General features: G+C 48.0%; 1 protein-coding gene and 1 pseudogene across 4 annotated transcripts; one reads left to right on the top strand and one right to left on the bottom strand.

Moving 5' to 3' along the window:
• Window positions 1-6739: 6739 nt before the first annotated feature.
• Window positions 6740-70924, bottom strand: HIF3A (hypoxia inducible factor 3 subunit alpha). 3 transcript variants are annotated; one of them, XM_082231058.1, is made up of 15 exons: window positions 70760-70924; window positions 42612-42802; window positions 38977-39122; window positions 36440-36524; window positions 34191-34300; window positions 32182-32396; window positions 30484-30590; window positions 27651-27798; window positions 24469-24629; window positions 24108-24349; window positions 22337-22432; window positions 17956-18338; window positions 15987-16098; window positions 14836-14941; window positions 6740-13626 (listed from the first exon to the last, which is right to left on the bottom strand). In XM_082231058.1, exons 1-15 carry the CDS (start codon window positions 70783-70785, stop codon window positions 13475-13477), a joined length of 2280 nt encoding a protein of 759 aa, XP_082087184.1. In that variant the 5' UTR covers window positions 70786-70924; the 3' UTR covers window positions 6740-13474. The 3 variants fall into 3 exon arrangements, with proteins under 3 accessions (XP_082087184.1, XP_082087185.1, XP_082087183.1); XM_082231059.1 differs by lacking the exon at window positions 70760-70924 and adding an exon at window positions 67586-67729; XM_082231057.1 differs by lacking the exon at window positions 70760-70924 and adding an exon at window positions 47414-47707.
• Window positions 70925-90940: 20016 nt separating this feature from the next.
• LOC309537636 (forkhead box protein G1 pseudogene) lies at window positions 90941-93159 on the top strand (annotated as a pseudogene). Its single transcript has one exon. The product of its transcript is annotated as a forkhead box protein G1 pseudogene (transcript).
• Window positions 93160-103833: the final 10674 nt, after the last annotated feature.

Genomic DNA, 103833 nt, shown 5'->3' with positions numbered 1-103833 from the left:
CATCCAAATTGGTGGCCGTCACGAGTTCATTCCGTTGCTGAACTATGTTCTGTGTGACACATACATTTATTTCCTGCTCAGGTTTCCGTGTCTCCCTCCTTCCCGCCCCTTCTTAAGGTTGTAAAGCAGACAAAGGCGCAAAACAGAGAGGAACCTTTCTGAGTTCTCCACAGCTGTTAAATCATGCGAGGGGGGAAACCAAACTGTAAAAATACATAAAAGTAGGGCAGATCTTGTAGCCTCGAGGACTCAACGTGAAAATTGCAAACTAATTAAGTTCTGCCAAGTATTAATGTCCACCTAAGGCTGCGTACACCCCAAATATATGAAACACATGTCCTCCCCCAAAGAATCCTAGAAACTACAATTCCCAGCTCCATTAACAAACGATAGTGTAGGCAGCTTTATCTAGGATAGAGAATGACCAGTTCTGCTGTAAGGAGGAGGGGAAAATGTGGTCAGCTGGAAGAATGGACTAAAGACAAGTGAAGAATCAACTGGACATTCAATTAGAGATCATGCGGCTATATTAGGAAATGATCGACATATGTTTGCAACAGGAGTAGGAAACCTGATTTTAAGAAATTGTATTAAAGTAATTTGGTTTGAGAGACATAACCTTACCAACAAAGGTCCGTATAGCTAAAGCTATAGTTTTCCCAGTAAGTGATGTATGGAAGTGAGAGCTGGACCATAAAGAAGGCTAATCGCCGAAGAATTGATGCTTTTGAATTCTGGTGCTGGAGGAGACTCTTGAGAGTCCCATGGACTGCAAGATCAAACCGATCCATTCTTAAGGAAATCAGCCCTGAGTGCTCACTGGAAGGACAGATCCTGAAGCTGAGGCTCCAATACTCTGGCCACCTCATGAGAAGAGAAGACTCCCTGGAAAAGACCCTGATGTTGGGGAAGATGGAGGGCACAAGGAGAAGGGGATGACAGAGGACGAGATGGTGGGACAGTGTTCTCGAAGCTACCAACATGAGTCTGACCAGGCTGCGGGAGGCAGTGGAAGGCATGTTCAGGTCCATGGTGTCATGAAGAGTTGGACATGACTAAACAACAACAACAACAACAATTTGGTTAAATTTGTAATAATTTGGAAAATAAGTAAAAATTATTTTTTTGGGGGGGAGAGAATGACTGGTTCCCATTTTGTACAACGTAAAGCTTGGCTGTATTCCTGTTAGTCCATACCATATAAAATCCATTTTCCTTCCCTTGCAAATTGCACATATGGTCAACTTGCAACTTTGCGTAATCACAGCTTTACATGCTTGCCGGCTGCAATCACACAAATTAAACACACACAAGGCAGAGAGCTTAAAAGGTATTTCTGCATGGGATCCTCCCAGACCTTAAAAAAGATCTCTGCCCTGCGTGGAGGGGGGGAAGGCTAGCTCAGCGCGCCAGCTTCAGAAATAAATGGATGGCTGTGCAGGGGTGGTTCTGGGGTTGTTTTGACTATACACAATTTTGGCTTTACACACAATCCCCGGAACATAACCACTACATACGGTAAGTTATGAACCATCTGTGCCAATACAGTTAACTGCAGTGAATGTTATATGTGAGTCTGCCTTTGAAAATGATTTGGAAGCTTCAGTTGGTCCAAAATGCAGCAAGATAATCCACTGGGAATGAGTGATAGAACCATGTTATGTGGGTGCTCTGTCATCGGCACTGGCTGCCAGCCCAGTTCAAAGCACTGTACTGGGCAAAGCGTAAAAAAGGGACACAGGTGGCACTGTGGGTTAAACCACAGAGCCTAGGGCTTGCTGATCAGAAGGTCGGCAGTTCGAATCCCCGCGACGGGGTGAGCTCCCATTGCTGGGTCCCTGCTCCTGCCAACCTAGCAGTTCGAAAGCACCTCAAAGTGCAAGTAGGTAAATAGGTACCGCTCTGGCGGGAAGGTAAATGGTGTTTCCGTGCGCTGCTCCAGTTCACCAGAAGCGGCTTAGTCATGTTGGCCACATGACCTGGAAGCTGTACGCCGGCTCCCTCGGCCAATAAAGCGAGATGAGCACCACAACCCCAGAGTTGTCCGTGACTGGATCTAATGGTCAGGGGTCCCTTGTTAAAGCGTAAAAAAAAATGGGCATGGCCAAAAAGGTCATTTTTTGAGATGCAGGGCAAAGGAAAGCCTTTTGGCTCAGCATAACAGCAGTTTGACCAAACTGCGGGAGGCAGTGGAAGACAGGAGTGCCTGGCGTGCTCTGGTCCAGGGGGTCACGAAAAGTTGGATATGACTAAACAACAACAACAACAGGGAACCTGTGGAAGCAGTCTGTTTTTTATATGTATTGTTACATGCCATCCCACTCTCCAAGCGGTGCGAGATTTCATGGGTCTAGGTGCTTACCTGGGGTTCATGTTTCCTTTGGAAATGAGGCAAAGCGGAGATTGTGGTGTCTTTATTATATATGGTTTAGGTTGGCATCCATCTGCTGGGATGGGAGTCAATGAAACAGTGTGCATTGGAGGAGGGGTGAAGTCAAACCACTGGAGAGTTACAGCACCTGCTCTAGCTACAAAAAGCAATGCAGGAGAGACATGTTTTGTTGCAGTTGGGGCAGATAAAGGGATCTGGTTGGGCTGATGTAGGTGTATCATGGTCTAACTGCTTTCTGTGTTCCTCCCAGTGGTCATATGGTTTATTTACACATATCATAGAATCATAGAGTTGGAAGAGACCACAAGGGCCATCGAGTCCAACCCCCTGCCAAGCAGGAAACACCATCAGAGCACTCCTGACATATGGTTGTCAAGCCTCTGCTTAAAGACCTCCAAAGGAGGAGACTCCACCACACTCCTTGGCAGCAAATTCCACTGTCGAACAGCTCTTACTGTCAGGAAGTTCTTCCTAATGTTTAGGTGGAATCTTCTTTCTTGTAGTTTGGATCCATTGCTCCGTGTCCGCTTCTCCGGAGCAGCAGAAAACAACCTTTCTCCCTCCTCTATGTGACATCCTTTTATATATACTTGTTTCAAAAGAGTACTGGCTGGGTTGTATGCTGCAGCCAGACACTCTCAAGGGCAGGATCAACCCCCCCAACCCCCACTGCATTCAATGGCAGTTGCTCTGGCTCTGTCTCCAATGACCCAGTGACTCATTTCCCTTGCGCTGCCTTCCCAGAGCAGGATTTAGATCTGAGCCAGACACGAGCCGTGCAGCCACAGAATGTCAAAGCAGACTTCCACAGAGTCCCGCACGCCAGCCCCGCCTCAAAGGGCTGGCGACGGCTTCTGCATGTGTTTATGGTAACGTCATACTTGGAAAATTATGCATCCTCCTCCTAGCATGTGCTATGTTTTGAAAACTGGTGGAATATGGGATAGACTGTGAGAATGCCATATGTTTAACCACAAATCCTCCCCCCGCCCTGTTTTTAACTATATCTATTTTGTGAATTACCGTATTTTTTGCTCTATAAGACTCACTTTTTCCCTCCTAAAAAGTAAGGGGAAATGTGTGTGTGTCTTATGGAGCGAATGCAGGCTGCGCAGCTATCCCAGAAGCCAAAACAGCAAGAGGGATTGCTGCTTTCACTGCGCAGCGATCCCTCTTGCTGTTCTGGCTTCTGAGATTCAGAATATTTTTTTTCTTGTTTTCCTCCTCCAAAAACTAGGTGCGTCTTGTGGTCTGGTTCGTCTTGTAGAGCGAAAAATACGGTAAAATCAGAGGTTGGCAAACTTGCTCCTGTAAAAGGCTTTCACTGGTGCCCAAGTAAAAGCTATCTGCCTGTCTGTCTATCTATCCACACACACCCCTATATGTACAGTGGACGCTTGGGTTGTGAACGTGATCCGTGGGGGAAGCACGTTCACAACCCGCAGCGCAGTGTCTGCGCAGGTGCGGGTTGCGATTCGGTGCTTCTGCACATGCGCAAAGCGCGATTTAGCGCTTCTGCACATGCACGAAACCCGGAAATAACCCGTTCTGGTACTTCCGGGTTCGGCGTGGTGCGCAACCCAAAATCGCACAACCCAAAGTGTTTGTAACCTGAGGTATGACTGTACAGTACAGTCAAACCTCGGGTTGAAGTCGCTTCAACTTAAGCCTTTTTGGGTTGCGCTCCGTGGTGACCAGGAAGTAACAGAGCACGCTACTTCCGGGTTTTGCCACTCGCGCATGTGCAGACGCTCAAAATGACGTCACGCGCATGTACGGAGGCGGCGAATCGCGACCCGCGCAGACGTGGGTTGCGTTCACTTCAGGATGCGAACGGGGCTCCGGAACGGATCCTGTTCGCATCCAGAGGTACCACTGTATGTATGCAAGTATCCAGTCCTCCTAGAAAGTTATGGAGCAAAATGTGCCGGCAGCTTTTAAGTTTAATTGGCAAGCATATTTTTGGTACTCTTTCTTTTTTTATTATTAAAGATTTTCTTGATTTACAAAAATGTTTGCAATGTCTCTCTCGTATTTCTTTTTCCCATGTAACATTTTTACAAATCAGTTTCATTTGTTAAGACATTGGGAAGAAAAGGGGGAAAGAGGTGGAGGGGGGAAAAGATGGCTGGAGGTATTGTCGGTTGACAATGTTTCTATTTTACTTACTATATGGAGGGTTTGGTGTCAGCGTTGCTTCTGCAGGTTCATTGTTGTTCGCTTGTGTTCCTTTTTGGTACTCTATCTGTGCACAGGAATGTTTCCTGTTGCTACTAGACAGCAACACCTTTAATGTGTGCAAATAAAACCAATACAGTGGTACCTCAGATTACATACGCTTCAGGTTACATACGCTTCAGGTTACAGACTCTGCTAACCCAGAAATAGTGCTTCAGGTTAAGAACTTTGCTTTAGGATAAGAACAGAAATTGGGCTCCGGCGGCGCGACAGCAGCAGGAGGCCCCATTAACTAAAGTGGTACCTCAGGTTAAGAACAGTTTCAGGTTAAGAACGGACCTCCGTAATGAATTAAGTACTTAACCCGAGGTACCACTGTATTGTGTGATCCCAGGTTCCACACAGTGGGGATCAGGAGGGCACAGTTGACTTCTCGCAGTAAGCGTAAGGTCGCCAGGGATGGTTCTCTCTTAATTTTGTGTTATGCCCACATACGCAACCAGCAGCCACAGTGTGTTATGCCTCATCCCCATTGCAGCAATTTTGTGACTGGCACCCCAAACTCTCAAAATGTGCCCAAAGGTTGGTGGACTTCCATCTCTACGAACCGGCCTTTCGATCAAACGATCTCTAAGGTACTTGCAACAGATTTTATGCAGTACTAAACAATCAACTTGTATCTTGCTTGCTATTAGTGCAGAATTTGAGAAAAAGCAAGCAAATGAATTATTTAGTTTTACGCTGTTAAAATGTTGAAAAAGTTAAAACGATTTTATTCTTCTTTCACTTTTTATGATTCAATGCACACAGTGACTTGCGATCTTGATCACACACAGTCTGTAGTCCGCTGGCGGTAGGAGTACAATATGGGCATGTCTTTCAGTTAACATCTTACATTAAAAACCTGGCAGTACCAAACTATCGAAGGCTTTTCACCAAAGCCAGACTAAACGTTTTTCCTTCTGCAGTGTTGGATGGCAGGTTGAGAGGAGTTCCCTACCAGGACAGACTTTGCTCGTGTGCTCAAGACATTGATTCCATAAAACATATTTTGCAGCACTGTGCGAATATGAGCAAGCCAGGGCTGAACTGATACTACCCTTGCTGGTACCTTTCTCGGGAAAATCAGAGGCTCACTATGTCAGGTTCCTATTGGAAGACCGGACAAATGCTAGAACATTAGCAGTGGCAAAGTTTTTATCAGTGGTTGCAAGAACCAATGATCCCTATATTCTGAACAAAATGCTTGTTTAACCTGGAGGTAGGCTGTGTGAATTGTGTATTGCTTTGTAACGATTTGTTGGGTCTCTGAACCGTAATAAAGATTGTTGTTGTTGTTTTATGATTCATATCATATACTACTTACGATGGGTCTTCTTCCAAGCTATTAAAAACTGCAAGACTGACACTCTGATGGTTGGTTTTCACAGCACATGTACCTGTTCAGAAATGCTGAATTTAGCCACGAGACAGAGCGTCCTTAGCCGGCAACAACTTGAAATCACGAATGTGAACTGCTCAATTGTAATTCATGGAAACTAAGGGCAAACGCTATCAATTGCAGATTGAACCAGGATAACGGATTCTTATCACACTCCCATGGCTTAATTGGCTTGCCAATGCTAAGATGGCTGTGTTATCAAAGATTCTGCGAGTGATCACTATCTAAATGTACTTTCTGCATTTCATTTCACTCCCTCGCCATTCCCAATCCACACCTGCCAAAAAAAAATGTGTATGCCAGCAGGCCAGGATAACACTGATGTACTGTAGTCTACAAAAGCTGGTACCATAACAAAGAAGTCTTTTAAAGTACAGCCACATTCTTGGCTGTTGTGTCCCCCCCCCCGAAATAGAGACCCCCTCTGGAAATAATTTAAAGGGGTCACCATAGTTATGAAAGAAGTGTCTGAAGTGTAAATATGAGGTGTTTAGCGCACGTCCAAAATGACATCCCAAAAAATGCTAATCCAAATTTTCCCGTGTGGCTGGTTGCGAAGTTTTGGGGTTTTATGGGCCGATTCTTTAATGGGTCATGACCCAGACCCCTCACTCTCAACCTGCCCCCCTCCCCCTTGAAGCTGCTTGCTCAACCGGCACTCGTCCCTTATCATTCGGTAAACTTTTTTTTGTGTGTGGGAGGAAAAAAGACACAGAGAGACTGTCCTGTATGTTACCAGACGTATTTTATGTTTCACAACAGCGATAGATACAGACGAGGCAGGGGGCAAATCTGATCCCGCCACAGAGAGGGGAAAAATTAACCACATACAAGGGTAGAGGCAACAATATATAGATTTCTTCTTTTCTTAAAAAAAAAATTATATATAAACAAATCCCCCAAGCCTTTTCAGACGCTGAAGCCTGCTACGATGTGCTCCCCTCTGAAGGAGCTCTTCCTACACCCCTTTGTCATAGCCGGCCAGCACTTCCGGGAATAGGCTTGAGTACCGATTTCATGGCCCACGCAGACTGACCCGCCAGTCAGCGGCGGGTTCCTTCTGGGTTATCACCGTGCGTCGAAAAATGCCAGACTGACCGCTTCCCGCCCAAGAGCAGCAGAGACTCATTGGGAGTGGCACCACTCAGTTCTCCGGCCCCAGGAAAAGCCTCCTCGGTTTTGGCGTAAAGTCAAAGCTTGCTGGCATTCTCAACCCTGGAGGATGTGTTTTGTAGCCGGCTTAAGTTCTACTAAATGGACAGGCCCGAGTATGGTTAACAACGGATTCAATCCCAGGTAAAGGAGTTTTAAGCACCGTAGGCCTCAGTTTTCAAGTCTGCAAGGCCCTGACCTTATCAAAGATTTCAGTTCTGCGATTCCCCTCACCACCACCCGAAAGCTCTCTTCCTTCAGGGAATCCTCTCCACGTTGCCCATGATTCTGGTTCTACGTCCCAAGGCACGCGATCAACGCCACGCACGGCCCCGATCAGAACTCGTGGGCCTCGTTATCGCCGAAGCTGAACCAAGTGTGCCTTAGAAGAGGCGCGCTATGCGCTCCTGGGTGCAAGGGTGCGGTCAGTACTGGAAGGCTGATTTCCTTTCAGGACGGCTTGTCCTCTTATTAGGTCTCTCTTGAGGGGCCTTTCAGAAGGCGGTTCCTCAGGAGACAGTTTGAACGCCACTGAATTTTCCATTCTGTGCTGGCCGGCCATGACAAACGCTGGGGCAGGGAGCAATGTGCGTGTGTAGGCGTGGGGAGGAGAGGCGGTTGTGTCTCTTGCAGAAGTGTGCATTTTGCGGTAAAACGCGGCGGGTTCTCCTTCGAGGGTTTCCCGGCAAGATGGCTGGGCCCACGCACGCCACGACTGGCCACGGGGAGGGCGCCGCTGTGCGACCCGGAAACCAGCGCAACAGTTACAGGGAGGGAGGGAAGGGGGCCACAGCTTCTGAGCGGCCCAGCCGCCCCTTCCGCGAAGCGGAGGGGTGGAGCACCGGGGCCTCTCCAGCGGTTCTGCAGCTGCCGCTGGAGACAGGGCGTGGCGGTCTTTGGGTACGGGGTCGCCTTCATCGGGCTGCACGGCGGCAGCGATGGACGGTTCGGCGAGAGCACACACTTCCTGGCCGAGGGATGGCCAGGGCTGGACCCTGAAAAGGCGCTCGTGGCGTTGAGTTACACAGAAGGCAGAATTCGAGCACGAGACGCCTCGTCCTGTCCCGGCCCTGCAATCGCAGCTGAGTTACAGGGCATCATACGAAGCTGCCCTAGCGTTACCAACACTGGCTGGCAGCTTCCTCCTGCATGCAGTTCCCCCATGCTGCAACCTGCAGGCACGTCCCTGGCGACCTGCCGAAATTCTGCCTTCTGCACGGGTTTTAAAGCCTCGCCGGCTCTTTGGCTGGCAGCTGCCTGGCGAAACCCCCTTGAGTGTGCGTGCGTGAGTCACAGACGGAGGGACAAGGAAGTGAGCCTAGCACCACGGCAATTGGGTATGGCTACCCGTTGCCAATACGAGGTCAGAGAGCTGAGTGAGGGCGGAGGAGCCGGGCTTGCAGCCATCGCAGGTGGAAGGGAGGCGTGAAGAGAGAGCACCATGGCCACAGTGTGGCCTTCGAAGAACCGCCGCCGGGGACGGGACGTCACAGCTTTTGCGTGTATAGTTTAGCACCTCATGCGTGGTCCGCATGGCACGTCCCCGGGGGAAGAAGGGGGTGGCCCGGGTCTGCCGCGCCAGGAATGCCACTGAGCGGGCGAGAGAAGCCGCCCTGTAGGAAAACGACAGCGGATTGGGGATTGAGGTTTTGTGGAACGAGTGCTGGTCACAGGAACGAAAGAGACACAACCCCTCTTGCCCTCCTTTCTTTCCCCCCCCTTCCCTCTACAAAAGTAGCAGGACTTGTTAAAATTCAAAGGAGGGGGCAGAGGGCGCAGCGCCAGGCTTTGGGGGCGGACGAGGAAATTAAAAAAAAAAACAGCTACAACCCTACCAGAACGACGACATTAATCATAATAAAAAGGGTGGTGCCATAGTCGTTTCACCAAAGTCTCTTGGAAAAAAGGAACACAATGAAAACAGGTTAAGGGAGGGAGGGGGAAATGACGACGGGTCAGGAATCAGAAGAACAACAATTAGAACCATCGCAATAATTAAAAGGAGAAAAGATAGACGCAACATCCTGTGTTCTTCACCCGGCTTGGGAATTCTATTGTTCTGTGCGTGTGGTCAACTGCGGCTTTCGGAGAAAAGAGCTGCCTGGGCCGAACGCGGCCCGTCGTTGTGAGATTGCGCATGCTTGTGTGCAGGTATCGGTGCGTTTTGTGTCTCTCTACACGTGTGTGTGTATGCGATATCTATGTATATACGTGTGCGTGTGTGTCTCTGTGTGCGCGTTTTGCTCGCAATGAAATTGAACAGTCTGCGTTGTTAGATCTCGGTGCCTTACGTTTGCATCTCCTACCCAGATCCCCACTCCTGCCACTGCCACGCCAATGTCCCTGCTTGGAAGTTGGCGTGAGGTTTGTACGCAGGGAGAGGAAGGGGCATTTGGGAACAGGGAGGCAGTTGTGTAGGGGGCGGTTTTCTCCCCAACCGCCTCTTTCCCCTTGCTCGGGGGGCAGGGGTGGGGGGCAGACCCGGGGGAAACGGCAGCCCGTTTCCCCCACCCCCCATTCTCCCCGTGCCACTCACGGTTGCCCTCACCAACGCGGAAGATATCGGAGAGGGTTGCGTGTTTCGTTTCTTCCCTCTCCCCACCCCCTATGATGTGTGTGTTTATCTACGTTATCGAACGCTCGCTCTTTTTTTTTGGTGCTGGTGTAACGAGAAGGCACAGGTGAATGGCGGACGAGGCAAAAGTGGTTTCAAGGGCAGCTATTCGTCCCTCTCAGACTGCAATTCTCAATGCGGCTCGTCAAGAAAAGAAAGAGAGAGAGAAAGAGAGAGAGAGCACTCTTTTGACTCCCCACCCGCCTCGGCGACAAGGGTCCCGATCCTGGCATCGCAGGCGTTCTTGCAACCCAGTGGGGTGGAAGCAGGGGCCCCTGCCAAATACTTGCCAGTTTCTCTGTCTAAATCAAACTTTCTGAATTAACCCCTACCCCTCCGCCTCTTCCTGGGGTGGGTCAGTGAAAGATCTGCATGCAGAGGCTGACCCCAGGGGAACCGCTATGTCCCAAATCTCCTTTCCCTCTCTGTAGGGCAGGGGTCGGCAAGGTTTACCTTGCCTGGGCCGGTTTACTCCAGCGGAGATCCCTCCATGGGCTGGATCGCGCCCGCAATTTTCAGCATCTGCACAGACGCGATTTCCGGCGTCTGTGCATGTGCAGACGTGATTTGCGGCACTGTGAAAGCAAGTCTCTGCGGTGCGCCAGTTTAGCGCAGCGCGCGGGGACTCGCCGAGCAGGCGGCTTGGTTCGTGGGCCAGTTGAATGATGCTTGTGGCCTGCTTGTGCCCCACGGACCTTAGGTTGCTGACCCCTTCTGTAGGACCTCCAGCCCACTCCTACCTCTGAGTGGGCTCCCAGGATTTGCTCTGGGATCTTGAAGGAATGAGGCATGCAGCAGAAAGAGAAGGGAAAGCTTTTTTGGGGGGTGGGGGTGTCGAGAGAGCGGCTCTCTCCCTGGAAAACTGCTACGCCCTCAGCTGAGTCAGGCTGTGAGCCAGGCTGGCATACACAAACACACACGTACAGACACAGACGGCCGTGCAAAACACTGACTTGCACGGTCTCCTACGCTCCTGTTTTCACATCCGAGGGCTCTGGACTGCAGGGACGGGGAAGTGAGCTGCAGTGATTAAGCTTGGCTTGGGACCGGGTCTAAAACCCAATTAAAATAAAAAAAAACAGACACAAAACTCCTAAAAGTTGTGGTTAAAGTAACGGCGTCAAGGGCTAAGCAACTGAATTGCCAGGGGTTTTTTTAAAAGAAAAAAGAAAGAAAGAAGGAAGAGAGGTTTTTGTTTTTAAATTGGAGACTACTGGGAAAATTTTCCCACCACACGGGCTTTCAACTAGGCGGCCGCCAGCATTCCTGTGGGAAAAGGGTTCCTGTGATTTTAAGAATGGTGTCGATGGGGGGAATCACAGCTAGTGAGGCTTCCCCGACCGGTCAAGGGTTAAGGAAGCTGCACCTGCCAATATTCTCTTTTCTGGGTAATAATTAAAGAGGCAGAGGAAGCCCCATCCCTCCTAAAATGTTTAGCAACCCTACTATGAGCGCCAGCTAACACTACGTTGGCCTTTTATACCAAAAGGGTATAAAAGAGGTAAGGCAATTCAATCTTAGGCGACGTTTGCTAGTGCAGGAATTATGCAAGGTTTCGAGTTACGGAGAACTCTTCCTCTTTGGGCAGAATGGAAAAGTAGCTCATTTTTAAGCGCGAAAACAGGGAAAATTGGTGGCGAATGCGAGCGTTTGCGTCGCTTCAAGTCACGGGGTTTTGCGAGTCTTACCGCAAAACTTCTGCCTTATTTTATTTTTCGCAGCAGCCAAGAATGACCGACCTTTCCATGCTGACAGCGCATGATGCAACTAAGCTGCAATCCTAGGCATGCTAACCCAGAAGCAAAGTAAACCCAGTGAGCACCATGGGGGCTTACTTCTGAGTAAACGTGCAAGATCAGGCTGTTTTTTTAAAAAAAGCAAGAGTGAAGGGTGGAATCTCAATCCTGTACACAGCTACTCAGAAGTTAAGTCTCAACGTGTAAACGCGTTCAGGATCAGGGGGCAAAAAAAAAACAAGAGAAAGAGGGAGGTTTCCTCTTTCAAATGTCCTTTTCCCGCCCTGTTTTAAGTAGAACTTATTGGCAAAAATGCCATTTCCTGGCAACCTATATTTAGGCTGATTGCAGTTCAAATTTACTTTGTTTAAGAACCAATGTGATCTTTGTGGCGAGTTCCCAATCCTAATTTTTTTAAAAATAGGTCAGCCTCCCCACCCCATTTCAAATTGAGGAACTTGTCTAAAGATTGTCTTTAAAAGTTTCAAGATTGTGAAAGCAACATCTAGGCTCCTTAAACTTTCCTTTTAGAATTTCGAAATCACCATCCACTGCCCAGCTACCTGTGGCTATTGTGAGGTTAAAAACCTACCTTTTTCGGTGCCAAGGTTTGTGAGAGTGGGGTGGAGGATGGGGAGGGGAGTGGCCTGCACATATCTCACCCATTTTTAGGATTCAAGAAACTCCCCCCCCCCCACCCAAAAAAGCAACCCAACAACCCCTAAGAAGTGACAAAGTGCGGAGGGGGGGTGGAGGAAGGACTTCTTAAAAATTAGAAATATATCTGGTGAGGCAGGAGCAAGATATAGAATCCCATCTCTTTTTTGAAGGAAAAAAAAAGGTTTTTTGTTTGTTTTTAAGAAGAAAATATTTCTCTGCTCCCTGTACAATACGTTCAAGTTTTTAGACCTTTTAAAACTTGTGGTCGCTTGACCACCAGAAACATTTCGGCCTCTTTTTATAAGCGTAAACAGACCGTTAAGAGCGGGTCTAAAAATTCGGCCAGAGCACCATGGTTACCTTCCTCTCCTCTGGGAGAAATCCATTTCCATCTCTTTTAAGTTTTGGGCCACTTCCGGGGGGAAAAATCAGTCCGGACGACTGGGAACAAAGGGGCCGGGGGCGCTTGAATAACACCCAAAACTTTCTTCCCCAGAAGTGCTCGTCGGAGAGGCAAGAGCAGCGATTCAGCTGCTCCCTCCCTAAGTCTTGGCGGTGCAAGAGCCAAGCCCAGTGCCGCCCAACCCTAAAGTTTGCCTCGTGTTTGGGTGGTCCCAGTTCCTTCTGGAATGGGTGAACTGGTGTTGGAAGCCAGCAGGAGGGTCACAGCGGAGGGGCGGCTTCCTTCACATTCAGGCGTCGCCCTGCCTCCCGCATTTCTCAGGGGAGAGCGACACCCCCCGTCTCCAACCCCTGACCATCCCTTCGCCCCGACTCTCCTCTCAATTTTGGGGATTTGACAGAACGGAAGTCTTCCCGCGTGAAGGCTTAATATGGGCCCCCCAACTCCTTTCCTTCCACCCCACTTCCGCTTCCCATCTCAGGAAAAGAGGATACATAAGCACCAATATTTGGGGAGGGGGAGCTGGTTTGTAGCGGGGGGGGGGGGGAGAGACAGTCCCTATGAACGCAGGCTCCTAAATTCGGCTAAGCCTTCCTCCCTCGCCGTCTCCGGAGGGGAGAGGCTGCCCGATGAGGACAGGACTGAGGTAGGAAGAATTCAAAGGACGCCGGCGGAGATTTGGGGGTGGGGGAGGCAAAGAGAGAGAGAGAGAGAAGGGCGTTTGGGTGGGGTGGGGGGGCGGTTGGAAGAGGAGGAGGGGAGGGAAAGAGGGGCCCCCTCCCCTCCTTTGCCTCTCATGGGTGATTTCGGGTGGGGTTTGGTTCTGTTTTCGTCCCATCTGCGGAGAAGGAGTGTGGCGTGAAGGTTTTGCGGCGGCGGCGGCAGGGGGGCCACCACCTCAGGTGGCCTGGTCCAGTTCCACCAGCAGCTCCTCCCCCAGCTGGAAATGCTGCCCACTCTGCACAGAGGCTTCGTCCTCGCCGTCAAACAGGGCCAGCTGAGAGAGGGCCGGTCCGTCCACCACAAATGGCAACATGTCCCCCAGGAGGCCTGGAGAGAAAAGAGGGAGACCCAGGCAGGGAGAGAGAAAAGGCCAGGAGTCAGGAGAGAGGAGGGCGATTTTTGTCCACTTGGGAGGCACCCGGCCCACGCGCGCCCCCCTCAGCGCAAGGGTATCCGCTCACCAAACTCCCCCCCCCTTTCCAAATCTGCTCTGGAGGGTTGGAGGAACCCCAAGAACAGATTTAGGGGGGCATGAGGGGGGAGGAGAAGAGAGAAAGTCGCGATGTGCAAGCGGAAACCCTAGTGATGATACAACCCGTTGTTTTTAAAAAGATGTGGTCTTCGGAAGATACAGTGGTGCCCCGCAAGACGAATGCCTCGCAAGATGAAAAACCCGCTAGACGAAAGGGTTTTCCGTTTTTCGATGTGCTTCGCAAGACGAATTTCCCTATGGCCTTGCTTCGCAAAATGAAAAAGTCTTGCGAGTCTTGCGATTTTTTTCACTCCCCCCCTTTTTCTAAGCCGCTAAGCGCCTTTTAGCCCCTAAGCCACTAAGCCTTTAATAGCCGCTAAACCACTAATCCGCTAATCGGGTTGCTTCGCAAGACGAAAAAACCGCTAGACGAAGAGACTCGCGGAACGGATTAATTTCGTCTTGTGAGGCACCCCTGTATTGGGGTGCAGACTTGAATGAAATAATAATAATAATTTTTATTTATATCCCGCCCTCCCCAGCCAAAGCCGGGCTCAGGGTGGCTAACAACAATAAAATAGTACAACATTCTAAAATCATTTCATTATAAAATTAATTCAACTCAAATTGATGGCAACCATTAGGCTAAAGTTCTGTGAAGTTTGCCAAAGGAGGGAGTCAGGCTGCGCCCTGACCAAAGGCCTGGTGGAAAAGCTCTGTCTTGCAGGCCCTGTGGAAAGATGTCAAGTCCCGCAGGGCCCTAGTCTCTTATGAAAGTGCGTTCCACCAGATCGGGGCCACGGCCGAAAAAGCCCTGACTCTGGTTGAGGCCAGCCTAACCTCTCTGTGGCCTGGGACCTTCAGGATGTTTTTGTTTGAAGACCGTAAGTTCCTCTGTGGGACGTACATATTGGGGCGCCCAAGTAAGCGCCACCCACGTAATCGACTGCAGGACATGGCGTGCGCCCATCATTTGAATGGCAGTGCCTGTCAACTTTGGGAGAGCCCGGCCCCCCCCTCAAATATTTTATTGCTTCACCCCATCAGAACTGCACAATACTCACCCATCGGCTCCTCCAGCGACAGAAGCTTCTTGCCCAGGGACACGGTGCCCCCAAAACCCCGCTCGGACCTGGCATCCAAACATTCTTCCACACTCAGCAGGAAACCCTGGGGGAGGGGGGGCACAGGAAGCTTGGGTCAAGCCAGGCCACTGGTCCATCTGGGTTGGCAGGCAGGTGGCCGGTCCACCTGCTGACCACATGGTGTTACCGTGGCATCGTGTAAAAAGTGCTTTGAAATCCCAGAACTGGGTCTTCAAAGCACCTTGGAAGGGAACGGTTCCTCCCCCAACTTTCGCAGAGGGGTCCATGGATCCCCTTGCTGAAACAGTGGTGTAAAAATCCTCTGCTTCAGCTGATGCACCCCTGATTTTGAGAAGAGTGTGTCTCAGAATTGTATGCACAAAGGAAGAGCATGTTCCCAACCCCTTCTACTTAACAGGGGATCCTATGCAGCTGATAAACGAGGGTCTGATTGCGCGCTGCTGTTCACTGCTGGGACCAGAGAACCACAGCCAACAGAGGATTTAACCCTGGCATAACATCTAATGGAGAGGACACAGGTGGCACTGTGGGTTAAACCACAGAGCCTAGGACTTGCCGATCAGAAGGTCGGCGGTTCGAAACCCCACGACAGGGTCAGCTCCCGTTGCTCGGTCCCTGCTCATGCCAACCTAGCAGTTCGAAAGCACACCAGTCCAAATAGATAAATAGGTACCGCTCCGGCGGGAAGGTAAACGGCGTTTCCATGCGCTGCTCTGGTTCGCCAGAAGCGGCTTAGTCATGCTGGCCACATGACCCGGAAGCTGTACGCCGGCTCCCTCGGCCAGTAAAGCGAGATGAGCGCCGCAACCCCAGAGTCGGTCACGACTGGACCTAATGGTCAGGGGTCCCTTTACCTTTACACACCTAACGGACAACGTCAAAAGTGACTCTTCCAGGGTTTCAGGCAGTGGATCTCTCCCGGCCCCACCTTGAGAGGCCGGGGGTTGAACGGAGGACCTTCTACAGGCCTAGCAGACGTCCTGCCACCCAGCCACAGAAGCGAAAGAGGTTCCTTGCAAGGGGATCTGGGCAGGAGGGAGCTTTGGCGGAAATGGATTGGAAGAGGTTTCCCTCCCTCCCTCCTATGGATGGGTGATTTCAGCACCTACCAGGCTAAGGGAGGGCATCAGGAAGCCATCGGGCTCCAGGCCACGGGTGCGCTTAGGGAGCCCTGACTCCAGGAAGACATCTCTCTCTTCCTCCACGCTCAGCTCCCGGGCCCTGTTGGGTGAGCAGCAGAAGGAGGTGGGAGAAAGAAGACGATATGAGATGATGCCCAGACAAAATTACCTATGTATTTATTCATTCATTCATACCCCACCTTTGTTTACGGGATGCGGGTGGCCCTGTGGGTTAAACCACAGAGCCTAGGACTTGCCGATCAGAAGGTCGGCGGTTCGAATCCCCGCGACGGGGTGAGCTCCCGTTGCTCGGTCCCTGCTCCTGCCAACCTAGCAGTTCGAAAGCACCTCAAAGTGCAAGTAGATAAACAGGTACCACTCCGACGGGAAGGTAAACGGCATTTCCGTGTGCTGCTCTGGTTCACCAGAAGCGGCTTAGTCATGCTGGCCACATGACCCAGAAGCTGTATCCCGGCTCCCTCGGCCAATAAAGCGGCATGAGTGCCGCAACCCCAGAGTCGGCCACGACTGGACTTAAATGGTCAGGGGTCCCTTTACCTTTACCCCACCTTTTTCCCTGGCAGAACTCAAGGTGGCTCACAGATAAAAATAGGATGTAGCGCGGGCACAAAGAACAGGACTTTAAAACTATAATCCAACATCCTCCCCCCCCTTTTTTACTTAATTTTTTAATTATGTAAAAACGAGGTGGTCAGTTAAGTATTAATGCTAAAACACTGCCAGAAACTGAGGCTACATTTAAAGCACGATGACACCACCCCTAAACGGGCATGGCTTTCCCCCAAAGAATTCTGGGAGCTGTATTTTGCTAAGGATGTGGGAAATCCCATTTGGATTGAGTTTATGCAGAATATATTAGGTTACCAACAATTGTCTGTGTATTAGAATGATACGAATATACACATTTGTATATTCACGCATGGTCATGTCTTTTTTCTTTCATTCTCGCCTTTTTTCTGTCTCCCCCCCTCTATCTTTTCATAAATGAAGATAAAATAAAAAAGATGTGTGGTTTTTTTTAAAAAAGTGGGCGAATGCGGAAAGTTGTCAAAGTGGTTTTAGCGCTCAACCTCTCTTCACAGTGAACTCTAGTTCTGAGAGTGGAGTAAGGGTGTTGGCTTTATTATTTCTGCTCCCAATTTACCATTTCACTTTCAAGCCGCCCTGGAAGGGCATATCACTTTTTATTTAAAAATTGCTATATAAAAGCCAACCCTCCCCTTACTTCATGGGTAGGCAAACTAAGGCCCGTGGGTCAGATGTGGCCCAATCGCCTTCTCAATCCGGCCTGCGGATGGTCCGGGAATCAGCGTGTTTTTCATAGAATCATAGAGTTGGAAGAGACCACAAGGGCCATCGAGTCCAACCCCCTGCCAAGCAGGAAACACCATCAGAGCACTCCTGACATATGGTTGTCAAGCCTCTGCTTAAAGACCTCCAAAGGAGGAGACTCCACCACACTCCTTGGCCGCAAATTCCACTGTCAAACAGCTCTTACTGTCAGGAAGTTCTTCCTAATGTTTAGGTGGAATCTTCTTTCTTGTAGTTTGGATCCATTGCTCCGTGTCCACTTCTCTGGAGCAGCAGAAAACAACCTTTCTCCCTCCTCTATGTGACATCCTTTTATATATTTGAACATGGCTATCATATCACCCCTTAACCTCCTCTTCTCCAGGCTAAACATGCCCAGCTCCCTTAGTTTTTACATGAGTAGAATGTGTCCTTTTATTTAAAATGAATATCTGGCTTATTTGTGGGGCCTGCCTGGTGTTTTTACATGAGTACAATGTGCGCTTTTATTTCAAATGCATCTCTGGGTTATTTGTGGGGCATAGGAATTCGTTCACCCCCCCAAAAAAAATATAGTCCGGCCCCCAAGGTCTAAGGGACAGTGGACCGGCCCCCCGCTGAAAACGTTTGCTGACCCCTGCCTTACCTCTTCCTCCCACCCACGGAGGCCGCCTGGCCATTTTGACCGCTCCCGTCCTGCACGGCCTGGATCTTGACGGACGCCACCATCTCCACCACTTGCTCTGCCCCGCATGGGGGGCTCCCTGGGGGCTGGGCAGGGCGGGGGTGGCTCAGGCTGGTGTCGCTGCCCCAGCGGGGGAGAGTGGTCTGCTCGGGTGGGCGGGGGGAGACTCCGTGGAAGCTTCTGGAGCGAGGCCGCGGGGGCGGCGAGGTTGGCCGGGTCCCCGGCCCCGGGACGCCGCCCCGTTTCTCGGCCAGCCAGGGCGGGTGGTCGGTGCTGCTGAGCTGGAAATCGTCGTCCATCGAGATGTATGGGGCGAGCATCTCCAGGTCCAGGCCTTCGTAGTCCTGCAGGGGGCGGCAGAGAGCTGTCAGCGACAATGGGAACGTTTGCGGGGGGGGGGGGGGAGCTCGGGAGAGGCTTGCGGAAATTCACATTCTCAAGAGGCAAAATGTCCATTGATGAGCTCCCAGCTTCGCCGGCAGACAAGTGTCAGGCTTACTAGGCGATAGGCAGACACAGCTATGCCAAGGGAAGTTTAATGGCGGCTAGACCAAGGCTGTGCATTGCTGCTCATGACGCCAGATAATAATAAAATAATACCAATAGGAAACTCAGGGAAAGCATCAGTGGGGACCAGAGACTTCATCAGCTTGTCAAGGATGCCAAATGATGGTGCCGGCCTCATAGATTCCATTTTTTAAAAGAAAACACAACATTCCTAAATTGATAGGTACTATAGAATTTAGGGGAGCAGGGAGAACAAATATTCTAAAAAATAAAATAAAACATGTTAGTGTTTTTTAAAATAAGTGTTTAGGGATACAGTCATACCTCAGGTTGAATATGCTTCATGTTGAGCACGTTCGAGTTGCGCTCCGCGGCAACCTGGAAGTAACGGAGCACGTTACTTCTGGGCTTCGCCGCTCGTGCATGCGCAGACGCTCAAAGTGACGTCACGCGCATGAACAGAAGCGGCGAAAAGCAACGCATGCGTGCGCAGACGTGCTGTCACTAGTTACGCTTGGTTCTGGATGCGAACGGGGCTCCGGAACAGATCCCATTCGCATCACGAGGTACCACTGTAATTTTGCAAGGAAAAAAATTATTTTGTACAGTACAGTCATACCTCGTGTTAAGTTGGGTTCATGTTGCGTCTTTTCAGCTTGCAAACGCGGCATACCCAGAAGTGTACACTTCCAGGTTTCGCCGCGCATGCGTGCGCAGAAGCGTTCTGCATGCTTTGCACATGCACAGAAGCTCTATCGCGCCGCATGTGTGCGCAGAAGCGGCACTTTAGTTACAGACTTTTTGGGGTGCAAACGGCACCCCGGAACTGATCAAGTTCGTAACTAGAGGTACCAACCGTGTTGGCAGACCAACACGGCTACCTATCTGTAACTAGAGGTAACTAGAGGTACCACTGTACATAAAAATTGTACAGATTTTATATTTGCTATATCGCATTTGTTTTTTGTAAGCAGCTTAGAGACTTTGTAATTGTTAAGAGGAATATAAATATATGAGCTATTTATTTTATTTTTTTAAGTAAATCCTGTGACACCATTAAAGGCCAACTGGTTGAGGCGGCAAAGCTCTGTGCCAACCTTCGCCATCCTGATGCCCTCTAGTTGTTTTGGACTACAACTCCCATCAGCCCTCAGCTGACCTAAAGCATGGCTTCAATGACAGTGAATGAACCGAACCTCTTCTCCATCTGTCTCCTCGAGAGGAGGAACGTTTCCCTTTCAAGTGCAAACTTGGGGAACTGAAATTCATGCTAATTCGAGTGAAAACAAACCAGGGTAATCAAACCGTAAGATGATATCTTGGGTTTGATTCCTCCCACTAAATCACAGTTCCCCGAGTTCATACATAGCAGAAAACTGTGGTTTTCGTCAGATGTGGAACCGGAAGTTTTCACAACCCTTCTCTCGCTCACGAAGGAAGGAGAGGGAAGGGACACAGAACAAGTACGAGGCGCCAGCTCCCACCAGCATAGCGAGCAGTCAGGAATGATGAGAGCTGCAGCCCAATATCACTGGCACCCATCTAAGTCATAATTTAAGTCACCTGGGCATAAACAAAGCCATTTCTATGTTCAGCACACATGCTGTTGGCACTGAACCAATGCTGAAAGACAGTATTTTCCGCTCTATAGGACGCACCGGACCATAGTAGGGGGAGAACAGAGGAAAAATTTTTCTTCTTGTTCCCCTCCTCTAAAACAAGGTGCATTCACCCAAAGCCTTCGTAGGGCAGCGGGAGTTCCCGCTGCGCTCTGGAGGCTTCAGGCGGCTACCTTGGAAGCCTGGAGAGTGAGAGAGGTCGGTGCGCACTGACCCCTCTCGCTCTCCAGGCTTCAGTGAAGGCAACCCAAAGCCCACTGCCAGCCTCAAAGACCAGGTCGGGGAGCAGTGCAAAGGCGGTACGCCGCCTTCCCGTTGCCCCCCGAGCTTGTGGGGCTGGCGGTGGGGGGAAGCGCTGTTTTCCCCCACCGCCAGCCTCAAAGATCTCAGAAGCCTTTGGAGCGCAGCGCAAGTTCCCGCTGCACTCCAAAGGCTTCAGGGACAGCCTTTGGAGCCTCCACAGGGCAGCGGGGTGCAGGCACCCTATGGAGGCTTTGCGCAGCCATCCCCAAGCTAGAACAGCAAGACGGAGCGCTCCGCAGCGCTCCGTCTCGCTGTTCTGGCTTCGGAGACAGCCTTTGGAGCCTCTACAACTCTAAAGGCTGTCCCTGAAGCCTTTGGAGTGCAGCGGGAACTTGCGCTGCGCTCCAAAGGCTCCGCAGCGCTCCGTCTCCCTGTTCTGGCTTTGGGCTTAGCCGCGCAGCCTGCATTCGCTCATAGGACACACACACATTTCCCCTTAATTTCTGGAGGGGAAAAAGTGCATCCTATAAAGCGAAAAATATGGTACTTGAAGCATGTGCTTGCATACCTTGAATGTGACTTCCGCTAACTGTGTACATGTGGCTTTTTCTTCTTGTTGCTTCGCAGCAACTGCTTTATTGTGTTGGCTACTGGAAGCCTGCTCCCTCCCTGATGACGTAAGGCTCCCACTCTGGCTTGTGACATTTCCATAACCTTAAGGGCTAGAAACTTGGCTTGTAAAAACAAAATGAACGCTGGCATTTGAAGCTCAGTGAGTTCAGTACCAAACTGAATGAAGACGCATGGGAATGGACCTGAGTACTCGGTTGGTCGCCGTTGAGGGGCCTGGTAGGAATTTTTCCACTGGGCAAATTGGCACCAGCCACTTGGTTTTCGCCTACCTCGTAGCAAATCGTCACAACTTTCTTGGTATTGGTGTTAGGCATTGGTATTGTTCTGTAGACGGAAGAGGGGAGGTAGCGCCATTGCCTGCCCTGCATATTGAAGGGTAGTCCAATAAAGGATTCCGGGGGCATGGCCCTGTCCGAAGCCTGGGGAGGTGAGGGCCTAAGGCACGCCCCCTATCGGTGACCCCGGAGGAATTCCTAGTTGATGTGCATCAGCAGGACTCCCCCTACTGGTGGTTAACCCTCCCAGACTTCAAGCGGATGGGCTGAAGTCAGATGTACAGTGGTGCCCCGCAAGACGAATGCCTCGCAAGACGGAAAACTCGCTAGACGAAAGTGTTTTCCGTTTTGGAGGTGCTTCGCAAAACGAATTTCCTATGGGCTTGCTACGCAAGACGTAAATGTCTTGCAAGTTCCTGCGGTTTTTTCCCCTCCCCCCCTTTTCTAAGCCGCTAAGCCGCTTATCAGCTGATCCGATAAGCCGCTAATAGCGCTAATAGCGCTAATCCGCTAATCCGTCAATGGGCTTGCTTCGCAAGACGAAAAAACCACCAGGCGAAGAGAATCACAGAACGGATTCTTTTCGTCTTGCGAGGCACCACTGTAGTCTGTTAGGACCAATGCCTAAGCCAATACCGCTCACCACCTGTAATCAATAAATTTGTGGCCTTATTTAGCCCATTAACCTTAATAATTTTGTCATGTGTCATTATTTCCACGGGGGGTGGGAACTCGCCACGCAATGGACCTGAGCACTCTCTGTCCGAGGCTGGGAGCCCCCAAAGCAGAGGAGGAGTTTGGATTTGATATCCCGCTTTATCACTACCCTAAGGAGTCTCAAAGCGGCTAACATTCTCCTTTCCCTTCCTCCCCCACAACAAACACTCTGTGAGGTGAGTGGGGCTGAGAGACTTCAGAGAAGTGTGACTAGCCCAAGGTCACCCAGCAGCTGCAAGTGGAGGAGCGGAGACGCGAACCCGGTTCCCCAGATTACGAGTCTACCGCTCTTAACCACTACACCACACTGGCTCTCACTAGCAGAGAGCCTTCCCTGCCCAATGATACCTGCAGGGCCGTCTCCATTGACTGAGTCTCCTTGCTGGAAGCGAAGAGCTTCTGCACGTTCTCCATGTCAAAAAGCAGCTCTTCTGGCAGCTCGACCTGGAGGGGGAAACGAAAGCAAAACATTGGCGAAGATGCTCTTGCATTGCCAATGTATCTCGGATCAAGCCCCCGACAGTTCCAAGTGCGGACCTCAAACAGAGTAGAGTCTCATTTCTTATAAGGGAAACCTGATCTGTTGTCATCCCATCTGTCTTGAGACACACAATGCCGTGTGCCTCTGGGGGGTGAAGTCACAGTGCAGGGTTTTCTCCCCGGGAAGCCTGGGCAGGCTGTCTGGAGATCCTGGACTGCCCAGATGACAAGACCCTCCTCTCGGCCTAGCTGGGTTGGTCCAAAGCAGCGGTGCTCAACCTGTGGGTCCCCAGATGTTGTTGGACTACAACTCCCATCATCCCTTGCTTGCTAGGGGTGATGGGAGTTGTAGTTCAACAGCATCTGGGGACCCACAGGTTGAAAAAGGCTTGTCCAAAGGAATGGGGAGCAAGGCATTTTTCACCAGTTTGGCTACAGGAGTTACCGGAAGGAGGCGTACAAGGCACCCTCCAACCATCTTAGGGACTCTGGAAACCTGATCACAAGGTTAGGAATGCACTGTGGGCGCTCTACTTACAGGGACCTGGTTGGCCACTGCAAGAACAGGATGCTGGTCTAAAAGGGCTTTTGGTCTGATCCTGTCAGGGACCGGACTGAGGATGAATGGTGGCGATCGCCTCCCCCTTCTCCTGTACCTTCCCGAGAAGAGAAGGACAGTGTAGATTTACAACGGTGGTTTGCAGAGGGTCACAGCTCGGAGAGGGAAGAGGGGCAAAGCTGGGAAATGGAGGAGCAGAGCATCCCTGACCTCGCTTCTCCCAGAAACCGGCGAGCAGTGAAAGTAGGAGAGCAAAGAGCGAAGAGGCGATTGCCCCTAAGCAGCCACCGTAAGCGGGGTGGTGCTGTTGATGACTGAGAAGGGAAGGGCAGAGGAGATAACTCGGACCGACGCCATTACCCCAAGAGGCAGCATTTCTACGCCTCTCTCTGTGACTATTGAATAAAAGATACTGCTAAGAGCTTCTTGTCTTTCCATTACTGGCAGCATGCTGTGAGGGAGGGTGATCTGATTCCCTGAAGCCTGGCAGATCCAGGGCCATTCCGACGTTCTTAAATGCACAGGCCTGGTCACCCTTGTCATTTGCGCAGTGATACATCCCCATTAGGGTGGCACTATGGGTTAAACCACAGAGCCTAGGACTTGCCGATCAGAAGGTCGCGGTTCAAAACCCCGCAATGGGGTGAGCTCCCGTTGCTCAGTCCCTGCTCCTGCCAACCTAGCAGTCCGAAAGCACGTCAAAGTGCAAGTAGATAAATAGGTACCACTCCGGTGGGAAGCTAAACAGTGTTTCCATGCACTGCTCTGATTCGCCAGAAGCGGCTTAGTCATGCTGGCCACATGACCCGGAAGCTGTATGCCGGCTCCCTCGGCCAGTAAAGCGAGATGAGCGCCACAACCCCAGAGTCACGACTGGACCTAATGGTCAGGGGTCCCTTTACCTTTATATCCCCATTCCTTCACCAAATAACCCTCCTCTTCTGCCCCTCCTTGCAGGTGACTCTGTCTCTGCAACACAGCCTCAGAAGCACCAAATCCCCCAGGCAGGCCATGCGCCTGCACTCTAAATTCAACCCACATGGAGAAGGACTCCCTTCCTAAAGTCCACAACCTCCTTACCGGGTTCACTGGGCTCCTGCCTCCAGAAGTGTTCTTGGCAACCGGAGCAGGCTTCGGTGGTGCGGCCGGAGGCCTTGCTCGCAGGGTCCCTGGCGCTTGGCTCTGGGCCCCGGGAGCGTCAAAGATGGGGCCCAGAAGCTTCTGGAGGTCAGGGCTGCAGAAACGCTTGGGGTCCACCTGCAGCTCCTCTTCGCTGATGTTGGCGGGGCGCAGGAAGGCCAGGACTTTGGGGCCGCGCAGCTCTGGGGAGAGGAAAGAGGGAGCGACGGCATCACAGGTGAGGGTCCGGCTTGTTTCCTGAACTCCCTGCCCCACAGAAAACCTCCCGCCCGTGACTCCCGCCGCCGCCGCCGCTCCATACCAAAGCTGAGGTTGATGATGGTGTCTCCCCCGTTGGCATCCAGGTCGTCAAGGGCCCCGTCGGAGTCCAGCCCCTCGAGGGAGGGAGGGGGCAGCCGGCGGTGCTCCCCCTGCCGCTCGGTCTGCTCCAAGGAGAGTACCAGGCCCATCTCTTCCACCTGGCTGTAAAAAAGGGCGTCGAGGCAAGGAGGTTGTGAACCTAAGGATACTGGATGTCCCCGTTTCCCCGGGACAGCCCCTGGATTTACAAATCAGTCCACATAGAAAATTCATTGAAGTTGAAAAGTGTCCCCGGATTCAGTGAAAAAAATCTGGTAACCTTATGTTAACCAAGCACAGCAGGGCCAATGCAACTGGCAACCACAGACACCTGAGTGGCCAGGGAGGGTGTGGTTGCCAATATTTTACATCTCTTTTTCTTCTTCTCTCTCTCTCTCTGTGTACCCACGTATCTACGGACCCACGCACCTACGGGACCGTCTCTCCTGGTATGCCCTGCAGAGGACCTCAAGGTCCACAAATGACAACACCTTGGAGGTCCCAGGTTGCGAGGTGGTTAGATTGGCCTCAACCAGGGCCAGGGCCTTTTCAGTACTGGCCCCAACTTGGTGGAATGCTCTGTCACAAGAGACCAGGGCCCTGCGGGACTTGACATCTTTCTGCAGGGCCTGCAAGACAGAGCTGTTCCGCCTGGCCTTTGGTTTGGACTCAGTCTGACCCTTATGCTTCCCTCACCTTATGGTCTTGACTTTTAAAATGAGGCTGCATTTTAAATTGCATTTTAACCTGTATTTTAAATTGGTCCATCCCCCCCCCCCCATTATGGTTTTACTGTAATTTTACTGGTGTCAGCCGCCCTGAGCCCGGCTCTGGCCAGGGAGGCATAAATAATATTATTATTATTATTATTATTATTATTATTATTATTATTATTATTACACACACACACAATATTCATATTCATTTCGAATAAAATAAAATAAGACAGAGGCAAAGCCTGCTACCAAGCAAGGTGGGTGCCTAGCTCTTTGTCTCCTTGCCTTGAGAAGGCCTCTGATGCATAAAGTAGCAGCGGGTGCAGATTAATTCTACTGCCGGGCAGAAGAATAAAAAAAGGGAACGCAGTCGCATCAAATCAACGACTGAGAAAGCTCCAAACCTCTGCTTTTGCTGAACATGAGCTCCCAGTGCTATCTAGCGATGAGGACACAACTATGGCGTGTGTTGGGGAGCTTTGATTACCAGTTTTGAGGCTGCTGTGTTAAACTGCAGTGGTACCTCGGGTTAAGTACTTAATTCGTTCCGGAGGTCCGTTCTTAACCTGAAACTGTTCTTAACCTGAAGCACCACTTTAGCTAATGGGGCCTCCCGCTGCCACCGCCGCACGATTTCTGTTCTCATCCTGAAGCAAAGTTCTTAACCCAGGGTACTATTTCTGGGTTAGCGGAGTCTGTAACCTGAAGCATCTGTAACTCCCCACTTATGTGGGGTTCACGTTCCGAAGCACCGCACATTTAAGTGAAATCGCACACACTGGGAAGGACACAGAAAAAGTCAGCAAGCTACACCTCTGGGAACTCTTGGAAAACCCTTTCAAAAATAGCAAAAATCCACTGAACTTCAGCACAATTGCTCCCTCCGAACTTCCTCGCTCAAAATCCAACTCTCCACAGGCCTCAAAGCCAGTGCAAGGGGTCCTGGGATTGCACTTGCAAAGGCTTGTGTGATTGTTTTCTCACATTTTTTTTTCTGTTTTAGGGCTATTCTTGCCCCTTTTCGTGCCACGCATGCACATTCACATGTGCCTTGAATGTGCGTAAATGGGGAGTTGCCTGTATTAACTAACCAGATGCAGTTACATAAATAATAATAATAATAATAATAATAATAATAATAATAATAATAATAATAATATTAAAATACAATAACCTATTAAACATTAAAAGCTTCCCTAAACAGGGCTGCCTTCAGATGTCTTCTGAAAGTATGGTAGTTGTTTTTCTCTTTGACATCTGAACACAAGATGAGCGCTTCTGGATCCACCTAGTCCACTCTCTCTGTTTCCAAAAGTGGCCAGACAAGCCCCAACAGAATGTGCGCAGGCTCCCAAATGCCGCAAACCCAAAAGTGATTGTTCCAGTTTTCCAAACGTTCTTTCGGAACCCGAGCCTCCAATCAGAAGCCGCGATTTGGTTTTCGAACGTTTTGTAAGCCGGACGGACGTCCGGGACGGATTATGTCCGACTTCCGAGGTACGGCTGTACTTAAAAACTCAACTCACGAACTCCGTGTTGCCCAACACTACTGTTCAGACTGAAAATACAAAATTTCCCTGTCTAGAGTTGTTGGCAAGATCTCCAGACTACTTCCCCAAAACCAAATTAGGAACAAGGGGGATTCCTTGTGGCTGGTAGCTAATGATAAGCCCCTGGCTTTCTTTCCTCCGAAGAAACATAACACTTGCCACTGAGTAATTTAAAAACAGCACAATCCCCCAAACCTGAGGTTTCACGTTTCTCGGAAGCTTTGCCACAAGATCAGTTCCAAAAATGGTAAAAATCTGAAAGTCGCACGGGGTTGTGTGCTTTCTTTTGTTCATATGCTTTACATCAGGCATAGGAAAACTCCGACCCTCCAGATGTTTGGGACTACACTTCCCATCACCCCAGCTAACAGGACCAATGGTCAGGGATGATGGGAATTGTAGTCCCAAACATCTGGAGGGCTGGAGTTTGCCTATGCCTGCTCTATATGCTAAATCTCTGAGGAAAGCCCGAGAGTGCTAGATAACAGTCCGTTGTTCCTTCTGAGCTGTATTATGGTTCTGTTCTCCAAGACTTTGACAATTTACATTTTTGGTTCCTTTGTTTTCCTTCTGCATTTCTCTACACTTAAATTTAATTAAAAAACACTCTGGGGGAAAGGAAATGTAAGTGGTAAAGGACTCCACAGTGGGAATGTTGTCAATTTAGAGAACGTAATGACAAGACCATAGTCATTTGACTGCAAGAAAATTTAAGTCGCTCTTTTCACCACCGCGCCAACAAACTAAACAAAAACCCCCCAGGGCATCTCTATATAATATTCACTGTTCCTACAAGCCTCCCAGTCCAGGATTGTTCATTCATCTGGGGGCAGGGGATGGACACTTAAGAGACACACCACCCCTTCCCGGATTCTGACCTCAAGATGAAGTGTACACAGACGATGCTCTCGGGCTGGGAGTTTTTGCTGCTGGAGATGACCGTGGCTTGAGTCTGGGTCCACAGGTAGCCGCCGTTCCTGGCCAGGAAACGGTACTGCCCGGTTACCGCCTGCCCCTTGCTCAGCACTACCAGAAGGAAGTGAAACACAGACAGTCTAGAACAGACAGACAAACGGATAAGCTGGGAGGTGGAGGCAGCGAGACAGGAAGGCGGAACAGGCGGCAGCCGCTCTTGTTTACAAGCTACTCGCTTACGGAACTGGAAATCCCCCACCAAGGCAGATTTTCTCCCTCTTGACGCAGAGCGTCCCACTCATCTTTAAATGCCTGCAAGGCCCTTTTTGCTGCGCTGGTGACCTCCTGATGCGTTGAGCTAGGGCTGCATCCACATTTAAGGCATTACAACTTGACACAGTCCTGGCTTCCCCAAAAGAATACTGGGAGCTGTATTTAGTTGTTAAGGGTGATGAGGGTGTTTAGGTGAAGGGACCCCTGACCGTTAGGTCCAGTCGTGGCCGACTCTGGGGTTGCGGCGCTCATCTTGCTTTATTGGCCAAGGGAGCCGGCGTACAGCTTCCGGGTCATGTGGCCAGCATGACTAAGCCGCTTCTGGAGAACCAGAGCAGCTCACGGAAATGCCGTTCACCTTCCCACAGGAGTGGTACCTATTTATCTACTTGCACTTTGACATGCTTTCGAACTGCTAGGTTGGCAGGAGCAGGGACCGAGCAACGGGAGCTCACCCCGTTGCGGGGATTTGAACTACCGACTTTCTGATCGGCAAGTCCTAGGCTCTGTGGTTTAGACCACTTCGCCACCCCATTTAGGGCATTTAAAGGTAAAGGTAAAGGTACCCCTGCCTGTACGGGCCAGTCTTGACAGACTCTAGGGTTGTGCGCTCATCTCACTCTAGAGGCTGGGAGCCAGTGCTGTCCGCAGACACTTCCGGGTCACGTGGCCAGCGTGACAAGCTACATCTGGCGAACCAGCGCAGCACACGGAAACGCCGTTTACCTTCCCGCTGGTAAGCGGTCCCTATTTATCTACTTGCACCCAGGGGTGCTTTCGAACTGCTAGGTTGGCAGGTGCTGGGACCGAACGACGGGAGCGCACCCCGCCGTGGGGATTCGAACCGCCAACCATGCAATCGGCAAGTCCTAGGCGCTGAGGTTTTACCCACAGCGCCACCCGGGTGTTTGGAGGAGCCCCATTCCCCTCACAGAACTATAGTTCACAGGGTGGTTTAACAATCAACCCCTCTTGAAGCTGAGAATTTCAGCTCTGGGAGGGATACCGGGGTCTCAAAACGATTCTCAGCACACTTAACAAACTGCAGGTCCCAAAATTCCTTGCGGCAAGCCAGGACTGCTTAGTGTGAATGTGGCCTACAATTCTGACCAGCTCCAGCCAGCGGGGACTACAACTCCCATGAGCCTCAGCCAGCTTGGTCGTGTCAGGCGACAACTCAGATGAGGCCCAGCCAGCAGGAACATGTTTTCTGGAGCTCATGGGAGCTGTAATCCAAAAAAACTGGGGAAGCACCAGGTTGGCAAAGACCTGCTCTTATCTGCAGCAGAAACTGAAGAGATTGTGTCCACTGTTCCCTCACTAAGTCCCCCCCTTTTGAAGGGATCCCACAGGAGTTCTCGCCCCACACTGTATGTGGCTTGTTGAAAGCACTGCACATGAATGGTCCACTCTGCCAGAAACATCATTTCATGTTGGCTCAACCACCTCAGAATCCACTCTGCATTCAGTGCCAGCAACAAGGGAAAGAAAGGAAACTGAGGGATTTATGGGGAATTTTGGGGGGGAAATGTACAGCGACAGGGACGTTGAATGACAGCGCACGTGGGGAAGCAAGGAAAACTGGGAGCCGCGAGGAAGGCACCAGCCAACTCTGTTGATTTCGGTTTCCAGTTCTTGCCTTTGAAATAATGAGGACTAGGAACTTGCTTTTTAAAATAGAGACAAGGCAACGTTGCAAAGAAATCAGCTTCTCTGTATTACGATGATTAACAGAAGGAACCAGCCCAGGACACAGCAGTTGTCCTGTTTGGTTCCATATTGTGTGTGCTTAAATGTGTGTAAAAAATACACATTCTGCACCAAAAAAAAAAAAAAAAAGCTGAATCCACCAGCTTGCATGAATCATGAAAATGAAGTTAGTATTTATCTGATCATTTGGCCTTTCGTTTACCCTGCTTCCACCAGCCACAGACAAACAGGCAAAGAATAAGGCAGAACAAGTAGTCCCCAGCCGTCTCTGTATTCTGAGGTTCTACCCAACACCTCTTCAAGTTTAAGGACTAGAAACTTAGTTTAGGAGAAGTGAGAGCCATGGCGAGGAAGGTGGTAAGCTTTGATTCCTGATACTACGTTCTATACCCTGCACCAAGGCCGCAATAAAGCAAACTGGAGGAAGGCCACATCTGCGTACATTTAAAGTGCAGTGATACCACTTTAAACAGCCATGGTTCCCCCCAAAGGATTCTGGGAGCTGCGGTTGCTTAAAAATGCCGACAGTTGTTAGGACACCCCATTGCTCTCCCGGAACTACAGTTCCCATAATTCCCTGGGCAGAAGGATGGATTGTTAAATCACTCAGGGAACTGTAGCTCTGGGATCAGAAGGGCCTCCTAAGAACTCTCATCTCCCAGAATTCTCTGGGAGAAGCCATGACTCTTTAAAGTATGGCACGTGAATGCAGTCAGATTTCTTCTCTTTTCCATTTTTGCTGCAGGGAATGGTTTTCCCCAGATCAGGATCCCGCTCCATGTGTGTGTGACACTCAGGGAAGGTGTAACTTACGGGTGTTGATGCTCTTGCTGACAGAATCAGAGTCCAGGGCGTGGATATACTCGTAAATGGAGCAGCCCAGCAAGTCTTCAGGCGTGTAACCAGCCACCTCTGCAATCCTGCCCGGGGAGACGTCGCGTGAGAGAGGCAGAGTGGAAGATCTCTACCCAAAGGTGGAGGTAACTGCTCCAGTTCACATCTACCTTTACAGAACTGCCACATCAATGGCCAAGGGGCTCAGATACCCAAAACCAACTCCCTTATTTTATTTTATTTATTTCCAGTATTTATATACCACTTTTCAGACAGAATTTGCAAAGCGGTTTTTGCGTAAGATCATGACTACAGGAGCCACTATGGGCTCTGGATGTCCCTCATGCTCCTTGCATCACTGCCCTCAAGGCAAGACGGCAGAAAAATCCCCCCTGATTTCAGAGAAGTCCTGTCCCCGCCAATATCTCCCTCTCATTCATCACTTCCTCCTGTGACTTTGGGGGTGGGGAGTCCTCAAAAACTGCCAGGGCAAAGTAGGGTGGGAGAAACACCCAGCGGAGCCACAAAAGAGCTCCTAATTCTCAAGCAGGAGGTGGGTACTGCATTGCCCGTTCCCGGAAAGTGCCGGAACATGGGATCCCCTGGCTCCCCACCAACTGCCTCCAACGGACCGCCTCAGCTCATGGCCTGATCCTGGTCTTTGTCAGCCTTGTTTTCTTCCAAATGCTATGGACAACAACTCCCATCAGTTCAACGTTGAGGACCCTGAGTTAATTCTGCTACAGTCATACCTCATGTTACGCTTGCTTCGTGTTACGTTTTTTCAGGTTGCGTCCCGTGGCAACCCGGAAGTACCAGAAAGGATTACTTCCAGGTTTCGCCGCTCGCGCATGCGCAGATGCACAAAATGGCACCACGCGCGTGCACAGAAGCTGCAAATCACAACCCACGCGTGCGTAGACGCACCGCTGCAGGTTGCGTTCCTTTCGTGTTGCGAACGGTCCTCCAGAACGGATCCCATTCGCAACCAGAGGTATCACTGTGTTTGACCAGCTGACTGCAGACTGACTGTCTGGAGTCAGCTGGAAATTCGCTCTCTCCATGGTTTTAAGTTTCTCAAGAATCACAAAACAGAGAAACCAGTAGGAGAACACTTCAATCTCCCAGGACATTCTATACAAGATCTCAAAGTAGCTGTTTTACTACAAAGGAATTTCAGAAATAGACTGGAAAGAGAAGCTGCTGAATTGCAACTCATTACCAAACTTAAAACCATGGAGAGACCTGGTCTGAACAGAGACATTGGATTCTTATCTCATTATACATGACTAAGCCATTTCTCACCTTCTCACCCCTTGCCTTTTCCTGTAAGACCTATTGCAGTCGTTAAGAGTCGTCAACAGGCTCATCTCAGCTATCTGCCAATCTCCCATTCCCACCACCCTTCTGAGTAATACCCCTCCCCACCTTCTCACTATATAGAAGGATCTGGCAATTTCTGTTTCAGTGTATCTGAAGAAGTGTGCATGCACACGAAAGCTCATACCAAGAACTAACTTAGTTGGTCTTTAAGGTGCTACTGGAAGGAATTTTTTTATGCTTTACCCCAGTTGCTCTGCTAGCCCCGCGAGCGCCAGCCGGCACGGCCATTTTGGATGGCCATTCCCATCAGCCCCACCCGGCGCAATTTCCCAGCCCTCTGTGCCTCATGCTCACCTGTCGTCGCAATAGGTAAACTTCATGTCCATGGTGTGGCGGCTGAGGAAGGTGCCGCTGTCCAGCGGGGTCTCGATGTTAGCGGGGTGCGGGATGGCCTCGCAGATCAGCACCAAACACCGCAAAGGGGGCTCCACGAAGCCGCCTTCTGCCTCCTTCCCCCCTGCTGGCTTGGCGGGCGCATAGGACCGCATATGTCCAGAGCAATGGAGCACCTGCGAGAGAAGAAGAACTGGGGCAGTTCCAACCCACCAATTCATTCACAGACCCCCCTCCAGAAGGTGTTCTAAGGTGGCGCTGCCTCTCAGAAACATCCTTACATTTTCATTCATGCTGCTTGGGTTTTTAAGACTTTAATTTTCAGATGTAAAGGTAAAGGGACCCCTGACCACTAGGTCCAGTCGTGGCCGACTCTGGGGTTGCGGCGCTCATCTCGCTTTACTGGCCGAGGCAGCCGGCATACAGCTTCCAGGTCATGTGGCCAGCATGACTAAGCCACTTCTGGCAAACCAGAGCAGCGCACGGAAATGGCGTTACCCTTCCGCCGGAGTGGTACCTATTTACCTACTTGCACTTTGACGTGTTTTCGAACTGCTAGGTTGGCAGGAGCAGGGACCCAGCAACGGGAGCTCACCCTGTCGCGGGGATTTGAACTGCCCACCTTCTGACCTGGCAAGTCCTAGGCTCTGTGGTTTAACCCACAGCGCCACCTGCGTCCCTAATTTTCAGGTAACGAGTTGCAAATACAAAACCACCCGTTGCGCGTCTGTACGATGCGTCTATCCCACCTTAACAGTGATGGGGAAAAGAATATACAGTGGTACTTTGGTTCTCGAATTTAATCTGTTCCGGGAGTCCATTCGATTCCCGGAATGGTTCGAAAACCAAGGTGCGGCTTCCGATGGGCTGCAGGAGCTTCCTGCCCTCAATCGGAAGCCGCGGAAGACATTTGGCTTCTGAAAAATGTTCACAAACTGACGCACTCACTTCTGGGTTTGCATCTTTCGGGAGCCAAGCCGTTCGACTACCAAGGTACCACTGTGTGTGTGTGTGTGTGTGTGTTTGTGTGTGTGTACACACACACACAAACTTGAGAAAGATAGCAGTTATATGTGCAATCCCACCCAAAACTATAAATATAGGTATTATCATCACCATCATCATTTTGTGCCGCCTTGGTGCTGGTCAAAGCTATGGTTTTCAGCCCCTTCATTTCTATAACGATGCCCTCGGTGCCGTTGCCACAGTGAGGCCCTCCTTTTTCCAGAGTGGCACTTTGCTCTAGAGCAGATTCCCAAACTTATTTGAACTAAAGGTAAAGGGACCCCTGACCATTAGGTCCAGTCGTGGCCAACTCTGGGGTTGCAGCACTCATCTCGCTTTACTGGCCGAGGGAGCCGGCGTACAGCTTCCGGGTCATGTGGCCAGCATGACTAAGCCGCTTCTGGCGAACCAGAGCAGCGCACGGAAACGCCGTTTACCTTCCCACCAGAGCAGTACCTATTTATCTACTTGCACTTTGACGTGCTTTCAAACTGCTAGGTTGGCAGGAGCAGGGACCGGGCAACGGGAGCTCACCCCGTCGCGGGGATTCGAACCGCCGACCTTCTGATCGGCAAGCCCTAGGCTCTGTGGTTTAACCCACAGCACCACCCGCGTCCCTCTTTATTTGAACCCTTTTCAGGGAAAAAACCACAACCAATTACTCTGTGCCCCCCTGGAAAGCTACCTTCTTTAAGAAAACAAACAGAAAGATGCAGGGACAAATTTGTTTCCTTTTATGCATGTATGTTTCTTTACCGCCCCTATTATTTTTATTCAGCGCTCCTTCCTTCCCTCCCCCCCCCTCCGCCTTGCAACCGAGGCGACTACCGCCCCTCTGGATTGTTCCAGCGCCCCCCAGGGGGGTGGCATCGCCCCACTTTGTGAAAAGAACCCTCTTTCCCACATACTCCCAACACAAAACCCATTTGGTTCCATGCACACCCTCTTAAGACGCATTCGCTCACTTTCCAGGTGGCGGACTTGAGGTTGACGGTGCGCCCCCTGGTCGTGAGGGTGCTCTTCATGCGCAGGGAAAAGCTGCGTTCCGTCTTCACCTCCTTCTTCTTTGAGAAACCTGGGGGGGGGAATTAGAGATGGGAAAGCCTGTCAAGATCTGGGGGGCACTAGTTCAAAGGCTGGTGCAAGGAGGGAGCAGGAGTTGGGAGTCCAGGGAGGGAGGAGAACGCGCTTCTTCTGCGTCAGGAAGCGGAGAAGGGGAAATCAAGTTCTGGACGCACGTTTTAATTATACGAAAATGTAAGGAGCGCAGTGCCGTGTGCCAGACTAGGACCTGGGAGAAGCGGGTTCAAATCCCACCCCTCAGCCACAAAGTTCAATGGGTGGCCTCGGTCTGGTCATCTCAGCCTAGCCTTACCTCACAGGGCTGTGTTTTTTTTTTATTATAAAATATTTATTAAAGATTTTAAACAATCCACACAATCAATAAAGAAAAAAGCCGAAAAAAACAACAACATACAAAACATACAAAAGAGCAAAAAGAAGAAAAACAAAACTTAAAATAGTCATAAAAAAACAAACATTTCAATTTCTCAAATGTTATTTCCATGACCCTCTTTCTTGACTCCCTCACATCTCCCTTTTCTGTGTTCCCATTTAAAAAATCTTATTCAGCAATACTTCACCTTCTTTCAAACCTTATTTTACATTTATATATTTCAACTATTATGTCTCCAATCTTTCCCCTTTTTTCATCAGTTATTTAAGCTTGACATAATATTATTCAAATTTTACCTTTGTTCTTATAAACCCATTTTACAATTTCCTTACAGATATGTCACTAATGCCATGCTGTCTTAATATCCTGCATCAATCTAACATTCATACAGTTTACAAGACTTTTGCAGATAGTCCTTAAATTTCTTCCATTCCTCTTCCACTATCTCTTCTCCCACCTCACAGGGCTGTTTTGAAGATAGCATAGGGAGGGAGGGAGCAGCATACACTGCCCCAAGCTGGTGGGTGACCTCGGGCAAGTTGCAATCTCTCAACCTGAGCCACCTCGCAGCGCCCTTCTGAGGATATTCCGTTCCATTGCATTCCACCCTATTTTTTGCTGTTTCTCCCCACCAAAAGCCACACATTCCATGCCCACAGCGAGCATGCGCACCGAACAATTTTTCAGGCTTCCCCAACTCTATTAAAGTTCACCCTCCCCCCATTTCTAAAAAAAAAAACCACACACACACGTTTTTGTACTTCTGTTACTCCTGCGAGTCTGCAGACACCTCCCTGGTTGTTTTCATGACAGTGGGAGAATAAGGCCACCTCTACAACATACATTTTTAAAGCCCTGTGCTACCACTTTAAACAGACATGGCTTCTCCCCAAGAACCCTGGGAGTTGTAGTTTGTTTTGGGTGCTGAGAATCATTAAAGGTAAAGGTAAAGGGACCCCTGACCATTGGGTCCAGTCGTGGCCGACTCTGGGGTTGCGGCGCTCATCTCGCTTTACTGGCCGAGGGAGCCGGCGTACAGCTTCCAGGTCATGTGGCCAGCATGACTAAGCCACTTCTGGAGAAGCAGAGCACCGCACGGAAATGCCATTCACCTTCCCGCTGGAGCGGTACCTATTTATCTACTTGCACTTTGATGTGCGTTCGAAGTGCTAGGTTGGCAGGAGCAGGGACTGAACAACAGGAGCTCACCCCGTCGCGGGGATTCGAACCGCCAACCTTCTGATCGGCAAGCCCTAGGCTCAGTGGTTTTTTGTTGTTGTTTTCAACTTAAATTTTTATTAGTTTTCATCAAACATACATTCCAATACATTCATTGTATTAATACATCTCTAGGCTCTGTGGTTTAACCCACAGTGCCACCTGCGTCCCACTACTTGAGAATTATTAGGAGACTCTTAATTCTCCTCCAGGAATTACAGTTCCCATAGTTCCCTGGGAAGAGGGGTTGACTGTTAAGCCAATTGTAGCTCTGGAAGGAGCCCCCAAATAGCTCTCAGCCCCCTCCCCTTAACAAACCACACTTCCCAGAATCCTTTGGGGGAAGCCACGATTGCTTAAAGCGGCAATGTTCCTGCTTCAAACGCACAGTGCAGATGGGTGGGGGGTCCACGTCTGCTATTAGCACATCACGAGGAGTCTGTGAGATAAAGACGCTCTGTTTGTGTGTGGGTCACGGGGAGGAACATTTCTCAAGGCCCAGCGGGCATGCATGGGAGAGGATGGGGGAGAGGCACTCACCTTGCCTTGGGCTCAATACATCTTGCAGTTCTTCTTGATCACAGGGATGAATGAAGTCAAAGACGCTGTGACCAATGAGCTCCAGCTAGCGGAAGGAAAGAGAATCGGGGACATCAGAAAGCAACGCACGGGGTGGGGGGAGGTTGGAGACAGCACACTGCCTCCGCTAAGCCTAGCCGGACACCATATGCTAGGAGCGCATGCAAAGGAGCCGAGATATGCTAGAAAGCAGCTAGTTGGTCTGTGCTCTCTGGAGCCAGCCAATCAGAAATCCCACCTCCTTCCTGTGTTCCCTTTCACTCTCCCACGTATGCCAGCAATTCAATAAAGCCGCGTCACATATCGCGAAGGGCACATTTTCCCGAACGCCTCTGTTTTGCTTTTAGGTCACTTTCGAGTCTCGAGCAAAAACTTCTGCAGCCGTTTCAGAGCAGGCGCTTAGCAGGAGAAAACCACCGGCCTCAGTACAACCAGCACCATCAGAGGGGAAAGCGAATTTTGCCCATGTCAAGAATTCTGGTTGCTTGGGGATAAAGAAACGCATTGGTTCAGCTTGGTTTTCAGCAAACTGAATGCATTCCGTTTCCAAAAAGAGGAAAGTTAAAGAGGGGGAAAAAACCCAGCATGATTTGAAAATATATTTTGGAGAAAATGTAATAATTCTCTCTCAGGATTAAGAAGAAAAACAAGATTTTGGAAGTGAAAACTGGAAAATGTTATTTTCTAGCAACCCTTTCCTGAGGGCAAGACTCCACTCCCAAAATCACAGGGCTGAGTGAAACGTCAAAGGCATCATCATGCTGTAACTACTCCAGTAAAATAAAACAATCCATTCAGCAATCAATCTGCCACAGGGGATTTTTTTTCCGCCTTAGAAAATACCCAGAGGAATGCCAACACTGACTGCGATTCAGCAAGCATGAAAGAAAAGTGTTGTCCTTAATTTTCCAGTGCACACAAAATAAAGACAATATAAAGCCTTTGTTTCCGGACTGCCAAGTTGCACAAGTAATTTCAAAGTGCATAGCAACCACTTCCACAATGAACACTCTCTTTCAAAAGGTCACAGGCTCTCGCCCCAAACACTGATCTTCATCGGGCTGCCCTGTTAATATTCTGGGCTGGTGTCTTCTTGGTCAGGCCCACCCATACCCCTTTGCCCTCAGGGTCTTGGTTAGGAAGCAGCTGCCGGGAAGCAAAATCTTGGGATGACCTCCTCCTCACCCTGAAAGTAACAGGGGAGTTTGCCATCTTCCTATTACAGATCATGGTTGCCAGAAGCAGTAAACCTCTGTATGCCAGCTGCCAGGAATCACAAGCAAGGAAGAGCGCTGGTGTGCTCATGTCCTCCTGGTGATTTTCCCACTGGTTGGCCACTGGAAGCAGAGGATGCTGGACTTTGGCTGAATCCAGCAGGGACCATCTTAAGTTCCTATGCCGCCCACGGCAGAAATGTCCAGAGTAAAAACAAATTGCCAAGTCCCCCATTAGAGAGGGTGTGATCTATGGGGAGCTGGCTTCAGGCACCAGGCCGGAACTCTGTGTTATGTCTGCAAACATGATGCAAAGGCTGGCAACATCAACCCTGGCGTGTGGGAATCCCTTGCAGACGACTGCAGGACCTGGAGACAGACAGACAGGTTGTGCATCCATAGCAGTGGCCAGAGGGGGAATGAACGCTGGGAGGAGCGCAGAGAGAAGAAATGCCACGGTGAATCTGCAGCAGCACAACCGGACGCCTTCCTCTGCCCCAGCTGTAACAAAACATGTCTCTTCTGTATTGGTCATAGAATCATAGAATCGTACGAGTTGGAAGAGAACACAAGGGCCATCGAGTCCAACCCCCTGCCAAGCAGGAGTGCTCTGATGGTGTTTCCTGCTTGGCAGGGGGTTGGACTCGATGGCCCTTGTGGTCTCTTCCAACTCTATGATTCTATGGTCTCTACAGCCACAGCAGGCGCTGTAATTCTCCAGTAGCTTGGCTTCTCCCCCAAAACCGCACTCTTTCTCTGTCTCCCAAGACAGACAGATGCGAACCAACCACCAGTCTCTCTTTCTGCAGAGAGTTACTGGGAACCCGCTTGTGGCAAATGAATGTGTTTGTGTGTGGTTTAAGTTCAGCTGCCCCCAGAGCCACGCAAGACGTCCCTTCCCCTCCCCAGTGCCCGAAATAAAATTATCCTCAAGGAAGTTCTTGGCAGCAGGAGAATCAGAGCCGGTTCATCTCCCACCACCAAAAGAGGCCAGGACAGAAAGATGTGCCTGGGAACATAACCAACTGCACAAAGGTAGGAGTCACACCCACTGCCCTGCCCCATTTCCCACCTGGCCCCACACACTTTTGGCATGCGGCCCTTGGAAGGGAATCCAGCCTTCAAGCTGAGAAAGGTTCCCTGCCCTGGTTAACCTGCCCAGGCAAAATACCTCCTGCCAGTTTTGTGGAACTGCAGAACAGCATCCCCCTGACTTTCGTAGGTCCCCCACGTCATCAACCTGCACAGGTGTCCTCTGGTCCTGGCCAGGTGGCAGCGCCTCACCTGACTGAGGCCCAGGTGCTTGTTGACGTTCTCGGAGAGGTAGATCATGTCCCCTTCCTCGGTCAGGACCATGAGGAAGCCATCCAGAGCCTTCAGGTAATATGCGTCCACCTGCTCCTCTGCCTCCACCTCATCTCTCCATTCTCCTGGTTTTAAAGGAAGCAGAAAAAGAGATGCTTCAGGGCAAAGCTCGCTCAGGTACGTGCCATGGCACAGGGACAGGACCCTCAACTCTGGGGCAGCCTAGATGGCACATACACAAGGCATCTTGTTGGAAACAACCAATCTGGAAGTTCATGGCTCCTGCTGAGAATGCCACTTTCAAACCTCCTTGCCACTCGCTCTCTGGAACTTGTGGGGTGATGAAACTGCAGCTTTCTGACCTAAGGAACGTCTTACAATGATCCTGGGCCGCAGTGAGAACTCCTTGGGCCCAGAAATGGAAGACGCTACGAACTTTAAACCTCTGGCTGTGGTACAACATTATGTGGGCATTAGCCACTGCAGAGAAAATAACTCACAAAACCCAGAACATTTCTTACGTGTCGAATTTTGATATGCAGAACTTTCTTCCCTCATCCGAATGTGAAATTTGGTTCCTCTATGTGTTTGGATGCTTTCATTTTTCAACATTATCTGCTCCCTATTTATTTATTCATTCTGTGAACCCCCCTGATATCTTGTGATGAAAGGAGGTACATCAATTTAATAAGCGATATTTTTTTTTTGGAAAATACAGTCTATGTACTGCTTCTTTGTTTTGTACATTTGATTATTGTTTTTTGATTTTACATTAATAGAAATACACATGCGCGCACACACACACACACACACACTGCACTCCCAGAGCAAGAACAGCATAACAATCAATCCCTCTTCTCAGGGAATTGTAGCTCTAAGATGGCAACAGTGAGGTTTTCCAACAACTCTGAGTGCCCTTAATAAACTACAGCTCCCAGGATTCTTTGGGGGAAGCGATGACTGTTTAAAGTGGAATCAAAGCGCTTTAAATGTATGGTTTGAATGGGGCCGATGTTGCTTTACATCCAAAACTTTCAAAGCAAAATCCTTCAGGAAACATGACACAGTAGGCACAGTACATATTTTAACACCCAGAAATTGACGAAAGCCACAGCTGAGATCACCAGTCAGGGAAGAGTGGTCGATTTAAAAGGCTTTCAATGGATGCTGAAAGGCCAGTACAGTTGGCGCCTGTCTAATTTGTACAGGGAGAGGACTCCATGAAAAAAGGGATGCAATGCTAGGATGTCACAGGGCACAGCTCAGGTATCTTCAGCAGCTATCACACCACCTGCCAATGAGTACACAACCTGAACAGGTATCTAGGGAACAAGAAGATCTTTCAAGTAACACAATCCCTGTGTTGTCTAGCACCTTGTATACAAGTACCAAAATTGTTGGGCCGCGGGCACACTGGCAGCCAAGGGAAGCTGTCTCAGCAGTCCACCCAGAACTCACGGTAATAATTCAGCCCTGAAGTTATAAACACCTGGACAGATGTACGTTTGCCTCCAGGAAATACCTGTAGCTACCTTACTATCAAGGGATGCGGGTGGCACTGTGGGTTAAACCACAGAGCCTAGGACTTGCCGATCAGAAGGTTGGCGGTTCAAATCCCCGCCACGGGGTGGGCTCCCATTGCTGGGTCCCCGCTCCTGCCAACCTAGCAATTCAAAAGCACGTCAAAGTGCAAGTAGATAAATAGGTACCACTCCGGCGGGAAGGTAAACAGCGTTTCCGTGTGCTGCTCTGGTTCGTCAGAAGCGGCTTAGTCCTGCTGGCCACATGACCCGGAAGCTGTACGCCGGCTCCCTCGGCCAATAAAGCGAGGTGAGCGCCGCAACCCCAGAGTTGGTCATGACTGGACCTAATGGTCAGGGGTCCCGTTACCTTTTTACCTTACTATCAGGAAGCTGGCAAAAAGCCCTTCAAGCAGCAAAGGGCAGGGGGTCAGCTTGCAACTTAGGAATCGTGGAATTTAGTACAGATAACAAAAATGGATAATCGCAGCTCCACACAGCCCAGCCACTAGGATGCTTTTGGACAGGGAAAGCCTGGCTTCAATGCTCTGGTAACCTCTAGTTTAGATTACTGCAATGTACGTAGGGCTGCTCATGGGGGCAAGGCAGTTTGAGCATATTACACCGATCCTGGCCTGACGGCACCAGCTGCCAATTAGTTTCTGGGCCCAATTCAATGTGCTGCTTTTGGCCTATAAAGCCTTAAACGACTTAGGAGCGCAATACCTCAAAGACCTCTTTCCATATGAACCTACCTGAGACCCTGAGGTCATTATTGAAGGTCCTTACTCATGTCCCTCCCCCACGAGAGGTCCGGAAGGTAGCAACATGAGAACAGGGCCTTTTTGGTGGTGGCTCCCTATCTGTGGCATGCTCTCCCCAGGAAGGCTCGCCTGGCACCTTCGTTATACACCTTTAGGCGCCAAGTGAAAACATTCATCTTCAACCAAGCCTTTGGCTGATTAACATCCTATACCCTTTTAAATGTGTTTGTGGGAAGCGGGGGGAGGTTATTGTTTCGTTTTGTCCTTGTTTTTATTATGCCCTTTGTATTCTTTTATCTTGTATTTTAATTTTGCGAATCAGCCTGAGATCTATGAATGAAGGGTGGTACACAAATTTTAATAATCATAATAATATATTTTTGCACCTTGCCCATCTGATTAGGTTGCCCTCGCCACTCTGGGCAGCTTCCAACAGAATATACAAAAACGCAACAGAACATCACACATTAATAGCTTCCTGATATAGGGTAGATGTCTACAGAAGGTCAAATAATTATTTATTTCCTTGACATCTGATGGGATGGCGCCACTACCAAGAAGGCCCTCAAGCCTGGTTCCCTGTAACATCGCTTCTTGCACTAAGGGGACCCCCAGAAGGCCCTTGGAGCTGGACCTCATTGCTTTCAGACAGCCAGACCACTAGGCATCCTTGCCCCACTCCCCAATTTCAAAACCACCACCAGAGCTAGCCCAGGCTTCCGCCTCAGTGACACCCAAGTCCCAAGATCAGAACTGCCCGTCGCATTTCCAAGCTGCCACAAACAGGACTAGAAACTTGCTTTTTTTTTGAGCTTCAAAGGAAGGTGGGGAGTCTCGGGTTCAAGGCTGCTGCCGGTTTGGTCCAACAGCCGTCCTTTTGTCGGGCATCGGCGGGCAAGCGCTCCTCCCCATCGGACAATGCCTGTCAACTGAGCATCCCTCTGCGGCAGCCGCTACACGGGTCTACCAGTGGGAGCGGAAAGGAGGAGGAGATTCTAGAACTCGCTTAGCAACGGGGTCCATGGGGGGCGATAACATAAATGTGGAGGAGGCTCTATGGGGCAGGCGGCAACGCTTTTGATCTCCCGCCTACCACTTTCCCCCACATGTTTGGGGTTCTAGCTAGCATTTGCTCGGATGCGGCTCAGATGTCGAGTCCCAGCATTGAGGCGTCTGCCAGGCAGAGCACAGCGCACTGAGACGGCACGTAGTATGATCCAGAAGCCCCTCGAGGAGCCAGGGGGCTCAGGACTGTCAGCAGAGCAGGATTGGGGCATTGGGGGGTGGTGCAAGGAAGAGGGGAACCCCGAGAGAACGTGGCAGCCCTCACCTGAATTCAGTAGCTTGTGCATCCGCAGGTAGCTGATGGTCAGCCGCATGATGGAGGCCTTGTCCAGGTGGGCACTGACCCCCCGGGCGAAGGGCAGGGTGTGCGCCAGCTGGTAGAAAACCTCCGTCTCCTTGCTGCGGCGGCATCGCGCCGCGTCCCTCGATTTCTCCTTCCGGATTTCTGTGGTGGACCTGCAGGCAAAGGAAGGAAGGTCAGGGGTTGGTTTGTGTGTGCTTTTTTGAGCAAGAGAACTGAGCTCCCTTACCTTTTTTAAATTAAAAAAATGCCGAATTTTCCCGTCTATAAGCTCTAAGCTCTGGCCCAATGGTTGCCAGTGACTTGAATTAATTGATTTTATAATGAATGATTTTAGAGTGTTGTTTGTGCTGTACTTTTGTACTGTTTTATTGTTGCTAGCCGCCCTGAGCCCGGCTTCGGCTGGGGAGGGCGGGATATAAATAAAATTTATTATTATTATTATTATTATTATTATTATTAGCCCCCTATTTTGGGGGACTCAGATGCTCCCTAATTTTTGACATTATTTTTAAAGGGGGGAAAACCTAGTCTTATACAAGGAAAAATACAGTACTTTTTTTTTTTTTTGTCAGGGTGAGCCAAAAACCCACCTCTATCTGTAACCCATAAAATCGTAGCTATTTCAAATCCAGATCTTTGTTTGCTTGAGTTTATTAATCACATCTTGCACCTAGCCGCTGCCCAGGGGCGGGGGGGCCACTTCAACTGGGCCCACAACAAACAAACAAACAAACAAACAAACATGCACACACCTTTTTTACCAGAAAAAGCACTGAAACATCAGGGTAAAGCAGCACTTTTGAGGTAGGCCTCCAGGCAGGGCTATTATGGGATATCTGCTTGTCTCATGTTCATGTTAGACAAGGAGGACTGAGGAGACACGAGTTCAAATCTTCGCTCGACCGCAATGGAGTTCCCTAGGTGACTTTAGGCCTGTCAGCCTACAACAACCCTCTCGGGGTTGTTGTGAGGACTGGGGAGGGGAACGACGCACGCTTGGGTAAGCTTCTTGGAGGAAAAGCAAGCTATCAATGGAATATAGAGAACAAATAAGAAAATTGTCTCAGGACTCCCATTTACAGAAGATGCTATTCTGAGTTCTATTCCCAGGTCAAGGGATGAGGATGTGACTGGTCAAATAACAATTTTGTTATGGATTTATGTTATGAGAAGAACAGAAGACAATAGTCAACAAGTCTGACAAATCCGTATAGTAAAAGCTATGGTTTTCCCAGTAGTGATGTATGGAAGTGAGAGCTGGACCATAAAGAAGGCTGATCGCCGAAGAATGGATGCTTTTGAATTCTGGTGCTGGAGGAGACTCTTGAGAGTCCCATGGACTGCAAGAAGATCAAACTGATCCATTCTGAAGGAAATCAGCCCTGAGTGCTCACTGGAAGGACAGATCCTGAAGCGGAGGCTCCAAGACTTTCCCCTGGAAAAGACCCTGATGCTGGGAAAGATGGAGGGCACAAGGAGAAGGGGACGACAGAGGATGAGATGGTTGGACAGTGTTCTCGAAGATACCAGCATGAGTTTGACCAAACTGCGGGAGGCAGTGGAAGACAGGAGTGCCTGGCGTGCTCTGGTCCATGGGGTCACGAAGAGTCGGACATGACTAAACGACTAAACGACAACAACTGACAAGCCACTGACAAAACGAAGGGGGGACGGGGACCAGAGATCCTTGCTTCACAAGATAGCCATTAGCTTCTTAAAAAGCACATCTGATTTTATTTCTTTGCATAGGGAGCCCTATGTTGTCCACCTTCACAGCAACCCTGTGAGGTAAGTTAGGCTGAGATTTAGGGACCGGCCACTGTGAGAAGAGGATGCTATGCTAGAAGGCTCTTCGATCTGAACTTGGAGGTGAGTTCACATATACCAGTGAAAGATTTGCTGAGATTTGCTGCGGCTTTAGGGAGGAAGGCAGACCTCGCTCTTGCCCCTTGCTTACAAAATAACACTCTAAAGAATTCTAAAAGAAAAATCAGGGAAGGGAAAAAAGTTGCCATCTACCAAGTGGACTTCTTGAAATATCTGTAAAAAGTAAAGGTAAAGGGGCCCCTGACCATTAGGTCCAGTCGTGGCCGACTCTGGGGTTGTGGTGCTCATCTCGCTTTATTGGCCGAGGGAACTGGTGTACAGCTTCCGGGTCATGTGGCCAGCATGACTAAGCCGCTTCTGGCGAACCAGAGCAGCGCACGGAAACGCCGTTTACCTTCCCGCCGGAGCGGTATCTATTTATCTACTTGCACTGGTGTGCTTTCGAACTGCTAGGTTGGCAGGAACAGGGACCCAGCAACGGGAGCTCACCCCATCGCGGGGATTCGAACTGCCGACCTTCTGATCGGCAAGTCCTAGGCTCTGTGGTTTAACCCACAGCGCCACCCGCGTCCCCCACAGTCAAATAATGGGTGGCCAAGCTGACAATATTTGGGGTGTGTGCCAACCCTACCCAGGCCCAATAAACAGAGATCAGCTCTGCAACATGGGCATTTATTCCCAGGATAACCTACCAAAGGAGGGGGCAACTCTCCCTCCAAAACACCTGACTCCTGCAACTTCCACTTACAGAATCACAGAATTGGAGAGTTGGAAGGGAACCCCGGGGGTCATCTAGTCCAACCCCCTGCAATGCAGGAACTCAAAGCAGAAGAAAAGAAGAAGATAAGAGATCTGATGACCATTAAAGACGGATGCACTCATTTGGAAGAAACAAGAAGGGATAGTTCTCCTGGGAACATGGGTCGGAATATGGGTAGGGAGAGGCGGAGTCTGAAAAGTTAGAGCTCTCCTTGCTTGTGGATATCTAGCACCTCAAGGATAAAGGTTCGACAACAGGCTCACGCGATCTTCAAACACAAGATAAAGCAACGCAACCCTGTGATTTGTCACCCACGTCAGGGTATGTTTATGGCACCAACCCACGCAGGCACACCATGTTCCACAACAGCAAAGCCACAGATTACATGGAACAACACACCCAACATTCACAATCCCATTTATCACCCATTCTTCTCTGAGGAGTTCACTAAGCCGATTTTTATCCTCCTTTCAAGGTAGGCTATGCCATGAGTGACGTTGCTCAAGGCAAGTTTCCTGGCTCAGGTTTCCCACAATCCATTACATCATACTCTAGGCCGACTGAAGAGGCAGGGAGCTCAAGCTGAGATAGCCTGGATAGCGTGTGGTGCTGAGAACGCAAAGGTTGCAGGTTCGATTCCCAAATGGGATAGCTGCGAATCCCTGCATTGCATTGGACTAGATGACTCTCAAGGGCCCCTCAACTCTACGATTCTATGATTTCCCCATTAGACTTGAAGGCTTGCTTCGATCAAACTTGAATTATTCTAATTATTCGCTGTGGCTTCTGAGGAGAGCCCCCAACAAATGCCCTGTCCTCTGGGTCCGAGCCTCCAAACCAAACAGACACATAACATACCCTCAGATCTTCTCTGTGCCCGCCAAAATTGCTACTAATGGCACGTCTAAGGCAATTTTCTTCCTCCAAGCACAACTGTACACACAAACGCACAAGCCAAGCCGACACAGGGCCAAGCGCCCCCCCTGAGCCTCCTTCAAACCCACAACTCCTACACAACCCATCCCACAACAGAAGCACCCTTAAAATGGGAAGTCTGTGTTCTATGTTGTTGTTTTCGTGGGATTTCCTCACTAAAGAAGATGCATGCAGATTCTGGGGCATGTGGCGAGTGGGATGGCAAGGCCGCTCTCTCAGAAGCTGAAAAACAGTGATACGCCTTCCTAGGATTCTGACCAACACCTCAAAAAAAAGAAGTGTTCACCCCGATATTGAGACCTAGGGGCCACATGCACCTCCAAATTGCACAGTTTCTCATATGACCCAGAATTCCGCTTGTCTCGACGTTGCTCACCTGGAAACACACCAATCTAGGCCCCATTGCATTGCACCCCCCCAAAAAAAACCCAATTCCCGTCCAGTTCCTATTGGTGTCTGGAATCCTATTCTCTTAACAAACCCCCACAAAGTGCCCCATTTTGTTCCAGCCGGTCATTTTGGTGGGTTTCATTGGAAGTTCTTTCCGGCCCAAAATACACCCTTGCATTGTAGCATCTACCCCAAAGTCTCACAGATCTAGAATGATCTCCAAGCGCCAAAGACATCCAGAACCACATTCCCTGAGCTTGCATGCAGATACCAGTGTCTGAAAGCCCAGGCACCCCAAGCTCTGGGCAATGGGAAGTATCCTGAGATCCACACTCTCCCCCCAATACCACAATCGTCCCCAAACAGGGAACCGCATAAAACTTATTTGCCCAGGCTGGCTCCCACAAAAAAAAACCTCACACCATCAAGAAGCTTACAGTTCCTCGGGATATCGAAGAAAGAAACGCCCTTGTAAGCTCCAGGGGGAAAACCACGCCGTTCAGAGATTCCCGAGGCAAACATTTTTAATTTTGTTTGTTGTTACGATTACGTTCCCAGCTTCCTCTTAAAAAGCAAACACGCAAGCAGCAAAGGCAGGTGGGAGACTGTAGTCCCTGACCCAGAAAACCTCTGCCGTGACCCTGTGGAAACCCACCAAAAGACCCTCCTTGGCCCACGAAGGAGACCCCACACAATACCTGGGAGCCCGGAGATCTTTGAAGAATCCTGCCGAACAAGCCCCAGGGATCTGTGGGAAGCCACAAAGCCACGCCGCTTTGGAGCATGAAAGAACCACACCACCAGCAGACCACAGAACTCTTCCACCCCGAAAGCAGGATGGAGACCTCACCTGTACCAGCTCCTGTACCTCAGCCTCTTCCGGCGGCGCCGCATCGCCGGGTGACTGGCTCTCCGTTCAGCTCCCTGAGTCGAATAAAGCCGGGCTTTGATCTCCCCAGTCCTCCTCTTCTTGCCACCCGTCCCTCCCAGGTCCCATCCAGGGTACAGGCTGTTCCATTCCTGTCCCCTGGCACAGCGCCACTCACTCCCGGGTTGCGCAGAGCAAGCAGCGTTTTGCCGCGAGGGATGAAGACGAGCGCCTTATCTGTGGCTGCTCTCGGCTTACTCTCCAGCAAGCGGGTTCACTCAGGGGGCCTGGCCAGTGGCCAGGTGGGCCAACGGGTCACCAGACAGGGCTGGCAGCAGGCAGGAGGGAAGCGGGGAATCCTTATGCGCAGCCACGTGCCTGAGACAAGCATGGGTGCGCATGGGCAAGGGGGGCGTGAACGCAGCGAAGGATCACTGCAGGAACACACCGGCCGGGCGAATGAGAGGGACGAATGCAATACAACTCTCCCCCCCCCAAAAAAAAATCAACAACCCAGAGAAATGCATTGTGGGGGCGATGTTGCGCCAGAATATGAAATCCCCGGCAGAATTTGCAAGGGAGAGTTCAGATCAGGCAGCGGTTGATTTTTAGAAAGAGGACGACGAGCCTCTTTTTGGAAATTATATGCTTTGCCTCGGAAGCGGTTCTCGCTATTCCTGGATATGTGCAACACATACTCCGGTTAGCAGCTGGCATCAGTATTGAAGCCTCATGCCACTTTTTTAAAAATTGTAAAACTTTTTAGGAACATTGGACGCTGCCGTCCCATCGAGCTTAGAAATGCTATCTGGCAGCAGATCCCTTGGGTCACAGGCCTTAACTCTTCGACTTGGGAGATGCCAGGAATTGAACCCAATACCCTTTGCTGCACCACTGAGCTATGGCATTTCGCCAAAGGATAGAAGCGACTCTTTGAAAAGTGCGATTGAGAGAGAAGGGGCGATTCTTAAAACTCTCCCCCTGCTCTAAATCCTTCCGAGTGACTCGCTCTCTTGCATGTGACCCAGAATGGAATGTCAGCGTGCTCCACTGTTAAGGAAGTCTGCACGTGAACAGAGGCACTCTTTGTCGGCGATTCCAAAACTGGGGCACTCACTTTCCAAAACGTCTTAAAGGGCGGGATCCAGAAATATTAAAGAGACTTGGTTTCTGGCCCATTTTTGGCTCACCTAACCTCTGCTGCCAATTTGATGTTCCCACCCACCCCAGTAAGGATTTTCCACTCCACTGATAAAACTGATCCGATTTAATCAGTCCTGCTGACTTGGACCAAAGGTCCGGTCCCCATTTCCCAGAATGCTCAGCGAGATGCTCCATTTGGGAAGCTGAGAAGCAGACAGGATGAAGGCATTTGCCTCCAGCAGTTGTCACTCGGGGAGATGCTGACATTCGCTAGCATGGCTAACGGTGATTTATTGGGCAAACTAGTTCTGTAGTCATACCATCAGGGCACCACAAAACTTGGGTTTAGGCACAGAACCTCTGCTTGCTTTCCTGCTTTCCTAAACCAGCAGTTTCTTCTAGACTTCCACGTTTCTCTTTGTCCCTTTCATCCAACAGACCCTCTCGTATTTCCCCCTTTCCATATCCGCTTCCTTCCCCACACCAAACGGCGTTTACCCTCCTTCAAACATAATCACCGAAATGAAAGGAATAGGGCAAAAACTAGGATCAAATACCGTATTTTTCGCTCTATAACACGCACTAGACCATAACACGCACGTAGTTTTTAGAGGAGGAAAATCCGTAGGCATGCCACCCATAGGCATTCCCTCCATAACACGCACAGACATTTAATCTTCACATAAATAACAAGATAGAAAGAAGGGGGGGGACACATTCCACTCCGTAATATGTGCCTTCCAAGTCTCCAGATGGGCACCAGATGTTGCTCAGCAAACAGTTACAAGAATCTAGTCCTCAAGGATGCAAAAGGCAGTCTTGGAAGCGCCCCAAATTACCATAGAGTTGTAAAGTTAGAAGGGTCATCTTGTCCAACCCTCCGCAATACAGGAATGCCTTAGCCTTGGAAAATTGTTTGGGTATGAAGAGTCTCGCCACCCACCCCACTTTTAAATTTATTTGTGACTTAAGGGGGGGGACCTATTAATGAAGAAAAGAGAGGTCTGCAGAACCACAGCAAGCAGGTTAGAAGTTGGTCAGAGGAAGAGGGCATCAATATACCCTATACAGTCATCTGCCATAGAAATGCTTTGCTGTGTGCAATGTGAAACAGAGCCCCTGTTTGTGAAGGCACCATCCTGGAGGGCGCCAGACCCAAGCGCCCTCCCTGCAGGAGCTCATCCTGCTGCACTACGGCACGGCTCGATAACAGCTGCCTACGCAAAGCTCGCATGCATCTCTGATGCCTTCTGCTCAGATCAAGCATCTCTGACGTCAAACTTCCTTCCTCCACTGAGAATATCTCAGCTCTGCACATGCAGAGCGTTGCCAGCCGGCTACTTTGCACAACAAACCGTTTTTTCCTTATTAGCGCAAAATTGGAAAAGTTGGGGGTGGGGTGGAGAGAGACAGACGTGGGCAGGCAAAAACAACCCCCCCCAGCACCCCCAACATCCAGCTCCACAGCACCATAAGCTTCCCCCAAGGCACTGCTCAGCTGTGCTGGAGCGACCCCGTTCAATCAGGACAGGCAAATCGATTCTGATGAATTTCCAGCAGACCCGTCATTTGGTATTTCCATCGATCCGATCCATGCATATGGATGCCCAGAGACAAGCAAACCAAATGCCAGAGATACTGAACATCTGAAGAGGCTCGTACATTCAATAGGTTAGCTTCTCCCCACCCACAAACCTTTGTCTGAGGACAAACTCACAGAGGAGAGGGCTGTCGATAGCTACTAGCCATGGCAGTCAGAGGCAGAAATGTTTCTGAAGACTAGTTGCTGGAAAGCTCAAGAGGGGACAGGGATTTTGTGCTCAGATTCTGGTTTCCCCCAGGCATCTGTGGAGATGTTGGACAAGTCACCAGACTCACCCAGCCAACTCTTCTTCTGTTCTTAAGTGGAGACGGTATGGACTAGTGCCAATGGATGACCAGTGGTTTGATCAGACACGGCCTGACAGGGCATCACATCTGGACTCTGGGTCGGAATTTACCCTCCCTTAAAGATCAGGTTAGGGACACGGGTGGCGCTGTGGTTTAAACCACAGAGCCTAGGACTTGCCGATCAGAAGGTTCGAATCCCCACGACGGGGTGAGCTCCCGTTTACTCGGTCCCTGCTCCTGCCAACCTAGCAGTTCGAAAGCACGTCAAAGTGCAAGTAGATAAATAGGTACCGCTCCGGCGGGAAGGTAAACGGCATTTCCGTGCGCTGCTCTGGTTCGCCAGAAGCGGCTTAGCCATGCTGACCACATGACCCGGAAGCTGTACGCCGGCTCCCTCAGCCAGTAAAGCGAGATGAGCGTCGCAACCCCAGAGTCGGCCATGACTGGACCTAATGGTCAGGGGTCCCTTTACCTTTACCGATCAGGTTGGCTTGCAGCCCTAATGGGTGGGCTGTTTTGCCCTGCAGAGACAGAGATTGGCTCACTTCCACCTTGCTTCTGCACCCTGCGACTGGCACAGTGTAGCAGCAGGCAGGCCAGACTCATTGACCTCTGGACCCCTTCCAAAGCTACGGCCAGCCCATTTTACAGTACACAGTTCTATTTATATATGTGTATGTGTGCCCCAGCCACGCTTGCAATTCTGCTTAATAAGCACGGCTCATGCAGTCTTTGGATTTCAAAGGTATTATCCTCCATCCCGTTCAGACCCTCCCCACATGTGCAAAAGAACGGCACTACAAAACACTGTCCCCTCCAGGACTTCCTGCATTCCAGGGCTAAGTTATGGAACCGAGGAAACAACCCCCCCCCCCCACGAAACAACAGCTCAAATCAACCCCCACGACATGTCCCCACTTCTCAGCTGGCACACTTGCCTTGCTCCTAATCCCCTCCTTTTAAAACATCTCCCCAAATCCCAACTGCTGCAAAATTATCCGGTCAGACTCCGTAGGAAGCCGTCTTATACTCCCAGTCAGACCGCTGGCCCATCTAGATTGGTACTGCCAACACGGACCGGCAGCAGCTCCGCCCCCCCCCAGCAAGGCTCTCTCTGCTGGGGGAGTTCTGCGTGCCCCCTGCCAATACTGAGCGAGGGCCCTTCCCACTTAGCCTTGCATAGCCAGCTGCAGGCAGGCCCCCCCCCTCTCCCCGCCCACCCCCTGCACAGATCCAAGCCCCTTAATCACTGCACTCTCTTCAACAACCCGCCCCCTCCTCCTTCCACCAAGCAGGAATCCTGTTGCACGTGCTCTTGGCAGTGCCTTTAGCTGTTCTGTCCACGTCTGCCCGGGACTTTGTGTACTGTAGACGGGGACCAATGCCAAGTACTCATCATGGCTGCGTGGGGGGGGGGTGGAGAGGAGGGGGGAGGAGAGGAAAGGTTGTGGGTGGGAGGAAAGATGACGCTGCTGGGGGAAGAGGAAAAGATCTGCAAGCAGCGCAGCTTGCTTCCCGTAAATCGTCGGCATCACTGCTAAAAACAGAGGAGCTTTCACCTCTTAAATTAGGGGGGTGCACAGCTGTGTATGTAAAATAGGGTGAATGGGGTGTTGGGGGGGGAGGGTAGTACTTCTGGCGGGGGACACGTCATGCTCCTTCTGGGGTAGTTTGTCCACCTTGGGTCCCTATCCTGCACTCAGCTCCCACCTGGGGCTCCTAGAAGCTGTCAGCAGGCGACACGATGCCAAAAATGGCTTCGACTGGCCAGCTAAGCCAGGTGAGGGTGCCTAAGGGGTCTCAAACCCTCGTTTGAGTTGGGGATTTCGCCTGCATGCAAAGGCAGGCTCTGGTGGGCTGAGCAGATGAGACCAAGAGGGGGTCCAATGGTCAAGAAGGTGGTTTCTGCACCTGCTGTACGGAGAAGGAAGGGGCAAGTGGGGTTTGTCACCTGGGAAGGGAGCCCATCTAGAAGGAGGAAAGCTCTACAGCAGGGGTCAGCAACCTTTTTTAGCCGTGGGCCGGTCCACCACCCCTCAGACCATGTGGGGGGCCGGACTATATTTTTTTTTGGCGGGGGGGATGAACAAATTCCTATGCCCCACAAAATAACCCAGAGATGCATTTTAAATACAGTGGTACCTCAGGATGCGAACGGGATCCATTCCCGAGCCCCGTTCGCATCCTGAATAGAACGTAAGACGCGTCTGCGGGTCGCGTTTTGCCGCTTCTGCGCATGCGCGTGACGTCATTTTGAGCGTCTGCGCATGCGCGAGCGGTGAAACCCGGAAGTAACGCGCTCCGTTACTTCCGGGTTGCCGCGGAGCACAACCCGAAAGCGCTCAACCTGAAGCACATTCGACCCGAGGTATGACTGTAAAAGCAGACATTCTACTCATGTGAAAACACCAGGCAGGCCTCACAACTGACCCAGAGATGCGTTTTAAATAAAAGGACACATTCTACTCATGTAAAAACATGCTGATTCCCGGACCGTCTGCGGGCTGGATTGAGAAGGCAATTGGGCCGCATCCAGCCCCTGGGCCTTAGCTTGCCTACTCCTGCTCTACAGGAACAACGCAACACTTGAGCCAGCAACCAAACTCCTGGAATTGTCCAAAGGCACCATGAGGGTCATACAGACCAACCCCCTTGCAAAGCAGGAATACGGGGATCGAACCTGCAACCTCGGGTGTTATCAGCACCGCACACTAACCAGCAGTCAGGATGGGAGAGGAATTTGATTCTGTTTGCAGGGAAGGGGGTAGAAGGTGGGGGGCAGAAATAAGAGAAGGCATTTAGGTCAGGCCATTTCCTTCTCCCCAAAAGTGAACCAGGAGTGCCTGCAAAGCCAGCCAGCCCCCGCCCCGCTCCTCACACCCCCACCAGGGCCTCTTCCCTCTGGGTTGGGTGGGAACGCAATGTTCTTGGCAAGGCGCAGGCCTCCCCACCCCATAGCTTTTCCATCTGGAGAGTGTGTTTGTGTTCATAAGGGAGGCGCGAGCTACCTTTTACCTGAACTAACACAGGGCTTCAGGGCTGGGCAGGGCTGAGCTCGCAGGAGAACAGCATGCCACTCTCGGCTTTCAGAGCCCATCTGCTAGCTAGGATTTCCCAGCCTTTGCATTTATTAAAGGGCTATTGACATCCGCAAAACCGCCGCTTGTTATTTCTATTTCGCAGGTCAAGAACCGTGGCCAACAGAGCAAGGACTTGGTCTGGGGCCCACGGAGAAGCTAGAATTTAATTCTAAAACTTGCAGGGCCTTCAGCCAAGCCTCTATGCGCACACACGAGACCTTATCCCCTTTCACACTCACAACTGCTTTGTGCAAATTTAGCCGCCCCTTGCTTATTTATTTCACAGCCAGACGGGCCAGGCCAAGAGATGACGATACCCAGGAACCCAGTGGCAAAGAGTGCTCTGCCCTGCCATTCGCCAACGCCACCCATGAGGCAGGAGGGAAAGTGAGAGGGGCTGTGTTTGAAACATGTGGCTTCCCCCAAGGAATTCTGGGAACTGTAGTCTGTAAAGGATGCTTGGGAGTTGGAGCTCCATGGTGGGTAAACTACAATTCCCAGGATTCTTTGGGATGGGGGGAAGTGCTTTAAATGTATAGTGTGTGCACACAGACTGGCTGATTCCATACCATTATCAGCAGATGATACTGTATTTATCGCTCCATAAGACACACTTTTTTCTTCCTAAAAAGTAAGGGGAAATGTCTATGCGTCTTATGGAGCGAATGCGTGGTCCCTGGAGCCGAATTGCCCAGGGGCGAAAAGCAGATCATGCAATGGCGCAAAAATGTGGTTGCAAAGCACGGATAAACATGGATTCTCAGGATTTTTGCATTGGGCTACACCAAACTCACCGTCAAATCACATGTCTGTGGTCACAACATGAACCACAAAAATCATACATCTGCTGTTTCGTTCTGAATATATATTTTTTTCTTGTTTTCCTCCTCTAAAAACTAGTTGTGTCTTATGGTCAGGTGTGTCTTATGGAGCAAAAAATATGGTAAATGGGGTGGGTGTGGTTTTTTTTTTTGGGGGGGGTCCCCTGTTCAACTGCCCCAGAAGAAAATGGGATAAATGTCCTTTTCAACTATGCTGACAAAGAAATCCTCATTTCAATAGCAATAGTAATAATTCATATTATGGACATATGTGACCCACCCTGAGATCTATGGATAAAGGGCAGTACACAAACAAACAAACAAAGTCAACAGAATTAACTGTTCATACACATTGAAAACAGCACTAGCATCCCGCTATGCAGGTAAGAGATCACAAACGTTTGTTGCTTCCTCTCCCTGAACTTTTCCATCCCCGGTCATAAGTAACTAAAAACTTGGACTTGAGTTTGCTTATGTCTTCATCCTTCCCAATCTGTTTGTCCTTTTGTGTCGTGTCTTTTAAGATTAAAAACCAGAAGGTAGCGGCTATTTTTTTTTTGGACTCGGGAGCCAGATTTTTAAAAAGTCTCTGATTAAAAGATACACACAAACAAACAATTTTTCCCACACACTGGAATTCCTTGAAAGCTAAAAGCAGCTACTTCTGAGACAGGAGCAGCCATTTAGACAGTGGTACCTCAGGTTACATACGCTTCGGGTTACATACGCTTCAGGTTACAGACTCCGCTAACGCAGAAATAGTACCTCGGGTTAAGAACTTTGCTTCAGGATGAGAACAGAAATCGGGCTCCGGCAGCACGGCAGCAGCAGGAGGCCCCATTAGCTAAAGTGGTGCTTCAGGTTAAGAACAGTTTCAGGTTAAGTACGGACCTCCGGAACAAATTAAGTACTTAACCCGAGGTACCACTGTACTGCCATCGTCCAGCACCTTCCTCTCCGCCTGCGGGCTGAGATGCAATAGGGAAAGCCAACCCTGTTGGGTTACCCGCCCGGGTTCCCACGGCACGAGGGAGCCTCTAACCCACCAGGCGCCATTCCCCCGGCTGTGCAAGAGAATCTCAAGCTCCTGAGACAAGCCGGGAAAGGCCAGGGAACCTCTGGCATTCCTGGGGGGTGGAGAGGCTCTGCGAAGTGCCGGCAGGGCAGCCGAATTCCCTTGGCCCGCTTCCACGGCCTGTTCTCTGGCTGAGCCAGCGGTGGAAGCCAAGAGCATACACAGCGTGTGAATAAACAGAGGAGGCCGGAACAGGACCTGCTCCCAGCCAAGCCAGATACGGAGCCAAGGCTTAGGACACCGGGCCTCGCAGATTCACCTACTGCCCTACAAAGTGCAAAAATAGAACCCAGGTGTCCGGGCACTCTGCTGCGACTGCCCTCGCACAGTGAGAGGCAGAGTTCAGCGGCTCCTCCTCCCTTCAACCCCAAAAGCCACAGATGATTCCCAGTGAAAAGGAACCACAAGCCTCAACTCCCCTGGCCGAAACTTAGTACTCCAGCCACTAGGCTCCAAGGCCACCCCAAAGCTGAGAAAATAACCCAGATGCCCAGGGATTCCCCTCCGCTCTGTGCTGAACGCCAACCCCAAATCCTGTACCTAAACAAGGGCGGTTTCACCTCTTTGCAGCACATAAAAACAAGTTTCAGCTAATTCAGGGCAGTTATTTATTTATTGGCCAAGGATTGAAGAGAGCCGAGTTCGTATTATTTCCCCTGCAGCTCAGCAAAGAACTCTTCGGATGACCTTATGCCTCTCCCTCGCAACCCACCTCACTTTGCAGGATCGTTGTGAGGTTAACATTGGGGTGGGGAGACCTCACGCACCACCCTTGGAGGCCAGGTGGGATAAAGATGCAATTAAACAACTTCTGCCGCTATCAATGTCCCACAAGATATCATGCATGCATCTTTCAAAGAGTATATTTGCATTAACCGTAAAACAAACTAATTGCAATTCGCCAAACTACAAACAACAACATGCAGCATAAAGCAATTGCAAAAGACAAAGCATCAAAGATCTTTTTTTATTCCTGCATGGCAGGGGGTTGGACTAGATGACCACAATGGGTACCTTCCATCTTGACGATTCTACAAAATAAAGGGAGTCACAGCCCGTAAGCATAATCTGAGAGTTCGTACCTAGATTAACTTCTGCCAGACCCCCTGATATCCAGCGCAAATTAATGCAATATCGCGTAGCTCTCTCTTTCTAACCTTTCTTGCCGCCAGAGCACAAAAGCGCCGTTTTAAGTGTCATAAATCAGTTCGTGGCACACGAAGGCAAATAATTTCTGCCGTAGCAAGCCTGCTTCCAGGAATTAGCAAAATCGATCTCTTAAAGGGCAGGTTAACAAGTCATGTGTGATGTTGTCCTATAGCAGCTATCCAAGACACCCAGAATCTAAGCTCCATAAAACCTGGATAGCTTCGTTAGTTAGCGTGTGGCACTGATAACGCCAAGGTTGCAAGTCCGATCCCCGTATGGGGCAGCTGCATATCCCTGCATTGGGCTAGATCAGCGATAGGCAAACTCAGCCCTCCATATGTTTTGGGACTACAACTCCCATCACCCCTAGCTAACAGGACCAGTAGTCAGGGATGATGGGAGTTGTAGTCCCAAAACATCGGGCGGGCCGGAGTTTGCCTATGCCTGGGCTAGACGACAGCCAGGGTGCTTTTCAGCTCTAGGTTTCTAGGATTTAACGCAGCTGGCATTGAGCATCTCTCTCTCTGGAGCGGCAGGGAGAGGAGGAAGCAAAGGGGCAGGCGGATCAATCTGCGCCCGCCAGCTGTTTCCAAACAGAGAACGAAAAATAAAACACACACACAGAGAGAGGGAGAAAATGCAGCCATTAGGCTGCACCGAGCCTGATAAACAGTGCTATTTGCAGCCTTGCTCGGTTAGCAAAGCTCGGCCGGGCAGCTGCTGTGCACAAGCAAGGCTGACAATCGAGAAGGGGGTCTGCCTGGGTGCTGGGACGCCACCCCCCCCCCATGGAAGGCACCGCTGCAACGGCAGGCCCCGTCCCCCGGGCACCAGACGGGCCTTGACTTGACGCGAGCTCCGCCGAGGCCTCTGGGGCCTGCGGCCTTGGTGAGGCAGAGCGCCTGTCTCTCTCTCGGTGCCTCTCCACCCCCCCCCCCTCCACCGCTTGGAAAGCAGCCCAGAGGCCCCTCGCTCAGGCCAGGCCTACGTGAGCCGAGCGACGGGCGGGGGCCCGGGCTAGGCCAGGAGCAGCCAACCAGCGCCCGGCCTCCTTTCCTGTTTGCCTGCTAATTTCGGCTGGGAACACTGCGCTGCCATTGGGCGCCCGGCTTGAATGCGCAAAGCCCGGGCCCTTTGCCAGATGGGCTGGCGCTGGCAGGGCAAACAGGCTGCTCTCGTCTCCGGGAGAGCTGGACACAGGGCAAACGGAGGGGGAACAGGAGCCCCGAAGAAGGAAAAACAAGCGTGTGCAATGGGGGAGAGGGGACTGCATGTTCAAAAAGTCTCCCGAGGATCTTCTGCAGGCACCTCGAATCCTGCTTGCAACTGTAAAAAAAAGAAATACCACGCCAGATCGCAGGCAGCAAAAGTAACTCGAGCGTCGCTGCTTTTTCATTTCGGATTCTCACAGTGCCCTATGCGTTTTTAGAAACATAACTGAGGGTGCAGATTCAGTTTCCTGCACTTAGGGTTAAAATAATAAAAGAGGCATTATTCCCACCCTACAATTCACACAAACAATTCTCTTTCAAAAGTGATTTGAAAATTGAGCAAGGCCCATTTTAAGGCACACGAAACAACAACAACAAAAATGGCTTCGCATAAAATAAGATGTGGCCAAGGACTAAAGGAAACTGGTGTTTTTACACCTTATTTGCACATGCAAGCTCGTATTGGAGACACGCTGGTATATATGTTTATTACTCTCTTCTCAGCATTCCTGACAGATATACAAATTTGCGTTGGCGTAATCTGCATTGAGTAACCCTGTGGTAACTACCACCTTGAGTAACCCTGTGGTAACTACCACCTTGAGTAACCCTGTGGTAACTACCACCTTGGTTCTGCACTCCTGACCCCCAAGCTGCCCCCCTCCCTGCCTTTTGCCTGTAAGCATACAATAATGCAAGGGGGTGAACTGGGGGTAATGTACCCATTTATCATGCTTTAATACACATTTGAGCACAGTAAACTAAGTCATGGTAACCAGCCTGTGTTAATTACCAAGCCCTCTGGAGCATGTGCTCAGGGTTGCCAACTGCACCGTATTTCGCCAGGCCATTCGGCATTTTTGCCTCAGGTTTCGTATCAGATACTTTACGTAAAATAAAAATAACTTCTTATTTATATGCCGCCCATCTGACTGGGGCGCCCCCAGCCACTCTGGGCAGCTCCCAAGAAAAACAGTAAAAACACGATACAACACACTAAAAAGTTACAGGGAACCAGGCAGAGGGCCTTCTCGGTGGTGGCGCCTTCCCTGTGGAACACCCTCCCACCAGATGTCAAAGAGAACAACAACTACCAGACTTTTAGAAGACATCTGAAGGCAGCCCTGTTTCGGGAAGCTTTTAATGTTTGATGTATTATAGTATTTTAATATTCTTTTGGAAGCCGCCCAGAGTGGCTGGGGAAGCCCAGCCAGATGGGCGGGGTATAAATAATAAATTATTATTATTATTATTATTATTATTATTATTATTATTATTATTATTATTAAAATGTCCCCAAACAGGGCTGCCTTCGGATGACTTTTAAAAAACGCGTTAACTTGATTTCCTGTTTATTTAATAACTTTAATTACTTATTTTAGTTCATTTACGTCCCATCTGCTCCTCTGAGGAGCTCAAAGTGGCGTACAGAGTTCTCCTCACAACAACCCTGTGAGGTAGAATAGGCCCAAGGTTGCCCAGTGTCCTACGTGGCTGAGTAAGATTTGAACCCTGGTCTCCCAGGTCCTAGTCTGACGCCCTAACCATTGCTGGATAGGAGCCAGGATTGTAGGGGAGAGAGGGAATCTTCCCCCCCTTAAGCTCATAAAGGTAAAGGTAAAGGGACCCCTGACCATTAGGTCCAGTCGTGACCGACTCTGGGGTTGCGGCACTCATCTCGCTTTATTGGCCAAGGGAGCCGGCGTACAGCTTCCGGGTCATGTGGCCAGCAGGACTAAGCCGCTTCTGGCGAACCAGAGCAGCGCACGGAAACGCCGTTTACCTTCCCGCCAGAGTGGTACCTATTTATCTACTTGCACTTTGACGTTCTTTCAAACTGCTAGGTTGGCAGGAGCAGGGACTGAGGAGCAGGAGCTCACCCCGTCGCGGGGATACGAACCGCCGACCTTCTGATCAACAAGCCCTAGGCTCTGTGGTTTAACTCACAGCGCCACCCGCGTCCCTTCGCCACCCGCATACCCTCCTCCAAACAGGGCAGGGACCCAAAAATGTGTGAGGCTCCACTACTTGACAGGTCAAACCCCACCAACTTAACCAGGCATTTGTAAAATCACGCATTGGAAGCACCCGGTGGGTCTTGGAGGGCAACGAAGGTGCAAGAATAATTCCCCCCTCCATTTTGAATGAGAGAAAACCAACTGGCCAAGAATCATGTGTTGGGGGTAGGTGGGTCTGCATTTATTTCCCTCTCGGCGAGAATCGGGTTTAATGCAAAACTCTGAAGCACTTTTCTTTCCTGCAAAAGCCACCATTTTCAGCAGGGCCCAACAGATCGTGTTATTTGGACTGGGGTATCAAGGCCACATCTGCGCCACACATTTAAAGCGCTACGATACCCCTTTAAACAGCTAAACCATTCTGGGAGTTGTAGTTTGTTTGGGGTCCTCTATTCTCCTCACAGAGCTACAATTCCCGGGGCTGCCTGCAAAGAAGAGGGCCTGACAAACCACTCTGGGAACTGTAGAGGAGAACAGGGAGGTCTCCAAACGTCTCTCCGCACCCTTTGCAAACTGCAACTCCCAGAATTCAATGGGGGAAGCCATGGCGGGACTTTAAACGTACGACATGGCCGTGGAATTGGCAGAAATGACTGGCAAAATCCGAGACCAGGGAGAAGAAATGGTGGAGGAAGATTGGAAGAAATTTAAAGACTATTTGCAGAAATACTGTAAAATTAATGAATGTTAAAATGATGTTGGACTGAAAAGAAGTGGTTTTGGTAATAAGGTTAATAAGAATAGGTAAATATAGATAGTTATATGGATGAAAATATATAGTTATAATAGGATAAGTTATAGAGCAAAGATAAATGAAAGAGGGTAAGGATTTGCTGAAAAGACTTGGAAAACGGGAATACAAAAGGGGAGGTGTGAGGAGGTCAAGGAAATAAGCAAATGAGCTCAAAGATGCTGAAAAATGGATTTATTCTTTTTTTAAAATATTTTTTCCTTCTTCTTTTTCCTATTTGTTAGTTATCTGTTTTTTGTATTTTGTATCATTTTCTTTCTTTTTTTGTAGGTTGCTTTGTTGTTAACTTTCTCGTTAGCTTGTGTTTGTTAGTTTTTGTTTGTTTTTTCTCTATGTGTAATTTTTTGCATAATCTCAATAAATATTCTAAAATAAATAAATAAATAAACATACGACATGGCCGTGACCCAAAACTACTTTCCCATCTGAACAGTTTCAAAACCCCTCCGCAGGGGGACTCTCCCCTCACAGGGTGAAAAGTTCAGGTCCAGCAGTTTACACCGACTGCGAAATTTCCGAGGCATCATTACAGGGGTTCAGAAATGAACGTTTTCCAGGAAGCACAAGTGCGCTGAAACCTGCCTCAAGGGCATCTGTGCAAAACAGCCTGTGCATAGGGGCTGTGACGTTTTGGCTTAGCTGTAGCAAAAGTAAGGATTTTGGGACGGGAGGAAGTCCTCTTCTGGTTTTCAAGGAAGGGGAAGCTGGTTCAAGAGAGGCACAAGACAGGCCTCCAAAGAAAGGAACGCTCATGGGGCTATTTCAGCATCCGCCGCCCCAGGCAGCAACCTCAATCTGTCAAACGGTGGAGCTGGCCCTGGGTTTTCATGCGGTCACAAAGACGCATTGGATCATGGGCAACGGCGAAAAGCAAAGCCTCTCTTGAACCTCATTCAACTCTCTGGAAAAGACAACTGTCCCCCCCGATTTTAACCACAAGTTTGTTTTCCATTTCTGGAGCAAAGGAGAGGAAGGGAGCGAAGGCACAACGTCACCATCCGATCGCCAGCTGCTGCTCCCTAGACTAGGCCATAGCCTACGAAAAACACTGGAGTGATTCAGACTTAGTCCCAAACCATGGTTTCCCACTGTGGCAAGAAGCCAGGGGGGGGGGGACTTCGGCTTAGGATCTCTAAACACCCCCTCTTCTTCCATTCCCGCTTGGAGGCAAACCCTCACTTGCCGCTGTCCAATACAGCTTGCGCTTTCCCTGAAAACCAGGAACCATGGTGCGCAACCATGGTTAGCAGGGCAGGTGCACTCCTAAATAGGCTATGGTTTGCCTCAAGCCAGGATCGGACGGTGGGTGGGGGCTCAAAGCTTACGAAGGGAGGAAGCAGCCCCCGTTTTCCTTGCCGTTGCATCTTAATGGACTCCCGATCATGTTGATGAAATGTTCAGGCGGTGGCGGCAAGCTAAAAGCAATTATTTGGGCAATACTGAAGTTCTGAGCACTGAAAATTCTCAAAGATAGACTCCAGACACATTTCACATGGAGCAAGAAAAATGTCTAACCGCCCCCCCCCAGTCCATTAACCTGAAGTGAATCCGGGGCAACACATTTTCTGGTGTGCCATTGCGCCCATTAAAATCAATGTGCGGTGATCAAAGCACGGCTGAGTAATCGAAATACCCTTGAAACTTGCCCCCCCCCCAATCAAGGCACTTCTTAGGCCAGATGCAAATGTCTGTTCCCCTTTAAAGGAAGGGGAGGGAAGCTTAATGATCTATAATGGGATGAGGGTGTCGAGAGAAGCGCAATTCGTCTTCCGAAGCGAAATACGGCATATCAGTTTCAGCTAGCAGACCTGCAAGCCAGGATTCTAACCCAGAGGTCAGCAAACTTTTTCAGCAGGGGGCCGGTCCATTGTCCCTCAGACCTTGTGGGGGGCCGGACTATTTTTTTTTTGGGGGGGGGGGAATGAACAAATTCCTATGCTCCACAAATAACCCGGAGATGCATTTTAAATAAAAGCGCACATTCTACTCATGTAAAAACACGCTGATTCCTGGACAGTCCGCAGGCTGGATTTAGAAGGTGATTGGGCCGGATCCGGCCCCCAGGCCTTAGGCTGCCTACCCATGTTCTAGTATTTCATTTCCTAACACTGTTTTTTTAAATTATTACCCACATTCCAGGGGGGGGTTTGAAAGGCAGGACCTCTGGTTTTGGAAGGCAAGCATAGTGGTTAGAGCTTGCGAAAACGGTAGGCGCCAGGTACACAATTTCTACTCCAGATGAATTAATTCACAACAGCTGCCACCTGCAAGTTCCTCACCCACTAATTGCTCAAGCCCCTTTTCCTAATTTCAGGTGTGCGTTGGCAGCAATTCTGCACCAAGAATAAGAAACTTTGCACGCTCTCAAGGAACGTTACCTTCGTTATTAAAAAAACACCTGCATTTTTATTTGTTTGAAATGTATTTGCATGGTCTATTAGGCTACAAGAGACTAGTAGCCTTGAAACTGCAGGGAGACAGAACTAAAAGAAAATTACCAATCACCTGGACTAGAACCTTGGTTCCACTCATAAGCGTGCATTAAAACACACACACACACACACACACTTTTAACACCCTATCTGCAGGTAGAAACTGTGCTGGAAAGTTAAAGGCCAATTCCTATGTATTATCTGGACCTGGATGGCACACACACACACACCCCGAGGTCACTGAGTCCTGCCTCCAGCTCTTGGAAGTATATAGGTGAAGACTTCTGCAGACTTGACTTTCTTTTGCAATTATGAATAAACAACCTGTGCAGGTTTCATTGCACAGACTGCTGGACGCACAAATCAATTCCTATGTTACCACAACCTGGTACAATTGCCAGAAAAGCAAGAGGCAACAAACAAAGTGAGACGTCCAGTGTGGCTGGAGCAGAAACAGGCTATCCATAAACGCCCAGGGTCACATCCGTGGGCTGGTAGCAAATACAGTGGTACCTCAGGTTAAGTACTTAATTTGTTCCGGAGTTCTGTACTTAACCTGAAACTGTTCTTAACCTGAGGCACCACTTTAGCTAATGGGGCCTTCCTGCTGCTGCTGCTGCTCTGCCGGAGCACAATTTCTGTTCTCATCCTGAAGCAAAGTTCTTAACCTGAGGTAATATTTCTAGGTTAGCGAAGTCTGTAACCTGAAGCGTATGTAACCCGAGGTACCACTGTACTAGCCTGGCCACACTGAACCTGTAATTCCAAATCGCCCCTGACTACTTCCCCAAGGGAATGTGGTCTAGTACATACAGCGTCCTTTACCAAAAGGCCGCCTCCAGAAGTTCGGACTACAACTCCCATCAGCCCCGGGGCAACAGGTTGCTGAACAAAGAGAGAGCAGGTTTGGATCTCGTGGGACACTGCATTCAAATCCCCTTTCGGCCATAAAGCCCAATGGGGAGGGGGCAGAGAAAGCAACAGGAGGGGTCCCTCCCAGGTCCTGTTTAGTCAAAGGCATGCAAAATGAAATGAGATTTTTTTAAAAATTAAAACAACAACAACAGTGCCTCTGAGAGCGTACAAAGGCTTCTCTCTCAATGCTCCACAATTCCAGCCAACCTCAGCACATCAGTGGTTAGGGGAAAGGGTCTTGGTTCCTCTCATTTTATTAATGAAAATGACACCGGACGTTTGTTTCAAATATTACTCCCGACACAAGGGATGTTACTGCCTCTATGTAATCACTAGCGGAGGAGATGGGAGTATCCTCAAAGTGGGTATCCTCAAAAGTCTCTGGTCGTCCCCCCAGTATATATCCAACCCTGCTGACAGCTGCCATGCTGAGCAGCCTTGGCCAAGTCACGACTCTCTCAGCCTAGCCTAGGGTTGTTATGTAGATTAAAAACAAGGTCACCCTGTGCATGCCATCCTGCGATCCTTGGAGGAAGGCTGGAATATAAAGTCAGTACCCTGAGGTTACAATGGGGTGTAAGGAAGGAATTTGTCTATGGACGGGGGCCAGGGCAGAGATGTTCAAAGAAGAAAATTATCAAGGATGCTCAACGCAGAAAGTGGCTTTCATGCAGTCATCCCAAATGTCCCATAAGGCTCATCAAAAGAAATTCTGCGTTTTAGGGACTGGGAATCCATATCAACAGGATGTTACCCAAAAGACCGCATGCATCTGTATCATCTCACCTGAGCCTTCAGGTGTACTTCTGAACCCCTGCTTAGGCACCCACCTGGTAAGGTGATAGGCACACAAGGGCAAGGGCTTTTTGGCAAGGGCCCCACAACTGTGGAATCTGAACCCACCTGGTATCAGACAAACACCGTATCTAAGGACTTCTGGCAGTTTTGCACAAAGCTAAACTACTATTCTGCTTTTCGGTGGCTTTGAACAACATTTTGACGTAATGATGTTTGCAATGATTTTTTTTAATGGTTTTTAATTTTATATTGTATTGTGCATCACTTGTGAACCACTTTGGGAAGCTTTTCTTTTTCCCTTGAAGAGCAGTTTGCGCATTTGTTAAATAATAAATAATTAGAAGTAAGAGGGACAAGTGTTCCCCATGTTAGATTCCTGCACCACCACCCCAGAATACAATCTCACCCTCTGCCTCATGGAACGCTGCTTTGTGCTTCGGTGCTCAGAGGGGCGAGATTTCAGGCAAGCCTCAGCCATACAGCCGGTCTTGAAACACGCAAACTAGTAAAAAAAAAGTGCCTTCTGAGCATGCACAAAGTACATATACCTGCCAAGGGTGCAATCGCAGCCAGCAACTTGCAGGTCGGAAGGGCATGGCCCTCTAATTAGGCCACCAGGAGCCCAGGTGCTCATTTTAGGAAAATACTGTATTTTTTGCTCTATAAGACTCACTTTTTCCCTCCTAAAAAGTAAGGGGAATTGTGTGTGCATCTTATGGAGCGAATGCAGGCTGCGCAGCTATCCCAGAAGCCAGAACAGCAAGAGGGATCGCTGCTTTCACTGCACAGTGATCCCTCTTGCTGTTCTGGCTTCTGAGATTCAGAATATTTTTTTTCTTGTTTTCCTCCTCCAAAAACTAGGTGCGTCTTGTGGTCTGGTGCGTCTTATAGAGCGAAAAATACGGTAATCGCTGGGTGCCTGGTGATCACAACCTCTGAAACACAGCGCAGGTGGGCAAGAATCCCTGCAATGAGGACTCCCCGAAGTCTAAAATGTGCAGGACGGGAGACAACAGTATTAAAAACAGCTTTAAACAACTTACAACCACAAAAATAAGGCGGGTCTTGAAAAGTATGCATCTCAAACATCAAAAGAGGGAGAGAGTTTCACAGGCCAGCGGCTGCAGCAGAGGGCGCTCTCTCCCAGTCACCACCCCACAAGCTTCTGAGACTAGTGGAACAACAAAAAGGGTCGCTTTCACTGATCTTAGCACCCGAGAGGGTCTACAGGGAAGGAGGCAGTCTTTCAAGTAATTGGGGCTGAGTCGTTTAGGGCTTTAAGCGTTAAAGGAGAAAACAGCAACACAATGCGTATGTCCCGGAGGACCAAATACCTCCATCCTTTCCAGCACCCCCTGCTGGTCATTCACAGTCTTCCCGAGTCACAAGGCTGGAAGACCAGTCCCCGACATCCCATCATCTGTTCCCTCTGGAACCCACAAAGCGATGCATAAAAATGGCACCCAGTCGGGAAGTTAGGTTGCAAGAGAGGGAAACCGAGGCACGTCCTCAAAGCTGATGGTGGAGATCTAGCTCGCTGCGAGACTCGTGACGAGGACTCCAGGGTCCTGGATCCCAAGGCTCCTTTCTCAGAAATTCCGGGCGTCACATATTCCAAGTCTAAGCTCCAGCTACCGCCCCTTCCAAAATGGCGAAAGAACAAATACGCAAAACAAGCCCTCAAGTCCTGACTCCTAGTCCACTCTTATCAAATTTTCTCTCTTGCCAATCAACCTCCGTCCCCATCAACAGAAGAAATAAACCATATATATGCCACCACTTAACAACAACAACAAAAACCCCACCACAACCACATCATTCAGATTCCGTTAATCAAAATGCAGGTCACAAGTAAGGTGAGAAAACGTCTCACCCCAAGGTTCAAGATTCACGAACATCAGCCAAAGCAGTTCTGTGATTTAGCGCCAAGACGTCTTTTCCGACGCCAATTTTTGCGGCGCCAGATTTCTCCCGCCGCGGATTGTCCTCATCCAAGCCAAGACTGGCTTGGGAACCCTAACAAAGTCTGGGTCAGGCAGGCCTAGGGGGCCAGAGACACCCCCATCCTACCCCAAAAAGTAAACCCTTCATTGGCGAAGAGCCATTTCAGCCCAGATTGGGAGAAGGCGCAACAGGGAGATCGAAAGGAAAATAACAGAACGGTTCCCGAATTTTCGAAAACGCAAGGAAGGTGAACTGGATTTTTTTTATTTAAAAAGGACATGGGGATGAGAACAGAAGGGGAATGGAAAGGCCGACAGGGAACTCGAGGGAGGAAGAGAAAGGCAAAATGCACAAAAATAAAAAGAAAGTGAGTCGAACTGTAATTGAGGAGACAACCACAAATTTGGGATGCGAACAGGAAAAACAGAAGAACGTGCCCCCCCCCCGGTCAAACGGAGGAAAAAATTCAGTAGCTCAAAAGAACGAAAGAAGGGGTCTGTGTGAATGAGAAAACACAAAGGACAGGAGAGGCGGAGGAGAAAAAAATCCACGTGAATGGGAAAGTAACAGAACAGACAAGAGGACGGCTGGGGAAGGAGGTCACAAGAAAGTCAAGGGAGAGAGGTTGTGTCAAGACGAAAGGGGCGCAGAACGAGGAGCAGAAAGAGATAGCCAGAAGGAAAAGTGAAAAGAGAGAGAGAAAAGAGAGAACAGGGAGAGGAGCCAAGCCAGTCACACATCTGCTGCCGCTGCCTTTTGCCCCTGGCAGTGCCACACTCACCCTCCGAAGGAGCCCTGCCCGCGGGCGACATGCCTCCAGGGCCCTCTTCCTGCCCTGTTGCCCCGCCGTCCCCCATCGCCCACTGACCGCCGCTGCCAGCCCCAAGCCGAGAGCACTGCTATCCCCAAATAGGAACTGCCCCCTACCTCCGCCCCCCGCGTCACAGCCTGGCACGGGGCCGGGAGCACGTGATGTACACAAGAGCCGTCATGCGCCCGCCGTCCGGCACACGAGGTCCACCGGCTTTCCCTGCCCGGAGGAGAACAGCCAGCAGCCGAGGCTGCAGAGGAAGGACATGTGCGAGGAGGAGGAGGAGGAGGCTGGGTTGGGACGGGTGCCAGTCCATTCCGCCTGCAAGAAGAGAAACTCCGGAGGGAAAAGCAGAGAGTGAGCGAGTTCCGGGGATGCCACAAGGGGGCGCCGGAGGAGGGCAGGGGGGAAAGCAGGCCGGATCTGTGCCAGGGGAATCACATGGAGGAGGAAGGAGACCCAATTCAGCAGGAATGGAAAGGGTTCAATTGCTGGCAGCGCTGGGAGAGACTCCTGCCTGAATCGCTGGAGGGCCAGTGCTGAAATAGACAACACTGGGTGAAATGGGCCAATGGCCTGAGTCTGTATCAGGCAGATTCCTATGTTCCCAAAGCCAGGCGCAGCGATACGGGACAGATAAGCACTCAAAACAGAAAACTAGATTCCACAGGTGGATTTTCCTTATCAAAAATCAGGGCCCGCAGCAGCAGCTTCGCAGGATCCCTGCCTTAAAGGAGAAAGTCTTTTAAAAAAATAAAATCGCCAGCGGCAGCCCCTACCCCAGCCAGCAGGGGGCAAGAATGGCTTGGTGGGCAGGAAAGACAAACCAACGGAGCAGGAGCTGGGAATTGCAAAGAGGTGTGCTCTGGCTTTTAATAGGGCTTTGGGGGGGGGAGGTTTAAGTGCTGGGGCTTGACAGACCAGGGTCCTCGGTCCAGCTCTCCCAAAGGAGCGGCGACCAGTGACTTCTTTTAAAAGGCTATTCCAGGAAACTGTCCTGGAGAAATTCAAGGGAGAGTTCTTATTTTCTCCCTTACTTTGACAGGACCTCATTCAGGGGGGCGGGCGGATTGGGGGGTTACATCTGCACCCTGGCAAGCTCCCTCTCCGTCCCTGGTTTACCAACAGTTAACGAGAGACCCGTAGCCTGCGAGGCAAAAAAAAAGGGGGGGTTGTTTGTTTTTTGGTTTTTTAAAAGGATAAAAACACACACACAATTAAGTCCACGTTGGCTTCCTGCCCTCAGTGGCACAGTGCCAGTTTGTGACCTACCCAGCAACAGGCTCCAAGATCGTCCACGGGACGTCTAGCGGAGCAACTTGCGCAGCCCAGAAAGCAAGCGGAGCGGACAGTCACGACACACCCACCCGGGCACGTCGGCGCTGCCATGGCCACACACCCTTGCTCGCTCCGGTCGAATTCGCCCAACGGAGCCCGCATCCAGACCCAGACACCCGTGCTGGCTGTCAACTTCCGAAGACCTACTTTTCACAAAGCTGAAAAGCACACGTCACACACCCATATAATATATGCACCTCTCTCTCTGTCACCCTGTTCATTCTTGCCTTAACCCAATTCTGAGATGATCTCCACGGAATTGACCTACATCTGAAATGACACTGTGGCTGGCTGGCATACCTGTACCAATCCGGCAGCCACTGCCTAATTTTAAATGCCCCTTTGGGACACCAAAACTTCACGCATTTTCCTGGCCCAACCAACAGCTGCCGCCCCCCTTTGCCCCTTTCTCTCTCTCTCCCTCAAAACTTCGTGGGCGATTTAAACAGCCTAGGCGAACCACCTCTCTCCACCACAGTACCAAAAGCTTCCACAGTCTCCAAAATTCAAGACGTTTTTTTGGAAAGCCAAGTTTTCCGAGTTACAAAGGTCCTTATAAATCATCGTCAATAACAACAATGGCAAATATTATTAAGCGACTGGGTGTGCATTTCACTGTCCAGGCACGTTCCCTTTCAGGGATCGCTCTCCTCCGCTACTGTACAGAGATTCCTGCCAACTCACTTCTGGCAAAGGCTGCCAGATTTACAGGCAGAGCTTTGCGAAGATGCACCTTGCAGCTTTCGCTTGCCTCGTTTTTTTAAAAGCGTCCATTTAAACGGGGAATCAAAATCGGGGAATGGTGCAAAAGTAATAAAAGTGGAGGGGTTTCCCGGAGTATTGGTCCAGGAAAGCAACAAAAAATCCCTTTTCCATATGCACAAACCGTCCGATCTTGTATGCTTGCATTTCTCAACTGGGGTCTAAAGGCAGCCAGCAGAGAGAGAGGGAGAGAGAGGCCATGATAAAAAGATTGCAGCACTGTAAACAAGGTATGCGGGGAGATTAAGCAGCAGATCCACAAGCAGGAGGAGAGAGACATCACACAGCCAGTGTTGTCGATTTCTTGGGCCTCTTCCATGATATTCAGCTCGCTGGATAGGGTTGGTGACCAGACTTGTGGTTGGCTACAGATCCCTGCGCTCCCTCCTTGCTGGTTTACATTTGGCACATATCTCCACTGTAATCTACTAGATCTCCTTGCGGCCAAGAGAACATCCCCCCCTTCCTTCTTTCCAGCTCTGCAGGATTACTGCACATCCGAGGCTCCCCATGTCGTCCTCCTGCAGCCGTCGGGTGACATTGACCAGCAAGATGCAAATAAAATAATGAAAAGAAAACAAGCTGGCCGTCTCACTCATTAAAAAATAATAATCATGAGAATAACAAGGTCACACACAATCCCCTCCCTCCACAAACACACACACACACACACACACACACCCCATGGCGCCAGAAAAAGCTGCCCACAAGAAGGGCACCCTTTAACATACTACTGAAGACCTAGATCTAGAAGTTTTTTGGGGGGTGAGAAGGGAGTGGGACGTTCTCAGGACTGCGCAAGGAAGGAAAGGAATGGAGGGCTCCAACCAGCCCTTTCCATGGAACCCCAAAACTCAGGCGCGCACGTAGGTTGTGTGTTTTAAAATACACACAGCCCCACTTTGGAACCTGATGAGTCCGCAGATTTCCTCTTCCCCCCCCTCCCGCCCCACATATAGATAAATCGCACGGAGGGAGGGGGTGGCGCGCGCAAACCATTGCAAAATATCCATATATCAGGGGCGCATGCCTCCCCCTGCGTTTGCGCAACCCCCTCTCCAAATCGGGGAACTGGGTTGCAGATTTCTCGCGCACCCGGGAAGAGTGCAGCACCCCCCCAAAAAAAAAACTGGGGAGGGGGGCTTCGTGCACCCCCACCCAGCCAGCCAGCCACCTTTCCTTGCTTTTACCTTGGACACTGCAAGCCATTCTCCATGGCTGGCTGGATCTCCTGCGCGTCCTGCCCGCGTCCAGCCGCCTCGCCTCGCTCCGCGCGCGCTCTCCCCTCCTGCCTCTCCGCCTGCGCTCCTTGCCTCTCTCGCCCCCCCTTCTCCCCCTCCTCGAAGCCCACTCCCCTTCAGGCTACACCCACCGCCCCTCCCCCATCCGTGCCATTGGCTTCCCCTCCCACCCCAAGGTGCCCCCCCTACGCCCGGCGCGCGCGCCCTCGCAAGCCTTGCAGATCCAAGGCGCTTTTTGGCACGCCTCCTTCTGCTGCTGGTGCGCGCGCCGATTGGGCGCCGGGGATGCCACTCCGAGACCCAAGGGGGGGGTCTTCCCCACCTACCCAATCCCCCCCACCCCCACCCCACTTTCTGTGTTGGCAGCTGGCTAGCGCGAGGCTGCGGAGGGGCCGCAGCGCGCAGGGTGCTCCGGCCGGCGGAGCGCTCCTCCGGGCTAGCGTTAATCCAGAGTCACACTGCTTCTGTTCCGTGCATCGGATCCGGATTCGTTCCGAAGGTGGCCATCGCAGCGTCTTTACCCGGGTCGTGCAAATCAGCTGGGCGTCCTACCTGTGTGCTCGGCACAAAGGGAAGTGACTCCGGATTAAAGCTGCAGGACTGTGTGCACGCTTAATTGGTAGTAGACTCCGCTGAAGATCGGGGGGGGGGCTTCTGATTCGGAAGCAAACCTTCAGCTCAATGCAAAAGAATGGTGCGAATCCCCCGCCCCTACCCCCTCCAAGGGCCTTGTGTGGGAAAGGGAGTGACTCTGATTCTTGGAGTCAGTTCGGATTTAGAAAATGCAGCGCGACGCCGTTCGTTCCCTCTCCGCTCGGTATTCAGTGATGGAGATGAGTTTACTCTCGTGTGGGTCCATGTAATAAATCTCTCACCGGATCACCTTGCTTTTGGGCTTTCAAATCCAGTTTACAGGCTCATTTCGAGTCGATGTAAGCGGTGCAACGCTTTCTAAATATGTCTGCTCAGAAATTCCTCCCAATTGAATTCAGTGTGACTCCCTGCATGGAGCCCGGAATTGAACGGGTTTGGCCCGCGAAGCCCCCTCCAATTCAGCGACTCCACACCCAGACATAGTGGATCCAGATATATAGGATCGCAGGCTTTAAAACAGTTGCCTGGAGATGTTAAAACGGTTGTATAAATGCGCCCCCGTGTGGTGAGAGAAAGCTCCAGCAGCCTTTTCATTGCATTTAAGCATATCCAGCGTCTGAAATGTGCTGTTTCTACACGCCAGGGATGCATAGTATGCAATGTTATGATATAATTTTGAATGCATTTATATATTTGCTTGATTTGAAGCACTTATTTGTTCCTCTTCAGCTAAAGATCTCCAAGTGGCTTACAAGACAATACAATAGGGTGATAAAATCTCTATACAGTGGTACCTTGGGTTACATATGCTTCAGGTTACAGGCGCTTCAGGTTACAGACTCCGCTAACCCAGAAATAGTACCTTGGGTTAAGAACTTTGCTTCAGGATGAGAACAGAAATCATGCAGCGGTGGCGCAGCAGCAGCAGGAGGCCCCATTAGCTAAATAATAATAATAATAATAATTTATTATTTATACCCCGCCCATCTGGCTTGGCTTCCCCAGCCACTCTGGACGGCTTCCAAAAGAATATTAAAATACTATAATACATCAAACATTAAAAGCTTTCTGAAACAGGGCTGCCTTCAGATGTCTTCTAAAAGCCTGGTAGTTGTTGTTCTCTTTGACATCTGGTGGGAGGGTGTTCCACAGGGAAGGCGCCACTACCAAGAAGGCCCTCTGCCTGGTTCCCTGTAACTTGGCTTCTCGCAGTGAGGGAACTGCCAGAAGGCCCTCGGTGTTGGACCTCAGTGTCCGGGTAGAACGATGGGGGTGGAGACGCTCCTTCAGGTATACTGGACCAAAGTGGTGCTTCGGGTTAAGAACAGTTTCAGATTAAGAACGGACATCCGGAACTAATTGAGTACTCAACCCGAGGTACCACTGTACATTCTTCTCCATCAATTGCTGCCGCCCCACCCCTAAAAAACACGCCTGAAGTTAAGCGGGGGTGTAGCCTCCCCAGATGAACGCTGTAAATGGCTCTTCACCACAAGTGTCCACCCGTTAGGATGTTTGTCTTGTTTAAAATCACAGCATCATAGAATTGTAGAGTTGGAAAAGATCCTAAGGATCATCTAGTCCAAGCATGACCAAACTTGGCCCTCCAGCTGTTTTGGGACTACAACTCCCATCACCCCTAGCTAACAGGACCAGCGGTCAGGGATGATGGAAATTGTGGTCCCAAAACATCTGGAGGGCCAAGTTTGGCCATGCCTGATCTAGTCCAACCCCCTGCAATGCGGTTGTATTTGTCCTTTTTGAGGTTTTTTTTGCGGCAGGGCCTAAGCTATGGGTAGGCAAACTAAGGTCCGGGGGCCGGATCTGGCCCAATCGCCTTCAAAATCCAGCCCGCGGACGGTCCAGGAATCAGCGTGTTTTTACATGAGTAGAATGTGTCCTTTTATTTCGAATACATCTCTGGGTTATTTGTGGGGCCTGCCTGGTGTTTTTACATGAGTGGAATGTGTGCTTTTATTTAAAATGCATCTCTGGGTTATTTGTGAGGCATAGGAATTCGTTCATTCTTTTCCCCCTTCAAAATATAATCCGGCCCTCCACAAGGTCTGAGGGACAGTGGACCGGCCCCCCACTGAAAAAGTTAGCTGACCCCTGGCCTAAACACTGGAACTCCCTGTCTATTTATTCAGAACAGGCAGGTACCTTCCCTGCCCTCTTTCTGGCTTCTGTGAGCTTATTTATATGAAAGAGGAGCGTGCTAGTGGAAATAAGAATTTATCAATAAATATATGTACGAGATGCCTGAAAAGCTTGTGAAGGATTGTTTGTGGAAGAGTTGTTCTGGGTGTTTTAATGATTCCAGATATATAAATGACTTTCCCAACCCCTGAGTCCAGTGCATCAGAGTCCAGACGCTGCAGATGTTTCATTCTGGAATACAGACAGGGGCATTGCTAAGTTTCCCATCCGAATAAAGGAAAAGGTAAAGGGACCCCTGACCATTAGGTCCAGTCATGACCGACTCTGGGGTTGCGGTGCTCATCTCGCTTTATTGACCGAAGGAGCCGGCGTACAGCTTCCGGGTCATGTGGCCAGCATGACTAAGCCGCTTCTGGCGAACCAGAGCAGCTCACGGAAACGCCGTTTACCTTCCCGCTGGAGCGGTACCTATTTATCTACTTGCACTTTGACGTGCTTTCGAACTGCTAGGTTGGCAGCATCCCATCCAAATAGACCCACTTAAATTAATGAGCGTGGCTAGCTTCAGTCTATTAATTTCAGCGAGTCCACTCTGAGCAAAATTCGTTGAATACCACCAAAAGTACTTAAAAGATTCGGAACATGGGCCCACAGACAGAAATTTGCATGTGATTTTCATGTGCTCGGTTATACACGTAAGATGCAAATTCAGAATTAAAGTATCGCAGAAGGCTCATTTCCCATCCAAATAACCCTCAAATAAATGATTCACTCACTCCGCTGCAGATCACCCAAAGCAATTCCTCCTCTTTGGTTCTTTTATCCCACAAATTCCTGCACCAAATAAATTGCTTCTCCCTTCAATTCCCCCTATTAATTGCCTCCAAATGATCTCTAGATGAGGTCATTTTAAATCACGTTTTTCTTCAAAAATTAATATCCTTCCACTAACCCAGGATCACCCCCCCCCAATTTGTACCTTATCCAGAAATTATTGGAATACTCAATAAAAGACTTTTGAGCAGCACTTTTGAGTAAGGAGCAGCGCAAACGTCTTCCTCTGATGTATACAGTATATATTTCAGAGAAGGGAAAGAACTGCCAATAAACAACATTTTCCCATTGTCCACCAGAGGGCATTGTTGGTTCACAATCAAGGTTCCTTGGGGAAAGCCAGTTGGTTGCCTTATTGGTTATTAAAACCAGAGAAAAGGGACCTGATCCAACAGTGTAGCTGAAATTCCATTGTAATGATTCCCTTTTCCACAACAGGGAGAAATGTACCAGTACTGAAGTGCAGCCTTTGCTAACCTGAAGCCCTCCAGATGTGGCTGATGGAAGTTGTAACCCAAAAAACATCTGCAGGGCGTCATGTTGACAAAGGCAGCTGCAGTTTTGTCATCCACTCATTTGATTCCCCCCCCCCCGAACCAAGCAGGGATTAAGTCACAGTGTTTTTACGTCTTCAAAATAATATTTTTCAGTCCTTTTCAATATATTTTCTTAAAAAGCCGGTACAGTATAAGCTTTTGCTCTAACGCAGCAACTTTTGTCAGATCACATTAATCCACACAACTCTCTATTGAGCTGTGTGTTAATATTTGCACAATCACGTTCTTGCACACCGTTTTTTAAATAATGTAATAAAAGGCTGCCATGTTGCCATTAAAGTATCTGAGTTTAGCATTCCTCTTTCTTAACGTTTGAATGATTACCTCTTTGAAGGAAACAATAAATGTTTCTAGCACACAACTGAAAGAGGGATTTTGTAAAACCACAAATGTCAGTGGCACGCAGTTATCATGTTGCAATGCTCATTTAGTACATTCAGATTAATGGCCGTGATAAAATTAGGGAAAGATGGCAAAACTATTGAGCCATAGAAAACGGGGGGGGGGGGGAGTTTATCCAGTACAGTATTGCAAGAGAAGCAGTTTGTATGGAAATGTGGACTCACAGAGATTGCCACTGTAAAAACAGAATTGATAAAACGTCCCCTTTCTCTAAAAGTTCCTTTTGTAAAAGTCTTTTCTACTTGATTTTCTTTATACATCCAAACTAAGTACCGTAACAGATGGACGTTTTATGTGAAATTGTATTACAGTCGTATACAGTATTTTAGCAGTGTATTATATTCATTTGTTCAAGTTGTATCCTGCCTTTTCACCAAACATTCGGGGTAGCTAACAGCAACTTTTGCAAATACAATCCAGTATAATGAAATTCAGTTAAGAACATCAACAATATGCAAAGTAAAAAAAAACCACACACAACAAGGCATGTAAACATCCATTTTAGACATCCAGTTATTGTTACAGTGGAGAAGGGAAAAAAAGCTTTATAAGGACATTATTTTTAACCACCTACGTCAAATCCGAAAGCACAATGTACTCTTGTTTTAAAAACTGTTTGTTAAAGAAATATTTTAAACCACCACTGGTTATAATAAGCAGCACCATATGTACAGATCAACCTAAAGGCCGGAGACCTGACTAAACTGAAATGTTTTTGCCTGCTGGCAGATGATCATCACCAGAGACTTATTGTAAGTTTGGAGTCTTTTAAAAAATGCTAAAATAAAGATTGTTTTAAAACCTAATTAATCTATTAGCCCAGTCCCCCTTGGCCGTTTTCCAGAGATGTTACAGGGAGAAAGAGGGGGGTTGCTTTCATTTTTTTGCCAAGGCATATCATTGCAGCTACAAATAAATATTATTCACGGGTACAATCTTCTCTAACACATTCTCTAGCAAAATAATTCTCAGTTCTTACCTTCATGGATGCCTTCACGTGCCGGTCGTTTTCTGCAGTATACTTCTCATCCAAGGGCTTGACTGATTTTTTACCCTGGAAACGTGAATACCTCCGACCAGGACTGGGGAATCTTTTTCATCCCGGGGGCCACATTCCCTTCAGGAAGACCTATCGAGGGCCACATCCCAGGGGTGGGCAGAGCCAAAGGAGAAAGTGAGCGGAGCAATGATTATAAATTGTACCTTTGTAAAGTAGGCCAGCTTCTTACACACAAACCCCTCTCTATGGTCAAGACAGATGGATGCCAGTAACTCCTCTCTATCCCCCATCCAGACAAACAAATTACACTATCGGGATTCTACTCCAGCCAGGGGAAAAACACTCAAAAGGGAGCAAAACTGGGCCAGTGTGGGTCCAGATAGAGTTGGTTGGAGGGCTAGATGTGGGACCCCACACCTGTGGCCTCCCTTGGTCTTTTAAGGTGAAGGTAAAGGGACCCCTGACCACCAGGTCCAGTCATGGCCGACTCTGGGGTTGTGACATTCATCTCGCTCTATTGGCCGAGGGAGCCGGCGTACAGCTTCCGGGTCATGTGGCCAGCAGGACTAAGCCACTTCTGGCAAACCAGAGCAGTGCCCGGAAACGCCGTTTACCTTCCCGCCAGAGCGGTACCTATTTATCTACTTGCACTGGTGTGCTTTCGAACTGCTAGGTGGGCAGGAGCAGGGACCGAGCAACAGGAGCTCACCCCGGCGCAGGGATTCGACCCGCCGACCTTCTGATCGGCAAGTCCTAGGCTCTTAGCGCCACCCACGTCCCCCTTGCCGTTTTAGCTGTTAACAAAAATGCAAAGGCAACTAATAACTAATTACTGTTAGTGAACTAATAACTGTTAGTGAATATACCATCTGTTGTGATGTCATTCAAAATATACCAACAAGCCACCTCAAAATGGTGTATATTTCATACAACACATCTCACAAAATATACAAGTAACTACAAGTTGTTATATGTATCAGAGCCAAACAAAGAATCAAACAAATCAATGAATAGCGAGGAACGCCAGGCCGTCTCTCAAAGGAAGAGGTCTCACAAAAGTCTTGAAGGAAAACGTCTCTCCAAAGTCTCTCCAAAGTGAGCACTGATCCACTACCATGATCCCCACTAGTATGAATATTTCATTGATAATTATTCGCTGATGAAGACTTTACAGTGGTACCTCGGGTTAAGTACTTAATTCGTTCCAGAGGTCCGTACTTAACCTGAAACTGTTCTTAACCTGAAGCACCACTTTAGCTAATGGGGCCTCCCGCTGCTGCTGTGCCACCGAAGCACAATTTCTGTTCTCATCCTGAAGCAAAGTTCTTAACCTTAATTTTTGAATTAGCGGAGTCTGTAACTTGAAGCGTACATAACCCGAGGTACCACTGTATTCCGAAACAGTTGAACTATTCTGGATATACTGTCCTTTTGAGACTTAGGAGAGACGTCTTCCTTGTATATTTTGAGAGATGCGTTGTATGATATACAGTGGTACCTTGGGTTACATACGCTTCAGGTTACATACGCTTCAAGTTACAGACTCCGCTAACCCAGAAATATTACCTTGAGTTAAGAACTTTGCTTCAGGATGAGAACAGAAATCGTGCAGTGGCGGCAGCAGGAGGCCCCATTAGCTAAAGTGGTGATTCAGGTTAAGAACAGTTTCAGGTTAAGAACAGACCTCCAGAACGAATTAAGTAGTTAACCCGAGGTACCACTGTATACATAATTTTGGAGCGGCTTGTTCGTATATTTTGAATGACATCACAACCGAATATATATATACTCACTAACAGTTATTAGCCAGCATGTTGCGTTCACATTTTTGTAGGTTGTTACATTTTGCAACACAGGGGTTTGTGTTTGTTCGTTTTAAGTGTTAAGGCAGAATTCCTCTACGTTGTGATCCTGAGTAAGCACTCTCAGTGAACAGCCGAATGTTGCACCTTGTTGTAGCAAAACAGGTGTGAATCTGATCAGGTACCACCATCCCTGAGTTGTGTTCGCTGCCGACACTCAAGCCCACAATCAACTTGTGAAAATAAGCTAGTCTGTCAAAAAATACAAAACTTTGCTAGAAGATCAGAGGCTGGTCCTGGTGAGCAGTGGCGTAGCGTGGGTTGTCAGCACCCGGGGCAAGGCAAGTAATTTGCGCCCCCTAACCCGTGGATTTACGCCCCCTAACCTGTGGATTTGCGCCCCCTAACCCTAACTCCCAGATGTTTCGCCCGGTGCAGCCGGCCCCCCCTGCACCCCCCACGCTACACCACTGCTGGTGAGAAACCCTCCCAAGCTCTCGCCTTGAAGAATTAATCCCGTGCTGAAACCATCGTCTTAATCTGCCCCTCAGCTACATTGCGTTTTCCTCCATCTGTGGAAGCCACAATAGAAGTGCCGGCTTTATGGGAATATCTTGCTGATGGATAAATCCCGTCCGTCCTCACCAGAGGGCAGCGAGGCAGACGGGTCCCCTCTTAACCTCATCACTTAACTAATGAGGTTGTTGAAAGAAAGCCCTTTAGCAGAAGTCAGCAGGCAGACCCAAGCAGGAGAGTGTGAGGCTAAACAACTGCTCCTTGGGGTGTAGTGGGATGAGAGGGAATTGGGGCGGTGAGAAAAAAAAATATATACACCTTTCCATGATCTGTGACAAAGTTGGAGAACCTGCGGGAGAGAAGAGGTTTCTTAACAGCTCAGAAGTTCCTATGTCCAGCCATCTTGTGACACCCTCAACGTTTCCCCAAGTGGTGTGGAGTTCCACAGGAGCTCTACCTCTGGATGAGACAACATTGGAGAGATGCCCTTCAGGAGTTTTGGACCACAACTGCCATCCACCCTACTCAGTTTGCAACTTTTAAAAAAAGTCCTCATGAAAATTTGTCAGCATTTTAGTATGAATTTCTGTACTGTATGCAATATTGCTGGATGTGCCTCTTTTCTGCAAGCAATTTTTTTCCTCAGTATAATGCATTTTCCTACGCTGTTTTCACAGATACATTCAATGTGCTCTTTAATGGTGTGCGAATTTCGGAACGCAATTTTTGTGTGGGGGAGGGACTGCACTGCAAAGCGACGCCATTTTGTACATTATATTCACTAACATATACATCCGTGTGCGTACTTTGCTGGGATTTTTTGTGCACTCAGCTGGATAACTTCGTTGCAAAATCTGGAGAGGTGCAGATTTCCGAAGATGGCTGGCTCTCCTGCTGTTTCAGAAGTTGCAAATTACCGGTAGCTAGATTAATCTCTCAATGCTAACTGAACCCAGTTCCTTCCCAACCCTATGACTGCCACTGTACTCAGGACATCCCCACCCCCCAAAAAAATTAAATCCATTTGCAAGCCTTTTCTCTGAGCCTCAAAATCCTTTGTGGGTTCCCCCCACCCCACATTTGGCTCAAGACCCTCATACAGGGACGGGAGGAAGAGAAACGTTAGCCTCTTCCTCCAACCCCAAGCCTGGCAGCTGCCCATCTCTCCTAATGGGATATAGGGTTACCTTCCTCTCTGCCTTTGTTACCAGAGTGGAGTCTGGGGAGGGGGAAACCAAGGCGCAGCCATTCATCTCCCCTCCTGCAGCACCCAGGAATAGGATGGGGATCCTGGGGTTGCTGGACTCCAAGTCCCATCAGCTGCAGGCAGCATAGCAAGCGATCGGGGTGATGGGAGTCATAATCCAGCAACCTTGATGTAACGGACATGGCTAAAGAAATGTGGAGCCAGGTCGACATGTTTAGGCAAAATAAATCTCCCCGAGTTCCTAAGAACATAGGAAGCTGCCACACTAAGTCCATCTAGTTCAGTGCTGCCTACTCTAACCGGCAGTGCCTCTCCAGGGTTTCAGGCAGAGCAATATTTCCCAGCACTTCTTAGAGATGCTCTACGGCATGTGTAGGCAAACTAAGGCCCGGGGTCCGGATCCAGCCCAATCGCCTTTTCAATCTGGTCCGTGGATGGTCCGGGAATCAGCGTGTTTTGACATGAGTAGAATGTGTCCTTTTATTTAAAATGCACGTCTGGGTGATTTGTAGGGCCTGCCTGGTGTTTTGACATGAGTAGAATGTGTGCCCTTTTTAAAATGCATCTCTGGGTTTATTTGTGGGGCATAGAAATCCGTTCATTTCCCGGCCCCCCCAATCTAGTCCGGCCCCCCACAAGTTCCGAGGGACAGTGGACCAGCCCCCTGCTGAAAACGTTTGCTGACCTCTGCTCTAGGGATTGATTCAGAGAACTTCCGGGGCCTTCATTTGTCATGCGGCCCCTGGAAGGTTCCCAACGGGGCAATGCGGCCCTTGAACCGAAAAAAAATTTTTGTTCCAGGTAAATGTGTTTAGGATGGCAGCATTGGCGCCGCACTGAACTCCCAGAAGTAGTTTGCATTTGTGCATGGCAGTGCAAAGGGTCCCTTGCTCATTCGGAAGCCTCTGTTCTCATGCGTACACCAACCCTGTGGGGTTTTGAGAAAGCGTTGTGGGCGCCAGCAACAAAATGGCTGCCTCGGGGGCATGCGGCATTGCACAAAATAGCCTCCACGACCCTGGTATTCAATTTCCAACCCTGGGGTTTGGTGAAACGTGGACCTGTTCAAGGGGATGTGTTATCAGAGAGGCCTCGTTAGCAAACGAGGACTGAGGAGGAAGAGGCAACCATTGTTTTTCAGGGGAAATGTACTGAGAACTTTGATGGGCGCCATAGGAGCCGCTTGCAGGGATGAAGGCAGCACATCGGCGATTCCTCCCGCATGATCATTCCCTTGCACTGATGCCAATCTCTCAAAAAAGAATAGAGACAGTCATTTGAGGCGTAAATGCCGCCCTATTCAGCTGCCTTTGATCCTTCAGCATATTTCATTCCTTTGTGTGGAGTTTCAACCGTGGGTGATGCAAAGAAATAATAATAATAAAGCTCTGACGTTTCCAGAGCTCGGTCTATATTAAACTGAAAATGTGTTATGCGCCAGAAAGATAGGAAGGACTCGAGTGCCACATTAGTCTGGTATCTGTCTCTTGCAAAGAAACCGACTCTGAAACTTAAGAGGGCTCAGAAGATAACTGAAGAATTCGTCACGATATGTGGCTACCAGGCTCGGTAGCCATATTCCCCTCACAGAACTGCAACTCCCAGAGATCCCTGTGGGTGTTAAAACACTCTGGGAACTGTAGCGCCATGAGGGGAATATGGGTGTGTGTGTGTGTCCTATCAACTCTCAGCACCCTTAAAGAACCACAGTTCCCATAAATATTTGGGTGAAGCCACCGCTGATTTAAATTGGTACTATTCTAAGACTACTTGCAGAAGCACTGTAAAATTAAGGAATGTTAAAATGATGTCTGATGGAAAATAAGGGGTATTGGTGCAAAAACTTTTAAGAATATGTAAATAGGGACTGACAATTGGAAAAATCATATGTATAATAGGCTAACATCTAGAGTAAGGGTATGCTAGAGGGTAAGGACTTGCTGAATCAAATATCTGAACTGGAATACAAAAAGGGAGGTGTGAGGAGGTCAAGAAACTAGGGGATGAAGTACAAGATATGAAAATACTAATCTATTTTCTGTTTGTTTGTTTTTTTGGTTTTTCTTTTTGTTCTTTTTTCCTCTTCCCTTCTTTTGTTAACTGTTTTCTATTGTGTATTTTTTATGTGTTTTATTTTTGCATTTTTATATTTTTGTAGTTTTTCTTATGTTTAAATTCTGGAACTTCTTATTGTTTGTGAAACTTTAATAAACATTCTTATTTAAAAAAAAATTTAAAATGGTACCATTCTGCTGTGAATGTATGGCGTTTTCTGTGGCCCAAGGCACCAAAGTGAAAGAAAAGGGTTTAGGGTGGCAGGGGGGGGAAAGAAGCAAACCTGCCAGCGCAAGATGCTCGAGGCAGCGAAACATGGAAGCTGTTGTGTCATGAGAAACTGATGTCAAATTATGGGAGTTCCTGGCCAGACTTAGGGGACGTTTCTTGGGGTTTTTTGTCCCCCATGCTGAAGTGCAGGCAAGATGCTGGGACTCTGAAACAAGGCAAAAGGAAAGAAAAAGGGGGAAAAACACAACCCTGTGCACTTTTATGTTGTGAACCGATCTGAGATCTATAGGTATAGGGCAGTATACAGATTGAATAAATAAGAATAAAATAAGAATAACTTATGAGGCCTTTAAGCCCAAGAGCTGACACCCAGTTACAGTGGCGCCCCGCAAGACAAATGCCTCGCAAGACGGAAAACTCGCTAGACGAAAGAGTTTTCCGTTTTGGAGGTGCTTCGCAAAACGAATTTCCTATGGGCTTGCTTTGCAAGATGACAATGTCTTGCGAGTTCCTGCTGGGTTTTTTTCCTCCCCCCCCCTTTTCTAAGCCGCTAAGCCGCTTATCAGCTGATCTGATAAGCTGATAAGCCGCTAATAGCGCTAATAGCGCTAATCCGTCAATGGGCTTGCTTCGCAAGACGAAAAAACCGCTAGACGAAGAGAATCACAGAACGGATTCTTTTCGTCTTGCGAGGCACCACTGTACTGAATGCCCTGTTGAGGCCTCCTAGAATAAGTTGGAAATAAAAATGATTTGCTCCACAAAAGGGCCATCATTAACGTGGCACTTGAACGATAGGCCTGCCATACATCCTTAATTTCCTGGACGTATCCGGTATTTGTCCGCCGAAAATAACATCCAGGCAGAATTTTCAGAAATCGGTTAAAATGTCCAGGAAAATCCAGGTGTATGGTAGCACATATCGAAAGTGTTGGGGTTTTTGTTTTTTTTGCAAATTTCCTTAAAAATATAACTCAAAAGCTGTATATATTTTATTTTTGGGCGATTTTGGAAAGGAAAAAAAAGCCCCATATCGGGGTTTGTTAGTTAGTTTGTGAATTTCCTCAGAAACACCTCAGAAACGAATTTTTATTAGCTCAACAACTTTTGTGTCTGGATTGTCACTTTTGGAAATATGGCCACCCTATCTTAGCCCCAGCGGGTTCTGCCTTGTTTGCCAAATGGCTCCCACACGACACGTGAGAGAGAGACTTGACGCGCAATAAGACGGCACTAGGCGCTGTGGCGGAATCGCCGCCCTCCATTTTGTGCCAGTAATAGCGAAGAGAAAGGGCTTTGGGAGGCGGGCGTCAGGTGAAGAGGCCCGAAACCTTCTCCGATTCTGACAGGAATCTGATCCCGGCTGACGTAATGAAATAAAGAAAATAGACCGAACCTTTGTTCAATATGCTATGGCGGCGGTGAGGATTAAAATTGCACAAAAATGGAAAACCCCTGACTTACCAACGGTTGGAGAGTGGCAAATGAGGCTATATCAATATATTGAACTAGCGAGACTAACACAAAAAATAAGACAAAATAACATAGTTAAATATAAAGACGAATGGAATAAATTTTTAATTTATTTTGAGACCATCCAGGGAATAAATAACTTATCAATAGACGATAATTAAAATCATCGATGTATAACGTTTTAGTAATACTGCAGAAGTAATATAAGAATAGGTAATTCCAAGACCGAGTTGGACGGAAGTTCTGTTTTCTGCCATTGTATATGCTTTGTTTGTCTCTTTTCTTTTTCTGTTTCTTTTCTTTTCTATCTTTCCTTCTGATGGCGTCTTTTTTGTATGTATATATTTGTAATACAATGTAAACTGTGTATATTTCTTAAATAAAACTTTAATAAAAAAAAAAATACCTCAGAAACGAATTTTTATTAGCTCAACAACTTTTGTGTCTGGATTTTCACTTTTGGAAATATGGCCACCCTATCTTAGCCCCAGCGGGTTCTGCCTTGTTTGCCAAATGGCTCCCACAAGACACGTGAGAGAGAGAGACTTGACGCACAATAAGACGGCACTAGGCGCTGTGGCAGAATCGCCGCCCTCCATTTTGTGCCAGTAGTAGCGAAGAGAAAGGGCTTTGGGCGGCGGGCGTCAGGTGAAGAGGCCCGAAACCTTCGCCGATTCTGACAGGAATCTGATCCCGGCTGACGGGAGCCCGGCCATGCCTCCTCAGCTGCCCAGATGCTGAGAGACGGGAGCAAGAGGGCCGCCAAGTGCGGAAAGATGGCCGGGGCCTGACAGGAGCTGAAAGAAGCAGAAGGGCTGGCAGGACTTGACAAAGCGGCGCTTTTAATGGAAGTGAAAGGATCTGATGGTGACAACAACAACAGTGGGGGAAAGATGGCCAGCGAAGAAACTCAGGGGCTGGAATGGCGCGTCGTTCAACTCAAGGCCTGCAAAAGCCGTTTGGGGGCCTGAGGTGGTGACAAATCAAAATGGCGCCCACTGCCGCTCGCACTAATTTGGACGGAGTTGTTGTTGAAGATAAGGCACATTCATGTTTGTGGGTCCTCTTCTGTGTAGTCTAGGCATTCATCCACACTGTTGTTTGTTGTGGACAGGGAACTTCCCGTGCTTCCATTATTTCTCTGCTGGCCATGTGGCATTCCCTTCCGAATTTTATTATTTATTATACTGAAATATACTCGGAGTCAATAGTAGATTTCATGCTCTTTATTCAGCTCATAGCGGTGAGGAGGAATGGAAGTTCCCCCAGAATGTCTGCTTTATATACATTATTTACACAATGGGCCCCACGTGATTGGCTAATTCCGGAATTCTCCTGTAAGCCAATCAGGTTGCGGATTCACTTCCACCTGGAGCTGGATTGGGTGGCTCCTGTGGACCAATCAGACTGCTGCATTCTGGATCCTATTGTTCTAGGACCAATCAGACTGCTGCATTCTGGATCCTATTGTTCTAGGACCAATCAGACTGCTCATTTTGGATCCTATTCACCTCAGTACATAACATATACATTATTTATTATTTGTATACCATCCTCCATCGGTGGTTCAAAATATAAAAATGCAAGATAAAATCACACAAAGGGGGGGGGGGATTAAGAAAAACGAGTACAAAACAAAGAAACCGTCTTCCCACAGGCTTTCCACACTTCCCTCACTCCGGACTTTCTCATGCCCTCTCATTTTCGGAGCATCCCTGGTATGGGAAAATCCGAATTGTGAGAGGTGGTGTGAGGGATTTGGAGCAGAGCATCATACAGACAATGGAAAATTAGTGGAGGTAAAGGAAGCTTTGCCATTCACACGAAGCAGCAAGACATAGATGAGCTTCCTATCAGGGTGGGCTGGGATCTACTTGGTAGAGTGATCTGAAGTCGATTGGCGAGGATTTCCAGTTCCCATCTTTTTTAACAACAGCAATAACAAAACGACTCCCTTCTCTGCAAAACCATACTGTTGAAATGAAGATACAGGAATTGGTTTTTGTGTGGAAAGATTGTAAACTCCAGTTCAATTCTGGTATTTGGAAATAATGCCCAGACGCAGGATTTGTTCAGTCTTAAGGGCATGTCCACAGTATTGCTATATACAGCTGAGATCCCATCACACGCCGGCAAATTCAGATCACACAATTGTAGTTGTCTAGTGCAACAAAGCTGCTTCGCTCAGATTTGCTTTTTGCAGTGAAGCAAACTGACGGTGGAATGCAAACTGTGAGATAACTCTTGCTTTGACACAATGTCATCTAACCTCCCCGCAAACCAATCAGAGTAAATGCTCATTTAAACAACCATTTCCTTGCAATCAAATCATAATGAATGCCCAGTGTTTGGCCAGCAGGAATTGCCCTAAGGGTGTGGTTTTTCCCCCTGTTTGGACACAAGTTGGCAGATCTTTTGGTGCTGCTAAAAAAAACAAAATAGATGCCGTAAGCCTGAGACTGTTATAACCTCCTGGTTATACACATGACAACAGAAAATGATACATACACAAAAACAGATCTTTAGGGAAGGGGGACGGGAATATTAAGTCCTGAAACAAAGCTGCTTTCAAAAGCATCGTTTTTTTCTTGCTCTAGATAGAAATGATAATTTTTTGTAAGTACGGTACTTGTTAGGGATGTGAAAATGTTGATAATAGCAGAACAGACCCCTTGCCTTGGGGGGGGGGTTTCTTATCTCTTATTTCTCTGTTCTTAGGTTCCCAAGTTGACTAGCGTCACAAAGACTGTCATAAAGACTTGTCTTGTGAATCTCACAAGAAGCTGAGAAGTTTGTTCTCGAGACCATTCAAACTGTGCTCTGCAACACAATCTAAAGTGTTGTAAATATTGTATTAAAGCTAGATCCATAGTATATGTGGCCAGCTATGCAAAATTCATTCCTATACTTTATTCAGAACAAAATAAAAAAATTCCTTCCAGTGACACCTTAAAGACCAACTAAGTTAGTTCTTGGTATGAGCTTTCGTGTGCATGCACACTTCTTCAGATACACTGAAACAGAAGTTGCCAGATCCTTATAGAAGGATCTGGCAACTTCTTATAGAAGGATCTGGCAACTTCTGTTTCAGTGTATCTGAAGAAGTGTGCATGCACACGAAAGCTCATACCAAGAACTAACTTAGTTGGTCTTTAAGGTGCCACTGGAAGGAATTTTTTTATTTTGACTATGGCAGACCAACACGGCTACCTATCTGTAACTTTATTCAGAACAATCTGCTTTTTAATTTCATTGTACACAGGTTGTACAGTGACAATAAAGTTATTATTATTTCCTTATTAATTTGATGAAATTTGTTTGTTCGTTTAAATGAAATTATTTGTTTCCCTTTCAAGAGACACAGCTCCACTCTAGCACTTACAATCCCTTCCTCTTCTTTTTCAACACAGGAAAGAGCTAATTGCAAACCGTTATTTAATTTATATTATATACTTCTGTCCCCTTCGAAGAATAACTGTCATTTAAAAAGGAAAAAAAAGTTTCAAGCAAATATTCAAACGGTAACTTTTATTAAAAACAATGTGGAAACAATTTTATGGGATTTGGATATTTGGCTATTCCTGCTGTTTCGTTCCCTGATCAAACTTTTTAATAATGATTTTACAAGAGCTATTTATGCAATTATTTGCAGGTTTCGATGTTGACTCCATAGTGCTCCCCTCCCCTCCAGTTCTCTTAGATTGCGTCCAAACCCTACCTTTCGGTTCACTTTGATTGACAGTGGATGACATGGCATGACTAGGAGCTGAAGAGTGCTGTGATTCAAGCCCAAACCTTTAACATGTTTATGTTGAACAAACTCCCATGCTGTAAACTGCTTTTAAAACACATTTTTCACGGGTTTCACCAATCCGGCTTGCAGGATCATGGTTCGGAGCACACAGGATCCGGACGTCTCCTTTATTTTATTTTTTTTCATTAATATTTTATTAAGTTTTATCAATAGAAAAGTTCAGAAAAATACAAAAACAGAAAAATACAAAATTACAAAATACAAAAATACAAACATTAAACACACAAAGAAGAAAAAACACATATAAAAGAAAACAAAACTCCCTCTTTTTTGATTTCTCATCTTTAGTTGACTTATTTTCCTGACTTCCTCACGCCTCCCTTTTTTGTATCCCTTTTAAGAATTGGTTCAGCAAATTCATATCCTATTAGTTTATCTATTATCAATCCCCTCTTACATTTTACCTTGTTGCTAGAACCCCTTCAATTCATTTCAATGTCATCAGCATTCAAACCGGACGTCTCCTTTAGCCCAACAGAACAGGGTAGTTATTTAACTGCTGATCGTGTCCAGGTATGTGGAGATACTGGGAATGATTTTATCTGTAAAAAATAATCGGAGCAGAATTCATTGAAGACCTTTCGCCTGGTTATTTGTAGGAGTTTTGGTCCGTAATAAATTGCCTGCCACCTCATTTTTGTGTCTGTTCTTGATTTTATTGTCTTATCTTTTTGTAAACCGCTCTGAGGGTTTTTGTGTTTTTTGTTTGTTTTGTTTACAAATGAGTGGTGTATAAATATTATGAAATAAATTAATAATTTGTTGTAGTAAGAATGGTGACTATGAGTTCATAGTGATGCAAAAATTACTATTCAAGACATTAAAGATTGAGGATGTTGTTAAAGCTGTTAAAGGAAAACCATCGGAATGTTAACAGGAGAAAAACCAGGCAAAAAATGGGAAAACATGAGGGTTGCTCATTAATTTGGGGGGAAATTATCAAGATTTTTAAAAGTTCAAAATTTATTTTGAAAGAACTAGAGTAAGCAGGGTGAATTATCAAGATTTTTTTTTAAAAAATCTACATTTAAATAAAATAAATAAAATAAAATGAAATAAATGTTTCTTTCATTGGACAAGGTTTAATGAAATGAATTATGGCTTACTGTCTGTGCAGTGGAATTTTGATTGCATGTAATTCACATTTTCTAACAAATAATACATTGTTTTAAGATATTAAAAGGGGGAATTTTTTCCAGTGTCCATACGACATTGGTGTCATCAAGATATCGGCCTGTCATAGTATCAGTCCCCAAATTATATCTGGATATACCCTTTTTTAAAAATAAATCTTTTGCAACAAATAAATCTTTCCAACAGTCCATTTGTGATATCACAACGACCCATTCACAGAATTAAGTCTCCATCAGAAAGCACCTTAGGAAAATGTTCTCATCCCAAATATTTGATGGAAATATTTAAAACACATTAAAAATCCACTGAGTAGCATTTAAACAAAAAACAAAAAACTCTGAATGCAATTAAATAGTTGGCTTTTCACAGAAATGCTCTAGTTCTAAAGTGCATATAAAATCAGAATGCTTTGGGGAAATAATCATAACTATTGTTTTAAAAAATGCTTTGGAAAAATAATTTATAACTACTGTTGTTTTTTGTTGTTGTTATTTACCCAACCTTCAACATAAGGGCAGACTACAACAAATTAAAATACAACATTAAAAACAGTGTAAAACAGCTGCACAGAGACCTGGTTTTGTTTGTTTAATTATGATGTAATATGGAAAATCTCACATGACCCGGGAAAACAGAGGACAGTGGGTGCATCTGAGTGTCACTATTTTTGGGAGGGATTAAAGTGCTTTCCATGAATTTAGACTTGTGCAATTAAAGTGGAGAAAATGTTCTGTTGACTCTCTGTAACAGACGCACTTTTTGTGGTCTGGAAACTGAAAGAAACGCATTGAAAAGTGGGATGAACAAATTAATAACAGAAGACGTGCAACCCCCAAAAGCAAATAAAGATTATTGCAGGATGAATGCTTGTTGTTTTATAACCACCCTGCAAACAAACTGTAACAAATGCTCCATAAAGAGTGAGTACAATTATTCCTGCATTACTGAATAATTGGCAATTACTATTGCAGATGCTCCTGTGCATTTTCAAATAATTTTAAAATAATTTGCATCTGCAGCTCTAAATGTGTTCTTCCAATGTTGTTTGATGGTCTGTTTTAGCTACACATTCTTTCATCTATTTTCATAGCTACCAACCACTTCGTGGAACGGCGGGTGGCATGATTCATGTGGCAGAAAAGGCAGACTAAAAGTGTGAAAATAAATACACGGATACGCAACATTATCACATTTCAAAAGGCATAATTTAAAATATACAGGTTCATATTTCTTGAGAAAGCATAATCGTCGAATTTCAGGCAATTAATTATTTACTATGGTTTAAGCCCAGGACGGGGAGGGGTTATTTTGCAAAATGGATTCAATCTGTCCCCTGGGAGATGGAAAGCAAATACTGTCAGACACTGTATTGTTTGTAGATATTTTTTAACTATGGGGAAATTATTATTCTCTCCCACCCCACCTGCTCTCCCCAAAGTATCTTAATAAAACACTGGAAGTGTTCTGTATCCTGGGTTTTATATCAAGCAATGCATTTAAGATTCATGCAAAGGAACTGTGCTATGTCAACACAGAAAATGGGGCAGGAATTTGCCACATCGCTGTCTGATCAATCAATAAGCAATTAACAGCAGCAAATAAGTACGCCAAACAATAATCAGTTGCTACTTCTATTTCTTTAAAATATAAGACACTAAGTCTGGGAAAGATGACAGTATCATGGATATTTCATAGAATCAAGTCAGGGGTCAGCAAACTTTTTCAGCAGGGGGCCGGTCCGCTGTCCCTCAGACCTTGTGGGGGGCCAGACTATATTTTTTTTCGGGGGGGGGGGATGAACTAATTCCTATGCCCCACAAATAACCCAGAGATGCATTTTAAATAAAAGCACACATTCTACTCATGTAAAAACACACCGATTCCCGGACTGTCTGCAGGCCGGATTTAGAAGGCGATTGGGCCGGATCCGGCCCCCGGGCCTTAGTTTGCCCACCCGTGAATCAAGTGTTGTACTCCACATTAGTCTGAGCAGTTCTGTTTAAATTAATGGGCATCTACTAACTTCAGTGAGTCTACTCTGAGTATAACTTAGTTGAAGGCAGCCCATTCTCTTCCTCCCCTCCGTTTTATTATCACAACAACCCTGTGAGGGTCAGGCTGAGAGAAACTGGTCTAAGCCACCCAGTGAGCTCCATGACTTTGTGGAGAGATATAAGATCAGGGCAAAGGCCCGTCTGGACCAGCGTCCTGTTCTCACCGTGGCCAAATAGCTACCCTGGTGGGAAGCTTGCAAGAAGGTCCTGAGCAAAACAACTGTCACGGTCTGGTTCACGGGCAATCAAAGTCCCAGCAGGGGACGTCAGGACCGGGGGAAAGATGGCGGGGTGGGAGCAGGAACAGGGGTCCAGAAGCCAGGAAGCCAAGAGTCCAAGGGTCAGGAAGCAAGGAGACACGAAGTCAGGGGTCCGAGGGTCAAGAAGCAAGGAGTCAAGAAGCCAAGGATCAGGAAGCAAGAACCCAAACACAACAAGGCAGGAAGCTTGTTGCTGTGGCAAAGAGCCGAAGGGAAATGCTGACCTTATATCCCTTCCCAGCTCTTGCCACCAGGTGCTGTGAGTTTCCAATTGACCTCACCTGCGCGGCCGCACCTTGCCTCTCCAGAACAAACTTAGGAAGGCCCCAGTTCTGCAAAGTCCTATTGCTCACAGGGCCTGGCTCCTGCACACACTCCTGACAACAACATTATCCCCAGCTGCGATTCCCAGCATCTGGCACCCAGAGACTTTGCTGACTCCGATACGGGAGGTAGGGAGCACCCATCACGGCCAGCCTTTCCATCTGTGAATTTGTCTAATCCCCTTTTAAAACCTTCCAGGGTTGGAGGCCATTACAACATCTTGTGGCGTTGAAACCCATAGCCCTGTGGCAGTGCATTCCATAGGCAGCAAATCTCAGTGTGTCTGTGTGTCTGTGTGTACACTTCTGGATTCCTTGAAGGAAAGATGGGGGAGCAGTGAATACCGTCATCATATTTATGTTAATCTGGGCAGGATAGTATATTTGCACTTCTTTGGGAGTCGAGAAAGGAAATGTCATCATCACGGCTAAATCAACAGTGTGTTAGAGATGGCAGTTGACAGCAGTATGATTTTGAGATTTAAGTGATGGACTATTAAACACTAATTTCCGCTTGGCCTCTGGACCAAATCAGTACTTTTCTTCCCGATGAACTTAACAAAGTGCACATTTCAGCAGAGTGTGTGTCAGTGGCCGCCTTGGTAATCAAAGCCGGAGAACTGCAATCTTTCTTTCCGCTGCCGCCCGCAAATGAATGAGGATTTGGAGAGGGTTTGGCCAGCAGCATCACAAAGGTGGGATTGGCTAGAGAGCAAGAGGCCGAGCCACTTTGACAGGCTCAAAAAGAGAGGGAATTTGGTGGTGTCGATGGCAGTGGATGAGATGGGAGTGGCTCCTTTGCCTCCGGCGTTAAGCAAAACATCCAGTTGGTTTGTTGGCCAGGTTGACTGGGGCTGTTGGCCGGACCTGGGAAGGCCCCAGCAACGTCCACCTTCTCTGATGAGCGATGGAAGGGTTAAACACAAACAGCTGGGTCCTGAAATCTCCATTCAGCATCACTAACCTACTCCAAGATGTGGCCTCAAGCGGCGCTCCCAAGGGACCACTGTCATCACCGTTGTTGAGGGAAGAGGAGAACGTCGTCGTAGCAGCAGCAGCAGCCGCCGGTGAGGAACGGCAGAGGTTGAGAAAAGAAGATCTTTCTGGCGAAAGGAGAGGAAAACACGAGAAGCCACCTTTCAGCTACAACGCCCTGATCATGATGGCCATCCGTCAGAGCCCAGAAAAGCGCCTCACTCTCAATGGCATCTACGAATTCATCATGGGCAGCTTCCCGTACTACAAGGAGAACAAACAAGGCTGGCAGAACTCCATCCGCCACAACCTCAGCCTCAACAAATGCTTCGTCAAGGTGCCCCGGCACTACGATGACCCTGGCAAGGGCAACTACTGGATGCTGGACCCTTCCAGCGAGGATGTCTTCATCGGAGGCGCCACCGGAAAGCTGCGCAGGAGGCCGTCAACTTCCCGGACCAAGCTGGCCTTCAGGAGAGGAGCTCGGCTGGCTTCGGCTGGAGTGACCCTGGCCGGATCTCTCTACTGGCCTCTGCCTCCTCTTTACAGTGCCTCCTCAGCCTACCTGAGCCATCCCCCGGGCACCTTCTCTTCCATTTTCTCCCACCAGGCTATTTCTCCTCCAGCGGGGCACAGACAGGTGGAAGTAGATGGTTCCTACAGCAACCACCAGCAGATCGCCACAGCGATGTTAGCCTCGGCCATCCCTTGCAGCCTCTCCTCACCCGACTGCCTGGACTCCTGCTCTGTCAACTTCCTGGCCGGACAGGCGAATTACATCTTCTCTCAGAGACATCACACCCTGCCAATGAGCCCTCAGGCTGTCGTCCCATCCAAAGCCACCAGAGATCTCCTCGGAAGAGGTCCTCCAGCTTTCCCCGGACGGCTTTCTCCTGAGCTTCCAAGCTACTTTGCTTTTCAGAATCAGGGCGTTCTTTTTCATCCAAGCCTGCCTTGACTGTATACCCTACAAGCCTCTTCTTCCCTGAAAGAAACATTATTTTTTTTAATTCCTGCCTGCTAATATTTGAACCCAGTCAGCCTCCTGTTGTGCTGCGTGCTGCATTGGTTTTCCACCCGTGGTCCGTGAAAAACTCCGGAGAAATGTTGACTTTTCACCCCACGTGTTTCCTTCTGACCCTTCACTGTCTTTTCTGGTGAAAGCGAGGACCTCTATCAACGTTTACCAACGTGAACTAATTTCTTCGAATGCCTCTTGCTAACCTGAACTATGAGAAAATCTTTGAGGGCTAAGGCAAGTCAGCAAGCTTCCCGTGTAGGTCCGAGCTCGGCTTTGCTGCCGATATTTGGCCTCAAGACTGGCACTCTGAACGCCAAGTGAGACAGAATTGCCCCAGCGGGTGCCAGTCGGTTTTGATGCCCATAAATTCTGCACATTTCCCCTTGCCTTGACTCCACTTCTACCCTCCCAATGCCTTTGATCAACGTACTGAATAACAGAACGGACTTTTGAACTGGCACAACTGAACAGCGGTAGCTGCCTGCTTCTTTGCAGAGCATGAAATAAGGCATGCCTTATCCTTCACCCAGCAAAGTTCTAACTTAGCTGGGCTGCTATGATTCAGCCATTAAGCCTCTCTCCTGCGATTACGACCTTTGATCTGTGTGATCCTACAGGGGACATTGGTTTAGGAGCCATTGCAATCAGCAAGACTTCTGTTGTGCTAAATATATTTAAGGCTGAAGAGCCCGTGGGTCTCGGACATCATTGTGTGGCAGGTTCGGGGGTTGCTTTTTTTATTGGTAATTCATAAGCAGCGTCAACGTGCATGGCATTTTCTGAGGTGTGTGTGTGACCCCTATCCCCCAAGGAGCTTTGACTATAAATTTCATCAGTGCAGTAAGCTAATAGCAGAGGGTGGGAATGGAAGATAGAGTTTGGTTGCGCTTAGTGTCAAGCCTCATCTGCAGCTGTAGCGCATGGTCTGGAAGAAAGAAGAATTCCAGGGCAAGGCAGGTATGTTGTCGTCGCCTCCACCTGAGCACCTCTGCAGGCAGTGCAGGGAGCCGGCAGGTAGAATACACAACTTGCAGTGGTTCACGCAACTCACTGGAATCATCACAGGGCAAAATGCCCCATGTTTCTGGACTTGGGAGATTACCAGTGCAATAATGCCTTTATGAATTGGGCCCAAAGGCCCTCCTAGTCTAGTGTCATGTCTTCAGCAGAAAAGGCTAGCCTCAGACGCTGAAAGAAAACTCACAAGGGTATCTGCACCCTCTGTGGATTTGTCCCTATAGCATCTTGGAATCTGTGGCGCACTGCTTTTAAACATGGACATGTAATGTATAATTATCAATGGCTGGTGGACCTTCATAGACTGGTCTTCTTTGGAAATGTAACTTTAAAACCCCCAAAAAAACTAGCAAATTCACTGTCTGGCCATCACCACAGCTTGTGTCAACGAACTGCTAAAGTTAATTATGTGAAGCATTTCATTTGTGCGTAAGCTGCCAATCGGCTTAATTGGGAGAGACTAAAAATCTGCCGTTTTGACAGAGATGGAGGGTAATTGCTTGATGCTTGCTTGCTTGCTCTGTCTGAGCAGCACATCCAATCCTTATAATTTGAGGTACTGGAGAAAATGCAGTAAGGTTGCAGTTCTAAGCGTTTGACGGAAAATCCTACTATAAATGTGCTCAGTAGGATCTGCACAAAAGAGTGTGTCAGAATGTGCAAATTCTGGATTAAATTGCTTTGTGAATCGGGCTCCAGTATCCCCCGATTTCTGCTGGACTTAATTCCTAGTAATTAATTGTGCTTTTAATTGCCGGTTGATAATTGATACCCCAGCCCTGAACACATTTACACAAGGGATCGAAACAATCAAGTCCCATTGATTTAAGGGTTGTGGTTTTAGGCTCTGTGGGTTTGGAAGTGAATTTAGAGACAATCAATTTCTATAGTGTATTTATTCCAAAGTTTTTGCAGTGATTGTAATAGTACTATTATTAATTAGTTCCTACAGTGTGTCTGTGTGTGTGTTTAATTATCCTTTATTCATGTGTGTTTGTGTGTTTTACGACTCTTCATTCAGAGGAAACACAAACTCTTAATGTGCGGCAAGAACTTTAGCTTGGAAACATCCACACCCTGAGGGAGCCAAGACCAATTTATATCATTCACCTATTCTGATTTTTTCTTTCATGTGCATGTCTGTTTAAGATTTGGCTGAGAAGCGACAGATGATATGCTCAAAAGAGAATACAATTAATGTTTTAGGACACAATAAATCTTCTTATTCATGGCTATTTTTAATGGGAAAGCTCAAATGTGCAAGCTGAGGCTAATTTTTAGGGTGCTTTGCTTGCTTAGCTACATTATTTCCAAACTGTGCACTAGTTTGAATTGGGATGGGAGGGAGAGAGAGGATGAAATCCATCAAGCATGTCTTATGTCCATAAAGCCGATAAACATGCGATATGCACAACAACTGTGTGATCAGTAGACCTGTAATTTTGTTGAAATTAATTGTGTTTGCATGGGAGAGAGAAGCTCCGTGGAATGCACCTTAGAACGTCCGATATCGCAAACCACAAGTGAGTTTTACCTGCGTGAAACAAGCCCACAATAAAGATACATACTGATCCATTTGTTTCCCAAACCCGACGGCTGTGTTTGATTGTGAACTTTTCATTTTGGCCAGTACAAGGATCAAGGAATCGAGATGCAGGGATCATTAGGAAAGGAACCCAAAATCAAACTGCCAATGCGAATGAATGAATTAATTAATTTTATTATTACGGTCGCAGACCAGTTCCGGCTCACTTACAATATCAGGAAAATCATAAAACACAACAGGAATACATTGAATTGCAATTGGGTATAACAGAGACAATTCAGATGTAGCGGCAGTTAAAAATATATATTAAATCTTAGGGAACAAGCTGTGCTACCAAAATGATGACGGTTTTAAATGACAATTTTAGGTTGTATTTTAATGATCAAGATTTAATAAGCTGCCAATGTAATCGCGCCATTATACAAATCTGTGCTGCAACCACATTTGGAATACTGTGTATTTTTAAAATTATTATTATTATTATTATTATTATTATTATTATTATTATTATTATTAGTATTATTATTAGTATTAGTATTATTAGTATTAAAAGTGGACAGATAAAAGTTTTTCTCCCTCTTTCATAATACTAGAGCTCAGGAGATTCCAATGAAGCTGATTCCTGGAAGATTTGGGACAGATAAAATGAAGCCCTTCTTCACACAGCCCATGGAACTCCCTGCCACAGGAGACAGGGATGGGTGGCTTTAAATAGAGTATTAGAGAGATTCGTGGAGCATAGGGCTACTGATGGCTACTAGCCACGACGGCTATATTTTGCCTTCACATTTGGAGGCAGTGATGGTTCTGAATGTCAGTTGCTGGAAACTGCGGCAGAGAGGAGAGGGATCTCACGCTCAGATCCTGTTTGTGAGTTTTCCATGGGTATCTGGCTGGCCACTGTGAAAACAGGACGCTTGGCCAGATGGGCCCCTGGCCTGATTCAGAGGGTCTTCTTACGTTCCTAAGACTGACCGGCCTCAAGAAACTGCGCAGTTCATTAATACATACACAAATGGATCTATTTGAATAACAGATGACCTGTTTATTGAGCCTTCCATATTTCTAGTTACAGGTAGGTAGCCGCGTTGGTCTGCCATAGTCGAAACAAAATAAAAAAAGTTCCTTCCAGTAGCACCTTAGAGACCAATAACAAACTTACCGTATTTTTTGCACCATAACACTCACTTTTTTCCTCCTAGAAAGAAAGGGAAAATGTCTGTGCGTGTTATGGAGCGAATGCCTACAGATGGCGGAGGGATCTGCTGCAGTCGTGAGCAGAGGATCCATGGTTCCCCTTCCTTCCCTCCTCCGTGGCTTGCTTTGAAACAGCAAAGCGGGAGAAGAGCCGCTGAGTGGAGAGGAGAGAAGGACAGAGAGCCTGCTTGCTTTAAAGGAGCAAAGCGGGAGAGGAGAGGAGCTACTTACACATCCTTGTCCCTTGAGTGCTTTTCCTTCCCTCCCCACTTAAAATGTGGTTACAAAGCACGGATCCACATGGATCCTCAGGATTTTTGCATTGGGCTACTCCAAACTCACTATCAGATCACATGTCTGTGGCCACAGCATGAACCACAAAAATCATACATCCACTGTTTCGTTTAGAATATTTTTTTTCTTGTTTTCCTCCTCTAAAAACTACGTGCGTGTTATGGTCTGGTGCGTGTTATAGAGCGAAAAATACGGTAGTTGGTCTCTAAGGTGCTACTGGAAGGAACTTGTTTATTGAGCATTAATCCTGAGTTGCTTGCACAAGGTTTACAGAGAGGTTAGATTATATCTGGTCTTTAATAGGTTTATGTCTATATGTTGTTGTTGTTATGCCCTTCCCATCTGATTAGATTGCCCCAGCCACTCTGGGCGGCTTCCAACAATACAAAAACATAATAAAACATCAAACCTTAAAAACTTCCCTATACAGGGCTGCCTTCAGGTGTCTTCTAAAAGTCAGACAGTTGGAGATGTTTAAACCATTATCTTTTATATGTTTCTTTTAGCTTTCTGGACTTTTATCTGTGTTGCTTTAATTTGTTTAAGCTGTCCTCGAGTCGTAGTCTGGGAAGAAGGCAGGAAATAAAATAACAACAGGAACAATTTATTGAGCATTGATTCTGATCTGTTTGTGGGGCAATGAATACTCATCTCACTTTGCTTGTGGTATGTTTATACATCTTCCCATTAATCAATTGTTCACCTCACACTTTCCAGGGGAGCATCCCCATCACTCTCTTAACCACGACAAGTTTGCGTGGGGTTTTTAAAAGTGGATTTGTTACACTGGAGCGACAAAGCGCTTTAACCCACTTTGATTGCACAAGCCTACATTTTTTGGTGTGTGCTTGAGTCCCCTCCTCAGAAATAGTGACCATTTAGAGGAGCTTTATATATCCAACAAGTTGAAACGTAAAGGCAGCATAAAACAGAAATAAAAAATCTTTATAACCTCAAAGTATAAAATGCAGTCACCTTCACACAAACCCTGAGAAGTTGTTGCTTTTTAATGTGTTTTAATGTGTTTCTATGTATGTAGAAAGGAGGAAAACAACATGTGCACAACAAAATAAAATAAAGAACACAAATTGAATCCCAATTCTTTCAGCTGCTGACATGTAAGATTGTATGTCCGGTGTAGCAGTATATAAAATAAAGCTCTACCATACGGTACTGAACTCTAGTGGCTTTTTGCTGCCTTGTACTAGGAGTATATATAGTTTTGAATAACTTGGGTTTTATAAACAAGGACCATAGGAATAATAAATTGATACAAATAAATAGACCAAGTCTGCTCATGTCATTTGTATATCACAAAAATTACTAGAAGTATATTACGAATGATTTCCCCCACAAATGCAGTGATTGACCAAAATTTACTATACCAAGCTTGGATGATTAAATGGTCTAAGACAGTGGTACTCAAGCTTTTTTCTCTTTATTTCAGAATAAAAATTTGCTTCTGCCACACTGAATTTTTGATTGATAAGAAATACACTGGAAAGCAAAAAGAAGCAATTAGCAGTGCTTGGATTTTAACCTAGAACACAGCTAATTTATAATATGATCATGGGACACCCAGAAAGTATAAAATAACACAGTGGTGTCAGAACATGAATCATTCCCAAAATATAATTATAAACAAGCCTCTTACATATCTACCTTAAGTACATATGAGAGGTGTGAGATTGCTTTTGCCAGGTAATCTCATTTATATTAGGTCTATTTTGAGACAAACTCTCATCTCATCCACACAAATAAGCCTTTTTTCTTTTCTAATCTTTCATATTTGTCGGCGTTGAAAATCCCTGTTTGTGGAGAACTATAGAATAGCCAATGCTCTTCAAGAGAGAGACGTGAATACTATTTCTGCTTGCATGGATACAGATAGTGATAGAGATCACAGGGGTAGAGAGATACTACACCAAAATGTTATTTTTTTTTTTTTTGGTTTTGTTTCTTTAAAATAACTTTTATTAGTATTTTCCACACAACAACAACACAAAAGATATCAAAAAATAACAATACACAACACACAAAAATCAACATTCGAAAACTAAAGAAAGCAGCAACAATAACAACAACAAACAAATCCATATCTTACAAGTTAATATTATATTATAAACAACAGGAAGAAGACATTGACTTCCACCAATCTCACAGCACCTCCTTTATCTCTCATTGTGTCTTCCTGTTGTCCTGATCATCTCTATCCTAACATCTAGATATAAATCCTTATTTCATATTTATTTGATTGCCCTTGAATATTCCCACCATACTTGCCATGGTCTCCTGCCACACCCTTTGAGAACCACTGGTCTGAGAACGGAAAATCAAGATGACAGACTATGCCAAAATAGCAAAACTACCGGTAACTAGGAAGCTCAGAAATCAAGAAGACAAGAATTTTTTAAAAAGAATGGGAAAAGTTTATAATTTATATACGAGACCACTGCAAGCAGGTTAAAACAATGGCAGGATTTTAATCACACTTGTAAAGTAACGGAAACTATGGACAATTTAGAAGGAAAAATATTTGGATAAATATTGACATGCAGTTGTAATTATTTTTACTAGGACCCAGGGAAGGGATGGGGGGAAGTCAGGAGATTCAGAGTACAGTGGTACCTCGGGTTACAGATGCTTCAGGTTACAGACACTTCAGGTTACAGACTCCGCTAACCCAGAAATAGTACCTTGGGTTAAGAACTTTGCTTCAGGATGAGAACAGAAATCGCGCAGCGGGAGACCCCATTAGCTAAAGTGGTACCTCAGGTTAAGAACAGTTTCAGGTTAAGAACAGACCTCCAAACGAATTAAGTTCTTAACCTGAGGTACCCCTGTAATAGCAGTATTTGGTTTTGAATTGATGTTTGTTGTGTGTTTATATATATTTTTAATCAAATAAAATATTCTTTTAAAAAGAGAACCACTGAGGTCACCCACAGCCATTATTGATATAATTTTACATAAAGTATTTTAGATGAATACCCATTTCTTTATCCAGCTAGATCATGGGTAGGCAAACTAAGGCCCAGGGGTCGGATGCAGCCCAATCGCCTTCTCAATCCGGCCCGTGTACGGTCCAGGAATCAGCATGTTTTTACATGAGCAGAATGTGTGCTTTTATTTAAAATGCATCTCTGGCTTATTTGTGGGGCATAGGAATTCGTTCCTATTTTTTCTTCTTCAAAATATAGTCTGGGCTCCCACAAGGTCTGAGGCACAGTGGACCGACCCCCCGCTCAAAAAGTTTGCTGACCCCTGAGCTAGACCATAGTCCCAGGCCTCCTTAGATTGCCACCAAAGCAGGGAGTGCCCCCCACCCTCCATTCCTGTTGCGGCACCACGCCAGAGGGACACAAGCAAAACAGGCGCCTGCCCTTCGAGGGAGCTGTCTGAACACGCAGACATGCGAGATGGGGACGCAGCTGACGGTAACCAGAAGCTTCTGTGGATTAAACACAAATTCTCTCTCTCGATCTCTCTCTCTTTCTGCCTGCTTGCCTGCCTGGCACCTGTTGATTTTTATGGTCCTCAACTCATCCACAAAGCACCAGTCACTTCCCTGCCCCTCGGGCGCAATGACTAACCATTCATAAAAAGGGAGGCCAAGGCAGTTACAAAACAAGTCTAAGCAGATTTCGCTGGGGAAGAGCTACAGCTCGGTGGTTTGCATGCAGGAGGTTGCAGGTTCAATCCCAGCGTCTCCACGTAGAGTTGGGGGATTTATAATGAATTGGAAAAAAATGTTGAAATACACATTTATTAAGAAACCAGAGGCCTTTCTTCTTGGGATAATACGTTTGGAATTGCCCCCAAAAGATGGTAGATTGTTTTTGTATGCCACAACTGCATCTAGAATTTTGTTAGCTAAGAATTGGAAATCACAAGAAGTCCCGACAGTGGAGGAATGGCAGATGAAGATGATGGACTTTTCAGAGCTAGTTGACCTGACTGGAAGAGTCTGCGACCAGAAGGAGGAGGAGTACCAAGAGGAATGGAAGAAATTTAAAGACTATTTAGTTAAATATGCTAAGATAGCTTAATTGGAAAAAGTTGCAAATTCCAGATAGGCTTAGGATTTAATTATGTGATTTTAGAGAATAATATGTTTAGAGTCAAAATGAAAACAAAGCAAGAGGTTAAGTGATTAAGTTAATTTTATGAGAAAATAGGTTTTGGAAAACTGTTACAATGATACACACTGAAATTCAGCCAGGGGGATTTGAGGAAGTCACTTAACAATGTTACTAAGACTGGATCAAGTACAGCTAAGATGTATGTTTCTCTGTTTAAAAATTTTGGAAAACCAATAAAAAAAATTTGAACAAAGAAAGTAGGGTTGGGGGAGACTCCCTGTTGAAACTCTGAAAAGCTGCTGCCAGTTTGTGTGGAGAATAGAAAACCTCCAAGCGTTTCCTTATTTTTTAGGGACAGGACAGCCGCAGATTTACAGAGGCCATTCCGGTTTCTGATTTGATCCCAGAATGTCCCTCTTTCCCTTGGGACGTCCCTATTTTCATCAGATAAATGTTGGAGGGTAAAGTTATGCAAACTCCGAGCCACAGAGATAAGTTAAATATACAACATTTAGAAGACATCTGAAGGCAGCCTCATATAGGGAAGTTTTTAAATGTTCAGTGTTTTATTATGTTTTTATATGTGTTGGAAGCCGCCCAGAGAGGCTGGGGCATCCCAGTCAGATGGGAGGACATTATTATTATTATTATTATTATTATTATTATTATTATTATTATTATTATTATTATTCTGCTTATTTTATATGCAGAATTCATCATGCGAAAGGCTGGGCTGGATGAATGCCAACCCAGAAGTAAGATTGCCGGAAGAAATATCAACAATCTCAGATATGCAGATGACAAAACCTTGATGGCAGAAAGTGAGGAGGAATTAAAGAACCTTTTAATGAGGGTGAAAGAGGAGAGCGCAAAATATGGTCTGAAGCTCAACATCAAAAAAACGAAGATCATGGCCACTTGTCGCATCACCTCCTGTCAAATAGAAGGGGAAGAAATGGAGGCAGTGAGAGATTTTACTTTCTTGGGCTCCCCTGAACATTTTTTTTAAAAGAAAAAAAAGCACTGCATACATCACAAGCAGGACACAAACACCACAGCCCTTATTCACAAGATACTGTTATCTGAAATATATATAGCCCCTTTTTCTGCGATGGTACTCACTGGTGACGCTGTGGGTCAAACCACAGAGCCTCTTGGGCTTGCCAATCAGAAGGTCAGCGGTTCAAATCCCCGCGACGGGGTGAGCTCCTGTTGCTCGGTCCCTGCTCCTGCCAACCTAGCAGTTCGAAAGCATGTCAAAGTGCAAGTAGATAAATAGGTACCACTCTGGCAGGAAGGTAAACAGTGTTTCCGTGCGCTGCTCTGGTTCGCCAGAAGCGGCTTAGTCATGCTGGCCACATGACCTGGAAGCTGTACGCCGGCTCCCTCAGCCAGTAAACCGAGATGAGCGCCGCAACCCCAGAGTCGGTCACGACTGGACCTAATGGTCAGGGGTCCCTTTACCTTTACTCACTGGTGGAGAATACTGTAACCTTTTTTCCTGCCTGTGGAAGCCTTTTTATGCTGGCACCTGCTTTGACCGACATAAGCATATATATATATATTTGCCATTATGTGCTTGGACAAAGCTTGCTTACGGCTAAGGGAGCTGGGCATGTTTAGCCTGAAGAAGAGGAGGTTAAGGGGTGATATGATAGCCATGTTCAAATATATAAAAGGATGTCACATAGAGGAGGGAGAAAGGTTGTTTTCTGCTGCTCCAGAGAAGCGGACACGGAGCAATGGATCCAAACTACAAGAAAGAAGATTCCACCTAAACATTAGGAAGAACTTCCTGAAGTAAGAGCTGTTCGACAGTGGGATTTGTTGCCAAGGAGTGTGGTGGAGTCTCCTACTTTGGAGGTCTTTAAGCAGAGGCTTGACAACCATATGTCAGGAGTGCTCTGATGGTGTTTCCTGCTTGGCAGGGGGTTGGACGCGACGGCCCTTGTGGTCTCTTCCAACTCTATGATTCTATGATTCTATGCTCCTTCATTAACAGCCAATTCATTGAAAAAGCCAGTGTTGTGCGGAGTTTACTGCACTGAGCTGGGCGCATTCAAATCCCTATCCAATGATGGTCCCTTGGGACCAGCCACTCTCTTTTTCGCCTGTCCTACCTCTCAGGCTTCTTGTGAAGATAAAATAAAGCAGTGGGAAAAGCTACATATGCCAACCTGAGGTGCTTTTTTTTGGGTGGTTTTTTTAAAGGGGAAAGTGGAACATAAATATAAAAGATAATAATGGTTGTCATCTGTCTTGAATTTCCCGGACATTGATGGTATACTGCAGTCAGAAGCAGTGTCCGGGAAAATCCAGGTGTATGGTAACCCATGTGGGAAGACTAGATTTTGGCGAATTTCCTTAAAAGTGGCTCAAAAACTTCTTTTTTTGAGTTACAGATAGGTAGCCGTGTTGGTCTGCCATAGTCAAAATAAAAAAATTCCTTCCAGTAGCACCTTAAAGACCAACTAA

The sequence above is a fragment of the Podarcis vaucheri genome, assembly GCF_965113315.1.
Source record: "Podarcis vaucheri genome assembly, chromosome: 7".
NCBI classification, from domain to species: domain Eukaryota; kingdom Metazoa; phylum Chordata; class Lepidosauria; order Squamata; family Lacertidae; genus Podarcis; species Podarcis vaucheri.
The sequence above is the reverse complement of the archived record's forward strand: the minus strand, read 5'-3'. Positions and strand labels throughout refer to the sequence as shown.

Coding starts and splice junctions, on each gene's coding strand:
- HIF3A (XM_082231057.1), bottom strand. CDS start 47,457: ATGCGGCGCCGCCGGAAGAGGCTGAGGTACAGGAGCTGGTACAG. Junction 24,630..27,650: donor TGTGTACACTTCATCTTGAG/GTCAGAATCCGG, acceptor CCTTTTTTACAG/CCAGGTGGAAGAGATGGGCC. Junction 13,627..14,835: donor GTCGCTGGAGGAGCCGATGG/GTGAGTATTGTG, acceptor TTTTCTCTCCAG/GCCTCCTGGGGGACATGTTG.